At 39.1% G+C, this 144179-nt stretch overlaps 4 protein-coding genes across 7 annotated transcripts in view; 2 read left to right on the top strand and 2 right to left on the bottom strand.

Annotated features, from left to right (window-relative positions):
* The window catches only part of mkxb (mohawk homeobox b), an 11605-nt gene extending 933 nt beyond the window's left edge, over positions 1-10672 (bottom strand). Inside the window, exons 1-5 of the mRNA XM_059500950.1 lie at positions 10577-10672; positions 10062-10329; positions 8885-9032; positions 6757-6910; positions 6352-6675 (exon numbers count right to left, since the gene is read on the bottom strand). Of these exons, the coding sequence (XP_059356933.1) occupies positions 6352-6675; positions 6757-6910; positions 8885-9032; positions 10062-10234 (799 nt within the window). The 5' untranslated portion in view covers positions 10235-10329; positions 10577-10672. The remainder of the gene's footprint in view (positions 1-6351; positions 6676-6756; positions 6911-8884; positions 9033-10061; positions 10330-10576) is intronic.
* A 16121-nt stretch (positions 10673-26793) lies between these two features.
* On the bottom strand, positions 26794-106056 carry mpp7b (MAGUK p55 scaffold protein 7b). The gene is given in 20 exon segments (XM_059501005.1): positions 26794-27529; positions 38924-39067; positions 44823-44931; positions 46594-46687; positions 54229-54309; positions 58140-58304; positions 67695-67754; positions 68489-68511; positions 76582-76587; positions 77952-77999; positions 79223-79419; positions 79532-79606; positions 79938-80023; positions 80470-80551; positions 83531-83671; positions 84456-84536; positions 89845-89922; positions 104775-104893; positions 105331-105390; positions 106028-106056. Coding segments are annotated over 19 exon segments (1797 nt in total). The 5' UTR covers positions 105359-105390; positions 106028-106056; the 3' UTR covers positions 26794-27349.
* A 5056-nt stretch (positions 106057-111112) lies between these two features.
* On the top strand, positions 111113-126116 carry wacb (WW domain containing adaptor with coiled-coil b). Of its 4 annotated transcripts, none has more exons than XM_059502288.1 (13): positions 111113-111380; positions 111589-111622; positions 112272-112464; positions 114145-114221; positions 117593-117708; positions 117786-117898; positions 118014-118250; positions 121339-121461; positions 121783-121928; positions 122680-122777; positions 123151-123316; positions 124478-124605; positions 124688-126116. In XM_059502288.1, exons 1-13 carry the CDS (start codon positions 111340-111342, stop codon positions 124755-124757), a joined length of 1542 nt encoding a protein of 513 aa, XP_059358271.1. In that variant the 5' UTR covers positions 111113-111339; the 3' UTR covers positions 124758-126116. The 4 variants fall into 4 exon arrangements, with proteins under 4 accessions (XP_059358271.1, XP_059358272.1, XP_059358270.1 ...); XM_059502287.1 differs by having other exon boundaries at positions 111114-111380; positions 123148-123316; XM_059502290.1 differs by having other exon boundaries at positions 111115-111342; positions 123148-123316.
* A 945-nt stretch (positions 126117-127061) lies between these two features.
* Positions 127062-130511, top strand: bambib (BMP and activin membrane-bound inhibitor homolog (Xenopus laevis) b). Its single transcript, XM_059502286.1, has 3 exons — positions 127062-127572; positions 128098-128379; positions 128930-130511. Exons 1-3 carry the CDS (start codon positions 127497-127499, stop codon positions 129343-129345), a joined length of 774 nt encoding a protein of 257 aa, XP_059358269.1. The 5' UTR covers positions 127062-127496; the 3' UTR covers positions 129346-130511.
* Positions 130512-144179: the final 13668 nt, after the last annotated feature.

Here is a 144179-nt window from a genome sequence, read left to right as displayed (position 1 = left end):
GCTGGATATTCAAACTGTATTTTATAAAATATCCACAAAAGCTACTTGGCCAAAAGCTGGCACATCATTTTTGCTGCTAATGAAATATCCCTGAGCTGCTCTCTCCTCATATTGATGGAAGCGATGAGTAAACATGCTCTCACATGTGCATGTGTGTACATGGGTGAGTAAGTGGGTGTTTGTGGAGCTCAGGGAGATTTAAGTGGAGCTCTGCAGGCTGTGCCTACAGCCACATTCAAGCGCTCCAGCCAAAACAAATGCAATTATGCTTCCCCTGCGCTCACGAGATGGAAAAAGCATATCTGCTCTGTTTCAGAAACAGACACGTTGTTCCACCACTCTGCAACTGATTAGAATTTTTTTTATTTATTATTACACCTTTTCCTTTGACTAATGACTACTTAAATGGTCTTGACGCTGCGTCAAAGGAACAGTCTACCCAACATGAAATCGTTATCATTTATTAACTCTCATGTCGTCCCAATCCCTTGTGACTTACTTTCTTCTGTGGAATACAAAAGGAGACATTTTGTCCAGGCAATCACAGGAGATTTAACATTTTTAAGCTCCAAAAAGAATGTAAAAGCAGCATTAAAGTAGTTAAGACAACTTGTGCAGACACACTTGAGTCTGGGAACCAATTCTCAAAAATAACTTAACTACTTGTTTGCTGCTCATTGATAATTAGTAAAGTAGTTGTTATATTTAGGAATTGGGTAGGATTACGGTATTTTAAATATGGTCATGCAGAATAAGGCATTAATATGTAATAACAAACCCGATTCCAAAAATGTTGGGACACTGTACAAATTGTGAATAAAAAGAGAATGCAAATATGTGGAACTTTCAAATTTCAGTATTTTATTCAGAATACAACATAGATGATTTTTAATTCATAAAAATAAATCATGAGAACATGAACTAGATGACGTCATGCGCTAATTAGCATATTTATGACGTAAGTGCGTCGTATTGTATTCCCTCCCTATGCTCACATATTGCAATTTAATTTAGCCATTTAATTAAATTCTCAATAAAACTGTTTTTATTACTATATTTTAATGTTTCTGTTGTCAGACAATGGAATGAAAATTATAATGAATGAAACGAGGTCCATTAAGACTACATAACCAGCTCTCAAACATTAATCTGCACTGATGAAATCAAATACACATACGATAAAGTCAGTGGTTGTGCTGTGAATGATGTCGGCTATACTTGCTTGTAAAATAGAGTTGGAAGCAAGAGAATATCTTTTTTTTTTTTTTTACTGAAAGTTCTGCTCCTCTCTGCGCTCGCTGAACACAACAGATGCAAAGCGAGAGGCTCGTGCTGAGACCTCGCGCTCGTGCGGCTGCACCAGAGAGTCTCAGAGACTAAATAATGATTGCCCAAAAAGTTTCTAGATTTGTCGCTAGTCGCTTTTTTGGAAAAAAAAGTCGCTAAATCTAGCCACAAAGAAGCCAAGTTAGCAACTCCACTGCCCAGCGGACCAGCTTCAACCGTCTCGCAAGTGTTGATAGGCTATTACTCGTGAGGTGTAACCAATCAGTTAGCGCCGTGGGCGGGACATTGAGCAAGTCTGCAGAGTGGTGAATACAGAGAGGCTGCGCGGCAGCTATATCAGAGCCAGCCAAAGTTGCGCATTTTAAAATAAAATTGACTTTAATCAAACCACGGATCCATGATAAGTTTTGTGATCCGTCTCGCCACTAGGGTTGTAGCACTGATCACTTTGAGGGGGGGATAAATTCATCCCCACCGGGGATAAAAATAATTAAGCAGAGGCAGGGATACATTGACCAGAAAGGGGGAAATCCCACGCATCCCCCCCGGCAAATCGCACCCTGAATACAGGCTTCTAGTTGCTCAGCTGTCTTAGGTCTTTGTTGCATTTTCCTATTTATGATGCACCAAATGTTTTCTTTGGGTGAAAGATCTGGACTGCAGACTGGCCATTTCAGTACCCGGATCCTTCTACGCAGCCATGATGTTGTAATTGATGCAGTATGTGGTCTGGCATTGTCATGCTGGAAAATGCAAGGTCTTCCCGGAAAGAGACGACGTCTGGATGGGAGCATATGTTGTTCTAGAACTTGGATGTACCTTTCAGCATTGATAGTGGCTTTCCAGATGTGTAAGCTGCCCATGCCACACGCACTCATGCAACCCCATACCATCAGAGATGCAGGCTTCTGAACTGAGCACTGATAACAACTTGGGTTGTCCTTGTCCTCTTTAGTCCAGATGACAAGGCATCCCAGTTTTCCAAAAAGAACCACAGAACAGTTTTCCACTTTGCCACAGTCCATTTTAAATGAGCCTTGGCCTAGAGGAAAATGCCTGTGCTTCTGGATCATGTTTAGATATGGCTTCTTTTTTGACCTATAGAGTTTTAGCCGGCAACGGCGAATGGCACGGTGGATTGTGTTCACCGACATTGTTTTCTGGAAGTATTCCTGAGCCCATGTTGTGATTTCCATTACAGTAACATTCCTGTATGTGATGCAGTGCTGTCTAAGGGCCCGAAGATCACGGGCATCCAGTATGGCTGTTCCTTTTATGTACATTTAACTTTTCTGGCCTCTTACTGCTACCTGTCTCAACTTTTTTGGAATGTGTAGCTCTCATGAAATCCTAAATGAACCAATATTTGGCATGACATTTCAAAATGTCTCACTTTCAACATTTGATATGTTATCTATATTCTATTGTGAATAAAATATAATTTTATGAGATTTGTAAATTATTCCATTCCTTTTTTACTCACAATTTGTACAGTGTCCCAACTTTGTTGGAATCGGGTTTGTAAAATGCATGCTAATAAAAAAAGTTAATAGTGAGAATAACTGTAGTCCTTACCCAAGGCATTTGATGTCTTATTTGTGAATAAATCAGTTTTGTGAACCAGATTAACTAGTTAATTAGAAACATCACACTCAAAAGAACAATCTGTTTATGAATCATTTTTCAGAAAGTGCTATATCTCTCATGGGCTCTCAAAGCACCAAGGATGTCAAAATAAAGTTTGATTTGTTTCTCAGGTAAAGCTTCATAAGACGTGGAATATAGGGCATGGTTGGTAGTTATCACACACACTTTCTGAAACTTGGAAGCTCAATTCCCTTTCTTTGCAATTGAAACATAACGATGGGTAGCCTACATTCTTCAAAATTTCTCGTTTTGTGAAACATGAAAAAAAAAATGGAGTAAATGAAGACAGAATATTGACTAAGCAGTAACTAGCATTCAACATTTGTGAGGTTTTCTTTGCAGTTAAACTATATCATATAAGTTAATACGCTGTCTTCACAACCGTTTGGAAGATTTACACTTTCACACTATTTGATATCGCCGGCAGTGTGAAATGAATGACAGGAAACATCATGTTTGGTTAAATGAGGGAGGACAGCTCAAACAAATTGAGGTCCATCCATTAAACATTCATTGACATTATAAATTTATTTTCAAAGTCATCTTTTGGAATGGGTTTAAACAACATCCTTTGTTCGGTATCTACATAAATCGGTTTATAATAGTAAAGCTGCCTCTCTTTTCTGCTGAAAGCATGAGATCAGTAAAGAAAAATCTCTCTTATGGGAGCTATGAGGGGGAAAATTGGACGACAGGCATGAGCACACAAAATGCTATTTCAATATTCTTTGGCTAAAACATCTCCAACTCAGATTTCTTAAACAGTATTTGTGCCAAGGACTACTATAAACCATTAATAAATCATTTGGCTCTGGTTCCTATGTGCTACTGAATGTCTCTCATCTCTTTAACTTCATTTCTATTGTCCACAGATGCTTAAGATTGACTTAACCTGTAAAATACACCCCAAAAATACCAAAAAGAAAATACACCAGTTCCTCTGGATAAAGGCAGGAGGGCTCTATTAAGCAAAATCAAATTAGCTGTAAACTGAGATCATATAAAACAAATTTAGAAAAAAGAGAGAGATAAAACTGGGCAGCATTTCTTAACAAATGTGTTTAAATTTAATTTTAACTGAAAAAAAAAAAAAAAAAAAAAAACATCTCAAATTGTTAAATATTTAGGTTATGTGGTGAGGTAATCTGCAACTGTGTGCCACATGGTGGTTTTATTCTGGAAAGTTCAACAAACTAACATTTAAAGTCACCATAAATAGCTGTTCACAGCTCATTTTACTTCTGTAATGTGATATATTTTCAAGTAAAACAGGATATTCAATGAGAGAGAGCATATTTCGCATTCGCTTTTGCATATTTCGTGTTTCATTACATTTTAATTAAAGATTACAGAGCTAATACACCCCAAACCATTCATAATAAGACAAGGAACATGCATTAAGAAAGTAATTACACACAAAATTTGACTTTTTACCATTTGAAAGAAACTGCAACTCAGCTAAAAAGACAAAAACAAGCCTGACACGCACACACACACACACACACACACACACACACACACACACACACACAAATGCTTCAACATATTTTACTGTTTTTTGTCAAAACTGAATTCACTGATGTCTCCGTGTGACTACAAAAGACTTTTAAATGTTCCCTTGTCTCAATTAAAATTCTATCACAAACTGTTGAGTACCATTCTCACAGCTATCAGTAGCTGAGCATACAATCCATTCTGAACTACAGAATGGGATTATTATGTGAAAATCTTGACCTTTTTGTTTTATGAGATTTTTGTGGAAAACAAGTGGGTTTTCATCTAAGGTGTGTCTCAAGGTCACAGGCATGCTTCAGTGAAACAATGACATTTCAGCATTGGCTGATTCGTGGTAACCACAACATGCACAATCAATGAAGAAAATATTTACAGCTAATCATCTTTTTGATGGCAATGATGACATCACAATGGAACAAGTCTACAAGCAAGAAAAATCTTCATATCCTGACAGCCTCTCTTTTTACACTGGGTTTGAGTGAACAGTTTTGTTGTTACTTTATACATTTACTATGGCAAGTTAAGAGCAAGCTTAGCTAAAATAAACAACTACCAAGAATAATTATTAATAACTACCAAAATACTAAACTGTATTTAAAAAGAAAAAAAAAATACAAAAGAAAATCACACAGCAGGAGAAAAAGGCTGAACATTATTTTAGTGAATAATGATGAATTATAAATGTAATTTTTTATAAATAATCATCAATTTCAGTCTGTTCCTCATGCAAAGTTGTCATATGGTAGATTTATAATAGTTGAAAAGATTGTATGAATAATATTATGGTTATATATTCTTATTTTTAAATTCATTTATTATAATTATTATTCTAATAATTATAGCAGCCACCACTGATATATATATTTGCATACAATATTAATGTCCTTGTCATGTTTTTGCAAAAATCACAACTGGACAATGAAGCAAAGAGAGCTAGTTCTTCTGAACAAGTCAAACTGAGTAAATTACAGGCCACATAAAACGTAAATTTAATGTCTCAAATGTTGTAAAAATATGCATTCTCTGTAGAAGCACATAACTGCGGATACAAATTGTTATAGATTGCATCGTTCCATTGCTTTCTTTCATCACAAACACCTGCATGTTTTTATGGACTCATACTTCATAATAAAAAATAAAAAATTCCCAAAACGAGACCATTCCAAAAGGGCACTGGAGCAAAATAAACAGAGAAGTAGAACATTTCGAAATGTTGAGGCGGAATTATGTTAATGATGAATTAGACTCAACTCCTTTGGCAACACTAAAGCATTTTCTTTCATGAGCCATCAGCAGGTGTTCCTCTAACCCACGAGTCCAGGAACGTTCCACTCACTAATCAAACCATACGAAACCACAGCTTTACATTCAGTGTAATTATTAATTATAATTGGATTTACATAATCTTTCGTTGTGTTGGTATTTTTTGTCCACTAGTTTGACAAGCTACACTGTTCAAAACCTGTGTGATTTTTGCTGTTTTTTGTTGCAAAAAAAAAGTTTAGCCGAATGTTGATCAGGGATTGTTATGCTTGAAAAAAAAAACATGTAAGTACAGTGAAACTTGTCATATATCAGTAGTGTATTCAAAGTCCCCTGAAGTCATAAAATAGATTTGTCTAGGAAACAGCCCTAAGTATACAGCATGAGATGTATCGTCTAATCTTATGGTGCATAAAAAGAGCAGTGTCGAAAGTCATACAGGTTTTCAAAGATGAATTCAGAAATTACCATTCACTGGGTTTCATTAATCTAATATTTTCTTAAAGGGACAACAACGCTGTTTTGAAGAACTCTGATGAAACGCACGGTGACAAGCATCAAAATGTTTGAAGTTGTCTTGACAAAATCCCCTTTAATTAATTACATTGTTGAATCTTGAAAGTTTGTGGCAGCTCTTACCTGTACGGTAGGTGAAGTTTGCTTCAGCATCTGATGATGGTGAGAGAAAATCATCCTCATACTCATTGGAGCTAAACGATCCAGAGTGGTTCCTCTTCCGAGAGTCCATAACTTTTTCGGAGGCCATTACATGCCGAAGGGAATCATTTAGATAGCGGTTTAGCAAGCTGTTCTTATATTTTGGTGGAGACACATAATCATCACAAACCGAGGGGTCTGTGCTTCGCCCCACCCCTTTGCCTCTGCTGTCCTGAATTTCACTCTTGTGCGTGGGTCTCTTATAGTCTGATTCGCTGGCCTGAATCTGTAAAGGATTCTCCCCATCTGTGGAAGACAAAAAGTGTTGGCACATTTAATGCATTTTGTGTTTGCAGGCCAGAATAGGTAAATGCCCTTAATCCGTACCATCTGATGTTGTGTCATCACTGCTAATGCTGAGTCTCTCAGCATTGCCTTGTACATATTTGTTGTATAGCTTTATGCGAAGGGCCCAGCTCAAGTCAGGCTGTCGAACTGTGTTCTTGAGCCTACGCCTCGCATTCGCAAACCAGTTGGAGACCTGAAAAACACAAACACATCGCTGTTAAATCAGGAACCCGTTTTGGCTTATCTTGCTTGCATTAAAAGTAAAAAAGAAAATGAGGCAGTACATGGTATATTTGTTTTCAGTCAAGCTAGCTGTTTCAACCCCTATATCACTCCTCAGAGTCAGGCTGTTGTGGTTGGTTTTTGTCTGCAGTTTAAAGATTTGACATAGATTTTTATTTTTTATTTATATAATATTTAGCATATTCACATATAAATGCATACCATTTATACTCGTTTACATAATCTGTCTGTGTTTCACGATGGAATATTGACTTCTGACACTAGAGAGAAGGGGTTACTAACTTGTTACCCATTACATCAATGATGCATTCATACAGTAAATTAACAGATGAATTTACATACGTGTCTACAGCAGAAATTACATATAATATATAAAGCTTTTCTTGTGCATTTTTTATATTATTCAAGCAACCCACATGGCCTGCTTCCATTGCAGAAATGTATTGCATGTAGTTACCCTGTAAATAGAATTTGTTTGGCAAAAGTGACATTGACTTTTATGTCAGGATTTATCTTTTTTTTCACATGGTAAAAAGATATCTTGCAAGTAAATTGGTGCATCTGTCTTAATGTTGGCAAAAGGCTGATTTGGGTTTTTTTTTTTGTTTGTTTTTTTAAAGTTTTGATATTGTTGGGTTATTATAATGTTTCGTCACATAAACCTGCCTTCCCTGATCTGCTTCACATGCAATTCCTAAGAAAAAAAGAAGCAAGGATCATGTCAAAATGATCTGGATTTCTGCTTAAGTGGATTCTAAATGATATCAGATTTTCCATCTCTGTCATGATATTAAATACAGACTTATTTAACAAATAACACATGCACCAGTTTGCAGCCCCATAAATTTATTGGACCAAAAATTTAAACATTTAAAATCATCAATGGAAAAAGTACGTGACTTTGAATGATACTACAGTCAGAAATTTCAATGCATTTAGACTGACCTGCTCTGCAGTATCAAAAACACATTAGTGCCCCACTCCTCATGAGAAGATTCTGTTTATGTGTAATATAACTCGATCAAAAAGATTTCAGCTGACCTCAGAAAGAGACCAGTTGAAGTTCATAAGACTGGAAGGGTTGCATAAGAATTTCCAGACTTTGCCCTCCGTCCATTTATAATCAGGACGATAGTTTACAAATGGAAGAAATTCAACATGATTGTTACTCCTATGAGTGTGCTTCAGCAGACTATCAGTGTACTTGGTAGTTTACCATTAAGAAAACTCTAAAGATGAGAGCAAACCACTAAACCATCTCCAAAAAAAGTATGGTAAGTGATAAGGTGAAGGTTTATTTTTTTTTGTCTAGTCCTACACAGCTTAAAGTTTAAACATCCCAACACCAAAAACCTAGTTGTGAAAAATGATGCTGGGAATAAGATATTGTGGCGGTTGTTTTGATGTCTCTGGGCCTGGAAAGTTTACAATCAGAAGAACTAATGAATTCCAAGTTGTACCAAGAAGTTATACAGCAGAGCTTCAGCACATCTGTCTGTTATCTAAAACTTGATAGAGGATGGTTCATGGAATAAAACAAAGACCCAAAACATAGAAGCGAACAACAATAAGAAAGAATTTGGTATTTTTATATCAGCCAAGTCAGAGTCCCTAAAATCCAGTTTAAAATCTGCGGAGCAATCTGAACAAAATCCTTTGTTTTTTGATCTTTTGAAAACTATCTTTTACTATTATTATTATTTTATTAATCTAGTTGCAATTTATTTTTGCATTCACATTGTTTTTAAATCAGAAAAGCTACCCATTTTTGGTTTGTGACCCACTCTTCTCTTTTGTGACTAATATATATATATATATATATATATATGCTCCGACTCCCGTCCAAGTACTGCCTCAAAACCAGCCCAGTCTGATCTGATCAAATATCACTCTCACTCAGTGTCAGTGTTTGTTTTGACCTGACCTGAACCAGGGTCATGTGGGAGCCCAGAGCCAGCAGTATCTTCTCAGTCTTGGTGGGGTAAGGGTTATCCCTGTGCTTATAGAGCCACTGTTTCAGTGGTCGAGCCATATCCTGCAGGGCCTGCCGTTTGTGTCGCACCTTCCCTCCACTGATCAAGTATAACAACACAGAGAGGCAAAGTTGTCATTTTTATATTCCAGATGTTAATGTCTATGTTGCATATAATTAGTTATAAATAAAATCACAATTGTTCATTTCTTCAAAGAACAACATTGTTATCTGTAGCCATCGGTCCTGATATTTCTCCAGATGATTGAATGGAATATACGTCATTAGTCATCTTTACTGCAACAAATCCTTTTCCCCTCCCAGTTACTCAGTTAATTATTTGTAATCCTTCATGCAAAAACAGCTGACAAAAATGACCTTTAATGGCATATACAGAAGCTTTTTTAAAGCTTTAGTTTTGACAAACTGTCAACAAAGCTACCACCACACTATAATAACACAAATGATTGCACTGTCAGTGTATAAACAATACATTTTACATGAGAGACCAATGATACTGTAAACAAAGTGCAGACCAATGCAGCTTAAATTATCGAACCATTTAAAAGAAAAGAGTTGATGTCCAATCACAGTAGATGATGTGGATATCCAGTACCAAGACAATCAGCAGATGTCACTGTGGACCAAATATGTGTAACATCCCTACTGTACCTTTACCTTACACATATGATGAATCTATGGTCAAAATATTACTTTACTTATACTGTATGGGTTTGAGGTTCACATCTCTGTCTTTTCCCCATATTAGTATCCTTTAAATGAAAGTAAAAATATCTCACATCCAGTGTTGAGGTATTAGGCTACATTGCACTGCTTTCCTATAAATTAAAGGAGAAACAACCAGGCACATATCAAACCGCACTTGCTGCCAATATTCAATAATATTCATCATTCTAGCTGAATAAAACTGGTTTGTTAAACTGCATTTACATTGACATTTTTTAATTCTTGCGATATTAAAAGAATAAATCAACAGTGTTCACAAATATTTACTTTAGAATATGAAAAAAAGGCTGAGTCCATTTACAGTAGCCTAACTAATAGTGAATCCCATTCAGTCACAATTACAACGTTTCATGCACAGTCATTTTGTCTGTCACATACATACCCATTTCTCCTGTGTTTGAGAGCCTCAGTGCCACCCATCACTTTGTGGCTGGTCAGTAAATCTGAATGTTGTCCATCAATCACCTCTAAATAGCTTCTGCTGGTCCTCTCCACGTTCTGTCCGCTCTCTTCAAAGCGCAGCTGATCAAACTTACTGAAGACGGCCGAGTTCATCGCTGCTCGCGCTGCATTAATTTACTGCCATGTGTCAAATGACAAAGGAGCTCCAAAAACTGTCCAGGAAATTTCCTTATACTGGTATAATGCCCCTGTGAACGAATGGGTTGTTATTTGAAATTATTAATCTGATTAAAAAAATCCGTATATGTAGGCTACAGGCTAATTCCCATTTAATTCAACCTAATTCACCAATAATGCGTTATACAATGCATTCAGTAAATAAATAAAATATGACAAATGGGCAAAGTATTTAAATATCATTTCAATAAAAAGTCAACTTAAATAGCAATAGCAACTATAAAAAAATGTCTACAAATGTAAAAGTAGCCTACTTACAAAGTTATCCTGTTAGATGCTAAACTACAGGGACACTATAATTTCAGTGCCTTCCATCCCATTTGCTCATATTCAACAGCACTGCGCTCAGCAAGGCGGCTCTCCACTATATTAAGCTAACACTAGAGGCGGAACATGAATACAGAGCGAATCTCTTCTTTCCCAGTGAGTCTGGCGGGCTCGTGTCCATTCAGCTACTGTGCGTCTGGCTGCTAGCGGGACTGGATCATCTCCAGTGGACTTCTCATATGTAACCTGCTTATTTCACGGATAACATTTTATAGGTGCATTGGTCAGTCCTTGCTCCGCACCTGCAATTGCGGAGTATGGGATACCATACTTGGAAGGGTCACTTTTTTTTTCAATTAACTAGGACCGTCTGGTTTAAAGTAGAAAAGCACAAAAAGGCGCTTTAATGCTTGTATAGAACATACAGTGAAAAGTTAAAAAAGTCTTTATGTCGCCTTGTGTTTACTAAAAACAACAACTTAAAGAAAACATAACTTGACGAAAATCACCTTAACTATTTTCACTCTGGTAAAAATTGTGAAAAAAATAAATAAAAAAATAATGGCATAATGTCAGCCTTATTTTGGTCATGTCATATAAATCTGTAGATTTTCTGCTTATTTCGAGGTTAACAAAAAAAAAAAAAAAAAAAAAAAAAAAACCAACAAAAAAACAAATAGGCTTGAGTTTAAATGTATTTATTTATTTACTCACTCACTCACTCACTCACTCACTCACTCACAGGAAAGACAGGAGACGAATATTATAAATTATATGTTAATCATAAAAAAATATTCCATGGATCTAAACCTTACAAAATGTACATTTTTAATTGGTAGATTTACAAACAAACAAATAAAAATGAAATTTGTATTGTTCTATATAAAATATTGGTAACACTTTATTTTGATAGTCCTGTAACTTTGCAGCATGTCATTAGAGTAAGACTGTCTGCTTAATTGGCTATCTTCTGACACTTTATTTTGATGGGTCCACAACAAACTGACTATAGGAAACTTCAAGTACATGTCAACTTTCTAACCCTAAACCTAACCTAACAGTCTGAGAGTTAGTAGACATGGACTTGCAAATGAATGAGAATTAGCTGACATGTAGTTGTAAAGTTACTAGTTAGTAGAATGTCTAAAGTGGACTATCAAAATAAAGTGTAACACAAATACTTGCTGAAAACTGAAGTAGCCCCAGGTTTTACTCCACTTAGTTTAATTATGATGATTTGTAACGATTTGATACATTAGCCTTTAGTGGCACCTCAAATTGAACTCAGAAAAAAACATATATATAGGCTATATTTAAATTACGTATAATTATGGTTATTGAGAAAGCTATATTTCCCATTTAGACCTGAGCACAGATGTTTTCACATAGGGGTGTTTTAGTTCAAGCTTTTGTAATCACAAAGAGCATCCCCATATGACACCTTAAAGCAGACAGCACATTCCTCTTCAGTAGCCCAGGCATATAACACAGCAACACACACCATAAATTCCTTTCCCTCAGAGATAGCCTCGCTACCACATTTGTTGATACTAGCTACACGCAGACCTTTTTTCACCTAGGAAAACACAAAAAAGAAGGGACACATTAAGGTCGAGTTGTTCTCTTAAGTTGCATAATACTGCAAATGTACAAAACTTTCCACATAAAAGACACAGGCTAATTCCCACTTGTTTTTCCACTCTTTTTCGGATGTTTCAGGATTTCTCAGACACAATTTTCCAGGAAAATGTACTTTTATATGTGCACTAAGATTATATGCGCATTTCCTGTTTCTTTTGCTCTAATAATAATGTTGTGTAATGTAATGAGAATATATGGTTATAAAGCTGTAAAATTCATTGCAAAAACAGCTGCAGTTTCTTCACAGGCCCCAATGAAAAAGCATTGGGCAACTTGAGATTACTGCAATATAGCACCAATTAGAGCAAATCCGAGACCACGAACACCACAGCCACAAATGCTCTGCAGTGCACAATAAAATGAGTACAGCCCAGAGAGATGTACTGTACGACATCTCTCTATAAATGACACAATCGGTTTAATTTTCCTATATGGAATGATCTGAAACAGTGTCAGCGAATGTATCTCATGTACCACAAGACTTTTGAGTCATTCAGTTAACAGTCTCAGCACCCTCTTGATCTGTTGTTTTGATTCCTAGACTTTGGTTACAGATACAGGATTGCATGTACTGAAAAAAATAATAATAAAAAATTGCTGCTGCACACATTTACAATCCTAGAAGGAAAAAGCTTTGAAAGTGACAAAGACCAGCTATTATGTTTCCAGTTCTGGTATATCTAGCAGTTCTTGTGTTAATTGCAACCAATGCTGTTTGATGGGCTTTGCTATTTGTAATGCACTGGTTTCTCTCATTGGTACAACTGAAGCAATGGGACATTCCGATCCCATGTGATTTGTGTTTGGCTCTTGTATAGCTCCTCGATATAATTGGCCATACGTTGCTTTAGCAGTCACATCTATTTCTTGATTGGGCAGCTGTTGTTCTAAGGCGGCAACGGTCAATCTGAAAGGTCACAGTATTCATGTGCAGTGGTTCTCGGCCAGAGCTGGCTATCACTGACAGTCTGTAGAGAAGAGCATTACTGCAGTGTTACTCTGTCTCAGACCCTATAACCAGTTCCACATGTCTTATCTAAATAAGCTCTATGCCAAGACAGATCACATTTCCGTCTGGTGCTAGCCAGACGTACGGATTACCTTGTCACTGGCTTCGCCATAAAAATTGGAATTAAATTGGTACTGGCACATGAAGCTGAGGTACCAGTCATGTTAAAGAGATACTGTACTTTGGTGTATTAAGTGATTCTTCACCCCTTTTTACCATTAAGTTATAGTACATTACTTTTTGCCGTACAGGAAGTCACATTTACCGCACAAGAAATTGTGAAGAAATTGATATCCCTACAATATTAGACCTTTGCCATTCCACTAATATAAATCTTTTGAAGAATTCCCCCCACGACTTTGGCCAATTGAAATGTTAATTCATACCACAATCACAGGGTGAGCACAGTAAGTTAGACAAAAAGCAGCCAGAATGCCAAGGTACAGTCATGGCAATGGCTGAAAAAATTTAACAGAAAGCAGAATGTGGAACGTACTGTAAGATCATATTAGTAACCACCATTTTTGGTGGGTAAAGAGATTGTAGAGACACTGGACACCATTAAGTATGAAGCACTGGGTTTACAAACAATATGACATCATAATTGACCCTTGACCCCGCACGTTATTCCAAAAGAAACCATTTACTGTTTTTGTAATATTTCTGCAAAATGTATTAAAATAACTTGCTCTGCCTCTAAAATGACTTTCAGCTGATGACTATTGGCCACATGGGCTAATTTGTTAATGTTAACTGTGAAATTACAGTTGCAGTTATACAGCCTTGAAATATAGTCCTGTTGAGGCAGGTTTCCCAAAATGCAAAGTCCTGGGGGTTCATTTGTTGATGAAATGCTAATAATTAAATATATTGAAATAAAATAAAACAAATAAAAAAATGGGGCTGTGTGATGATTGCAATGTAACTTAATGTGATTATCAATCGAAGGCTGTGAATTTTATTTGATGCTATGCATATTTAATTGAAATGCAGCACTGTTGAGCGTACATACAAGCAGCTTGTGATACAGTGTTTTTTTAGTATCTTAGAGTGCATTTGGGAATGCAGAGTAAGCTAGGGTTGCTTTCTTTTCACATTCACATAATTTCCGACATTCTTTTCAGTATTTCTCCAGTATTTTTCTAAAATAAAAAGAGTATGAATGTTTAAAAGTTAAGAATTTAAGACATAAACAATAGTATTGGAACTCACATAAAATACTAATGTAAAATACACTTTTTATTATATAATTTTTATTTTATTTTACAGTACAATATACAATAATCTTTATTTGTATGTTTACAGTCAAAACGTGGGTTGTTTGGGACAGAGACAATATCACAACTAAAAAGAAGTTTAAAGGGTTTACTCCACCCCAAAATGATAATTTTGTCATTAATCACTTACCCACTTGTATTTCCGAACCTGTAAAAGCTTCATTCGTCTTCAGAACACAATTTAAGTTATTTTGGATGAAAATCGGGAGGCTTGTGACTGTCCCATATAGACTACCAAGTAAGTTACACTGTCAAGGTCCAGAAAAGTATGAAAAGCATTGTCAGAATAGTCCATGTGCCATCAGTGGTTTAACTGTAACGGTATGTAACCGAAGAAAACAAAAACAATGACTTTATTCAACAATTTGTCTCCTTTGTGTCTCTCCGCATCACCATAGCGCCCTTTTGGAGAATATGAGCAGAACACAGCATACACTCTTCTGTACATTCACAAAGATACATTTTCTACAAGTATTTACGCTTTATTTTGAAAGAAAACAGCACATCCGTGTGGCACGGCTGACACAAAAGAGCGTACGCTGCCTTAGGGCAAGTCATTTATTTTTCATTGGCTCAAGTAAAAAAATATAGATGTGTATCATTACCCTAAATTTGTTAAATTTGATAAAACATTTTTTTGTATTAATTGTAATAAGTATTAAGCAAGTATTTTACATCTAAGGAGTTTGTCTGAAAGATCTAATAAATATAAAATAATTATTTAAGATGCTCTCTAGGATGAACTGCATGTTTGACTTCATTCTGGTTTGGAATGTTCACTTTTAAGATTTTAACAATAAAATTACCCCTACCCTTATGTAAGTAAAATGGGTTGCAAATACCATTTTATAAGACAGAGAAACACTAGAACTACAAGTCAAATTAGTTCCTTGAGGTGTATACATGTTTTGTTGGTAGGTTAAATATGTATTAATAGTGTGCTGCCTGAATAAAAGCTGTAATACCACTTTATTTAAACCAGACAGTAAAAAATGCATTGCTTTTTGCAGGCCATCTGATGTAATTGCATTTCCATATGCATCCATCCCCCTTAACATTGTCTGCTCATAATTCCTTAAACATTCTCTAATCAACATATCTATGTCTAACAAAATGTTAAATCCCAGTAGAGTCTATTTGTGTGATGTGTTTTTCTTTGCTAATAAATCTACCAAGGTGGAATTATATCCACGGAGTACAGTAAATTGAGTATGATGACATACCAATGTTAGCGTCTTCTCACTTGCTGTTTTGCCCATTAGCTTAGACGGTGAATGGTCCAATAGAGATATGAACCAGGTAGTTTAATATTCTACAAGTCTATGAAACCTTTTTTTTTTTTTGTAATCCAATTCTTTTGCTTGTAGGAGGAGAGCCATTTTATTTATATACTGTTACACAGTCTTCACTTAATGCACTCAAGGTGATGCTAAATAGTGTACAACTCTGGATCTTCAAGATTAATAAAGCTCAGAAGTGATCCGTTTGGCAGTTCAATTCGGTTGCATGCAAAGCTCCACAGGGTGCATCCTCTTGCAAAGTGATGTCAAAAATTGTTCTTTTAACTCATTTGAGAGCACCTAAAATGTATTGAGGGCAAGGGCAATAACTGGGACAGGTATAATTGTGTATGCTCTTCTTCAGGTGACTTTCTTTAAGGGCTCACTCTATTTTAACACCTTACATGACCACTAAGGTTTTGGACACTGCGCATAGAAAAAAAAAGAAAGAAAAGGCTCTAACTTACAACCAAATGAAAACACACAAAAGCTACAGAGCAATAGCTCTTATTAAAACATAATTATAAATACTCATATTAAAACATAAACAGTACAATCAAATCCTGTGCTGTGATGTTTTTCTATATTATTTTCTAAATTAAAATTTATTCTGATGTTTTTTAGGTGTATAAAATCAGCAATTTGAAGTACTATATATATATATATATATATATATATATATATATATATATATAAAGCCTCATGACTGTTTCCTAAATGATCATAACTTTTTATAAAAAGTCAAGGTTGGTTCAGGTTGTAAAAATTCCATATAGTGCAACTCCACAACTAATGTAATGGTATTTATAAATATAATAATTCATGATATTTGTACAAAAGTGTTCATTGAATACTATATTTAAAACTGTGCATTTATGTGAGGTTATTGTGTTACAGTTGGTTTCTACAGAAGATATTCAGCTCAGCTTTCCAATTGTCATTACTGTCTGATTTTTGAAACAAGAGGGAGGAGCTGAGAATACAGGTTTTGATTGCATTTATTGAAGTATAAATTTTGCATCTCACGTTTCGCAAAGCAGCGGAAGTTGCACTCCTATTCAGTCTATCAAGTAATTACATATCCAGTTCTTCAGCCTTCTTTAGTAAAAATAAGCCCGGCTGAAGAGGCAATGCCCAGCATGCCTTTCCCTTGATGAATTGCTTTGTGAATGTGTTGGTCTGTGCCACATACACTCCCAGAAGTCCCTGGGTGTTTGAACACTGTAGTTACTATATCATATAATTATGACTTTGCCATTAATCACATTTTCATACTAATGCATCATTAACCCAACAAATAGCTCCCATATGTTCATCCGAACCCACTCCTCTGGTCCAAATACTGTGTGCCTGCCACATGATTTTCCACAGAGTTGTGAGTGTACCATACGCCACATGGTTCTTTCACCTCATATGCTACATCTTGTTTCACATCCCTAATGAGTCAGGTCATGTTTGCTAGTCAAGCAGTCATTGATAATTCAGTATGAATGTGCTCTTCTGAGAGCCATACGGATGTGTCAAAACTTCCCTCCATTCCTGGGCTTTTCAAACGCACCGCATTGCTTTTGAAAACAAAGCTTCATACGTCTCTGTTACCAGGGTCTGCAATCTACTCTGACAGCTACCGGCTTCCTACCCCCGTTCCAGGTTTTTTCTTGGACGCCGACAATTTTATGTTTTTCTGCTCGCTCGTAACTCCAGATCTCAACTTCAAGATGAAATCCCCTTGTAGCACATTAACCTTTTCTTACTTAGAATCATGCTGGTTTCCGTCGACAAGCAATGGGGCAATTTTATGCCTTTCACAGCCAATTGACTATATGATCCAGGGGAGAGGTGAGCCTCTAAAACCTTTTGTTATTTCACGTTTCTCATTAGACTCATCATGGGTCAGTGTTGAACATGGAGCTTTGCTAATGACATGGAAGAAACTGCACCTGCAATTACGGCTCTCATTATTGTAATCATCTTTATTTATGACTCCCTGTTTAGAGTATGGTTGAGCCCAAATGGAGCATAATGAGGTGTTGCGATGATAATGAGTTCATTTTGAAGATGATGAGGATGACGACGACATAATTCTTCAATGCTACAGTGACTTATGGTGTCAGACTGCTTTTGGCCCATGTGTGAAGCAGCTGGCACCGTATTGCATGGTAAAGGGCCATGTGCTAAACATCATACTACAGGCAGTAACTGGGGGGTGTATTTTTTTCTGTTAGTTAAATTATTGACATATTAGTAAAGATATTAGAGCTTATATTAATAGACCTACAGAACATTTAACCCATTAATTTTCCCACAAAAATGTCTTTTAGCATGCAAAACAACAGTAGGTGTTATAGGAACTCTCATAGAAAGCTTTTTATGAACTGTAAAATGTCTGGCATAGCCTATAGCAACTTTAATTGCCCACAGGCTTAAATGGGTTAAATATCATCTTCATTTTTCAGGTTTCTAAAGATTTAAGAACACTCCCGATATTCTAAAATGAACCAAGACAAACAACCCAATGCATAATCCTCCAAAAAGGCCATCCAAAAAGAAAGACCAGACACACAAATTAGGATATTTTGCAATGGAAAATGAATCTCCCATCACTGTGGAATAACATAAAATTTGGCTGCATGTGTAGGAATCTTGTAAGTTATTTTTCTAGTTGAAAGGACTAGCAATCCAGCAAATTCTTCCAAAATGCCACTCTTCTGGCTTTAGGTCTATAATGGTCAAGTCTGATCAACTTTCCAAGTTTATATATACTCTGAGTCTATAAATGGCTGAGCCAATAACATGATTAAATGCAGAAATTATGTTTGACTTTTTTCTTAGGATGATAATCCCAAATATAACCAATTCAAATCTTGAGACAGATGGTGTGAAATCTTTGATATGTTGTGTCACTTCCCTTGAGACACTTTCTGGAAGCATTCATAAAGAAGACATACAAGGTGTAAAAAAGACACAGATACATTCACCTCCATGTAAGTCTTCACTGGACAGATGACTTTACCTCTCAGCTAGAACAGTGGAATATGCATGGCTGAGCCTCTGATGCATGAGTTAAAGCCATAACATTTCGTTAACAGGGCAGATTGAATTAATACCCATCCGAGGACCACTCCAGATGGCTTCTGCCTCTCTCACAGCCTCTCATTGTGTAGGAAAATAAACATCCGTAAATCATCTCGATGGGAGTTCCTACAATCAACGGTGCTGAAGTCATGGTCCGAATCACACCTTCTCAGAGGACCTGACGATTTTGTGTGGAATATTGTGCGCTGTAAAAAGTAATCGCCTGACACAACATAACGTAGCTGTTTGAGACGGATATGGTCCCATGTTCTTTCTGAGCTGATGTTTTTGGCTACAAATGTTTGATTCTGCCGAGGTTACAAAGTAGCAACACCTCAGCTTGCATACCTGCTTACAATGTCTATTTGTATCTTCAGGAACCACTGCAGGCATGTTCTAATACTCCAGAGAGGAAGCGTCCTGTTTTTGGAGTCTCGTCTTGCTTGTATTACAACAGCCACATAAAGGAGTGTTTTCATTGGAAAATAGGTGCTGCCCAATACCCTTTTATGCCAAACTAAATACATTTGGATAGATGACCTTAAGTAGAGGTTGGTTACAATTGCAGTAAATAGAGCTTTTTGTGGATATTTTACAAAAACATTCATTACATTCATGTTTCTGCCATGTCAAATATGGAGAAATGACTCATGGTTGCTCGCACAATGGGAGAAAAGATAAAAGAGGTGTTTTTGGTTGATTTCTTTTAAAACATTAAACTTGTTAACAGAGAATTTCGCCCCAGAAATTCATATATTTCTTTCTTTCTTTCTTTCTTTCTTTCTTTCTTTCTTTCTTTCTTTCTCTCTTAATCTATCTTAAATGTTTCAACTTCTTTGTACTCTTTACGTTCATGTTGGTATCCAATTTTTCAAGAACTGTTATACCATTTTCAAGAAGTTTAAATTATAATGTTTTTATTCATGTGGTATAACCATCAAGTAAATTGAATAACATACTTTTCCTATATGTTAAAATTTAGAAATGTCAGTATCAGTTTTGGTGAAGTCACACCATATTACATTGAAAAACATGATCTAAGAAAGACTTACTGACCTTGGTATGCATCTGCAGGGGTATTTTATATAATTTCCTGTTTTTTTGTTTTGTATTTGTTTGTTTTTTTGCATGTTGTAAGGTAATAGCATTGTTGTAATCCCAGATCCAACCTGAGTGGCCAAGTGAATGATATGGTTAGAGATAAACAGGAGGTTACTTTGGCTCTTTATGTGTTCTCTGGTCATAGTCCATTAAACCCACAGGCCCTTAACTCTGTTCACATGCTACCCGAATGTTCTACACTAACAAAAGTGTTCGGACATCACAGTAAATCACATCTTATGGAAAAATATAATGCAGAAAAAAGGAGTTTCAGTATTGTATTATGAAATAACAGCGGGGTCAAGACGTAAGTCTAGCCCTTCGTCTGAATATTTGTACATATGTATTCCTTGTACACAGTATGCAAGAAACATTATGTACAATGAGAAAAATGTCTGTACAGTATGAGAATAATATCCAGATGACCTACTGCATCTGATGGAAAGTAAAAACCCATTGGACGCTTTGCTATTCCCTGAGGCTAGTGAAGCTGGAAAGATGTCAAATTAAAAAAGAAAACAAATTGTGGACAACCTTAAGCTTCTGCTAGGTATGAAGTTGCTCTTTCCGTTGTGACCTTCTGGGACCTACAGTGTCTAGATCATGCAAGTATTTGGGTACAGCCTAGGTGTTTTAAAGCAGATCCAGTCTCCAATGCCTTCTCAACTGTCTGGAAAGGTGACGAATTTACATAAAGTGAAGATCCAAGGAGCGTTGAATAATTTTTTCACCAGTCTGGAGTTCTGTTAAAGGCGAAGCTTTGTCTCTAGAAGATTTTACTTTGAATATGAGAGCTGTCAGTTAGACAGACAACCTTCCCAGTGGAACATGTACTCTTACTGGTTTCAGGTTCATGTGCTCATGAAGGTGGAGCCTAGCAATGCAACCGCAAACTCTTTCATTTATTAGCGGGGGGCAACATACCAAAATGAGCATTTGTGTTTTTAAATGAATGGACACAATGAATCACACATGATGGTGGTTTGACGGTTATGGTTGTGACCCAAGCACAGTTTGGTGATTCAAGTTTAAGTGAAGTTCTCGTAAAATTGAAGTATTTGTGGCATATTTCCATCCCAAGGATATTTTGTTCTAAGAGGTGGTCTGTTTTATCCATATTGATCATAGAATTGCTTACTATGATGGTGAGGTCAGATTCACCCAGTGTACAGTGGTTCATTAACCAATCAATCTCATGTGCTCCAGTCAGCTGTAAGAATGGGCCATTCTGTCTGGATCTGTTGTGATTGGCTTTCAATGTGTTTAGAATCCCTCTGCTTCTCCTGTGTGTCTTGTATTCATCAAGTCTCCATAAATAACCCTTAATTGAAACTGTCCAGCTGTCAGAATGATTACACGCTTTAGTTCGCCATTTGGCGGCAAGAGACAGACGTCTATGCGTGCTAGGTTAAACAGTACAAGTTTGTGGGGAATTCTTCACTTTCCAAGCCAATATAATCATGCCACTGGAATAAGGGGTGAGCAGCTTACTGAAAACCTAGACGTACACCTGTGTAGTGCACTACAGTGATGTAAGTGGGTGTACAGATGCTCTTATCAGCCTTGATAAACAAATATTGAAACATTTCTAAGGTCAGGAAGGAGTGGTGGTTTTTAACTAATCCATACTTGGAAAGAGAGAATGGGCTTCTAAGAGACTGCTAGCTCTAGCATGCAAAATCGCAAAGCCTTTTTGCATTGAGCCAACACAGATGTGGTACAGTGGGACAACTGACTAAATGAAAGACTAAATAAAACATTTTGCTAGTACAAAAGCAGCCTGTTTCTGGAGCCTTTCTTTGGAATTGGATCTGTGGACTGTTGAAGTAAACAATTCCACTTTCAATTATTTTATTGATTTATTGCTACTATAAAAACATTGAAATTGTGCACGTTTTGTCACAGAGAACAAGAACTTGCTGAACTTAAAATAGTTTAAATTTTGATTAATATTATTTAGATTTAGATGAAGCATCATAGTTTTAGTTATTTCCCTTTTTTTTAAACAATAGATGTATATTTATAGAGTTAGATTTCGGAAAAATGAATAAATAAATACATTTGAAAAAAGCCACAGATATGCCAAATAATTTGGCCTAACTAGCTGCAAGGATGTTGATTTTGCAGGATGCTGGCGTTCCCAGCATGCATTTGGGTATAAATAAATAACATGGTTGCAGTGTTTGCCTATTTGTATTACTATGACTGTTGTGTTGAAATATATATATTTAGGTGCGTGTGTGTTATTTTATTTATTTTTTACCTGGAAGAGTCACACAAATAAAAAACAGATCTATGCATTTTCAGAATGACTTTTTTGGGGGAGGCCTTGGTGTCATAAAAATTGAGAACAATAATGGTGTATATTCTTTTAAACAGGCAAAGTTAATTCAAAAATGTAAATTCTGTCTTCATTTATTCATCCTCATGTCATAAACCAGTAGTGGAACACAAAATATATTTTGCCAATGCAAAGTCTATAAAGCTAAAGAAATAGTTTACCTCAAAATTAGCAATTGCTCTTAATTTGCTCACCTTAAGATGAAACTGTGGTCCTTGGTGATTCACAGTTCATGGCTACCATCACTACCATCATATACAGCCAACACACAATGACTACCAGTGGCTCCTGAAGATATACAGTTGTCTTATGAAGTGAATCAATTAGTCTGTGCAAGAAACTGAACATTAATTACAACATTATTATCTGTAAGCCATATCCTCAGGCAAATGGTCCAGAGCGATGTCTAGTTTGCAAACAAACCATTCTTTTGAACAGGTTCCTTTTAGTGAACTGGATTAACCAGCTTAACAGATCGAACCGAACTGAGCCAAAACAGACTGAAAGGGTACCACCCCAGTGACAGCTTTTGTACTTTTTTTCTCAAGATTTACATGAAAAAGTCCTCGTGAAACAGAGTTCTGGTAACTATGGCTCTAAGTATATGAGGTTTGGCAATAAGGTGTACAACCTCTGTGTGGCATGTCCAGAGAAAGGAGTGGTCCTCTGGAGACTGTTAGAGTGCACTTCTTTAGCCTTCTGTATTGAGTAAGTGTGCTTAAAAAATATGTTTGAAACAGCCCCCATTAAAAACTTCATCGCTGCATGATTAGATTTTGTAAACACTGAGTAGTTGACTTGATTTTACTGCTGACCACAAATTGTCATTCTGTTGCTGAAAGACAGGCCTTAATTTAATGATGGCCAATGCTTGGCTATAGATTTAGGAGAGTTTTGACATTGGGGATAAAGTGTGCTTTGTTTTTTGTAGTTTCATTAACATTGTTCTTACATTGCATCTGCTGCTGTATTTTTTGATAATCAGGAAAGCACAAATCTCTTGTTCACCATGAATTATGGTAGCATATTTAACTCAATCAGTTATTTTAAACCCTTGTCCGCAGCTCTATGGCTTGCCATATTTTTGTTGGCATTTTCACTGTGTGCATGTGCGCGCATGAAGTATCCTAGTCTTTTTAACACACTCGGGCCTCACTGTTCAGATAGCGCTTTAATAGCAATGACGTGAGCCCATGAAGAAATCTGACCTCTCGTAAAGCCACAAAGTCTGGGCTGTCTACCCATCCAGCTCCTCCACACAAAACCAGACAAATACTGAATCCAGCTCTTCATCCAGATTTCTCTTAATACACTGGCCTCTTTCTAGTCATTATAAATCAGTTACATAAAAAAAGACTAAATTGATTGACATTTGGATGAGCCATGACTGACTAATAAACTCATTTCACATCCACCACAGATACATGAAAATTTTGAGTGGAAAATTACAGTACTCTCAGCTTTAAAGGCTGGATATAATTTCATTATTACAGAAGAGGTCCTTGAATTTGATAGGTCAGCAGGTGGATTTAAAAAAAAAATAAAAGAAAGAAATAAAGTACATAGATATTTACAGATTATATAATCCTATTATGGATTTTTGAAAATTACCTTTTCATGCAGTGTGTAACACAGCTCTAAGTGAATGAAAACATTCTGCAAAGTTTTACATCTGAAAGTGCACCGTGTATAAAGTTATTGTCTCTCAAAAGAAAGATTGACTCTGAATCATTGAAATTAGTCATATTTAAAACGAATTCCAAAGCGTTGAAGTCAACATGAAACATTAGCATATTGTCCACCCACTTGTTGGTCTTTTCGCCTGAATGAAAATGCTAATTAATTCTGTGCCACCAGGTGCCACTTTACGAGAAGAATGGCATCTACACTAATATTAGTCTGTTTCTCTCTTATTCTGAGGTCACCGTAGCCACCAAATCCAGTCTGTATCCACTGGGTCACTGCAGTCACCCAGATCCAGTACGTATCCAGACCAGATGGTCGATCGGCACCTTGAAAGGACCTCTACATCCCTGAAAGACAGCGGAGACCAGGACAACTAGAGCCCCAGATACAGATCCCCTGTAAAGACCTTGTCTCAGACGACTACCAGGACAAGACCACAGGAAACAGATCATACTTCTGCGCAATCTGACTTTGCTGCAGCCTGGAATTGAACTGCTGGTTTCGTCTGGTCAGAGGAGAACTGGCCCCCCAACTGAGCCTGGTTTCTCCCAAGGTTTTTTCTCCATTCTGTCACCGATGGAGTTTTGGTTCCTTGCCACTCTCACCTCTGGCTTGCTTAGTTGGGGTCATTTCACTTCATTTACAGCGAGATCGTTGACTTGATTGCAAATGATTGCACAGATACTATTTCAACTGAACTGAGATGATGACATCACTGAATTCAATGATGAACTGCCTTTAACAGTCATTTTGCATTATTGACACAATGTTTTCCTAATTAATGTTGTTCATTTGCTTTGACACAATCTTTTTTGTTTAAAGCGCTATATAAATAAAGGTGACTTGACTTCCTTGTGGCGTGTCTGACTGTAAGACTCCTCCTGTAATGACTCTCCAAGCCACTAGGGAGCGCTGTCTGCTACCACGTGTAATTACTCTCCCAACCATTGGTGGGCACCTCCTGCACCTTAATGAGAGAACTCTCCAGGCCACTAGGTGGCACTAACGGCCGTGAACTCTTTAATTAAGACTGCTCATTAAGTTAATGTGTTGCACCTGTACTTTGACCTATTTAAGTTTGGCAGTTTCATTGTGCTGTGTTCAGTCTTGGGCCTACCCAGTACGTATTACCTGTGTTGTAGACCTGTTAAGTTTCATTTTCCAGTTGCCTATTGGACTACCTTCTGTTTTGTGCTGTAAAGCTGTAACTGATATTTTGTTTATATTTTACTACTGAGATCAAGTAAAGACTGCCTGCCTTTGAGTTACCTGAGCCTCTGAGTTTGCCCTTCCTTCTGCACATGTGTCTTCTAAGAAGCTGGTCTTCCCAGTAGACCAGAGGTAGAGAACTAGCTTTCCCTGACTGGGAGACTCGGGTTCAAGACCCACCTCGGACACCTCATGCCAGTCCATCATGACACTGACACAGAAAAAAACAATTTATTTGCGTCCAGCGGATATTCTACTCCGATGTAGAGACAAATTGTTGTATAAAGTTCAATTTTTTTATTTTATTTTTTTTGCACAGAAAAAGTGTTGTTGTCACTTCATTAAATTCAGATTGAACCGCTGATGCACCATTCTGATGATGTCTTTCAAACTTTTCTGGGCCTTGACAATGTAATTTACTTGTCAGTCAATGGGACAGTCACAAGCCTCCCAGTGAAGATGAACAAAGCTTTTACAGGTTTGGTATGACATGGGGGTAAGTGATTAATGTCAACATTTTCATTTTGGGGTGGAGTAACCCTTTAAAGACCATTTTGTCAAATCCATATCCAAGTAGCCAAAGCTTTACTGTGTGAACATGCCATAGTCCTGTTGCAGGGAGGCATGAGGACAGCAGATGCGGCCAGAGCAATAAATGGCAATGAGCGCAATGTAAGAAACCTAACACGTGCAATAGGGAGACAGGAAGGAAAGCTGATCATCCTTCCAATGGCAAACCACATGTAACCATGTGTCATTATTCCATTTCAGTTTGTCAAATGTCTGTGAGACTTGTTAAGTTTATGCCCAAGATGTTTGCTGGTAGGAAAAAAAATGGTGAAAGTTGGAGAATGTTACTTTCCTTGTTTTTTATTTAATTATTATTATTTATTTTTTTAGACAATGTGTACATACAGTATGTCCATGCAGAGTTATAAAAGAAAGTTACTCTGCATTCTATAAGTGACTTGCCTGATATTTGCAGGAATCAGAATTAAATTGTGAAAGCAAGTTTGGTTTACAGTATGTGTACCATATGAACAGAACCACAATTGGTGGAAAGCAACAGAGAAAGGCTAAAAGCAGCTACAATCCATAAATGGTGAATAGTTTAGAATAAAGACACAACACAACATTGTGATATCTTTATCACAATCTGTCACAATTTTGATAAAAAACCCTGACATACTGCATCTAAAGCATCCTTTCCTTCTGGCTTCACAGAAAGGTACATACAGGTATGTGTGGAGTTCTGTCCCTCATGCTGACCAGGCAACCATCCAGTTTAACCCCATAAACTCCCCCGTTACTTTTTAATTCCCCTTGAATATACTGAGTGCTGGAGAAAATAAACTCCACTTCCTCTTCTGGCTTCTGCAGGAACAACTAAGTTCACCTTGAGCAAGTGTCTTCCTCTCAGCTTCCATGTCAGCTAACCTGTCTAAATGCAATGTTTGGGAGGAATTGCCCTGGGAATTGCTCTTTGTTAGTTTAAAACCTTTAAAAAGCAGGTGCTTTGGACTGATCCTTCTGAGAGGTTGACTCATGGTTCCCCTTGTATACCTGCAAATGTTAATTTGATGAGTTCGATGTCAGGAACAAATTTAAACTTTGATTGGAACTGTTTACATAGAGCTACCTGGATGTGTTTCAGAGATCTAATCTAGAGTTCAATCTTGTAGTCACAATTTTTGAAAAAAAAAAAAAAAATTTAAAAAAAGAAAAGAAAGAAACTGTAGTGCTCCACCTCGCTTAAACCAGACTGAGAACACATCTTTTCAATGGAAATTCACATCTGTAAGCGATTAATGTGAAAACATGAGCCACAACAGTGCACAAAGCAATATGTGTATAGAAATAATCTAGTAATACAGCATAATGTATATCATTATGTAGGAATTAGGGTCAGATAAAAATTCTTTACAATTACTTGTTTCTCAACATAAACAAAACTATTTAAACTTCAGTGCAGTGTCATGAGTTTGGCGGTTATGAATGCAGTTGATTCATGACTGGCCAGCACACACTACTTATAAGCGTATAATTACAATAATATGGTGTGCCTTTTTTATATGCAGAAAATCTCCAAAACATAGTCAAAAGTTATCATGTGTCTAAGTGGTTCAGTGAACATGAATTGCTTTTTCAGACATGAGCCCATGTATTTGGGATCCAGTGAGTGTCTGTTTCTATCTTTGTGAGCTCGTCTCTCAGCTCAATGAATGCCATGGCAAGGTCATCATTGATAATCACTTTCTCAAACAAGTGGCCATATTTATTCTCCATGGCTTGGGCACTGGTAATCATATCCTGAAAGTCCTCCTCCTGTAAAAATGAATAAAAGAGCAGTGCATGAGAATATACAGCAGTTAGTTCCATTCGCAAATTTGACTGGCTTAATGACATTCCAAAAGTGCTGATATTTACGGTGCATTCACATCTTAATGGAATTACTGTAATTAGGATTGAGAAATCGGAGCTTTTCAAACATTCCAATTTTACAAATTGTAAATTATGAGTTTAACGAGGTTGTGAATGTGTTTACAAGTTGGAATCTTATAGTGATCATTAGTATAACAGCACTAGAATGTTTTACTGTTTGTATAACCCCTCGTCTGAGTTGTAGACAGAGTAACAGAGTATTTGAGTGTTTCCCATGCACAACAATTAATCAAATGGGATGGGAATCAAATTAATGAGATTTTTTTTTAAAAATCATAATTTTATTAGTAAAATGCTACACTAAAAAACTGTAATAGATGGTGAAAAAACTGTAATTGATCTTATAGGATAGTTTACACATAAGCTTATAATTGCCAGTAAAAAATCTTAAAATTGACATTCCCAGAATTCTCTATGACACCTCACATTTGATGTTTTTTCATTGAAATAATGATTTCTTCGTTTTAGCAAGTTAGTTACATTAGGGTTTTAAGTACTTAATCTTATTGTACCTGTGTTTTGAAGGTGGTTGTCTGATTATGAAGGCAATAAATAAATAAATAAATAAATAATATATATATATTATTATTATTTATATATAAACACATTACATTACCATTAACAATATTTTAGCATATAAAAATATACATAATAATATACAAAAAAATATTATTAATCTGTAAAACTTAAAATGCTACTATCTTAATATGTGTAAATGAGTGTGTTTTTTCGTTTAAAAACCTTTCTAAATGATCTTGATCGTGATCTGTAATGTGAGAGATAGTCGCCGCCATGTTTGTTCATGATGCAGATCAGAGATTCCTGTAGGTCAGATTTACAGCATGTGAATTCATCAATCTCTCAATACAAATAATAAGTGGCGGGTGAATTGGATGAAGAATAGAGTGAACTTTATAGTTACTTACACTATGTGTATCTGATATGAATAAAACACATCTGCAAATTAAATTGGAATGGATTGTTATTGTTGCTTCCATAGACATGTGTGTATTTTTTCAAACTCTAAATGTATTGTTTTACTAGTATTTATGTGTATTTAAATGTCTGAAACCTAAAATATGCATTATGTGGTTAATAATACTGTATAGTTGTGATAATATGACAAGAGCAGTGCACGTCTTTCTCTGGCTCAGCGCCAGCCAGTGCACAAAACCACAGTTTGAATTTGACAGTTATGCGACGTCACCGAGCGTTCTAAATCCCGTATGTGGGACCATACTCCCAGAGGCACAGAAATAAAAATCCCGTATGTGGGACTGTATTGCTCAAAGGGTTAATCTAGATAGAGTGTGTCTGCCTCCCGAACAGTGTTAGGTAGGTTATTCCAATCTTTGGGCGCTAAATTAGAAAAGGTCCTTATTACTTATAAGTAATAAACAAGATTTTTAAATCTATACAATGTTTGATAGGGAGCCAGTGCAGTGTTGACAGAACCGGGCTAATATGGTCATATTTCCTGGTTCTAGTAAGAACTCTAGCTGCTGCATTTTGGACTAGCTGTAGTTTGTTTACCAAGCGTGCAGAACAACCACCCAGTAAAGCATTACAATAATCTAACCTTGAGGTCATAAATGCATGGATTAGCATTTCTGCACATTGAGAGCATCATATTTTTGAGATGGAAAATGCTATTTTACAAATGCTAGAAATGTGGCTTTCTAAGGAAAGATTGCAATCAAATAGCACACCTAGGTTCCTAACTGATGACGAAGAATTGACAGAGCAACCATCAAGTCTTAGACAGTGTTCTAGGTTATTACAAGCAGAGGAAGAAAGATACAACATAGTTGTTAGTTCCTAGGAGCCCACTGGAAATGCTTTTTAAGGCGGCTCATTCTAATCCAATGGCTGGTCATTTAGGACAAGGAACGACACTAAATCGCCTTATGACCCATTTTTTTGTCCGGGCATTCACGAGAATGTGCGCAGGTGGTACGCGGCTTGTCGTGAATGTCAGTTGGTAAACCCACCGGCCACCCCAAAAGTGCCTCTGCGCCCCCTCCCATTAATGCATGTCCCCTTTGAGAGAATTGGCATGAACCTCATCGGGCCATTAGAGCGATCAGCATGAGGACATCGTTTTGCATTAGTCATTGTGGATTATGCAACACGATATCCAGAAGCAGTGCCTCTCCTCAACATTTCTGCTAGGAGTGTTGCTGACGCACTGTTTTCTTTAATCTCCCGAATAGGGATTCCTAAGGAAATCCTCACTGATCAGGGCATGGCGTTTATGTCACGGACATTACGCGAACTTTACGAATTATTGGGCATTAAATCAATTCGGATCAGCGTCTTTCACCCACAAACGGACGGGCTGGTCGAACGTTTTAATCGAACTCTTAAGACAATGATTCGTAAATTCGTTCAGGAAGACGCCAAAAATTGGGACAGATGGTTGGAACCCCTGTTGTTCGCTGTGCGAGAGGTCCCGCAAGCCTCCACGGGGTTTCCCCCTTCAACTTGGTCTATGGTCGCCAGCCCAGGGGGGTGCTGGACGTCATAAGAGAGACTTGGGAGGACTGAACTTCTCAGTCTAAAAACGAAATTCAGTTTGTGATGGACCTGAGAACAAAACTCCACACTTTGGTGTGGCACTTCAGTACTCCTGCCTGCGGGTGTCGCTGTTGGACAGTGTTTTCTCTACTTCCTGTTGGCCTTCTGTAGCAAATTGTAGCTCCGTGTAGCTGTTTTTATTTTATTTTTTCTCTAGAATCTTTATCTTACTATCACTCTCTGTTTTTAAAGTGGTAAAATATAACTTAATTCACACCATATTTCTGATATTATCGATCAATCTTATCAGATTAACTTTGATCGTTCACTTTTATTTTATATCCGTGAGTGCAGTACACCTGCAAAGCGTTAGCACTCGTTAGCTTGTCATTAGCGTTTTCATTCGAACCTATCGCTGTTTTCTTTTCTCCTCTCCCTCGCTCCAGTTTTTCACAAGTTCATCAAACAACCGCAGTAAGAATATTTCATCAAGCACGGTGAGTAATGGCTTCTCCCGTCATTGTTACTTGCACCTCTTGCCACATGTACAGTTTATCTATCTCTGTCGCTGATGAGGGATTCACATGTGATAAATGCAGGGAAATAGTTAGGCTGACAGAGAAGATTTCAGAATTAGAGACACGCATCCAAACTTTAATTGAGGACAGTAAGAATGTTAGGGCTCTAGATACGGCTTTGGATGCGTCTAGCTCAGGGATTCCTGTACATTGTTCGGTTCCGGAAACAGAGCCCCTGCAGCAGGGCAACTGGGTGACGGTGAGGCAGTGTAGTCGTGGGTCAAAACACCGCTCTTCTGTTCCGATCAAAACATTAAACAGGTTCTACCCACTGAGAAACCTGATGAAAGTGCTCTAGTTATTGGTAATTCTATTGTACGGAACGTTAATATAGAGACACCAGCCACCATAGTCAAATGTTTACCGGGAGCCAGAGCGCCTGACATCTTGGCAAATTTAAAAGTGCTGGCTAATGCTAAACGTAAATACAGTAAGATTGTTATTCATGCCGGCGCTAATGATATTCGACTTCGCCAGTCGGAGATCACTAAAAATAACTTTAAAGAGGTGTGTGAACTTGCAAGCACGATGTCAGACACTGTAATATGCTCTGGTCCCCTCCCTGCTTACCGTGGTGATGAGATGCATAGCAGATTGTCATCACTCAATGGCTGGATGTCTAAGTGGTGCCCACAGAATAACATAGGTTTCATAGACAATTGGATGAGCTTTTTGGGCAGACCTGACCTGTTTAAAAGAGATGGTCTTCATCCCTCCTGGGGTGGCGCCACTCTTCTCTCTAGAAATATGGCAAATAGTCTTAGTGTTTATACTTTACTAACTGGGGCCCAGGTCAGGAAGCAGACCGACTGGCTAAACCGACCGTCTGCTAGCTGCCTCCCGTCACAGAGGTCAGTTAATTCTCAGCACATAGAGACTTTTTCACCTAGATATCACACTATAGAGACTGTGTCTGTTCCCCGAACTAGAAAAAACAAAAAACGTCCAAACCAAGTTAAGATTAACAATTTAATTGAGGTTCAACAAATAAAAAACAGAAGCAATATGGATAAACAAATGATAAAGCTTGGCTTATTGAATATCAGATCCCTTTCTACGAAAACACTTTTTGTAAATAATATGATCACTGATCATAATATAGATGTGCTCTGTTTGACAGAAACCTGGCTAAAACCTGATGATTACATTATTTTAAATGAGTCCACCCCCAAGATTACTGTTATAAACATGAGCCTTGTCTAAAAGGCAAAGGTGGAGGTGTTGCTTCAATTTATTACAACGTTTTCAGGATTTCTCAGAGGGCAGGCTACAAGTATAACTCGTTTGAAGTAATGGTGCTTCATATAACATTATCCAGAGAAACAAATGTTAATGATAAATCCCCTGTTATGTTTGTACTGGCTACTGTATACAGGCCACCAGGGCACCATACAGACTTTATTAAAGAGTTTGGTGATTTTACATCCGAGTTAGTTCTGGCTGCAGATAAAGTTTTAATAGTTGGTGATTTTAATATCCATGTTGATAATGAAAACGATGCATTGGGATCAGCATTTATAGACATTATGAACTCTATTGGTGTTAGACAACACGTTTCAGGACCTACTCATTGTCGAAATCATACTCTAGATTTAATACTGTCACATGGAATTGATGTTGGTGGTGTTGAAATTATTCAGCCAAGCGATGATATCTCAGATCATTATTTAGTTTTGTGCAAAATTCATATAGCCAAAATTGTAAATTCTACTTCTTGTTACAAGTATGGAAGAACCATCACTTCTAACACAAAAGACTGCTTTTTAAGTTATCTTCCTGATGTAACCAAATTCCTTAGCATATCCAAAACCTCAGAACAACTTGATGATGTAACAGAAACTATGGACTCTCTCTTTTCTAGCACTTTAAATAAAGTTGCTCCTTTACGCTTAAGAAAGGTTAAGGAAAACAGTTTGACACCATGGTATAATGAGCATACTCGCACCCTAAAGAGAGCAGCCCGAAAAATGGAGCGCAGCTGGAGGAAAACAAAACTAGAGGTATTTCGTATTGCTTGGCGGGAAAGTAACATATCCTACAGAAAAGCATTAAAAACTGCTAGATCCGATTACTTTTCTTCTCTTTTAGAAGAAAACAAACATAACCCCAGGTATTCATTCAATACAGTGGCTAAATTAACGAAAAATAAAGCCTCAACAAGTGTTGACATTTCCCAACACCACAGCAGTAATGACTTTATGAACTACTTTACTTCTAAAATCGATACTATAAGAGATAAAATTGCAACCATTCAGCCGTCAGCTACAGTATCACATCAGACAGTGCACTATAGACCCCCTAAGGAACAGTTCCACTCATTCTCTACCATAGGAGAGGAAGAATTGTATAAACTTGTTAAATCATCTAAACCAATAACACAATGGAGTACCTCACGGCTCAGTACTAGGGCCGCTACTCTTCACGCTTTATATGTTACCCTTGGGAGATGTCATCAGGAAACATGGTGTTAGCTTTCACTGTTATGCTGATGATACTCAGCTCTATATTTCTTCGCAGCCCGGTGAAACACACCAATTTGAAAAACTATTGGATTGCATAGTCGATATAAAAAACTGGATGACGAGTAATTTTTTACTGCTAAATTCTGAAAAAACAGAGATGTTAATTATAGGACCTAAAAACTCCACTTGTAGTAACCTAGAACACTGTCTAAGACTTGATGGTTGCTCTGTCAATTCTTCGTCATCAGTTAGGAACCTAGGTGTGCTATTTGATCGCAATCTTTCCTTAGAAAGCCACGTTTCTAGCATTTGTAAAACTGCATTTTTCCATCTCAAAAATATATCTAAATTACGGCCTATGCTCTCAATGTCAAATGCAGAAATGTTAATCCATGCATTTATGACCTCAAGGTTAGATTATTGTAATGCTTTATTGGGTGGTTGTTCTGCACGCTTAGTAAACAAACTACAGCTAGTCCAAAATGCAGCAGCAAGAGTTCTTACTAGAACCAGGAAGTATGACCATATTAGCCCGGTCCTGTCAACAGTGCACTGGCTCCCTATCAAGCATCGCATAGATTTTAAAATATTGCTTATTACTTATAAAGCCCTGAATGGTATAGCACCTCAGTATTTGAATGAGCTCTTTTTACATTATAATCCTCTACGTCCGCTACGTTCTCAAAACTCAGGCAATTTCATAATACCTAGAATATCAAAATCAACTGCAGGTGGCAGATCCTTTTCCTATTTGGCACCCAAACTCTGGAATAACCTACCTAACATTGTTCGGGAGGCAGACACACTCTTGCAGTTTAAATCTAGATTAAAGACCCATCTCTTTAACCTGGCATACACATAACATACTAATATGTTTTTATTATCCAAATCCGTTAAAGGATTTTTAGGCTGCATTAATTAGGCAAACCGGAACCGGAAACACTTCCCATAACACCCTATGTACTTGCTACATCATTAGAAGAATGGCATCTACGCTAATATTTGTCTGTTTCTCTCTTGTTCCGAGGTCACCGTGGCCACCAGATCCAGTCTGTGTCCAGATCAGAGGGTCACTGCAGTCACCCGGATCCAGTACGTATCCAGACCAGATGCTGGATCAGCACCTAGAAAGGACCTCTACATCCCTGAAAGACAGCGGAGACCAGGACAACTAGAGCCCCAGATACAGATCCCCTGTAAAGACCTTGTCTCAGAGGAGCACCAGGACAAGACCACAGGAAACAGATGATTCTTCTGCACAATCTGACTTTGCTGCAGCCTGGAATTGAACTACTGGTTTCGTCTGGTCAGAGGAGAACTGGCCCCCCAACTGAGCCTGGTTTCTCCCAAAGTTTTTTTCTCCATTCTGTCACCGATGGAGTTTCGGTTCCTTGCCGCTGTCGCCTCTGGCTTGCTTAGTTGGGGACACTTCATCTACAGCGATATCGTTGACTTGATTGCAAATAAATGCACAGACACTATTTAACTGAACAGAGATGACATAACTGAATCCAATGATGAACTGCCTTTAACTATCATTTTTGCATTATTGACACTGTTTTCCTAATGAATGTTGTTCAGTTGCTTTGACGCAATGTATTTTGTTTAAAGCGCTATATAAATAAAGGTGACTTTGACTTTGACTCTCTATGGAGAATTTGTTACAGGCCCAGGACAAACAGAGCCTGCTGTATAACAGGGAAACCAATTTGAGTAAATTTGCACCGGGAGATAAAGTGCTTGTATTACTCCCAACGTCAAGTTCAAAATTACTTGCAAAGTGGCAAGGACCGTTTGAGGTCACACAGGAAGTTGGAGAGCTCGTTTATGAGGTAATACGCTCAGATAGGAGAGGAGCACGTCAAATTTATCACCTCAATCTCCTGAAAAAATGGAATGAGGGAGAATCAGTGATGTTGGCGACGGTGATTAGCAGAGAGGATGATCTTGGACCAGAAGCGAATATAAAAAAAACAATCTCTTGCTCTGGCCCCAGGGGGAGATCATCTCTCGCCCTCCCAGCTCATTGATTTGGCTACATTACAGGTGGAGTTTGCTGACGTGTTTTCTCCCCTACCTGGCCGTACAAATCTCATTTAGCACCATATCGAGACAGATTCAGTCGTGGTGGTTCGCAGCCGGCCATATCGCTTGCCTGAAAACAAGAAAAAAGTAGTTCAGGAAGAATTAGGTGCGATGCTTGAAATGGGGGTAATAGAAGAATCCAACAGTAACTGGGCGAGCCCGATAGTTTTGGTTCCCAAGACGGACGGCTCAGAGCGGTTCTGTGTGGATTTTCGCAAGGTGAATGCTGTTTTGAAATTCGACGCATATCCAATGCCATGGGTTGACGAATTGCTTAACCGGCTCGGTACGGCTCGTTTTTTTTCGACATTGGGCTTAACAAAGGGTTATTGGCAGATCCCCTTGTCTCCATTATCCTGAGAAAAAACTGCTTTCATGATGCCGTTTGGGTTGCACCAATTTGTTACACTCCCTTTCGGGCTGTTTGGCACGCCAGCTACGTTTGAGCGACTGACAGGGTGTTGCGGCCCCATGGTGCATATGCTGCTGCCTATCTAGATGATATCATTATATTTAGTAATGACTGGCAGCGGCATAAGCAGCATGAGAGGGCGGTACTGAGGTCGCTGAGTGGGGCTGGGCTCACGGCCAACCCAAAGAAGTGTGCGATTGGGCACGTGGAGGTAAAGTATCTGGGTTTTCACTTGGGACATAGACAGGTGCATCCCCAAATTGATATGACTGCAGCGGTTGCAACCTGTCAGCGTCCCAAGACCAAAAAGGAGGTGAGACAGTTCTTGGGGCTGGCGGGATATTATAGAAGGTTTATGCCTAATTATTCGGACCTCACCAGCCCCTTGACTGATCTCACTAAAAAGGAAGCACCAGATATGGTTCAGTGGACGGAGCCATGCCAGCAGGCGTTTACCCAGGTGAAGGCTGCTCTATGTGGCTGGCCATTGCTTTACTCTCCTGGTTTCTCTCTCCCTTTATTGTTGCAGACGGACACGTTGGACAGGGGGCTGGGTGCCGGATGGCTCCCCGGACTGAGTCGGGCGGTGGGGGTATGTGGCAAGGGGGGGCGTGGTTTAGTGAACCCTGCAGCGGGAGACGCGCGGTGAGTGAGTGGGTTAAGCGCAAATAACGAACACCTGTCTCTTGTTGCAGTGATTGGTGTGGAGAGAGTATAAAACACCAGGAGAAACAGGAGCGAGGGAGAGAGAGAAGGACTGCTGACTGCTACACTCCTGGACTAATTTATGTTTATGGTTTTGTCTCTTTTGTGCCGGTTTTTGCACACTTTTTGTTTTGAATTGTAAATAAAAGCAGTCAGTAGTAACAGCCGACCCTGCCGTCTTCCTTCCTATACAACAAACATTGTTACACATAGTTTCTGTAACATCAAGTTGTTCTGAGTTTTTGGATGTGATAAGGAATTGAGATAAATCAGGAAGATTACTTATAAAGCAGTCTTTTGTGGTGGAAATGTGTGTTGGAAGTGTGTGTACACATCCACCCTACAGTATAATGATAAAAATCCACCCAGTGTTTTTTTTTTTTTTAATCCCTATTTTAAAATCCCCTTTCTCAAATCAGGCTGATTCCTGTCAGAATGACGTAATTCTGCACAGGCCCTTTCTACGATTGTTGATTGACGAGGCCCTCTTACCTTAGACCCGCCCTGAGTGAGCTGTGAGCTGTCTGCCATTGTGTCAACTCCGATGCATGACAAGAATGTCTCTGATTAAGAGATTGAGGTGTTTTGTTGTTGGATGTAATAATGAACATAGCTGTCGCCATTTACTCCCAACATTGGAACCACTAAAGATGCAAAGGATTGATGTTACTTTCGTTTTTGAAGGGAATGTGCTGATCCCCAATCTGCCTAAATGGGTTTATGTTCACGCAAATTATTCGAGATCCAGTTTCATCTACAGAAGAAGCGAGTATATGGGTTTTTTATGAATCTTTGCAAATCGCCTTTCCCAATATGTGCTCGTTAGCAAGTTTTGTGATTGACGTTTACAGTCTGCTCGTGACCCCACAGAAGAGAGGGGCAGGGTCAGCAGAGCTCATTAGCATTTAAAGCAACATGGACTTAAACAGCTTGCTGAAAACAGAGCTGATTTTGACAGGGTAAAAATTGTGTTTTTTACACTGCCACTGAGAAATATATATATATTTTTTTTTATAGATTTTTCATTAAAACCCTAAATAATCATATCAACTTGTGGAAAATGGGCATCCAATGACCTCTTGAAGAGTTCATATTAAATTCATTCAGGTCAACAGTCAAATGTTCTTTCTCTGCTACGATATTGTCCACTATTTTTAACATTGAACAGACATTTTACCTAAAGCTGCAGATGGTCAGAAATAATACATCTTGCCTATAAATGTCTTGCCTTACCTCAAAAGGTATTTCACTTTGCGGTTTATGAATTATAAAAATGATGTGACATTATGCATCAGACTGATCTGGCTTGGATTGGAGTAAGAAAGTTAAAAAGACTGTAAAGATGAGTCAGTCCAATAAATCATGAAAACAAGGGAAGTCCAAGTGTGTCTTGTTAAGGTCAGTGCTCAGTACAGTCATATAGGACTTGTCCTGGTATAATATGGAAAGATGAGCAACACATTTACACCCAAGATCTTGGTAGTTTGTAAAACAACATCCAGGTGTGAGGGAGATGACCTAAGTCTTTTATAAGACCCCAGGGCAGACTTAGGTGCTCAAGCTCACAACATGACACAGATGTGTCTCAGTGGGCTTACCAGAAAACCTTCTACCCCAAGCCTGAACAACCCTCAGACATTTGGAAGTGTACGAAGATGAACCTGTGTGTGCTCATAGGGCACACCTGCAGCCCACCCTGGAGCGATTTTTAAAAGGGACCCTTGGTGCATTAAAAGGTGCACCAACTGCCAAAGAAGCTGAGAGTTGGGTCAAGATGACAGGTCAGGTCAGACCTTTACCACCTATGTACTGAAAATGTGTAACATCAGGAAGGTCATGAATTAAGAATGTGGGATTCTCCAATATGTATTTTTTGGTCCCACATTATATAAAGTATTTTTAATCACTATGGACTAATACACATTTGATACAGTGCACTTATCGTGTACTTTTTTGTGTTATGCAAAATAAAAAAAATAAAAAAATTAAATTAAATTAAATACGCAGTTGCTGCTATCGTGGTAAGGTTAGGAGAAGGCGTAGGTTTAAGCTTAGGGGTCGGTTCACTGTGATTACATTACACATTCACACAAATTACATGCACTTAAATATAAGTACAATGTAACAACATATTTTACACAGTAAGTACATTGTTTCAAATGTATATTTTCACCCTGTAAAGCCTGATTTAAGAAAAATCTAATTTGAAACGGAACAGTTTATTGAATCTTTAGACAATCAATCAATAAATCAATATTATATTTGACACATCATGCTTTTATAGCTAAAGGAGAGGCCAACACAGAGCAGAAAAAAAGCCTCAAAATCCCGAAGTGTCACATCTGATACACATTTGTTAACTTTTTTTTTTATAGTATATGCAAGTATCAGTATAATCATTTCTTAGATGAGATGTAATGAGTATCAACACCAGCCAATCAGACAGTACAAAACGATATCAACCAAAACGCACAAACAGATAGAGTTGGCAGGAAACCACAATCATTATATCTCTTACCGTAAATATTTTTGTAGGTGTTTGCTCATTCTGACTTGACAAAACTTTTGCTTTTCTTCGACTCAATCTCAAGCTCTCTATTGACGGAGGCTTCACAAATACAACATAGGGTTTCAACTCAGATGTGTATAAGGCTGTTATGGCCTGTTGGAGAATGGAGAAAAAATTGTGAAAGAAAGCCACACAGTGAGCAATAGCCAACAATACACTGTATGGGTCAAAATGATAGATTCCCTTTCAAGGGAACTTCGAACTGCGTCCTCTAGGGGTCGCTATGGGGAACACCTCGTTGGACCCGTGTCTGAAGCATACAATGAAAAAACGCCAATGCGTTGGCCGGCGACAGCCTCTGACGTCACTACCGGCGCGACTATAAATAAGCGCCCGGAGAGTACGTCATTTATCTTCTTCGTCTTCATTGACTGAAGCGTGCATTCTGAGAGAACGACCACGGTAAGAGCGATCTTTCTTTGTTTATCATGGCATCCACTAGTAAGGCGTTTAGACAGTGTGTACATCCAAGTCGGCGTTATTTGACACCTGATGACACACACAGTCTTTGCGTCTCTTGTTTGGGTGAAGAGCACACATGCGATGTCCTCAAGGGGGCGATCTGCGTGCACTGCGAGCATTTTTCTATGAAAAAGCTCCGCTCTCGTCTGTCTCTCTTTTCGAGGAAAGAAGGACGACCATCTGATTCCCGCGGTTCAGGACCAGCCGCTGCTGAGGCACGGAGGAGAATGAGCTCGTGGGGATCGCAGATGGAGCTCGCTGAGGAGTTTAGAGAGGGACTTTCCCTTTCGCGCTCTTTGGGTTGCAGACGAGAGTGAACTTCAGGAGGAAGATGTGTTGTCATTAACCCTTTCTGATACTGAAGTTTGTGCTCTGCTGGGTCCTGCTGAAGGACCTGGATGAAGGCGAGGGCCTTTCAGCTGATCAGGTCGCCGAGCTGCGCTGCACCACAGACCTCTCTCTTCGTGCTACCAAGCAGGCCGCCTCTGCCATGGGTAGGTCTATGGCGGCCATGGTGGTAACGGAGAGACATCTGTGGGTCAACTTGGCAGACATCGGGAGGAAAGAAAGGGGCTTTCTTCTCGATGCTCCGGTCTCGCCTTCCGAACTTTTCGGTACCTCCGTTGAGACAGTGGTCGAGAAGTTCAGGGAGGCAAGGGCGCGCTCAGCTGCCTTTAAAACCTTCATTCCACGAAGGTCCAGGTCCGAGCCCGAACAATATAGGGGTCCTGGCCTGTCTCGATCTGAGGATCAAAGACAGACGCAGAAGGCTAGTGTTGCGGCTCGCGCTCCTCCCCCGATGACAGGTAAGTGTAAGAGGAATCGTGGGTCACGAGGAGGTAAGCAGGACCTGAAGGATGTGATTCAGACAAGGCAGCGTTCTCATCCGAATCGGAGCATTACCTAACGTAGCTACTCATTCCCTTGGGTGTTTTTTAACTTCTGTTTTTTATCCTCGTTTGCCTAATCCCCCTGTAACCACCAGCTCTCCACCTAATTGAGGTTAGGTGGGGAATTTCTTGCATAACAGTCTCCTATGCTGGACTTATGATGTTTTGGATGGTTTTATGTTCACAGAACAACCACCTTACTGATGGTCCGGACTAAAAGGAGGTGCCCCTTGAGGGGGGCTCCGATACAGGAGGGTGGGTAAGTAAAATTGTAACCCTTTCTGTATATACTTGTGTATTAAATTGCTGGTGGTTATGTGTCGACAAAAAAAAAAAAAAAAAAAAAAAACACTCTGTGAGTTTCCTTTACAGTGCTCCGGTATTAGGCGGCCGAGGTCACAGGCTTCTGCGGGAGCCTCGCTGATCATCAACGCTGGCTCAGCACTGCAGGGAATTTCATGGATGTCTGGCCAGGTCACCCTACGGGGCCTCCTGGCTGCTTAAGTCCCTCAACGGTGGTCCCAGGGAGAACTCCTCTCACTGAGAGCAGTCACATTCCTGGGTATCTTAATATGGGAACAGAAATTCTGTTGAGGCAGGGGTCAAGGCCCGGGGGAATGGCGGCTTCACACTGAGGTGATGAAGCAGAGTTGTAGGGGTTGGCCAGACTCGGGTGGATCTGTTGCGACTCAAGAGAGCATCGCGCTGTCCCCTCTGGCTTCCTCTGACTCATCCAGCTCCAATGGGGCTGGACGCCATTGTACAGACATGGCCGAGGCTTCATCTGTACGGTTTTCCCCCGATTGCTCTGCACCCAGGAGTTCTGGAGAGAGTGCGCCGGGACGGTGTTCGGCTGCTGTTAGTAGCCCCGTTCTGGGTTCTGGCCAGGTACGATTCCTGGGCCTGATTTCTCTTTTTTGACGGTACTCCATCGGAGGTTCCTGTCAGGAGAGATCTCCTCTCGCAGGCGGAGGGTGCGCCCCCGCATGGAGCTTAGGCTACGTTCACACTGCAGGCTGAAACGACCCAATTCTGAGTTTTTTGCCCCTATGCGACCTGTATCTGATCTTTTCATGACAGTCTGAACGACACAGATCCGATCTTTTCAAATGTGACCCAGGCCACTTGGGTATGTGGTCCTGAATCTGATACGTATCCGATCTTTTGAAATGCGACCTCCGTCTGAATGGGCAGGCCACATGTATCCGACCCGTACGTCATTGATACGCTACAAACGTCATAATTCTGCGTTGAAGTAGGCGGGAACGAGAAGATAAACTGATGAATTCTGTATTAGTGAAGCCACTCACATCAGTATCCCACCACTCCTAGCTGCGACCCGCACCCACACGTTTCTCTGTACCGACATTGCTAACACTGTTCCACAAAACGCCATGGCCAAAAACCTTGCTCTCCTCCTTCTTTTTAATTTTCTTCTTAAAACGAGTAGATTTAATTTTCATTGAGTACTCTTCTGCGCATGCGGGTCACTTCCGGGTCATTTCACGTTCACACAGGAGATCACAAAAGGTCGCATTTAATTGGAAATGTGAACGGCCTTGCAAAAAAATCAAATTTTTTCAAAATATCGGAATTGAGCATTAAGCCTTGCAGTGTGAACGTAGCCTTAGAGGCTGTAGGTGTGATCTCTGAAAAGGCACAACTCGTAGCTTCCGGTCTCTCAACCGAGGTTTTTAAGACCGTTTTCCAATCCAGAGCTCCCTCAATGTTGAGGGGATATATGGGTGTTTCTAGTGGTAGTTAGCAGCGCTCCCCTTCTCCAAGGAGGGTCGCCTATGAGCGCGCTACTCTAAATTCGGAGTTCTCCTCTCATATGAGACGGAGTTCTCTGTTTTTTCCCCCAGAGCGCTCAGATTGGGTTGATGACTCTCAAACATGCTGTTTTGAGATGCACCATTCCATTTGTGAGAGGCTCGATCAGAGTGCCACGAGAGCCTCTCCTTTGAACAGTATTTCAAAATCCATGTTATGGTAAGTGTACACGCGAGGTCTTTGTGCACTTTCTGAAATCCACACTGTGGTAAGTTTGCACACTAGTGCTCTGCATTCTTTCTTAAATCCTTTATGGTGAGGGCTTCGTGCAGTTGCTTCATGCCCTTTCTTGAGTTGGTAAAAGCCCCGTTCATCTTGGGCGCCACTCCACCCATGTATCCTCGGATACCCATCTAAACAGGGTTTTGCTGCTAGGGATCTGTTCAGACAGAATTTTCCCCAAGCTTGTGCGAGAGCAAGCAGTTAACCCTGTGTGACAGGCGAGACCTTGTATAATTACTGAGTTCTTAGCCATATCCCTTTAAAGGAATCCTTCTTGATTCCAAGCCTTGAGCTCTACCCTGGGTCGAGGCCCTAACAGGTAAGTTGGGTATGTAGCCTAGGCCTCTGGCCGTAAGGGATAATGTCACGGACAGTCGTCTAAACGTCCCAGGGGCAACTCCCATGGAAATGGTAGAGTTGGTACTTAGTGTTTGCCATGGTTCTGGCCTGCACTCCCCTCAGCATGGCGGCTGTCGCCGGCCAACGCGTTGCCGTTTTTTCATTGTATGCTTCAGACACGGGTCACAACGAGGTGTTCCCCATAGCGACCCCTAGAGGACGCAGTGTCTCGTTCCCTACTCAGGGAACCAAGGTTACATTCGTAACCTGAGACGTTTTTTTAATGCCAAAAATCATTAGGATATCAAGTAAAGATAATGTTCCATGAAGATATTTTGTAAATTTCCTGTAAATATATCAAAACTTCATTTTTGACTAGTAATATGCAATGCTAAGGACTTCATTTGGGCAACTTGATATATATATATATATATATTTTTTTTTTTTGTACAGTATATGTGCTATTTGAATATATGCATATGAATGTATACACATATATTGCATATGTGCAGTAATCTACGGTTGACACACTGTGGTTACGTTTTTAAGTTGAGGAAAATAATGCTATATTAAATGCTTTGGATCTTCTCCCAGGAACAAAGTCATTTAATCAGATAATGCTTACAGATTGTTTGACCTAGTATGTTTTATATATGTTACACAAATGAAAGTCACGTTTGATCAAACATTTGAGGAATGGTCTCTAAAGAATAAACCAGCATGAAAATGCAGTGCGTTCCATTAGTGTCACATTTGCATATAAAATAAGATAGCAGATCAATTTGGGCCTTATTTATGGAAAGTCAAGTGCACTACTTATCCTAAATGGAGAGGAGAATTAATACTTGTGTGTATGTGTTTTGAAATTTTTTGTTTTACATGCCGCTAGCTGGTTAACTATAGTGACAATACAAATTCCCCATCTTGCAGACCAGAGTGCTTGGTTGTAGAGGACATAACATAGTAACTACTGCAATCTATCATTATAATAACATTTTATTTACCACCTGCTTTTCATGGGCGGTAATAGTGTAATGTTAATTGCAACAAGCACATGCAGTAGTTTTGTGAATAATGTATAATGAAACTGATTTACATAAAATAAGGCATGTTTATTCTGAAATGATTTAAATATGCATCTATTATAGAGTTAACCTGGATTTTGGGCTACAGGGTTTTGTGCTAAAATACAACATGCAGAAGTAAAACTACTGTTTAGTGCTCCGAAATTTCCTGTAAATATATCAAAACTTCATTTTTGACTAGTAATATGCAATGCTAAGGACTTCATTTGGGCAACTTGATATATATATATATATATATATTTTTTTTTTTGTACCCTCAGATTCCAAATATTTAAATAGTTGTATCTCGGCCAGATATTGTCTGATCCTAACAAACTTTACATCAATGGAAAGCTTATTATTCAGCTTTCAGATTATGTAGTTTCAAAAAATTTACCCTTATGGCTAGTTTTGTTGTCCAGGGTCACATATGGGAACCATCTTTTTTACAAAATAATGTGTTCAGTCTAGTATGAATATGTGTCCATAGTGTAACTGTTAAATTTCAAATCATTTTCTATGACATGAACACTAGACCATTTCCAATATTCTACACAAGGCCTGCAGCATCAGCCATGCATAAATTCAAATGTGTGGCCATAGTATGTTCGTTAATACAGTGAGAATGTGTCTATAAATGTTACAAGCTGATGAAAAAATAATCAGACCACAGGAAATCTACCAACTGGTGTAGAGCTGACAGAATCTTCCCGTCCAGAATGACATAATTCCTGCCCTTGAGTCTTGTTCCAAAGTCAACAAATAAGACATGTAATATAGGTCTCCCTGGCTCTCGCTCACTCTCTTTATACCTGTTTCTCTCTTTCCTCTTTCGCTCATGCTTCTGGAGAGAGGAAGAAATTGTGGTATTTGTATCATATACTGCATGTGTGGTTCTTTAATAATATGAAATAAAATCAACTAAACAATATGTCCTGAAAGTGGGAGTTGTTGTTGAAGAGCCTTGTGCGTTGATAGCTGATCCAGTGCTTCTTGGTGCTCATGAATGAAGGAATTCATGAATGATATTTTACTCACGTGTGGCTTCACATCCAGTAGGCACACCTTGCTCTCCGCTACAACCCTGCGCACTGAATCCAGACTCATACCATAGTAGTTCCCTTTATATTTACCATATTCCAGAAATCTAGATGAAACATTTGAGAAAGCATGAAATATGGGGAATATAGTGATTTATATCATTTAAACCACTAATAACTTAAACCCTATTACAAGTCTGAATTTTATAAAAAATTCTGATAAATAATAAGATATAAATCATTCGTAAATAAATTACAATTTGGAGCATTCAGGGATAAATCTTTAGGTGTTGTATTAAAGTTAGCTTTTAAACATCATTGGCATGATAAAATATTCATCAAGTTGCTCCATGTACAGTATATGTGCTATTTGAATATATGCATATGAATGTATACACATATATTGCATATGTGCAGTAATCTACGGTTGACACACTGTGGTTACGTTTTTAAGTTGAGGAAAATAATGCTATATTAAATGCTTTGGATCTTCTCCCAGGAACAAAGTCATTTCATCAGATAATGCTTACAGATTGTTTGACCTAGTATGTTTTATATATGTTACACAAATGAAAGTCACGTTTGATCAAACATTTGAGGAATGGTCTCTAAAGAATAAACCAGCATGAAAATGCAGTGCGTTCCATTAGTGTCACATTTGCATATAAAATAAGATAGCAGATCAATTTGGGCCTTATTTATGGAAAGTCAAGTGCACTACTTATCCTAAATGGAGAGGAGAATTAATACTTGTGTGTATGTGTTTTGAAATTTTTTGTTTTACATGCCGCTAGCTGGTTAACTATAGTGACAATACAAATTCCCCATCTTGCAGACCAGAGTGCTTGGTTGTAGAGGACATAACATAGTAACTACTGCAATCTATCATTATAATAACATTTTATTTACCACCTGCTTTTCATGGGCGGTAATAGTGTAATGTTAATTGCAACAAGCACATGCAGTAGTTTTGTGAATAATGTATAATGAAACTGATTTACATAAAATAAGGCATGTTTATTCTGAAATGATTTAAATATGCATCTATTATAGAGTTAACCTGGATTTTGGGCTACAGGGTTTTGTGCTAAAATACAACATGCAGAAGTAAAACTACTGTTTAGTGATTTCAAACCCAAATCGTTTTATAATTTTTAAATCATTTGCCTAGTTGATGCTGTTTTAGTGAAGTAGAGATAGGTTCACACTGCTCAGTTCTGGTAGTAACTTCTTTAGCCTCTGGCTTCAAGGATTTTGTATATGGTAATCAAAGATGATGGTAATTTGGTGGAGTGATGCAAAAAGGAGTCCGCTTTTCCTCTCTCTAGTGCGTTTCTCTGGAAAGTTGGGCTGTCTGCTCTCTGTCATTCCTGTCTCACTTGCGCTGACTTCTTTCCCTATGTCCAACTAACAAGACAAAAAGTCATTTCAAACCACAGAGGGCTCTTAAAATATCCCCCTAGCTTAATATAATGTGACACAGTTCACGGACACATGCTTTTGAGATTTCCTTTCGCTTTTGAGGGAAAATTGCAGAAAGAGAGTATTTCCTGTCAATGGATGTGATCTGCGTTTCCAGCATTAACAAGGATTAAATGTGTGATTTAAATTCCATGAGCATCTTTAAAAGAAGGAATAAAGCAGTTGGCTTCTTATAAATCCACTATCGACTAGGTTTAGCAATGTAAAACAAACTCTAAACCCAAAACTCTAGCCTCTAGAATAAGCTACAACATGGGCTGGGTAACATTTAGGGGTGTTTAGCTTACTTGTGGTTGAGGATATCTTTTTCAAAAGTGTGTTTGGAGACAAAGTGGTACTCCACCCCTTCTTTCTCATGCTTTTTCCGCTCCCGAGTGGTATCTGTTGAATTCAAAGTAAAAAGAAAAAGAAAAAATCAAATTCTTATTTCCTATTGAGGTTGACTTACAGATCCCAGAGCCCTCGATATGCTAAAAAAAATAACAGTAATTGTGAAATTAATGTGGTTTGTTTTTACAAAATCTTTTAATAGGTTTTTTGACCTTAAAAGCTACTTGTCAGATATTATTATTGACTTATCTGTTTACAATAACTTATATTGTATAGTATAGTATAATAGTACTTATGTATAGTACAATGATTTTTCCTTTTCTTTTTTTTCATGTGATCCCAGAAAAATAATTTAATTATATTTTTCTTAGACCCCAAATAGAAAATTATACTACAGTTAATTCTGAATTTACAGATTACAGTGTCTTTTAATAGCTTTTAATTAGAGCAACTACAAAAGAAAATGTAATTGTTCTAATAAACTTTAATAAAAAGTAAAATATTAATTCAATAAATGGCTAGGCTCCTGTGAAGGGGATCCTTGGGTTTGCTGTAGCCCCAGGGTCCTACGTATTCTTATCAAATGTATACTAATAAGTGCATATTTGATACAATTAAGAACACTTCTTTTTCACAAGTGGAAGCAGAGCTGTCTCTGGTAATGTGTCCAAAACTGAGCAAGAGTTAGGTAGTACGGCCCTTATTTAACTAGACTGAGTCACACAGAAAATATGCTCAGAGGTGAGCTTAACAAGGCCTGAGGAGCTCGCCACACACCCTAACTCTAATTGTCCACACGTTCTCTGCATATTCCAAAATAAACTATAAACTTTTACTGCCAGTGGGGTGGTGGGGATGGTGGGGTGTCCTCTTCATCTATCCATTCAAATCACATGAAAACCTTCTGTTCTTGGAGCATGCATACCTGATATGGCTATTGCAAAACTGATCTAAACCCATCAACGAAACACTGTTACCAGTCATTAAACAGCAGATACAAGCCCATTTCAGTGTGTGTTGGCTTTGAAGTGCAAGCTTTATATGGACATTTAAAGGCAGCAGGAGTCTGTTGCAAACACTTTATTCTGAACTGGAGACAGTGTGATCACAGCTGTTTATTAGTTGTAGTTGTCATTAGTTGTGGCATTCATAAGGCCACATGTTGATGCTAAATCACGGCCACCAGCTTATTGATCGATTTTAACACTCACTCCTCAAATGTCATAAATCAAATAAATGTACATGTCAGACAGAGTTAGATCCTAACCTTTTTTGCTACAGTTTGGAAGCTTGGAACACAGTCTGAAATATGGAAAGCTGTTAGTTTGAGCTTCCAAAGGGGAGAAACAGGCAAGACAAATGCAAACCTAAAGCAGAAAACATGGCCTTTTTCCAGAATAAAGAGAAAAAGTCACACTGCTCACTTCATCAGGGCATCGTCTGTCTAGTTGTTAGTGGCTTTGATTATCCTGTTCTTTCATCGCTCTATCGCCCCCTGTCCACATCACTCTTGGACACTCAGAGTGGCAGTGAAAAGCTGGTTCTGTTCTCTTCTCCACTCTGGCAGTCCAACACAGCTTTAGGCCTCAATGTGGAAAGATTTGATGGTGTGCCTACAGATTATTCATGAACATTTACAAGAGTGTGGAGTCAAGGCAATAGTTTTACTTTTAAGAAATATGGTTGTTCTTGATTCTTGTTAGTCAGTTTGCTTGCTTGTAACAGAGTTATAGAGTTAACTACCTAAAACTTTTGTTACTACCATTCAATGCTTCATAATGTACTGTTAGGAAGTCAAATAAATGTTTATGTATATAAATAAACAGTTGACAGATTCATAGGATTACATGTACTGGACAGTTCTCTTACGAGAGCTCTCGTACTGCGTCTTAGCTAAGACGCTACGGGAAAGTCTCTTTTCACGAAATACTGAAGCAAAAAATTATCCTTAATTTTGTATTTTGGTAAAGCGCATTTGCAGCAGTACACAGCCATAGGCGAGACGGCTCGTTCGCTCATTGGCTTGTTCTGCGGCAACTGCACAGCCTATGGAGCGCAGGCTGCTGCAACATCAGACCAATAAGGGCGCTTCGCGCCCTTCTTGCCACTTCCCACCGAAACAGGTGTGGCCCAACCTATAAAAGGAGCTCGAAAAGGCTGACTCACCTGATTTTTCATCTCTTCAGCGAAGCTCACGCATCGCTGGATCACGGAGGAAGCAAGCGCCGTCTGAGAAGCATATCAGCGGGACGAGCCATTCTGAAGCTGCTGGCCTTGCCGCCTTCCACTGCCGTTCCTGCTGCGCTGTCCGGCGCCTATATCCTTTGTATCCTTACATCTTTATATCCTGTGTGTGTTCGCCCTGCGACGCACACTCACAAAAAGAGCTGCGTCTTTTTAAAGATGCCCTCGTGCGGCTCGTGCAGAGCCCCGCTCAGCGAAGGAGATCGTCACGTCATCTGCGTCTCCTGCCTGGGTGAGGACCATGCAGCGCTCGCGCTTGCTGACGGCGGATGCCCTCATTGCGAGCTAATGCCTATGGTGACTCTGAGGACTCGCCGGGCGTTCTTCTCGAAGCCTGCATCATCCGCTGCGCCGCAGCGCCGTAAGAAGCGCTGCTCGCAGCGTCTACCAGAACCGCCTTCAGCTCTGCCGAGCTCGCCGGTTCCCTCCGCTTCGCCGGCCTCCCCTGCATCGCTTCCCGATGGTCAGCGTCCACTGTCTGCCGACGCGTCATCTGAGGAAGTGGATCTCAGGCCCGCGTCGGAGGAAGAGGACACCTGCTCTCTGCTTGCTTCGGGCAGTGAGGGTTGGGCGAGCTCCGTGGATCTCGCGCCCTCTGCTCAGAGGCCCAGCAGACGGGCGGATATCGATAAGAAGCTGATGCGAGTGCTCGCGCTGGCCGCGGCGAGCCTCGGCCTCGAGTGGTCTGCAACAGCGCCCCCTTCTCGTTCCCGGCTGGATGGTAGCTTTCTCCCGGATGAGCGTTTTTCTCCAAGCTCAAAGCACGCCCCCTTTCTTCCTGAGCTTCACGAAGAAGTGGTGAAAGCTTGGAACGCTCCATTTTCGGCGAGAGTCCGTTCATCTGTTTCACCAGCATTCTCCACACTGGACGGTGCTAAAAACAGAGGCTACCTGTCACTTCCGCCGGTGGAACAGGCTATAGCAGCGCACCTTTGCCTGCCCTCTGCTGGACGGCGGGCAAAGGCATTATAAAGAGAGGCTACTCGCTACAGTTTTGTCGATACCCTCCGCGCTTTTTAGCGCGGGTCGAAACTACGGTCAAAGCAGAAGTAGCACACATACTTCGGGCCGAGATATCAAAACTGTTGAGCAAAGGGGCTGTAGAGCCTGTGTCTCGAGCTCAAAGCGAAGGGGGGCTGTACAGCAGATACTTTCTGGTGCCCAAGAGAGACGGGGGTCTCAGGCCCATACTGGATCTAAGACAGCTGAACAAGGCATTGATGAAACGCAGTTTCAAAATGCTTACGACCAGGAAGCTCCTCACGCAGGTTCGCAGAGGGGACTGGTTCATGTCAATAGATCTGAAGGACGCGTATTTTCAAATACAGATAGCGTCTAATCATAGGCGATATTTGAGATTCGCCTTCGAGGGCCAGGCATACCAGTTTACAGTCCTGTCGTTCGGCTTGTCCGTGGCTCCTCGTACATTTGGCCTGCTCCGCATACGCCCCCTGCAGCTCTGGCTGAAGGCGCGGGTGCCACGCAGAGCATGGGTGTTTGGCCGGCTGCGTCCCAAGGTCAATCAGAGCTGTGTCACAGCCCTGACACCCTGGACAGCAAACGGCTGGTACCGATCAGGTGTAAGCCTGGGGACTTCCCCGAATGTGAAGATGGTGTCGACGGACGCCTCCACTTTGGGATGGGGAGCGCTGATCGAGGGCAGACCGTCTTTTGGCCTGTGGTCAGAACAGGAAAAGCTCCATCATATCAACTGTCTGGAAATGCTGGCAGTGGAGAACGCGCTGATGCGCTTTTGTCCCCAAATCAAGGACCACCACGTCTTGGTCCGTTCGGACAACATGTCTGTGGTGTCCTACATAAATCGCCAGGGCGGTCTCGGGTCCCGAAACCTGTACAAGCTGGCGGAACGCCTCCTGGTTTGGGCTCAGCGCAACGTGCGTTCGCTGAGGGCAGTGCATGTGCCTGGGCTACAGAATCTGGGTCCAGACAGGCTGTCCAGAGGCAATGTTCCTACGGGCGAATGGTCTCTACACCCGCAAACAGTCCGGCTGTTGTGGGAGAGATTTGGCAGGGCGGAGGTGGACCTCTTCGCGTCCCACGAAAACGCTCACTGCCCCGCGTTCTTTTCCAAGAACGAAAGCGCGCTGTCACGGAAATGGCTGTGATGCCCGCTTTATGCTTTCCCTCCCGTCTCCCTCCTTCCGCAGGTGATAGAACGGGTGAGAGAAACGAAATGTTCAATACTGCTTGTAGCACCTCTTTGGAAGAACCAACCATGGTTCCCAGATTTGATGCAGTTAGCAGATGTCGCCCCGTGGCCAGTACTGTTGAGGAGGGACCTCCTCTCGCAGGCCAGGGGTTCGATTTGGCACCCTCAACCGGAGTTGTGGTCCCTCCATGTGTGGGCGCTCAACGGTTACCCACTGATCTCGCAGTGGGAGTGCTAAATACCATCACTCAGGCTAGAGCTCCGTCGACATGACGTCTGTATGCCTCGAAGTGGTCGGTGTTCTCCAGCTGGTGCACAGCTCGAGGATGTTCACCCCTTAGTTGTGAGGTGACGGAGGTTCTCTCCTTCCTACAGGAGCTGTTGGATAAGGGCAGAGCCCCATCCACGCTCAAAGTTTATGTGGCGGCCATCGCAGCGTTTTCTGAAACAGCGCTCGGTCAGTCAATAGGAAGGAATGATTTGGTCATCCGGTTCCTTAGAGGAGCTAGGAGGCTGAATCCTCCCAGACCTCCGTCAGTCCCTATGTGGGACCTTGCGGCGGTTTTGGAGGCCATGAAGGGTGCCCCTTTTGAGCCTATCCAATCAGTTAGCCTTCAGCATCTGTCGTTCAAGACAGTATTCTTGTTGGCTCTCGCTTCAGTGAAGCGTGTGGGTGATCTGCACGCGCTCTCGGTGAGCCAGTCGTGCTTGGAGTTTGGGCCTAATGACTCAAAGGTCATACTCAAACCTAGGCACGGTTATGTGCCGAAATCCCTCAACACGCCGTTTCGGGCTCAGGTTATTGCCCTGTCTGCCCTGCCGGTGTCAGGAGAGGATAGAGACTCGAGTCTTCTTTGCCCTGTCACGGTTTTAAGAGCTTATGTGTCTCGCTCTGCTGCCTTTCGGCAGACGGAGCAGCTGTTTGTCTCGTTCGGTGGACGTTCCAAGGGAATGGCTGTTTCGAGACAGACTCTATCCAGATGGATAGTTGACGCCATAGCGTTAGCTTACGCTTCCAGGGGCTTTCAGTGCCCGCTGGGTGTCAGAGCACACTCCACAAGGGGCGTCGCCTCGTTGTGGGCGTGGTCTACTGGGATCTCCTTGCAGGATATATGTATGGCGGCAGGTTGGGCCTCGCCGTCTAGATTTATCAGGTTCTATAACCTGGAGGTTCCCGCCTTGCAAGCAAGGCTGCTGTCGGTATAGTTGAATCAGGGCCCTGAGGGGAATTCTGAGTTCGTGAGCGTTATGCGCTGCCGACTGTTATATGGGCAGTATTGCGTAAGACGCATTGCCACATTGGTCAGGCCTTGCCTCGGCTGTGTGATGTCATATTGCCGCATCTACGGATGTTGCTAGATATGGAACGGAGGGTTTCCCCCCTTCCTGTCCCGGACTCTCTGTGAGTCCCTCAGGTGACTGTGCACTGTAAATCCTGGGCGTTGCTTCAGGTTTATTGGTGTGTGATCCCTGCGCGCACAGCGTTTTACATTGGGTTCCCGTAGCGTCTTAGCTAAGACGCAGTACGAGAGAGCTCTCGTAAGAGAACGTACTCGGTTACTAAACGTAACCTCGGTTCTCTCTAGAAGAGCGAACGAGTACTGCATTCTCTGCCGTGCGTACGATTCACTCTGGTTCGCTTTGGCGATGAAATAAATCAGGTGAGTCAGCCTTTTCGAGCTCCTTCTATAGGTTGGGCCACACCCGTTTCGGCGGGAAGTGGCAAGAAGGGCGCGAAGCGCCCTTATTGGTCTGATGTTGCATCAGCCTGCGCTCGATAGGCTGTGCAGTTGCCGCAGAACAAGCCAATGAGCGAACGAGCCGTCTCGCCTATGGCTGTGTACTGCTGCAAATGCGCTTTACAAAAATACAAAATTAAGGATAATTTTTTGCTTCAGTATTTCGTGAAAAGAGACTTTTCCCGTAGCGTCTTAGCTAAGACGCAGTACTCGTTCGCTCTTCTAGAGAGAACCGAGGTTACGTTTAGTAACCGAGAACGTTTTCTGGCATTTCAGCCAGAAAAGAAAACCCGCAGCCAGGGCTATATGATTCTAAAATGTGTCATCCAGTGAGATGTTTATATGGAGTCTAAAAGGCAGCAATTCACCAGTGAGCACTAGCTCATTATCATTTAAAGAGACATGTACCAAAACTGGTGGCTGTGAACAGAGCTGTTTTTGACAAGGTAAAAAGGGTGTTGTTTTACACAACTGGGGAATCTTTACCAAAATATATTACCGACATTTCACGAGAACACTAAACAGTGGCTAATGTCCCCAAACAGGTGATGCTTATCTGATCAAAAAGCAGACAGGTTTCCTTAGACCTTAGGTAGATCCACCCATTTTCATTTCCACAGCATGCAGGTAAAATCTTATAGATTTATGAATGAACCGCTCATTTTCATGTCTGGTCAGAGGAGAACTGGCCCCCCAACTGAGCCTGGTTTCTCCCAAGGTTTTTTTCTCCATTTTGTCACCGATGGAGTTTCAGTTCCTTGCCGCTGTCGCCTCTGGCTTGCTTAGTTGGGGACACTTCATCTACAGCGATATTGTTGACTTGATTGCAAATAAATGCACAGACACTATTTAACTGAACAGAGATGACATAACTGAATTCAATGATGAACTGCCTTTAACTATCATTTTTTCATTATTAACACTGTTTTCCTAATGAATGTTGTTCAGTTGCTTTGACGCAATGTATTTTGTTTAAAGCGCTATATAAATAAAGGTGACTTTGACTTTGACTTTAAAATCTTCCTGATCCTGATATTCCTGATCTATAATGTTTTGACATCCGCTTCAAACATTACAATGCTCATGATAAAGTTCTACTTCTAAATAACTATATTTACTAATTTCTCTTCAACAGCGATGTCACAGAGATATACAGAGCTGCTACTAAAATGGAAGTTCAAAGGCAAAATTCTAAAGATGGGTTTAGCCTGCATACTTGTTTCTCTGGCATATAAGGTCTATAGCCATTATTTTGTTTTTTATTCCCAGTCCTATTCATTTAGCTACGAATGGGACCTAGTCCCTCTCACGATGTCCCTTTTGTAATTTAGTTGGACGGTAACAGTTTTGAGGTAACAAGATGTGAACTGAACTTTAAGCAGCTCTAAATATGTGTACTATTAGGTTGATTTATTGCACAAAATGTTATATGAACTCACATGGCACAGATACACTGAAGTGTTCTGGGTCAGAGAGTAGAAGTCTTCTCTTTAACTCGGTCACACCAACCCCGCTAGGCCCTGTACAAAACACACACACACACACACACACACACACAAACACGCCAGCAGTTTATCACTCACTTTTTATCACAGTTTATCACAACACTGACAAAGCAATAAAGCAGCAGTCAACATTCACTGAATAATTCATTCAATACAAATACAAGCTTATCTAAATCACCAGTACCAATATACATTTTCATCACACTTCAGTCAGTACACTCATGATCCCTGTCCAAATATTTTCTCTTTATCTTGCATCCAATATAAAAGACTGCAGACTTGGCTGGTTAGCTGGTACATGAACAGATTCAGTTCTTGTTTTTAGGCGGACATGTACTGTATTTAAAGTCTTCATGGACTGTCTAGGCCATGAAGTGGCCCATTATTCCGGCAGGCATCTGCTGTTTCCATCACTGGGATTTAAGTATGAGGATGATGGGGTAATGCTGTATTGATTTCAGGCTGTGGCTCCCACCACTCGTACCCTTTCCAAAACACAGATCAAGTCTCTGCTCTGGCCCAAGCACCCCCAGAAGGTAAAGCCATACTACTGTAGTGAAAATGAAGAATCTGTCTGGTGCCCATTCATGAGAGACTAAAAGCCTGTGTCTGCCAGCCACAAACAGATGGTACGGTCGCTGCGGGTGCATCTCTCGAAATCAAAGTAAGTATCACTACACTGGCTGCAACTGGCCTCCTTGATGTGGAATGTGATTCTGGAGTGAAATTCCTGTCATTCTGATAATGCATGAAATGTGTTTGGTCATCTCAGTTCACGTTTGGCACAGGACTGCTTTTCACAGCAAATGAGCTTTACAGAGTGAGAGGAAAGAACAAAATCGCATTGAGGTTGAATATGAAAATATTAAATCATCTTGTTTGACCTCACATGGGCTTTCTGCCTGCCCTCGCTGTCATCATCCACCAGTGCTCATCTTGCAAACAAACCTGTGGGTTGATGGTCTTCGAAATATTTGCAAGCTGTGTCTGTGGTCAGTTGAACAAACACATTAAGGAAGATACAGTATATTTTCATTCCGGGATGCCTTTTAAGTTATAGTTCTATATGGCATACCTAGGCAAGCAGGGATCATAGAGTTAGTCAAATTAGACGTTAACATTCTACTCCCATGGCCAACAAAAACTCATGAGAATGACACACATTAGAAGGGAAGCTAGTCATTTGTACAACAACCTGCTCATTAGAGAAGAGCAGACTGCTTTGGTGGGCTTAAACTTCTCTGGACATTTTGTTTGTCTCGTATGCAAAATAACAAATGGCATGTTAGTGTGTTAAAGAAAAAGAACAGGAAAAAAAAACATTGCTATGTGTACTGCGTTAAGCTAACTGAGGCTTGTTATAGCACTGGCATATCATTGCTCTTTGTAATTGTTAATGTAATGTAAATGTAAACTAATTATGAAAAGTCTGTTTTACAGCACCTAAATTCAGACATTGTGGACAAAATAGGTGGAAAAAAACAGCACAGTCTAGTGCAACATTTTTGTTCATTTTTCTCATATATCAATGGTAGACAACCCCGTTTCTGACCTTGCTGAGATGATTAAACGTTTTTGAAATAAATCCACCTAGTCCTTGAACCTGTCTGCTCTTTGGCCAGACTTGTCAAGGCTCACTTGAAGTCCTTCAGTACTGGGAGAGACTTCACCGTGCTCCTGTACATTTTTTGTTGTTTGTTTAGGAAAGAAGTTTTGCATTCATCTATACCTTGCCAACAGCTGTTCTCACCCCTGATATACCTAAGAATTAATGCTCTAAATTTACCACAGGGACATATTTTTATTCAGCAGTGGATAAAAAAAAGTAAAAAAGTTTAAATGATCTCACATGCCTCATCAGATTTCTAAGTAGAATATCATGCATTCGTAATTACGCAAACACTAATGCAATGATGACGTTTTAGGCAGACAGTAACTACTTTTATAACAATAGAAATTCTATCCGCCAAGATGCCATTCATTTTTGGATATTTATAGCTATATCCTCAGCAGCAACACAAAAGCTGAACTTCCATTTCATTAAAGCTCTGAACAGATAGCTCTGGATTTCATGCTTAATGGAATGTCAACTTTTGATTATGGTCATTTTCTAAACTCTTGCTACTGATGGACTGTGGCAACAGAGAATGTAAATGACATAAAACATAGAAAGCGGCTCCAGCTGTACGGAGGGCTGCCTGGCATATTCAAGCACTACTTTCATGTTTAGATAATAAGCAAATATTCTCTTGGCTCTTTTGGAGTCTGACTTTAGAAATGACGTTGAGGTGGACATTTTGCAGATCCAGGTATACGTCCAGGCAGTACACAAAAAGATAATATATATAGACTTTTCCATGCTCTTTTCCATGCAGTTACAATGAACAGCAACTAGAGCTTCCAAGCTTCAAAAAAGATACAAAAGAACCCCCCAAAAAAGTATTCACTGTCAGTGAACATGTGACTTTTGTGCTTTATTCAAAGACAGGGCCCAGTGGTTAAAAGGTTCATATGATGCCATTTAAATTTCCTTTCTCTTTGGAGTGTTGCAAACTCTTGGTGCATAAAGAAGATCTGTAAAGCTGCAAAGACTAAAGTCTCAAATCCAAAGAGACATTCTTTATAAAACCCCAACACACTGGATAGCTGGCCAATCAGAGCACACCTCGCTTTTCAGACCTATGAACTTTCATAAGGCTGGGCATATATAGAGGAGCAACAATAATGTACAGTATGTGGAAAATAATGTGTTTTTTAACCTTAAACTGCATAAACACATTTCATTACACAAAATAGTGTTCTTTTTAGCAACATCATATGACCCCTTTAACAGCTCACCGGTAGGGAGTCTTACCAGTGATGAACAATGCAGAATTTGGTCTGTAAAAGACCCAGAATATAACACATGCATTCTGACTTTCTCCTTCACAATTCAAATTTTTTATTTTGCAATTAAGAATTGCATGATATAAGATCACAATCAGTAATTACAAAGTCAGAATTGGCAGAAATACAATTATTCGACACAATTCTGACAAATAAGGTCTATATATGTGACTCTATATCTTGCAATTTTGTCTTTATAACATGCAATTGCGTGTTCTAGAAGTTTGAGATATGAGCTTGCAGTTGTAAACAAAGAAGGCATTTTCCCTCCTCTCAGAATCAGACTTTATAACTCACAATTGTGAGTTTATATCTCAAAATTTTGAGAAAAGGGAGAATTGCGAGAGAAAAAAAGGCAGACTTGTGAGATATAAACTTACAATTCTGAGTTTAATTCTGAATTGAGAGTTTATATCCTGAAATTCTGACTGTATAACAATTGCGAGTTTGTTTTTTGCAGTTCTGACTTCTGATTTCTCACAATTCTGAGAAAGTCTGAATTAAAAGTTGCAAATATATATTAATTAAATAATTAATTAATTAATTTATTTATTTATTTTTTTTGGTGGAAAAAATCTTCCATAGCTTCTACTGTGGTCTTTTTTTAGCCCTAAAAGTTGACATATGGTGTCAAACTTTACTAATCGCGATTTATTGCATCCAAAATAAGTTAACAAATAGTTTACACAATATATATATATATAATTGTATAATATATAATTATATAATATATAATTATATAATTGTATGTATATACACATACAATTATTTTGAAATATATAATATAAGTGTGTGCATTTATGTGGAATAAATAAACAGTACGCAAAAAAATTACAAGTATGTAAATGAAAGCTTTTATTTTGGATGTGATTAATCACGATTTATCGTTTCACAGTACTAGTAATGACAGAATTCAAGTTCTTAGATTAGTTATTTTTTTAAGCAAGAATCATTCTCACCAGTTAGGAGCACAAGGCGGTAAGGCTCACCAGGCTTTCTCTTGTAAGACAGGACCTCCTGATATATTGGTAAATGGATACCGGCATTTCCTTTGCCCATCTTCTGTCTCACATGTTGACTTGTGCTGTTCTTCCGGCTCAACCGGAAACTTTTCCTCAAACCAGCTGCAGGAAAGGAGAAAACTAAATTAATTAACTTAACATCACATGTAGTTAGTTTTAGAAGAATACTTGAACTCTTTTTTTTAATCATTTTGTATTGATTTAAATTTACATAGGTATGTCATAATAAGTCAAGCTTGATTTGGTTCTTTTTTCCCCGTACATTGAGTAATGTGTTTAGAAATAACACCATAATTTGCTCAGAGTTCCTACCAAGTAAAGATGCCAAAAATATCTGGGCAGTTATACTTACATCTGTTTCTTATTAGACAAGTGTGTTTGTCTGGATCATTAGTGTATGTTTTAGATAGCTGTCAATGTCTAGTCTTGCTTTGGAATTGGTTCTTGGAACCTGAAATCAGACATGAGGACCAAAGAAGGGTCAACAAAACTGAGAAATCAGTAGACTTGAAGACCCAAGAGTTTGTCAAAACTATAGTCCTGGCGAGACCTGCAGTTTGGTAAATCTGCAATGCAAGCATCGGTGAGCTTAACAGTGACCAAAGAGAATCAGTAATGTGGCCATCAGAAGAAAACTTTAACCACAAAGAAACCACCATCAAGTAACTGAATAGCAGTATGCACCATCGTGCAAGACTATCCATGTGAATTTGATGGAAGTTTAAGCAGAACATTACAGTGGTTCCCAGTCCTGTTCCTGGAAGACTTGCAACTGTACACATTTGGATGTCTTGCTTATCTGAAACAAGTTTTGGAGTTTCTACAAACAAGATGCTAAATTATATCAGGTGAGTGTGTTTGATAGGGAGACATCCAAAACGTGTAAGGTTGGAACACTGCTTTGGGATATCAAGCAGAACTGATTATTGCAGACCATGATTAAGTGCAGGACAGGATGGACACAATAATTTGCACAAACCTTATGCCTGTTTCACATATAACCCGTCTGCAGTGCGTCTGCAGTCCGTGTGTGTTACATATGTGGTCCTGAAGCAGCACAGACTCATTGTGCTTTCACACAGGACGCGTTTGCAGTTCACTACTGATCCGCAGTTGTTTAAGCCACAAAACACAACATTTGTCCATTATTTTGATATCAAATCATGTAAAAAAACGAATAAATCAAAAAGCTTTTTCAGCATTGTGATACTCTTTCATTACAGTACAGTAACAATCTTTCATAGACATATTTAAATTCAAATATAAACAACGTATTACTCATGCATTTGACTGCTAGGTTTTTATAATAAGTTGAAACAAGCTGCAACACATTTAAACACAACATTAGCCTACTTTTCTTGCTAGGATATCACAAACATTTAAAATTAAAACTCACCACTGACAGAAACAGTCGACTCTCGTGCCTTTTGCATTTAAATCTTTATTACACGCAATCCAACTGTTTTTCTGCCTCTATGAAAGTGCATATATAATGTTGCCTTGTTTCTCTAAAGTTGCTCTTTTTCTTTTTTTAAATCTAGCCAAAACCCATGTGTTGCGTATGAAACACAATAGGCTTTAATTAGTATACATTTATTGTGAAATGACTGCATTTCCGTGTCAATCCATGTTCATTTTTACTGCGAACAATGCGCTGTCACTTTAATTCAGCACATACAGCACAGCAAAAATAGACTCGGTACGTAAACGATCGCTGCACTGCTGCAGACGCACTGCTCCTGGAACACACTGACGGACCACAACCGCGTGCAGAGTGAACGCTGGAATCCGTTAACATGGGTGCGTAAAAAAATATGCAACGCATACGCACTGCAGACAGAGTATGTGTGAAACGGGCGTTACTTGTAGAGTATAACTTGCAATAACTTTTGGTTCACAGGAGCCAAAAAGTAGAGGTAAAGTATTCCTAATCTTCATTCTCAAAGTTGAAAAAAAAAAAAAAGAACAGCATATGTGTTGATGCATGTCATCAGGTTTGAGCTGGTTTAAGATGGTCCTTAGTTGGTCATGAGCTGGTGACTAGGGCGGCATTTCTCAAAAGCATCGTAAGCCTAAGATGATTGTAGAACCATTGACACCATTGGAGCTACGATCAACTTGAGTTTACGATGCTTTTGGGAAACGTAGCCCACATAAGGACCAACTAGGACCAGCTTAAACTAGCTAACATGCTTCAAAACATATCTTACTAGCATACGTTGTTTTGTTTTCAAAAGAGAATGCTTTCTTTGTGAACTGCTGATAGGTTATTATGACCAACAGAGTGATTGGAGCATTGCATTTTTCAAAAAACAAATAAAGGTTTGAAAACTCTTGGAAAACTCTGTACTGATGAGAATTTGTCTTGCTTAGGTTTATTTCCATGCAATCAAGATATAAGAAAAACCTAAAAAAAAAAAAGAAGAAGAAAAAAAAAAAAAGACGTGGAAATGTAGAGCACATTTTTTCAAACTTGGACAAAGTTACCTTCCTCTAATAGCTTTGTGCACAAAGTATTTTGAAAAGATAAGCATGCCATTAGTGTACCCTGTGAAGCATTATACATAAAATACATAATTGATGAAATTCTGGAAACCTGTAATGACCTGAAAGATTTGGAGACTGACCAAATTGAGCCACATTACCTGCCCTGTGGGCATTATGAAAATGCTCTTCTACTCTTTCCCCTTCTGGGTAAGGAGCAGGGTGTAGACCCTGCATAGACTGCATAGAACTTTCTGAAGATGGTGGTACTTTTTGGCAACTCAAAAGCAATGGACATCAACTTCAACATCAACATCAACAAGACAATATTAATTGCTTGATTATTTTTAAACCAACATTAGTTAAGGCTTGGGATATTCTTCATCCCAAAAAGAAATGCATGCATGCGATATAGATGTGGAGGGGTGGATAAAATCAAAACCACCATCCAGGTCCTCTACTCTCAGTGTGCCTCTCTTGTTCAGAACAGGCTCATAAGTAGCCTGTTCTTGATCAATTGCATGGCCAAAAGATCAATGAGGGGAAGGAATAATGCTATACTGCATATTTAATATGACAACATGAACCTCCAAAGTCTGAGGAGACATATGAAGTCCAATAAAGTCCATTCATTCATCATAAAAAGTATTCCACATGGCTCTGGGGGGCAGAGTGTTGGTGGGTTAATAAATGCCATTTGAAGTGAATCAATGCATTTATATAAGAAAAATATACATATTTAAAACTTTATAAACTGTAATCTCTAGCTACCACTAGCTGTTTGTTGTACATGCGGTCATGAGAAAGTGGTATCCAGCGGATATGACGTAAGATGTCAGCTAGAGTTTATAAAGTTTTAAATATGGATTTTATTTTTAAACTAAAGCATTGATTCACTTTCAGAACCCCCCCCCCCCCCCCCCCCCCCAAAAAAAAAGCCATGTGGAGCACTTTTTATGATGGATGGATGAATTTTATTGGACTTCCTACAGTAGGATGGCTTGAGGGTGAGTAAATCATGGGGTCATTTTCAGTTTTCAGTGAACTATGCCTTTAATATCAGAGGAAACATGTTTCTTCTCTATCACTACAATAGTATAATAAAGATCCCAGCTACCACTATATAAACATAACTTTTAGCAGGCATACAGCATATGGAATCCCAAAGGGCCGTATCTAAACTATCCAACTCAGCAGCACAAGCTAAACATACAGGCATCAGAAATGTTATTTCCAACATATAAATCAAATATAGTATCGTGCAATAAACAAAAGTTCGGAGTTTGAACGATTTTTGTGGAAAAGATAAATACATCAAACTCGGTTTTCAAGTAATGTTCAACACAGTTTGACACAATTTATAAACAGATTTGTAAAAATGTTGGGTAATCACTGTCAAAAACTTCTGTTGCCATGCCGAGAAACAAAAACTGGAGGTCATATTATAATTGTCCAATTCATTTGGTAGCTACCAATGATAACAGTATCATAAACACATTACAGGGCACTGAGTAGCTGTTGATGTTCATCTACACCTCTGGGAATTATGTAGTGGAGGGTCTGAACACAGGAACATAACGGTCTTGGTGAACAGATGTAAGGCATATCTCACACTGTCTGCTGCAGTATCCTCTGTACAAATACTTGTTTGAGTGGTCCCACCAATATTAATCTGGCTGAATCCTTTAAATGCTTCCAGATGTTTAGTGTCCCACATAGACAGCAAAAGCGGGGCCTGAAGGCCTAACAGCTTCTGGATAAATAAATCAAAAAGAAGCTAGGATGATTTGACAGAGATAATCAAACCAAGGCCTGAAGATTAATTTTATGTGGCCCACTTAACTCCCACTAGATAGGGATCTCTAGACATAGTTTTTCTTAGATTTTTTTATTTTTTATTTATGCAGTTCAGGATATCTAAGTAGACTTAAGTAAATAATAAAAAAAGACACTAAACATACAATAGTAAAAAATTCTACACTACACTGTAAAACTGTTTTATTATGTAACCCAAAACTTGCTTCATGTGGCAACTAAGAAAATAAATAACCCTGTACAAATCAAGAATTCAAAAAATACTTAAGATCTGAATGACTAAATCAACCTTATTACACTGATGGAATACAGGAATACAAATGAAAGCATTTTCCCTCAGTTTTCTGTTACTGAAAACTACATTAAGGGGGGAAAATACAGGAGAGGAAAAAAATATCAGTTTATTAAAATAAGCTAATATGTGGTTATAGGAAAGATGTTTTTATGAACATAACAATACTGCTATAGATATACCAAAGAGAATATTTTAGTCTGTGACACTATAATTCCATCAGCCTTCCTGCTCATCTCTGTTCACAGATGACCTTGGTTACAACTAATGAACATTACTGCTTGTTTCCATCCTGTTCAAGGAAAGCTGAGCGGCTGGCAGTAAATGACCTGGATCAGTCCCGATCCTTAATGCAGCTGATGACTGGTGATGGTGGTGCTGACAGAGATGGACTTTATCTAGAGATTAGAAACTTGGAACCTGCAGCATTTTTCGTGTCGGAAAACTGACAGAAACATAGCCTCATGACCAGTTTCAGAAAATAACACCGTGCAGGAGTCACCACTCCAGAAGGTTAATGGTCCTTAATTCACGGGCTACACCAAAGCAGGGCTTTCAGCACATGCATGCGGTCTGGCGGAAGCCATGTTGTGGGCACGGCGAGGCTCTTACTTACTGCAAATGATATGGGCATCTCCTAGCTCTGACATCTGTGAAATTACACTCAGTGGGTAGAACAGCCTCTGTCTTATTATAAGATACAGAGACGTTTGAGTTTTTGGAAGCAGTTTTGTTAGGATTGACTTGGGATCATGGTAATCCTGGTGGTCATGTTGTTTTCCAGAGTCTGTAACATGGAAGATCACTGTACAGAGACCAATGGATACAAAAACAAGATACCCTCAGCAATAATAAAATCAGCTCAGATAGTTAAGCGTACCATCAAATTAAAATGTTTTGGGCCTTTTAGTCCATGTGTATTAACTTTGAAGTCATATTGTATTTTACTGCAAACTTGTGTCTGAGACAGAAAGATGCACTTACAGACAGACTATTATATTTCTATCATGACAACCCTCAGAAGATTTTAGCATGGTAATGGATATGACAATGTTACTGTATTTGGTCTTGGTAGAATAGATCTGCTACACTGCTGCTGCTGTTGGTTATTGCTGTTGCTGCTTCAAGCAAGTACAGAAACAGCAAGCGCATAGGTAGCATATGCAGCATGAACCAGTCAGCTTGTGTAAAGTCATTAAATGAATATCATCAGTTACGTTAATGTATTTTGTGTAGAGTTTCATGAAAGAACTAGGCATTTTCCGGAAACTAAGTTGACCATGTCTGTAAGTCGCACTGGTCAAAACAGCATTGTGGAGAGAAAAAAAGAAGACTCAAACACTGATAAATAGAATTTGTGTTTGAGTCACATTTTATTATTACATTCATAAATAATGTAAACTACCGGTAGCCTAGATAAAACACAACGTTAACCACCATTTTAACTAAACACTATAAAATAACTGTGTGTGGATAATACGATATATAAATAATGTACCTGTCTCATTTAGCACAAACATACTTTAAGTTAATTGCATTACATGAGTTTAAAGCCCTATTCGATTAGTATTATCTAGGGACCCAAACACACACACACACACACACACACTGAATCTGAATCTGAATTTCGTGTGGTGCATTCGCACGTGATAAACAAAGACTATGACTTTACTCAAATTTACTGACTTATCTCCCGGATACCCAGATGTTAAGATTTTGAGAGTCCGGTTCTATGGTCCAGATGGATTTTTTTCTAAAAAGGAAAGAAATTAATATAGTTTCTTGCGCGGTGTCATTTACATTTCACCAGGTTAAAACAAAATCTCAAGATTTATGCTTGATTTATTTGTAACATTTGATGTACATTAACCTCAAAACTTTTTCAGCTTTCTCTTTCTGCAAATTGTATGGTGTAACGATATGATGACAGCACCCAAAATACTACCAAACAGTCCAACGCAGCTCCATACTTTGCCAAAGATCGATAAAATGTGCACCGGAAACAAATACCTCGAAAAATTATATAGGATTATATATTATTTATATATCCTCACGCTTAGACTACTGTAATTCTCTGTACACAGGTCTAACCCAACATAATTTAAATAGACTTCAGTTAGTCCAGAATGCTGCTGCAAGACTCCTCACAGGCACCAAAAATTGTGATAACCCCACACATAACCCCAGTTTTAGCTGAGCTCCACTGGTTACCAGTGAAATTCAGAATTGATTTTAAAATTTTACTTTTCATTTTTAAAGCTCTACAAGGTCAAGCCCCTTTGTATATTTCTGAGTTTTTGTCTACTTACTCTGCCGCCAGACCACTCAGGTCTACAACCCAACAGCTACTTGCTATCCCCAATTAAGACACGTCTTAAAACCATAGGGGACAGAGCTTTTTCTGTAATAGCTCCTAAACTCTGGAACTCCCTCCCACTTCATATTAAGTCCTGTAATACAATTGCCAGTTTTAAGACAAATCTGAAAAACACTTTTACTCTCTTGCTTTTAATTCTCTTAAAAAAAAATTATTTCTTCTTTGTTGTTTTTGATATGTTATATTCTATAGCCTTATAATTTATGTTCATGTTTTTTCAATTATTTTAGTGTATTCAAGGAGTCTTGTACTCATTTTTATGTATTTTCAAAGCATATTGTTTCTGGCTTCCCTGTTTTAACTTGTAAAGCACTTTGGGTCAACTGCTGTTCGGTTAAATGTGCTATACAAATAAAATGACTTGACTTGACTTGACCTACCCAATCCAGGCCAAATCACGGAGATGCCGATTCGCACAGGGGTAAGATCACAGACAACCTACGCAAATATTACAAATGATTGGAGGCTACTAATCCTGTACGAACAGTGCTTAAGATCATTTAAAAAAATAACTTTTTAGCATACAGTATGTACAGTATACATTGAAAATGTCTACTTAAACTGGACAAAAATATTGATGACTCATATATTGATGACTTATATTGTAAAATACTTTCTTTCTTTCTTTAAATTGTTTTTTTTTTATTAAATGCCATAACTTGATTTTCCACAAAAAATGTCAGATTCTATCTGTTGACTTATGCTGGACATCTCTAATCATTTAGCCTGCTTAAACCCTGACCTTCCATAATCTACTACTAATCCCCGCCCTTTTTTTTTTCATAATCTGTTATACTCAGATGTGCATCACAATACAGAAGAGACAGATCTTTAATGGGTGCACTTTCCTTTTTAGAAAGAGTGAGAGGTACTCCAAAACATTCTCTATACCCCCAGACTGCTGCCCTCGCGTTCGGTGATGCATGTAGCCAACCCTGATGAGCCATTAAATCATCGATAGCGATTTAATGTACGAGCAGTGAGCCAATGCAGACACCATATATCCCAAGCGATGGAATCTGGACAGACAATCCACTAATATGACAGGGATTGCTTTGTTATGCCTCTTCAGAAACCACATGGCACACAACCTCATCAAGTGCACAGTCCACATTATCTGCCACAAACGGTACATAAAATGTATGACATATATCCTATGCGGTTGGTTACACCAGACTGCATGCTAAAACCATTATCTGTTTGACGTAGACTTTCGGTTGCCATATTACCGAAGTCTGCTAATGCACATGAGCTGCGGCTACCTGACACCGAAAACATTCAAAAGATCTGGAGAAGTAAGCAAGCTTTCTGGAGTTTCAAGCATGCCTCAACTATTGGCTCTTTGTAGCATGTGGGACTGCATACTGATTAAATAATCTGGTTTGTAAATAGAGCCTGTTTTTAATGTGTCTCTCTTTTTCCATGTCTGGATCTTACCGGGATTTGCTGATACCTTTTCCAGGTTTCCCCAGTTTAATATCCCACCACACCTCTCCCTCGTGACCCTTTTCATATCCCACAATACCCTGGGCCTTGTATCTCCACGTGGTTACTCTGAACAGCACCTCTATATTTTAGCAAGGGCTTTGCTGAATAGATTTACAGAAGAATGTTGACAATTGCTCAAAAAGCATCCAGTGCTACCAGAGCTCTCCATCTGTGGCAGAGGCATCCAATTTTCCATTACATACTTGCTGTGCTGCTGCTGTGATAAATATGAAATTTTGGAGCTGGCAAAATAAGCCCAGTATGGCTTGGTCCCATTGTAATGTCTTAAGCATGTTTTCTTATGGGACCGCAGCTGCCCTGATGCTAGTTTGTCCATTGTGTGTCCTGGAGATTAGCAGTGGACATGCTGGCTTTTGAAGTGGGGTCAAGGTTGCCAAAGAACTGAAAATGAGGCGCGTCTCTGCTAGACTCATCTGGTAGCCTAGCTGCTAAATGAGCGCAGTGCATGTTTAGCTCTCAGATGGCCTGTATCACTAATGGACCAGCACAAAGCACCCAGTCTGGGGCCATCAAAGCCTCTCCCATTAGCATGAATGCTAAAACCATATCAGACTAAATCAAAAGCTAATGATCCTCAGCTTGAATAAACATCATCCTCATAATGGTGTGGGAACATAATGCATAAGTACAAATGAAACAGGATGAGTTGGATATCTTTAACAATGGTCTTGTTCATCAGCACTGTGGCTAACAGGAAAAGTCACATACACTGTAAAAAATGAGTGAGACATTTTGAGTTAGCATTTGAGTTAGCAGTGGGGTCAAACAGAAAATCATATTTGCATTAATGCATCTATATACATATTATTTTTTATCAAAAACAATTTTGATTCAATATTAACATTTTATGCATTTTCTGGGAATAACTGCATTGCAGTGGACCACAACTGAGTGAAAAAGTAATATTTGTGTTTGTGTTTAACTTTAAGACTCAATGGCTATGTGCTTACAGTGTTTTAATTCTAAATACCAGGCTAGGAGGTTACAAATAAAATGCAGACAAATAAATCCTCACCTATATGTATGCCACTTATTGCTCCATAGTCCACATCCTCTGGTTATTGAGTGAAAGCAGGTTAGAGAGAAAAGAGAAAATGAAAAGTGCACTCTAATCAAATAATGATAAATGGGAGATGGAGTCTGGGAAACCCTTAATCAAGAAGTGGTGAAAGAAAGGGGTAATTTGCAATGGTACTGTTTTTTAAACTTGATGTAAACTAAGACAAAAATACTGGCAAATTAGAGCTGGGTTACTGTTATGTGACCGTGCTGAAAAGGATGAAAAATTACCTTCCATGTTGTCTTTTCAGTGTGAATGTAAGGGCAAGAGAGTGAGAGAGAGAGAGAGAGAGAGAGAGAGAGTCAATCAGATGTTGCACTCACAACAACATAAAAAAAAAGTTTTTGACATTTTGTACAGATTGCTAATACTTAGGAAATGCATTCTCATTCTGAAGTTACACAGGCATCATAGCTATTTGTTAAAGAAAGAAGCTGCATTTAGCTACAGTAAAGGCCTAGCACTTCATCAATCAATCTTACTGTATAATCAGTGAACTTGTGATGTCGCATTTACTGCCTAAATTTGGAGCGTTATGGTCACAGAGTTAGACTGCACCCTCACAGTTAGTTCACTGACCACTTATGCATATTACTCACAGGAACTGAGTGTACAGTACTGTAATGATACAACCCTTCATATTCAATCGAAATGAAACTTTAATTATTCAAAATAAACACAACCAAAACACAACTAAAAGCCCAGGCCTGGTCCTCTCTCGTCCTTCACTGTCGTCGCTCCAGTTTTATATCCTTCCATATCCTCCGTGGGCCTCGAGACCGGCGGGTCGAACAGGTGTAGCTCATCTCCAATCACTCCACCGGCCTCGCTCCCATGTCCCTCAGCCCCGCCCCACTCGTCTCATACCCCCACCGCCCCTCGCAGTCCGGGGGGTACTCCCGAGACTGCGCTCTACTCCCCCCCCCCCCCTCCCTCCGGGGGGGACCGCTCACGGGGACCTGCGGGAACCTGGGGGTAGGACAGGCGAGGCGAGAGAAAAGGAGATGGAAGGAGGAGCGACAGAGACGAGAGAGGGGAGAGAGGAGAAAAATAAAAAATAAAATCCGGTTCCCAGACGCACCGCTGCTCGGCCCTCCACCAGCTGGGCGATCTCCTCCGCGGTGCCTGGCGGTGGCACTGGACGGCCCTCGGCGGACGGCACGACACTCCTCCGCCGCCCGGTGGATGGCGACGGCTCCTCCGGTTTTGGGCAGCCGGCAGGAGTCCCCCGTTCCCTGCTCCTCCTCGTTCCGGCGGATGGCAGCAGGCTCCGGCCACCTGGCGAACGGCTCAGACTCCTCCACTCCCTCACGGACGGCAGCCGCCCCTCCCTATCGTGGGCGGCCGGTAGCGAGCTCGCCCCCGTCCCCGGCAACTCGCTCCAGCCCACCGCCTCGAGCGTCCATGGCGGAACACTCCTCGCCTGCTCGTTGGCACCGCGGATTCACCACAGCGGCGAGGGATCTTCAGCAGCGCGTCCCTCCTTCTCCCGGGTTTCGGCACCACTGTAATGATAAAAGCTTCGTAATCTTCGGGAAGAAGGAGGCGGGAACCGGCGGACAATCAAACAACATTTTAATAATTTAAAATAAACACAAAACAGCGCACCAGCCCCTCAAAGACGACTGGTGCGCACAAATAAAATGAAACCAAAACACAACTAAAAGCCCAGGCCTGGTCCTCTCTCGTCCTTCACTGTCGTCGCTCCAGTTTTATATCCTTCCATCTCCTCCGTGGGCCTCGAGACCGGCGGGTCGAACAGGTGTAGCTCATCTCCAATCACTCCACCGGCCTCACTCCCATGTCCCTCGGCCCCGCCCCACTCGTCACAAGTACATTCTCTATCTGACAAGCTCTCAGCTGATTGGCTGACTAGATGCAACTTTCAGAAGCAGGGGCATACTGTATGAGTCCAATGAGGTTAAGTAGACTGACTGTTTGACTGATGGATTTTATAATCTATTTTAGATAAACCTGCCTTTTGCTTAGGTTACAGTTTTTAGATAAACATTTGCTCATCTCTAATCTTTCAATTGGTGTCTTTAGGATGTAAACATTGAGATGACTGGGTTTTGTACCGTAAATCGAGAAAAGAAAGGAAAATGTAATCATTTTGGAAGAGAACAAACATGCTTTTACAGCTCAAACGGGATGAGGTGAGCAGCATAAATCCAAAGCTTACAATATGTGTGTGGTCTTGTCTTTAGAAGCCACAATGCAATGGCAGCCAAGGGTCAAGACATGGACGTTCAGTCCAATTGTCCATCATACTGTGGCCAGGGTGGATTTTTGGAATAGTAATTGCAATTTTCTGTGACCAAGCCCAACTTGTCTTAACCATGTCCTCACCTGCGGTTCATTGGGGGAATTATGTGTTTCGTGCTTTTACAGAGCCAGTACAAATGCTGGTGCTGTCTTGAGTTTAACATGTGGCATTTTGGTAACCTTCTGCTTCAACCCGAGCTCTGTGTTTGAGTGTGTTATAGGGGAGGCCGTAAAGTGACCTCGTCGATCATCGCCGTGTAAGGACTCCAAATCACAGAGCAGCTGTCACTCTCCTCACATCCAACCCACAGATGGAGGTTTTATAGGGAAGGCTGTTGCTTTGAACAGACCTACAATGGCTTTTCAAGACAAAATCAAAGTATTCCAGATCCATCTATTGGCTTCTATATTTTCCACCCCAATTTAATTCCGTCAACAATTTATACTGCAGCAAAAAAAAGACTTAGGACAATGGCAACTATATGTTACTTTGCATGCATATTGTTTTTGTTATTCATCAGTTCAGATGAACTAGCTCACATGTAGTTTGCATTAATTATTATGTAGTGTCATATTTAAAGTCAAAGTCAAAGTCACCTTTATTTATATAGCGCTTTAAACAAAATACATTGCGTCAAAGCAACTGAACAACATTCATTAGGAAAACAGTGTCAATAATGAAAAAAATGATAGTTAAAGGCAGTTCATCATTGAATTCAGTTATGTCATCTCTGTTCAATTAAATAGTGTCTGTGCATTTATTTGCAATCAAGTCAACGATATCGCTGTAGATGAAGTGTCCCCAACTAAGCAAGCCAGAGGCGACAGCGGCAAGGAACCGAAACTCCATCGGTGACAGAATGGAGAAAAAAAACCTTGGGAGAAACCAGGCTCAGTTGGGGGGCCAGTTCTCCTCTGACCAGACGAAACCAGTAGTTCAATTCCAGGCTGCAGCAAAGTCAGATTGTGCAGAAGAATCATCTGTTTCCTGTGGTCTTGTCCTGGTGCTCCTTTGAGACAAGGTCTTTACAGGGGATCTGTATCTGGGGCTCTAGTTGTCCTGGTCTCCGCTCTCTTTAAGGGATGTAGAGGTCCTTTCTAGGTGCTGATCCACCATCTGGTCTGGATACGTACTGGATCCGGGTGACTGCAGTGACCCTCTGATCTGGACACAGACTGGATCTGGTGGCCACGGTGACCTCGGAACAAGAGAGAAACAGACAAATATTAGCGTAGATGCCATTCTTCTAATGATGTAGCAAGTACATAGGGTGTTATGGGAAGTGTTTCCGGTTCCGCTTTACCTAATTAACGCAGCCTAAAAATCCTTTAACGGATTTGGATAATAAAAGCATATTAGTATGTTATGTGTATGCCAGGTTAAAGAGATGGGTCTTTAATCTAGATATAAACTGCAAGAGTGTGTCCGCCTCCCGAACAATGTTAGGTAGGTTATTCCAGAGATTAGGCGCCAAATAGGAAAAGGATCTGCCGCCCGCAGTTGATTTTGATATTCTAGGTATTATCAAATTGCCTGAGTTTTGAGAACGTAGCGGACGTAGAGGATTATAATGTAAAAGGAGCTCATTCAAATACTGAGGTGCTAAACCATTCAGGGCTTTATAGGTAATAAGCAATATTTTAAAATCTATACGATGCTTGATAGGGAGCCAGTGCAGTGTTGACAGGACCGGGCTAATATGGTCATACTTCCTGGTTCTAGTAAGAACTCTTGCTGCTGCATTTTGGACTAGCTGTAGTTTGTTTACTAAGCGTGCAGAACAACCACCCAATAAAGCATTACAATAATCTAACCTTGAGGTCATAAAAGCATGGATTAACATTTCTGCATTTGACATTGAGAGCATAGGCCGTAATTTAGATATATTTTTGAGATGGAAAAATGCAGTTTTACAAATGCTAGAAACGTGGCTTTCTAAGGAAAGATTGCGATCAAATAGCACACCTAGGTTCCTAACTGATGATGAAGAATTGACAGAGCAACCATCAAGTCTTAGACAGTGTTCTAGGTTATTACAAGCGGAGTTTTTAGGTCCTATAATTAACACCTCTATTTTTTCAGAATTTAGCAGTAAGAAATTACTCGTCATCCAGTTTTTTATATTGACTATGCAATCCATTAGTTTTTCAAATTGGTGTGTTTCACCGGGCTGCGAAGAAATATAGAGTTGAGTATCATCAGCATAACAGTGAAAGCTAACACCATGTTTCCTGATGATATCTCCCAAGGGTAACATATAAAGCGTGAAGAGTATCGGCCCTAGTACTGAGCCTTGAGGTACTCCATACTGCACTTGTGATCGATAGGATACATCTTCATTCACTGCTACGAACTGATGGCGGTCATATAAGTACGATTTAAACCATGCTAATGCACTTCCATTTATGCCAACAAAGTGTTCAAGTCTATGCAAAAGAATGTTGTGGTCAATTGTGTCAAACGCAGCACTAAGATCCAATAAAACTAATAGAGAGATACACCCACGATCAGATGATAAGAGCAGATCATTTGTAACTCTAAGGAGAGCAGTCTCAGAACTATGATACGGTCTAAATCCTGACTGGAAATCCTCACCTATACCATTTTTATCTAAGAAGGAATATAATTGTGAGGATACCACCTTTTCTAGTATCTTGGACAGAAAAGGGAGATTCGAGATTGGTCTATAATTAACTAGTTCTTTGGGGTCAAGCTGTGGTTTTTTGATGAGAGGCTTAATAACAGCCAGTTTGAAGGTTTTGGGGACATATCCCTAATGACAATGAGGAATTAATAATAGTCAGAAGAGGATCTATGACTTCTGGAAGCACCTCTTTTAGGAGCATAGATGGTATAGGGTCTAATATACATGTTGTTGGTTTAGATGATTTAACAAGTTTATACAATTCTTCCTCGCCTATAGTAGAGAATGAGTGGAACTGTTCCTCAGGGGGTCTATAGTGCACTGTCTGATGTGATACTGTAGCTGACGGCTGAATGGTTGCAATTTTATCTCAAATAGTATTTTAGAAGTAAAGTAGTTCATAAAGTCATTACTGCTGTGATGTTGGGAAATGTCAACACTTGTTGAGGCTTTATTTTTCGTTAATTTAGCCACTGTATTGAATAAATACCTGGGGTTATGTTTGTTTTCTTCTAAAAGAGAAGAAAAGTAATTGGATCTAGCAGTTTTTAATGCTTTTCTGTAGGATATCTTACTTTCCCGCCAAGCAATACGCAATACCTCTAGTTTTGTTTTCCTCCAGCTGCGCTCCATTTTTCGGGCTGCTCTCTTTAGGGTGCGAGTATGCTCATTATACCATGGTGTCAAACTGTTTTCCTTAACCTTCCTTAAGCGTAAAGGAGCAACTGTATTTAAAGTGCTAGAAAAGAGAGAGTCCATAGTTTCTGTTACATTATCTGATTACAAGTTCTGAAGTTTTGGATATTCTAAGGAACTTGGATACATCAGGAAGATAACTTAAAAAGCAGTCTTTTGTGTTAGAAGTGATGGTTCTTCCATACTTGTAACAAGAAGTAGGATTTACAATTTTGGCTATATGAAGTTTGCACAGAACTAAATAATGATCTGAGATATCATCACTTGGCTGAATAATTTCAACACCATCAACATCAATTCCACGTGACAGTATTAAATCTAGAGTATGATTTCGACAATGAGTAGGTCCTGAAACATGTTGTCTAACACCAATAGAGTTCAGAATGTCTATAAATGCTGATCCTAATGCATCTTTTTCATTATCAACATGGATATTAAAATCACCAACTATTAAGACTTTATCTGCAGCCAGAACTAACTCGGATGTAAAATCACCAAACTCTTTAATAAAGTCTGTATGGTGCCCTGGTGGCCTGTATACAGTAGCCAGTACAAACATAACAGAGGATTTATCATTAACATTTGTTTCTCTGGATAATGTTATATGAAGCACCATTACTTCAAATGAGTTATACTTGAAGCCTGCTCTCTGAGAGATCCTGAAAACGTTGTTATAAATTGAAGCAACACCTCCACCTTTGCCTTTTAGACGCGGCTCATGTTTATAACAGTAATCTTGGGGGGTGGACTCATTTAAAATAATGTAATCATCAGGTTTTAGCCAGGTTTCTGTCAAACAGAGTACATCTATATTATGATCAGTGATCATATTGTTTACAAAAAGTGTTTTCGTAGAAAGGGATCTGATATTCAATAAGCCAAGCTTCATCAGTTGTTTATCCATATTGCTTCTGTTTTTTATTTGTTGAACCTCAATTAAATTGTTAATCTTAACTTGGTTTGGACGTTTTTTGTATTTTCTAGTTCAGGGAGCAGACACAGTCTCTATAGTGTGATATCTAGGTGAAAAAGTCTCTATGTGCTGAGAATTAACTGACCTCTGTGACGGGAGGCAGCTAGCAGACGGTTGGTTTAGCCAGTCTGTCTGCTTCCTGACCTGGGCCCCAGTTAGTCAAGTATAAACACTAAGACTATTTGCCATATTTCTAGAGAGAAGAGTGGCGCCACCCCAGGAGGGATGAAGACCATCTCTTTTAAACAGGTCAGGTCTGCCCCAAAAGCTCGTCCAACTGTCTATGAAACCTATGTTATTCTGTGGGCACCACTTAGACATCCAGCCATTGAGTGATGACAATCTGCTATGCATCTCATCACCACGGTAAGCAGGGAGGGGACCAGAGCATATTACAGTGTCTGACATCGTGCTTGCAAGTTCACACACCTCTTTAATGTTATTTTTAGTGATCTCCGACTGGCGAAGTCGAACATCATTAGCGCCGGCATGAATAACAATCTTACTGTATTTACGTTTAGCATTAGCCAGCACTTTTAAATTTGCCAAGATGTCAGGCGCTCTGGCTCCCGGTAAACATTTGACTATGGTGGCTGGTGTCTCTATATTCACGTTCCGTACAATAGAATCACCAATAACTAGATCACTTTCATCAGGTTTCTCAGTGGGTGCATCACTGAGTAGGGAGAACCTGTTTAATGTTTTGATCGGAACAGAAGAGCGGTGTTTTGACCCACGACTACGCTGCCTCACCGTCACCCAGTTGCCCTGCTGCAAGGGCTCTGTTTCCGGAACCGAACAATGTACAGGAATCCCAGAGCTAGACGCATCCAAAGCCGTATCTAGAGCCCTAACATTCTTACTGTCCTCAATTAAAGTTTGGATGCGTGTCTCTAATTCTGAAATCTTCTCTGTAAGCCTAACTATTTCCCTGCATTTATCACATGTGAATCCCTCATCAGCGACAGAGATAGATAAACTAAACATGTGGCAAGAGGTGCAAGAAACAATGATAGGAGAAGCCATTACTCACCGTGCTTGATGAAACTTCTATACTGCGGTTGTTTGATGAACTTGTGAAAAACTGGAGCGAGAGGAGAAAAGAATACAGCGATAGGTTCGAATGAAAACACTAATGACAAGCTAACGAGTGCTAACGCTTTGCAGGTGTACTGCACTCACGGAAATAAAATAAAAGTGAACGATCGAAGTTAATCTGATAAGATTGATCGATAATATCAGAAATATGGTGTGAATTAAGTTATATTTTACCACTTTTCGAAGGTTTAAAAGCCAAACTGTAATATCAAATCTATCTCAAATAATATCAAAAACTTGTGTTTGCTTGTATTAATCTGAGTAAGAAATTGATATCAGATACATAAAAACTTTATTGAACATTATTGTATAATATTTTAAAAAATATATAATATTACAATGAAACTGAAAGAACTCCTTTATGTTTTTGTGGTAATTAATTAACAGTTATTTTAAATATGTTTCTGGAGAACTGCTTTCAACCTGAGGTCACACATTGCTGTCTTTGCTTAGTCTATGCTGAAGTCTTTTGCCAAAATGAAGGATTGACTCAGGTTGTTCTGAACAGTGCAAATGCAACCTTTCCAATGGCTTAGTATGAATGTGTTCACACGTAGTAAAACATTTTTTAATATGTCCGGTAGAGCCACTGAGATTTACAGCACTTCCTCAGTCTTTATCAGGTCATTTATTCAGCTCACGTCTCCAGAGAGCAGCTCCAGGAAGATGCCTGGCACCTTTAGATACACTCTCATCGCTGACTGTCACTGACAGTTTTTGTAGTGATGTTAAGCGTGACATCACTCCATTTCCACAATTATTTCCACATCACTCTTTAACACAGCGTGGGAGTCTATTCTTTGTTTATTCAATACAACAGGAGCTTTAAATTATCAACACATGCTTTGCTGTATTTGTTTAAATTTACCCAGCCTGATCTCACAGCAATTCGTAAATATTGTACGAGGTGGCTAATTCGTATTTATCTGTATGACCTAATTCGCACAAATTCATATGATTTGTGCAAAATCGTATGTATTTCATGAGTTGCACAATTCGTATGAATTTGTATGAATGACCTACACCTAACCCCGCCCCTAAACCGAATTCATAAGAATTAGACTCCTCGTAAAATGCATATGAATTGGTCGTGAGATAGCGTTGATTTATCTCTCTCTGATTTATTTATAATTCTATGTCTTATAGGCTAGTTGTTTTTGTAAACTGAATGCTGCATAGATGTCTGTGCAGATATATATATATATAGTACAGACCAAAAGTTTGGAAACATTACTATTTTTAATGTTTTTGAAAGAAGTTTCTTCTGCTCATCAAGCCTGCATTTATTTGATCAAAAATACAGAAAAAATTGTAATATTGTGATATATTATTACAATTTAAAATAATTGTTTTTTAATTTATTATACTTTAAATTATCAGTTATTTCTGTGATGCAAAGCTGAATTTTTAGGATCATTATCACATGATCCTTTAGAAATCATTCTAATATGATGATTCATTATCAAAGTTGGAATCAGTTCTGCTGCTTAATATTTTTCAGAATATGTGATACTTTTTTAGGATACTTTGATGAATAAAAAGTAAAAAAAAAAAAAAAAAGAAGCTATGTTTTTAAAATATAAATATTTTGTAATAATAATATACACTACTGGTCAGTAATTTGGGGTCAGTAATTATTTTCTTTCTTTCTTCTTTTTAAATAAAATCAATACTTTTATTCAGCAAGGATGTGTTAAATTGATAAAAAGTGATAGTAAAGAAAATATATTATTAGAATATATATTATTAGAATTTTTTATTTTTTATTTTGAACAAATGCAGTTCTTTTTAACCTTTTATTCATCAAATATATTAGACAGCAGAACTGTTTCCAACACTCATAATAAATCAGAATATTAGAATGATTTCTAAATGATCATGTGATAGACTGGATGTTACATGTGACACTGAAGGCTGGAGTAATGATGCTGAAAATTCAGCTTTGCATCACAGGAATAAATTATTTTTTAAAAGTATATTCAAATAGAAAAACCATTATGATGAGCAGAAGAAACTTATTTCAAAAACATTAAAAATAGTAATGTTTCCAAACTTTTGGTCTGTACTGTATATATATATATATATATATATATATATATATATATATATATATATATATATATATATATATATATATATATATATATATATATTATTATTATTATTATTATTAACTGACTCATTTAAATGAACTAATAAAAATAAATTGGACTTCCAGTTTTCATACGAGACAGACTTTGCCCAAATTAAGTTGAGAGAGACATCTGAGCAAGACATAAGGCTCAGAAAAAGTGCACAATGAGGGCTGCATGCCTCTAAAGCAACTAAAATGACAAAATGAACACACTGTTGCCCGGCTCAAGTATGTATGAATGGCAGCAATTAAAGGTTTGCTAGTGCACTTAAAGTGCACCATTTGAGACAGGGCCAGAGAGAGTGAATATATTTACCATTTGAATATTTCAAATGCTGTCTTATCTGCATGATGTTTCAATACTGCATGGATTTCTGAGCTTACCACCAAATATCATCGACTCTCTCAGTGGGTGGAACAGAACTGCAGGCCTTTGTAAAGTCACTCTCCTGTAGGGAAACATAGGAATCATGCTGAAGATATCAACATCTCAGTTACGCTCAGGGAAATTCCTCATAAATATTGTAAAGCTGTCTCTTCAAAAGACAAAGTCAAAAGACGTTCAGTCTCTCATAGTCAAAACATTCGACAAAAACATTAGTAGGTCTGGTTGACACTGATGCCTATTCTGGCTGAAATTCACTATAGTTCAAAAGTAAGAATTGTAATTGCAGTAATAACCATATTGTAAAATGTGATTTATTTGTGCGATGGCAAAGCTGAATTTTCTCGCATACATTACTCTAGTCTTCAGTGTCACATGATCCTTCAGAAATCATTCTAATATGCTAAATTTATACTCATTGCTTATTATCACAGTTATAAACAGTTGTTCTGCCTAATATTTGTGGAAACTAAGATATTTTTAAACATTATTTAATGATTAGAAAGTTCAAAAGAACTGCCTTTAATACATTTTTTGGTAACAATATAGCAACATCTTTACTGATATTCCAAACTTTTTAACAGTAGTGTATATTATATCACAAAACAATATAATATAATGTAAATAGAATCTGTCTTTAATAAGAAACAAAAAGACCAATTCACAAACAAAACTTTTTTTCTCAGAATATAGCTATACCTGGCATATTATTTCACCCTCAGATGTACTTGTTTGATCGACTACCAAACTGTCTGGACAAAAGAAGAAGAAAAAAAATAAAAAAATAAATGTATTCCCGAAAGTTCCATAAAGCCAGCATGCCAGTTTAAGAACATACTTAACAGTTTGCGGGAACTGGCCTCAGACGGTCAGTGAATGATCTGTGGTGAATGTTTCATCTTATGTTGAGACTACATCAAGTTATTTAGTAAACCTTTCAGCAATGTCACTTTCATGTCATTAACTCAAAGACACACAAAAAACAAAATCTATACAGGCTGATATATTCTCATCATCTGATGTCATTTATAGGCAAAAACTGTCCAGACAAAAGACACATTTTGATGACATTGATTGTTTTCCTTTTTCATGAGCGAAAGTTTGACTAAGGGAGTGTCAGATTGTGTTACCCTTGACTGTGTCTAATTCAACATTGGGAAAATGATGACAGGATCTGGGTCTGACTGACAAAGTCTGTGTATGACTTTGACAAAAGAAGGATTTAGTTTCTCAGTCTAGACTTGGAGTTAAAACTTTGCAATAGTACGATTACGAAAGTTTTCTTACCTTTCCTGAAGCTGTCTTGAGGGAATCAATCCAGCCCTGAGGTTGGCGTCACCGTGCCGTCTGGCCTGCCACCAGGTGTCATCTTCTTGGCTTACAATCTGTAACACATCTCCTCTCCAGAATTCCAACCCGGCGTCTTTGCATGGAATAGCAGGATCTGCTAGGGGATTATAGTTGAAAAGTGCCCTTACAAAGATCTGCAAAAACCCACAAATACATTTTGATGTCAACAAGTTTGGTTTTAATTATCTGGAGTGTAAATCAATTTAGAATACAGCTCTTTACACATTATTATTTTAATAATGAGACCTTGTTATCTATGGTCTTTGGCTCTTCTTTGGTGCCAGGGATGACTTTGAAGGTCACTGCTCCTTCTGACTTGGCCTGGAGGATGTGATAATAACATACAGGCCCAAAACAAGCTTACAACGTTCAGATTCAATAACACTTATGAATAAAGACAGAATGCAGATTTGTCATCCTCCAGAAAACCCTCACAAAACATACAAAATTCTTAAAAACATTTACACATACAGCTTAGACATCAGTTTCTATTTTGGATATTATTGGCTTCTGGTCTAGACAGTATAGTCATGTTAACCAAGAAAGGTTTGCTGGTTAAGCTAGTTAAAACGTCTTGTGGGGACACCAACACAATATCATGCTGGAAACCAGCTTCAAAATGCAACTCATGCTAGTAATCTGTGATGCATACTAATATGGGAAGGATCTCCTTTGGGTTCTTGTCCTCCATTGGAACTCCATTGACTTCCTTGAGCTTGTCCCCTTCATGAATTAGACCTGTAGTATTAACCAATGAACCAATGAGAAGAAGGCTTTAGCAGAATTAATTATGTTAAACATTGAGCTTAACTAGGAACTATAAGCATTGGTATAGCACTGTGCCATGTATTTTTAAAGCAAGACTTTTGATTAGCGACCAATCTTTTGTTTCGTATTGTAATGTACATCCAAGAAAAAAGGGGGAAAAATATCAGATGGCTGCAGATCTGAATGTAAGCTAAGTGGACTTAATGACTGGAAAGTCATGACAGTTATGACATTTTGATTAAAAACTATGAGCTATGAGTAAAAATGAAACATATGTACAGTATGGATGAATAATTCACAATAAGATCAATAAGATGGTGAATTTTTCGTGTCACCTTTAAGTGTTCTCCTATGTCTATATACTAATTTTGGTTCTAGTTAGGTTTTAATATTAATACATTAAAAATGTTTCTCACCACTTCTATCAGCAGCTCCTCCTCTCATGACCCGAGCCACCACTATAGCTCCAGTAGACTCATCTCTCTTGATGGTGGCTCCCTGGAACATAGAAACATTCAGAAATTTGAATATTAAAGTTCCAAAAAGCAATGTGCAAAAGTGCACTTATCTGGAGGGACCGATTGCAAGCAAACATTCCCATTTTGACTTGTAAATCAATATGTGAGTGTCAGGTTAAGTCCAAGTAAAAATCGGTACAGAAATATCTTTAGAAAGGGTGATACAGGTGTGAATATCATGACAGGAATCTTAAGCATGTTATGTAGTGAGAGCTGAGCTTAAATGTTGCAAATTAGGACAAAAAAGCTTTTGTTTTAAATCACACAGATTGTTGACATGATATGTCAAACATTTGATCCGTTTTCTTTTAGTGTGTGAAGGAAAATTCAGCAGCCAATGAAAGTAATCTTCCAGTTCCATTGGATCTAAACACAAATCACATTTGACCTTGATGAATTAGACACATGTCTGTGTTTTGCTACATTTCCATAACTATTAGCACCATCTCACATCACTTGAACAGAAAAGATTATTTCTGTTTTAATCATGTACTAAAATGTTCATTTCATACACATCATCTCCCAAGACAATCAGTACAATGACCGTGGCCACAATACCACAGCTACAATAATATTGTTTAGGTTAAACCCTCCAAAACATATTAACAACTTGCAGAGGTCCTAAATTTAACTCTAGTCCAAACTATGGTGATATTTTAGTCCTTGAAAGGCCTTTTAGATAACTGTTTTCAGGAGGCCAGGCTTTAACAAGCCTGTGCAGAAGCAGACAATGAGGTAAATGATGCTATAATGGACAAGAGTTAGGGGACCCTGCATAGTTCCTCGACCACAGGAGAAGCCAAAATGGCCTGTAGTCCTTAATCGCAGGGCTAAGGCCCCCTATGAGTAAGACAATAAGATCTTTTCAGGTTGTGGAGAACTTTTTAGTACCTTCTCATGATTCTTAAACAAAAAAGGAAAAGCCATGGCCCAGTGTTTATAACTCTCTACTCATGGTGTGGGAAAACAAATGGGTTCTGGTTTGTGCCTCTTTATAATAGCCTGCTCAAAGAGAGAACAGTCAGATTTAAGGTTAATGTAGCCTCATGGCAACATCACTGATCATCATTTGTAAGGTAATCCCCATCTGCCAGGTCTGACTTCCACTACACAACTCCCTGTAAACCACAAATACATCGAGCACAGACCAAGTCTGATGACGGGAAATGCAGACACTTTTGTTTGTACAGTATCACAGCATGATATTGGGATGATGGCAAAGCACTGGTTTCAGATGTCATAAAGACGGTCATGTTGTTGTAAGCCATACTATGTCGTATCTGCTCCAAACTTCACACGTTTCATAAGAGTCCTGGGTTGAACACATGGCATCGTCTGCTGGCAACAGGAAACAACTTGTTTTATACTAACTTAAACTTGCAATGTGCAATCTGCACCAAACTTCATATGTTTGATCAAAGTCCTGGCTTGAAGATATCTACATGCCAGTATTCAGTTATAGTCATAGTGTCACCAGGGGGCAGCAGGAAATTTGGCACATATAAATGACTGAAATATCCCTCTTATATTTACCACTTTAAATTTAGATTGTTCACCATTTACTGTTTTTTTTTTTTTTTTTAAGCCATATGATGGTGGTGAGCTGGGTGCGAGAGGCCTTTCAACACTGCATGCAGCTTTATTTATTGCTGTGATGCAAAGCTGAAGTTTTGGCAGTCATTACCCCAGTCCTTAGTGTCACATGATCCAGATATTTATAAAAAATGCTGATTTCATTTCTTATTGTTTTTTATGCTGAAAACAGTTGTACTGCTTAATATTTGTGTGCAAACCATGAGACATTTTGTTTTTTTTATTGTTTTATTATTGTTTATTTATTTATAATTTCTTTTTTAGGTAGCAATATAAATGTTTTACTGTCACTTTTAATCAGCCGTATGTGTCCTTGCTAACTTCAAAAAAAATTCTAACAAAACTAAAATAAAACAGTATAGTATATTTAGTGACACTCTGCATCTTCTTGTTCTCACCAGACTGCTAGAAAATGTTGTTTATCTGACTGTTCTCTAGTAGTGTATTCAGTTCTAATCACAATCATGATTTACAACAATGAAAACAAAACAAACAAAAAAAAAACCTTTAGGGAGCATGATGACATGGAGGGACTTTTCGTCACAGTCATTATTATGCTTTTTCCATTCATTCTCTGGAATTCATAAAGCTCCATTCAAATTGCTGCCTGCTTCAGCATTATTCACCAGATGTTATAGACGAAAATACTAATAATAGGGAAAATCTGCATTTTACAAGTTATGCATTATGAATGGGAAGACAGCCACATTGCGCGTCAAAACGAGAAGGATAAACCACAATAAAAAGATAGACCTTGTTTGAGAGGGTTCGATCTGAAGTCATGCATTTTATTTGGAGAGGGCTTTACAGTGTTTCCTATTTGTATTCAAAGCATCCCATCTAAGTACCACAAATGTAAGTGCAGATGGTTTTGCTCAGAGATGGAAAATATGATTCTGGAGGTAAACTGATCCAGGTTGCACTTTGATACTCTTTAGTATCATAATCCAAATCTTACCCCTAAATATGCGTGCCTTATTAGTGTTATGCTGATTATAATCAAAAACAGTTCAGTTTGATTATTTGATTTCAATTGATTTCTAATCAATTTCAGTGCCCTGACTTTTACATAAACATGAAGTTTAACTCACAGTTTAATTGATGGAAAAAGTTAATCTATGAATGATCTTTCCAAGCAATAGTCTTCAGAAATGAGTTTGTAATTGTGTCTGACAGTTTGATGTTGTAAGGCAGACCAGTGCACTTTACAAAACCCCAAAAAGGTGAAGCAGATATCTCTAATGGATTGTAGATATGATGACGGTCCATAATGACTTAACTGCTGAGTTCCTACGACTACAAACCTGTTTTAACAAACATGGACTATTTTCCTATGTTTTTACTCATTTTATTCAGAGGGACCCACCAGTGGCTCCTGGTTTTTAACCAAGCAAACAATCTTGATTGAATCTTCCTCTTTCTCGATGTAATCGGGCAGTGGGGGTAGAGGAGGCAACCGAGGGTCATACTCTTTCTGAGACACCATGTCATGCACTGAGAGAAGAGCCTGAAAAGGATAATGAAAACATAGTGGAATTAGGAATTAAGTTAGCACCGTTTGTAAGGGATAATGTGTGACGCGATGTTACAAATCACAGTTTTTTTTCCCCACAATAAAATGTATAATGAATATGTATATCCGAGTGAAGAATCTTTTTGAATGAGACAAAATGTAGGGCAGGATTGTCCATGCAGCCTAATAATAATAATAAAAAATGCAGTCTTTATAAGTGACTTTCAAAAACATAAATAACTTTTACAGACCACAATCTTTTGAACAGTAGCATATATATAAAAGGTTAAAATATTTTCAGAAAATCAAAAGGTAAATCAACAGTCAACACTGCTGACTGGTCTTTACACTTGGCTTGATAAAGAATCTTTCCACATTGAATATCACCTTACTGAGGCAACCTAGTTTTGCTTTATAAAATGTGAGAGCCAAACAAATGATCCAAGAAGCAACATATCATTAGACCAATCACAAATAAATCTGTCAAAGCTCTCATTGGTGAAACTCCTGAACTCTATAAACTTAATGTGTGGGTCTGGATCTTTACAGGCCTAAAGATGTTTTTTTTCATATCCAGTTTGTCAATATTTTATTAATGATATATCATGAAATTTCTACCAAATACTATTTATGTACTTTGTCTATTGACACCAGCCCACCATAAAAGCAGGTATTCTTTTATTTTCTTCTGTTTTCAGTCTAACATTTATGTCAGTCAAGCCTTTGCCTTTTTTGTAATTGTCACTGAATTTGACCTAAATGTATATTCTCTTCTCACCTGTACATGAGGTTTATAGAGCAGGTATAACAACTCTATTGTCTCTGGGCTGGCGACTACACAGCGCAGCTCTTCTGCCAACTGGAATAAAAAATAAGAAGCATTAAAAATTTCATAATGTCTATACGATACGGTATAACAGGCAAAAGTCTCTGACCAACCCATTTGGCTTAGTTTGTGCTCCAGGTATCATGAACTGATCCGGTGCCAGTTTGCTTTGGCAATGCTCGGAGGTCTGGATCAGTCTATCCCAACCCACTTGACAATATTATGCGAATGTTTGCATAGCAGGTCAAAAAGCCACAGTACCAGGAGACCTTGAGAAATAGCTGTTTCTGTTGTGGTTCAGCCAAGCAACAACCACCTTGACTGAATGTGGTTCTGAGTGACACCGGACCTGACATTAAACATACATTAAATCTCCAAAATTGAAATTTTACACTGAGCTGCGATGTAAGGAAAATGCTTTTAACGGCTTAATGCTCCAAAATGTCCTCCTCATTTTCAGTCTGAGAGAAGACGGAAAGTGATACACTTTAAAACTACTCTTTGTCTTAATGAAATACAGCATGCAGAGTCAAAAGCTGGAGATAATCTTTCTTTTAAGAGTATCTGCAGAATTGAGTTGATAAAGACAGAGCTGATTGTTTTTGCAAGGTGTGCAAGGAAAAGGAAAAACTTTAGTTTTATAATATAAACGTGAATACTGTTGGGAGATAACTTTAATGTGGAAAGATAGAGGTTGAAGTGCAATCCAACTGTTTTTGTGATTAAAATACTTCAATAAGTGGAAACAAAAAACACAAATTAACAACTTTTTAGTCAGTAGTGCTGCTTCCCAAAATTAGAATTAAATATATTTTAAAATGTCATTTATTCTTGTGCCATCTTCAGTCATTGCATAGGTTTTCAGGGTCACATGATCCTTCAGAAATCCTTCTAATATTCCATGTCTTGTACTAAAGAAACATTTATTAGCACTAATATTAGCAATGTTGAAAACAGTTTTTCTTTTCTGCTGAAAAGTATTTATTGTAAATTGAGATTTATATAAAAAATAAAAAAATATAAAAATTCTTACCCCAAACTTGTGAAAGATATAGTATATAAAATCTTTGGAGGGGGATGGGGAGGGGAGGGGTGGGGTGATTAAGTATCAAAAACTCTATTATAATAACATGTAATTTATAATAAGAAAAAAATGTTTCTTCTTGAGCGGATATTGGGACATCTGACCATTACACCAACAGTGACTTTCTGAATACATAGGAACCTTGTAATGATTATGAACCTTGCTTTGTATACTGGGGCACCGTGGGGTACACTGAAGCGTTAAAAGGATAGTTCACCCAAAAATTATTCCGTAGATTCCCGTATATTCCGAGAGCTCTCTGACCCTCCCATAGACAATAACGATCAGCTCAGAAACGTAGCAAGGAGATTGTTAAAATAACCCATGTGACATCAGTGGTTCAACTGTAACTTTACAGAGCTACGAGAATACTTTTTGTACACAAAGAAAACAAAAATAACAACTTTATTCAACAATTTGTCTCCTCCGTGTCACCCTATAACACTATTTTTGAGAGTATCACGTATAGGTAAACAATATATGCTGTTCTGTGTTAGCAGCACCGAACATGGATATGCTGTTTATGTTTAACGCTTTGATCTGAACTTAAACAATGTATCTGCATACATAGGTTGTTTACGTATATACTTTCCAAAATGGCACTATAGGGTGGAGGAGACGAATTGTTGAATAAACTCATTATTTTGTTTTCTTTGCACATAGAAAGTATTCTCTTAGCTTCATAAAGTTACGGTTGAACCACTGATTTTACATGGATTATTTTAAATCAATATTTTAAATTATCTCTTTGCTACAGTACGTTTCTGAGCCTTGATCGTGTATGGATCCTTGCTGTCTATGGTAGGGTCAGAGAGCTCTCAGAATGCATCAACATATTTATTATGTGTACTCCTAAAAACATTGTCACCATGCTGCACTTGTGTTGACCAAGCTGAGAGAGGCTGGTCAAGCTCTGGGGTCCAGGACAGAGACTTGGACTTGGATCCAAGGAAGGAGGTAAGTGGAGCAGTTAGGATACTGTGTAGTTTTTTCCCCACTTTTATTATAATAGGACAGATCAGAGTTGACAGGAAGCAATGTGGGGGAGAGAGGGGGGCAGTATCAAGTATATTCCTCGAGCCAAGATTAAAACTCTAGATAACCCACCAGGCTATAGCCACAGACAGGATACTGTAGTATTTAATGAATCAGTGTTATAAATTGTACAAGTTGAGGTTGTAGAATTGAGCCAGATGTTTACTGCTTCTGTCTTCCCCTCATCTATTTTGATCCCTTTAGGGTTAAGGTGATATCCAAAGAATTGATGAGAGCTAATGGGATATACAATTCTCAGCTTTGAGGTCAAGATGGTACTCACTCAGCTTGGCCAGCACAAAAGTGAGACAATGCTCAGTCTCGTTATGATAATATACAATGGATGTCATTGCTGTAAACCTGTACAAAGTGACGGAGGTACTCCCGGATCACCTCACTCGTGAACTCTTGGAATACAGAGGGGACACTGACCAGGCCATATGGGATGACGCAGTAATGTAGGGGCCACAAAAGTTGTTTTCCATTCAAATTTATTATCCGAATGAAGTTGTGTGTGCTGCAAAGGTCAAGCTTAATGAAGATGACAGCTTCACACAACATTTTCCAAAGTGGCCAGGATGAGGGTACCTGTATTTCACAGTAAGTTTGTAAAGAGACTGGTGATCGATGCAGATACTTTTTTGTCCTTTTTCATCACAAATAAGAAACTAGTAACAGCAGGGAATGTTGATAGATGAATGTAGCCCTGTGATAGTGCTTCCAAGTACTCTTCCATGGACTTCTGTTTGGGAATGACATTGGATAAATCTTTTGTCTAAGCACTGGTTCACCAGGCAGCAGATTAACAGCGCGGCTCCATTGTCGGTGAGGTGGTAAATGCTAGGCTAACTTTGGACAGAAGGTTTCCTTGAAGTGAGAAGTACAGGAAGGAGCTTCGACAGACATTTGTTTGATTGGGCTCTTGATGGAGATGGAATTGACTTCAAATACAGGTGACTTGCATGGAGGAACTGATGGAAAGCAATAAAACAAACACTAAGGGGCCCCACTTCAGGACATGTCCAGAAGAACAGGATACCATGGGTGAATGCTTAATGAGCCATGGGCACTCCAAGATGATGACCACTGTTGTCTTTTCCAGAATGTCTTCCACTTGCAAGCAGCCCAGCTGCAGCCTAATTGGGCCCACACAGTGACAGATGCTATGATGCAGAGGTTTACCTATTATTGAGAAGAACTTGCATGACGTTTCACATGGATTATTCTGGAGGTGGGAGCAACAGATATCAAGTTGCAGGCTGACCCTAAATCTAGACACAGATAGAGAGGCATTAGAGACAGTAGAGTTACAATGGTGGCTAAAGGCTTGGCATGGAGATTATGATAAGTGACGAAACTCACTAAAGTTTGTGGGTCTTGATGGGGTGTGTAGATACTACATGACTGTACTCCGTAATATGGACAGAGATCAAGAGTACACCAGGATTGAGGCTTTGCCGAGGGGAGAGAGCAAGTGCAGATCGATGGCAGTTTGGGGAAACTCATGGCCTAATTGTTAGAGAGTGGGACTTATTATCCAAAAGGTTGCAAGTTCGAGTCTCGGGCCGGCAGCGATTGTAGGTGGGGGGAGTGAATGTACAGCACTCTCTCCACCTTCAATACCACGAGTCTTGAGCAAGGCACTGAACCCCCAACTGCTCCCCGGTTTACCGCAGCATAAATGGCTGCCCACTGCTCTGGGTGTGTGTTCATGGTATGTATTTAATGCTGTGTGTGCGCACTTTGGATGGTTTAAATGCAGAGCACAAATTCTGAGTATGGGTCACCATACTTGGCTATATGTCACATCACTTGTCACTTGTTTGTGGCCTGGCTCTGGAGACAAATGAAGCTGGCTGGGAATGAAGATACGAGGAGCAGATGAGATGTATCATTGAGGCAATTCTTCATCCAGTGAGCCACGCAGATGGACAGCTGAATGGATTATACAAGCCCACTGTAGTTGTTGTGAGCAGCGTGTTGCAGCCTCAACGCTAGTTCCAGTTCTTGTTGGGATGTTGGCTCATTCCAGTCATTGGCAGCTGCGAAGGTCCAGAATTTCAAAGCATCTATGATTGAGGTTTCCCTTGACGTAACTGATAGAGTTGTTCACTGACTTAAGTATCACCAACAGAATCTCCAAAAACCTCACAGTAATGGGAAATGAAATTCTTAAGGAACTGGAAGGAGTGGCAGGGCCAACTTGATTCCATATAGTTTCTGCCCACTGGAGAGCTCTTCATTAAAAAGGAACAAGAGTGGGGTGCCTGCAGGGTTCATGGTGGGTTGTGGTCTGGCCTTCTGTTACAGAACACCAAACACGGTAGACAAAATATTAGGAACCCAATCGCAGGTATTTATTGCACAGTTGAAGAATAATGACAGCTAAGAGATTCAGAGCAGCACACTACACAGGGGAGCAGAACATACAAATACATACACAGGGGATTACTTAAGGAGATCGCTGGAGATAATGCTGGAGATTGCTGGAGTTCACGTTGGAAACCACTGTAGACAACACAGTAGATATTGTTGTCTGGATACTAGTTTCTCTCTTTAGCTGTCCAAACTCAATTTTTGAGCCAAGTAAACAGAAATTATTATTGTTCACGTTCACAGTAGTACACATATAATGACATATAATAATATAGATTATATTTATCAGATTATCTGTATTAAAACCTGAGCCTTTTATCAAATATTTCCTTACTTCCTGAAGCAAGACACTGACCAGTCTGACGTAGCAATATTGGCTCAACCAGTGGTGAGAATTTAGGACAGGACTATTTATTTCTTTGACCAATGCAGATGACAGGGTTTTTCGGGAAGCTTGTTTGAAACAATAATTATTTTTTAACTAATTTCCAGTTTGTCATGCTGGTGGTGCAGAAATTATACACTGCAGTTTTAAAGAGCTTAGGGAAAATTGGGTCATGCTGGGCATTGACACACAAAAATGCCATTTTGGCCTTGAATATAAAAAGGTATGGCCAAATTTAAAAAAATAATAAAAAGCAATAAATAAATGAGTGTCTGTGAAGCTGGCACATGTATTTATGTGACACTGGGGTGTTCACAAGTAATCCCTTCCCGTACACTTCAAACTGACAACACTAAACAGACTAAAGGTCCTGCAACTGAATCCCGTCCCAGCTCTGCTGGAGTGTCTGATCACTCTGGTCTGGAGACAAAAACCACTAGTTGCCCCAGAGGAGAACTTACGTCCTGAGCCAGGCCCTGTGTGCTTTCCAACAGTGGAGCAGGCCGCTGGGCTCTGTACTTCTGCAGTCTGTCATAGACCTGTGAAGAGAAGAGAAGTGGCATTAGACTGCCGTTCGATGCCCAGAGGGTTACTGTTCACCCTTTTGACCCTCACCCCTGAATTGCATCTGTAGTAGCAAAATGTTTCTCTGTATTATGTGAGTGATATATCATTCAATATGATAAGCAGAAGTAACCGAAGTGTAAATATGTCAGTCAAATCTATAGTTACATGATTTTTTTGTGTGTGTGTTTAACGTTTATCTGTCTGTTCATCCATTGGCTGCACTGTATGGTGCAGGTAATGCTAAAGCTATTAGAATATCAGCCAAGAAAGATGAAATCATATTTATGGTCCTCACACAGCTAACAGAGCTCATAAAGACGAACATGTTTCATAACAGATGTATTAGGTAAAACAATTTTAATTTTTTAAAAGATGATGTCACACGCTAAAACCAAATACATTTTGGCTTGTAGGTTTGGGGCCACATTCTCTGTTAACCCAAAACTGCACGTAAAGCATCTTAACACACTTGCTATCAATATCTCTTGCTATTTCTTAATGCAGATCAATGTGTCAAATATCACACCATACGTATAAGAAGCCAACAAATAATCTAAATGCATATGCTTAAATAAATCTATTAAATATTTATTTCCGCAATAAGGAATTGCCATTTTGTGAAAATTTTTATGATGATGTATATTCTGACTTAGACTGCATATTTATTTCAAATTCTTATGGTACATTTCTTGTTTCTTGTTTACATTTCTTTTCCCAACACAATTAAGTCAAGTCAAGTCACCTTTATTTATATAGCGCTTTAAACAAAATACATTTCGTCAAAGCAACTGAACAACATTCATTAGGAAAACAGTGTGTCAATAATGCAAAATGATAGTTAAAGGCAGTTCATCATTGAATTCAGTGATGTCATCTCTGTTCAAATAAATAGTGTCTGTGCATTTATTTGCAATCAAGTCAACGATATTGCTGTAGATGAAGTGACCCCATCTAAGCAAGCCAGAGGCGACAGCGGCAAGAAACCGAAACTCCATCGGTGACAGAATGGAGAAAAAAAACCTTGGGAGAAACCAGGCTCAGTTGGGGGGCCAGTTCTCCTCTGACCAGACGAAACCAGTAGTTCAATTCCAGGCTGCAGCAAAGTCAGATTGTGCAGAAGAATCATCTGTTTCCTGTGGTCTTGTCCTGGTGGTCCTCTGAGACAAGGTCTTTACAGGGGATCTGTATCTGGGGCTCTAGTTGTCCTGGTCTCCGCTGTCTTTCAGGGCAGTAGAGGTCCTTTCTAGGTGCTGATCCACCATCTGGTCTGGATACGTACTGGATCCGGGTGACTGCAGTGACCCTCTGATCTGGATACAGACTGCTGGCTACGGTGACCTCGGAATGAGAGAGAAACAGACAAATAATAGCTTAGATGCCAATCTTCTAATGATGTAGCAAGTACATAGGGTGTTATGGGAAGTGGTCCCGGTTCCGGTTTACCTAATTAATGCAGCCTAAAAATCCTTTAACGGATTTGGATATTAAAAGCATATTAGTATGTTATGTGTATGCCAGGTTAAAGAGATGGGTCTTTAATCTAGATTTAAACTGCAAGAGTGTGTCTGCCTCCCGAACAATGTTAGGTAGGTTATTCCAGAGTTTAGACGCCAAATAGGAAAAGGATCTGCCGCCCGCAGTTGATTTTGATATTCTAGGTATTATCAAATTGCCTGAGTTTTGAGAACGTAGCAGACGTAGAGGATTATATTGTAAAAGGAGCTCATTCAAATACTGAGGTGCTAAACCATTCAGGGCTTTATAAGTAATAAGCAATATATTAAAATCTATACGATGTTTGATAGGGAGCCAGTGCAGTGTTGACAGGACCGGGCTAATATGGTCATACTTCCTGGTTCTAGTAAGAACTCTTGCTGCTGCATTTTTGACTAGCTGTAGTTTGTTTACTAAGTGTGCAGAACAACCTTCTTCTTTCTTCGGCGGTCACTCGAAACGAGTATGACTGTCCTCTCCGTCGGGTCGCCTTATTTGTGGATCCTCAGGTGGCTGTAGAGGCCGATCTGTGATCCACAGATTCTGGTGCAATGTGAGCATTGGGAGGTTGAGGTGATGCGTGGTGGTGGAGCCTTTCTCTGTTTGTCCTTGCGGTGTTGCCGCTTTGCATCTGCGGCATGGCGGAGTTCTGTTTCGTGGTGTGCTGCACCTTCCTGCACTGCTTTTCTCCAGTAGTCCCTGTTAAACGGGAGATTCTCCCAGTCGCCGGACGTGATGTTAAACTTTTTCAGGCTGGTCTTGATATTGTCCTTTAAGCGTTTCTTTGGCCCACCAGGGGCTCGCTGTCCTTCTTTTAGCTGGGAGTACAGGATCTGCTTAGGGAGACGGTTGTTGGGCATGCGGATGACATGTCCTGTCCATCGGAGTTGGAGCTGCATTAAGGTGGTAGTGATGCTGGGCATATTCGTTTCCGCCAGAATACTGGAGTTTGTACGTCTGTCTTCCCAGTTGATCCTCAGGATTTTTCTTAAGGCTCTTTGATGGAATCGTTCCAGTGCTCTCAGGTGTCTGCTGTAGGTGGTCCAGGATTCCGCTCCGTACAGCAGAGTTGGAAGAATCGCAGCTCTGTAAACCAGGACCTTGGTTTGAGTCCTCAGGTCTCGGTCATCAAAGACTCTTGTCCTGAGTTTGGCATAGGCTCCGCTGGCACAGCTTAGGCGATGGTTGACTTCACAGTCTATATCAGCTTTGGAAGAGAGAATGCTGCCAAGGTAGGGGAAGTGGTCCACGCTTTCCAGAGTGGTGTTATCCACTTTGATGATAGGCTGGAGTGATGGCTGGTTGGGTGGTGGTTGATACAGAACGTCTCAGGTTACGAATGTAACCATGGTTCCCTGAGAGGGAACGAGACACTGCGTCCTCTGAGGGGACACTATGGGGAACACCTCGTCGTGACCCGTGTCTGAAGCATACTTTGAAAAACGCCAACGTGTTGGCCGGCGACAGCCTCTGACGTCACTACCAGCGCGACTATAAATACGCGCCCGTAGGACCCATCAATATCTTCTTCGTGAAGCTTGCGTCCGAAGCATGGCAGGGAGCTAGAGGACGCAGTGTCTCGTTCCCTCTCAGGGAACCATGGTTACATTCGTAACCTGAGACGTTCCCTTTCAAGGGAACTTCGAACTGCGTCCTCTGAGGGGACACTATGGGGAACAGTATACCCACGCCGCCATGCTGAGGGGAGTGCAGACCAGAATCATGGCAAACACTAAGTACCAACTCTACCGCTTTTCTCTTCACCGGGAGTCGCCCCTGGGACGGTCTGACGGCTGCCTTATGACATTATCCCTTACGGCCAAAGGCCTAAGCTACATACCCAACTTATCCTGTAGGGCCCTGGCCCGGGGTAGAGCTAAAGGCTTGGAATCACAGAGATTCCTTTAAAGGGATACGGCTAAAAGCCTGGCACTTTCCTCTACCAAGTCTTTGCCTGTCACACAGGGGCTACTGCTAGCTTTCGCAAAACCTGCCGAAAGGGCTGTCCCCACAGCACTCTAGTAGCGGCGCCCTGTTCTAGATAGGTATCCGAGGATACCTAGGTGGAGTGGTGCCCAAGATGAACGGGGCTTAAACCAACTCAAGAAAGGGCACGAAGCAGCAGCGCGAAGCCCTTACCATCTAGGGATTTTAGAAAGGACGCAGAGACTAGCGTGCGAACTTACCACAATGTGGATTTCAGAAAGTGCGCAAAGACTCCCGTGCACACTTACCATAACATGGATTTACAAATACTGTTCTAAGAAGGGGCTCTCGTGGAACTCTGTCAGAGCAGCTCGCAGAAGAGTGGCCCGGGAGCAGAGCAATTGGAGGCCTCAGCCCCTGCCTCAGCAGGATGCCTGCTCTCACAGAGCGTCTCAAACAGTATGTGGTACTGGAGCGCTCTGAAGAACCGGGAATCAGTCTCCCAAGAGAGGAAGACTCCGAGCTCCGAGCAGCATGCTCATAGGTGACCCTTTCAGAAAAGGGGAGCGCTGCTGAACTACCCGAGAATTGCCCACACAGCCCCCCCCCCCTTTCAAGTTGAGGGGGCTTGGGGTGTACAATAACTACACACCGGTTGGATGAAGCCCAAGGAACACCGGGGCGAATCATCCCAAGAAAGGGAACGAAGCGGAGCGCGTAACCCTTACCATACAGGATTTTAGAAAGTGCGCAAAGACTTGCGTGCACACTTACCACTTTACGTGGATTTCAGACAGTGCGCAAAGCGTTAACGTGCACACTGACCACCATGTGGATTTGAGAAAGTACACAGGCAAGCGTGTGTACTGAAAGGTTACCTGACAACCACAGTATGTGGGAGCTCACATTCAGAAAGGCCTGTGAAGCCTGCTACCTGATAACCACAATATGTGGGAGTTCACCTACAGAGAGGCCTACTATCTGTTACCAGATAACCACCTCAGTGGAAACTGAAAGCAATATGGAATTCGACTCCAGGGAGGCCTGGTGAGGCCTACTACCTGACAACCACAAATCGAGGGAGCTCGCTTTTTAGGAAACGCACAGTATGTGGGAGCTAAATCTCCAGGGAGGCCTGGTGAGGCCTACTACCTGGCAACCACAGTATGTGGGAGCTCACCATCAGGGAGGCCTGATGAAGCCTACCACCTGACAACCACAATATGTGGGAGTCCCCCCAGCCCCTCATGTTAAGGGAAGCGATGCTTGAGGTGTATAACAAATACACACTGGTTGGATGAAGCCCAAGGAACACCGGGGCGAATCATCCCAAGAAAGGGAACGAAGCGGAGCGCGTAACCCTTACCATACAGGATTTTAGAAAGTGCGCAGAGTCTTGCGTGCACACTTACCACTTTACGTGGATTTCAGACAGTGCACAAAGCGTTAACGTGCACACTGACCACCATGTGGATTTGAGAAAGTACACAGGCAAGCGTGTGTACTGAAAGGTTACCTGACAACCACAGTATGTGGGAGCTCACATTCAGAGAGGCCTGTGAAGCCTACTACCTGATAACCACAATATGTGGGAGTTCACCTACAGAGAGGCCTAGAGAGGCCTACTATCTGTTACCAGATAACCACCTCAGTGGAAACTGAAAGCAATATGGAACTCAACTCCAGGGAGGCCTGGTGAGGCCTACTACCTGACAACCACAAATCGCGGGAGCTCGTTTTTTAGCAAACGCACAGTATGTGGGAGCTAAATCTCCAGGGAGGCCTGGTGAGGTCTACTACCTGGCAACCACAGTATGTGGGAGCTCGTCTTCAGAGAGACCGGATGAAGCCTACTATCTGAAAACCACAATGTGCTATTTAGTGGAACGCACAATATGTGGGAGCTAAATCTCCAGGGAGGCCTGGTGAGGCCTACTACCTGGCAACCACAGTATGTGGGAGCTCGTCTTCAGAGAGACCTGATGAAGCCTACTATCTGAAAACCACAATGTGCTATTCCGTAGAAACGCATAGTATGTGGGAGCTAAATCTCCAGGGAGGCCTGGTGAGGCCTACTACCTGGCAACCACAGTATGTGGGAGCTCGTCTTCAGAGAGACCTGGTGAAGCCTACTATCTGAAAAAGCCACAATATGCTATTCCGTGGAAACGCATAGTATGTGGGAGCTAAATCTCCAGGGAGGCCTGGTGAGGCCTACTACCTGGCAACCACAGTATGTGGGAGCTCGTCTTCAGAGAGACCTGGTGAAGCCTACTATCTGTAAAAGCCACAACATGCTATTCCGTGGAAACGCATAGTATGTGGGAGCTAAATCTCCAGGGAGGCCTGGTGAGGCCTACTACCTGGCGACCACCGAACGTGGGAGCTCACCTTCAGAGAGACCTGGTGAAGCCTACTATCTGAAAACCACAATATGCTATTTAGTGGAGATGCACCGTATGTGGGAGCTAAATCTCCAGGGAGGCCTGGTGAGGCCTACTACCTGGCAACCACAGTATGTGGGAGCTCACCATCAGGGAGGCCTGATGAAGCCTACCACCTGATAACCACAATATGTGGGAGTCCACCCAGCCCCTCATGTTAAGGGAAGCGATGCTTGAGGTGTATAACAAATACACACTGGTTGAATGAAGCCCATGGAACCCAGGGCTAATCATCACAAGAAAGGGAACGAAGCGAAGCGCGTAACCCCTACCGTACAGGATTTTAGAAAGTGCGCAAAGTCATGCGTGCACACTTACCACTTTATGTGGATTTCAGAAAGTGCGCAGAGTCTTGCGTGCACACTTACCACCTTACGTGGATTTCAGATGCACACTGACCACTATGTGGTTTTGAGAAAGTACACAGGCAAGCGTGTGTACAGAGAGGTTCCCAAGCATCGCAGAGGCGCTGGATCGTACGGGAGCGGTGAGCTCCAACCCTCTTTTCTAGGCGAGGGGAGCATCACCTGAGGCAGTAAATACAGAGCTTCTTGCCGTAACCACCACCTCCCCGGATGCGCCAGGCGGCCCCTCAGGGTGACCTGGCCGGACATCTATGGAATTCCCTGCAGTGCTGTGCCAATTCTTTGGCCACCTAGCTACTGTAAAGGAAACTCACAGAGATTGTTAGTAGACATATAACCACCAGCAACATAACGTCCATAAACAGGTAGAGCAAGGGTTACGTACTCACCCACCCTCCTGTACTGGAGTCCCGCTGCGGGGCGCCCCCTTCTGGTCCGGACCGTCAGTAAGGCGGATGCTATGAACATAGAACCAACCAAAACATCATAGGTCCAGAAGGAGACTGTTATGTGAGAGACCGTCCACCTAACCTTGATCAGGTGGAAAGCTGGTGGCTACAGGGGAATTAGGCAGGGGAGGACAAAAAACAGAGGTTAAAAACAGAGGTTAAAAACATCCGGAGCTACTAGGTCATCCTACCGCTCTGACCCGGGCGAGGACGCTGCCTCGTCCGAATCACGTCCCTCAGACCCTGCTTACCGCTCCGTGACCCGCGGTTCCTCTTGCCCCTGCCCTTAGGCGGGGGAGGAGCGCGAGCCGCAACACTAGCCTTCTGCGCCCCTCTACGACCCTCAGATCGAGATGGGCCAGGACCCCTGAGTTGCTCGGGCTCGGACCTGGACCTTCGTGGAATGAAGGATTTAAAGGCCGCTGAGCGCGCCCTTGCCTCCCTGAACTTCCCGACCACCATCTCGACGGAGGTACCAAAAAGCTCAGAAGGCGAGACCGGAGCATCGAGAAGAAACCCCCTTTCTTCCTTCCCGATGTCAGCCAGGTTCACCCACAGATGTCTCTCCGTCACCACCATGGCCGCCATAGACCTGCCCATGGCGGAGGCGGCCTGCTTGGTAGCTCGGAGAGAGAGGTCTGTGGTGCGGCGCAGCTCGGCTACCTGGTCAGGTGAAAGGCCCTCACCTGTATCCAGGTCCTTCAGCAGGTCAGCCTGGTAGGCCTGGAGCACCGCCATCGTGTGCAGTGAAGCCACAGCCTGACCAGCTGCCGCGTATGACCTGCCATTTAAGCGGGATGTATCTTGGAGGGGCTTAGATGGCAAAGCGGGAGATTTAAGAGAGGACGTTTGCCCCACAGAGAGATAGCAAGCCAGCGTCTCTTCTACAGGGGGCATCCTCTCATAGCCGTTCTCATGCAAGCCCTCGATATTAGCATAGCTCGTATGCTGAAACCGGTGGATGCGAGAGGAAAACGGCCTCTTCCATTCCTTTTCGACTTCTGCAAGTAAGTCAGGCAAGAATGGAAGGCTCACCTGGGCTGGAGGGCTATGGTCAGACAAGTACCGCTCAGCGAGGCGACCTCGTGGCGCCACCTTGCTGGCACGCTTCCATGGCAATCCATTTGTGATCCCCACGAGCTCATTCTCCTCCGTGCCTCGGCAACGGCGGGACCTGAGCCGCGGGATCCAGATGGCTGTCCCTCTTTCCTCGAAAAGAGAGACACCGTATCTTGGTCGTTTCTCAGATGCACGCTTCAAACAAAACAGTCAACTGAAGACGAAGAAGATATTGACGGGTCCTACGGGCGCGTATTTATAGTCGCGCTGGTAGTGACGTCAGAGGCTGTCGCCGGCCAACACGTTGGCGTTTTTCAAAGTATGCTTCAGACACGGGTCACGACGAGGTGTTCCCCATAGTGTCCCCTCAGAGGACGCAGTTCGAAGTTCCCTTGAAAGGGAACCTGAGTTTTCTTGATGTTCAAGACCAAACCCAGGGCTCTGTATGCCTTGGCAAAGGCATTTTAGAATGCCCTGGAGGTCTTCAGGAGAGTGTGCTGCAATGGCGTCATCATCGGCGTATTGCAGCTCTATGATGGTGGCATTTCTGACTTTGCTCTTGGCTTTGAACCTGTTAAGGTTGAAGAGCATGCCGTCAGTCCTGTTAAGGATTGGGATCCCCTGTGGCAACTCTTGGCCAGTAAGGTGGAGTATGGCTGCAATGAAGATGGCAAATAGCGTAGGTGCAATGATACATCCCTGTTTGACCCCAGTTTCTACGGTAAATGGCTCAGATTCAGAGCCACTATTGAGCACTGTGGCTGACATGCCGTCATGCAGTAACCTCAGTACACGGATGTATTTGGCATGACATCCATACTTTGATAGTATGCTCCACAGGGTCTGCCTATCCACGGAGTCAAAGGCCTTTGTCAAGTCTATAAAGGCCATATACAGAGGCAGTCCCTGTTCCCGACACTTTTCTTGTAGTTGGCGAGCAGAAAATATCATTTCAGTTGTTCCCCTAGATGGACGGAAACCGCACTGTGATTCAGGGAGTATCTCCTCAGATAGTGGTAGAAGGCGGTTGGCGAGGACACGAGCAAGGACTTTGCCTGTTGTTGATAAGAGCAAGATGCCCCTGTAGTTTCCACATTCAGCCCTATCCCCTTTCTTGAATATGGTAACAATTTGGGCATCCCGGAGCTCTGAGGGGAGCTCTTCCCTTTCCCAGACCTTGATAAGTAGATGGTGGATATGGTGCCAGAGCCTTGGTCCTCCTTCCTTTAAGATCTCCGCGGGGATCCCATCAGGACCAGTGGCCTTGTTGTTCCTGAGATTCCTGATGGCATTGTGAACCTCAGTTAGGGTAGGAGGTTCCCCCATGTCTTCTCTGATGGGACTCTGTGGGATATGGTCGGCGATGTCTGGTTTGGCTGAGCTGTCACGGTTCAGAAGTTCTTGAAAGTGCTCCTTCCAACGTGCGTTGATGGAGTCATTGTCTTTTAAAAGAGTCTGTCCATATTTTGGGCGCAGGGGAGTCATGGATGGTGGATTTGAGAAGGCCCCAGTGCTCTTCAATGTTATCAGGATATTCTTGCTGAAGACTTTTCTCGAGAGAGTCCTGAAGTAGCTGCTGGATGGCAGTTTCATTCAGGCTGTCAAGGTTCAGTCTTCGCCGTGTCTGCTTCTTCTGAATCCTCCTCCTTTTCTTAAGTTTGATAGACATTGTGGATCGGATAAGGCGGTGGTCTGTCCAGCAGTTGTCAGAGTCTATCATGGCCCTTGTGATGTTCACATCACAGCGGTCCCTGGCCCTTACAATGACATAATCAATGAGGTGCCATTGCTTGGAGCGAGGGTGTCTCCAAGATACTTTGAATTTGTTTTTCTGTCGATAGAGAGTGTTGGTGATGACGAGGTTGTGCTGAGCGCACTTACTCAGAAGCAGCACTCCGTTGGAGTTGATATTCCCGATGCCCTCCTTGCCAATAGTGCCCTTCCAGAGATGTTGGTCCCGGCCTACCCTAGCATTGAAGTCTTCAAGGAGGATGATCTTGTCCTCCCTGTGGATTTTTGACAGGGTTTCTTCCAGGCAGGCGTAGAAGGCTTCTTTTTCTTCCACGTCGGAGTCTAGGGTAGGGGCATAGGCGCTCACTACTGTCGCTGTCTGGTTGTTGGCCAACATCAGACGGATTGTCATGAGGCGCTCGCTGATCCCCACAGGAAGTTCGGAGAGGTGGTTGACAAGCTGGTTTTTAATGGCAAGTCCAACTCCATGGTTTCTAGCCTCATCGGCTGGCTTTCCTTTTCAGAAGAAAGTGTAGCCACCTTTCTCCTCCTTTAGCTGCCCTTCACCTGCCCGCTGGGTTTCGGAGAGAGCAGCTATATCAATCAGGCATCTCTACAGTTCTCTGGCTATGATGGCGGTTCGTCTCTCAGGTCTGTCACTGGAGGTGCTGTCCATCAGAGTGCGCACATTCCAGGCTCAAAAATTAAATAATAATAAAACTAATAGAGAGATACACCCACGATCAGATGATAAAAGCAGATCATTTGTAACTCAAAGGAGAGCAGTCTCAGTACTATGATACGGTCTAAATCCTGACTGGAAATCTTCACATATACCATTTTTCTCTAAGAAGGAATATAATTGTGAGGATACCACCTTTTCTAGTATCTTGGACAGAAAAGGGAGATTGGTCTATAATTAACTAGTTCTTTGGGGTCAAGTTGTGGTTTTTGATTAGAGGTTTAATAACAGCCAGTTTGAAGGTTTTGGGTACATATCCTAATGACAATGAGGAATTAATAATAGTCAGAAGACGATCTATGACTTCTGGAAGCACCTCTTTTAGGAGCTTAGATGGTATAGGGTCTAACATACATGTTGTTGGTTTAGATGATTTAATAAGTTAATACAAGTATAAACGTAGGGCCAGGATGCCGGGCCGTCCATCCCCTTCCATCGCCGCGGCCAACGAGAGTGATGCGGCCTCTAGAGGAAGCCGCCGCCCCTCGCGCCCCGGACCGAAGAGGGGAGCGAGTGCGGCCGCTGAACTCCGCCCCTTACCTGGACCCTTCCTCCATGAACACTGCCCGACCAACACGAACCCCGCAGCACGACGAGGACACCAGATTCCCTGTTTATTTTGGACACTCTTCCCCTTTGGCCACCTTTATCCCCTGTTTTATTTGATTTTCTGTTAATAAAAGCCTCTCCGAGGCCTGACGCCACGCCCACTGTGTCTATCTTGTGCTCCTCTGTTCACAGTGGTGGAGAATACAGGCAAGTCGGAGCCTAGACAGCGCAGTTGGGAAACATCTGGTGACGTCACCCCCTCTTGCTTGCAAATGTTCGTGAGAACCTGGACTGGGACGGAGGAAAACCAGGGACAGCCTCCCAGCCATAAAAGGGGTAAGTGACTTCTCTGTTATTGTCATTTTACCCTGTGGTTGGTTGAGGCTGTCACTAAAACCCGGTTTCTCTGTCCCTGTTCTGGCACACTGCGAGAGGGAGGACCGCCCGGAGAGGAATCCCCGCCCACTCCGACCGTTTGGAGCCTGGTTGAGGATGGTAGCACTCCCGTGTGGGCGGCGCCCTGATGACGGGGATGTCGCTTGGGAGGGGGAATGTGATGAGTCAGCTGCCTCCTCCCTGATTGTCACCGGCACCCCGTCCTAAATCGCCGCCCTTCACCAGGCTCCCGACTGGAGTGGGTGTGTGAGAGGAGGGGCGCTGGACGAGTCAGGGCTGGCGGTGTGTGATGGGGCACACCTGAAGGAAATGGAGCCTCATCAACGCCGCTGTTCAAAAGCCCAACGCACCTCTCCTCGGGAGACCGGTCTCTTCCCCGTGTATGCACACTGGTGTCCTCGTGGGTCCAGGAAGGGTGCGTTGAGGGACTCCCGCGACACCAGAGACGTGAGCTGCCTGACCCGTGATCCGGATGGGAACCGCACCCGTTTACACGGCCGTCGGGCCAGGATGCCGGGCCATCCATCCCATGCCAGCGCCGCGGCCAACGAGAGTGATGCGGCTGCTAGAGGAAGCCGCCGCCCCTTGCGCCCCGGACCGAAGAGGGGAGCGCGTGTGGCCGCCGGACTCCGCCCCTTATCTGGACCCTTCCTCCATGAACACTGCCCGACCCACACGAACCCCGCAGCACGACGAGGACACCAGATTCCCTGTTTATTTTGGACACTCTTCCCCTTTGGCCACCTTTATCCCCTGTTTTATTTGATTTTCTGTTAATAAAAGCCTCTCCGAGGCCTGACGCCACGCCCACTGTGTCTGTCTTGTGCTCCTCCCGTCACAATTTAAAGACTGATATTATTCAAAGATCATACGATCCTTATCAATAATGACATTAAAACACATTTTAAGCTTAATATTAAGAAATGTGCATTGTACACAAGCATTTAGAGGAAGCATTTTAATAATTCTGTGATAGCACTTAAATAATGCATAATTAAACCGTTAATCAAATTGCATCGGATTTAACTGTGAATTGTCTTGAATCAAAGCATTCTGAATTCGAAAAAAATAATAATAATTCTTGATTCGAATTGTTCTTGATTTAATTATGAATCAAAATGTTTCGCTGTTTACCCAAAGATTCACAGCCCTACCTGTTACTGATGTCTTAAATATTTAATGTTTCTTTAAATAAATCTGTCATGAAAAGTTATAACAGCCACTGAGTAAATGAATAGACCTAGCATTAAAATCAACAACGAATCAGAGTAGAAACATAACAATTTAAAAATTACATTTATAAGGGAATTTAAAAACTACCTTATGTACAATTTACATGTTTGCATTAATTTTTACTTGAGTGGTGATAAAAAATATTGAATCGAATTTGGACTAGTTTGGAATACTTGTTTATTGTAAACTTTAATATTATAGCAGTGCGTATGTAATAGGGCTTCCTTTATAGTTTACATCATTAGCTGAGATCTGCATGTGTTTTATTTTATCTGCACAAGTGTTTGCATGTGTGTTGTGTTTTACAATATGTCATGAAGTACAGTAAAAGCCATAAATGCTACTGGTTTTTAATGTACTCTAGGTATTCATTATTTTGTAATATAATATTGTTTCTGGCATGCATTTGAAGTATTTTTGTACCGTTCTACCGTTCTATTTTTGATAGAAATAGCTTTCAAACTATTTTTGAGCAGTTATGTTATTTCTAAGGAAAGTGAAAAGTCAGACTGATTGGAAAATATGGTCCTTTCTTAGCATTCAAAGAGAAACATCCAGCAGGAGCACTGAACACCTCACAGATCCACATGACTAATGGAACAGGGCACCCAACAGTCCAGCTGAACTGTATTTGGGTTTTTATCACAGTCTCCCCTTCCCCTTCAACCTCTCCTCCCTTTCTCCTCGCCTCCCCCTCTCTCTGTGTCACAGACAGCATGTGCTGGATTCATCAGACCCATCTGCCAGCAAATGATGAAGCTGGGTGTGCACTTGCTGCAGTGTTTGGAGAACTCAGCTTTCAAAAGATTTCATTCTAAAGTGTGTGAATGAACGATTAACCCTCTGGTGGTCTCTGGTCATTTTAGACAGAAAAACTGTATGTTTAGATGTACCCTCAGAATGAAACTTTGTGACTTTTGTGGCACCTATGATATCTAAGAAAAGAAGTGGACATCACTTGTAATCTTCATTGTCCAAAAAAGTTAAAAAGTTAAAAATAAATAAATAATAATAATAATAATATATTCCTTAGTTGCTTGTGAGAGTATGTTCGGACATATTAAGGCATGTTATTATTTTGAATTTGGATATACTGTATCCAAATTCGAAACAATAAAATGCATTAATATGTCTGAAAATACTCTAAGAAGCAACTAGGGAATACACAACCGCATGTAAGTGAGGAATACCAGAGGCTTAGGAAGTGACGGACTGGACAAATGTGTGATTGAAGTGAGTGATTGAATTGAGTAATTTACAGTACTCAGTGAATGAAGGAATAATGAAAAGAAGAACAACTAAACATTAAAGCTATCCCATGACTTTGTCACTTTTTTCATTTAATATTGTGAAGGGCTCACTCTGCTTTGGGCCTTCATAAACATCAATAAATATTTTTAAACTACTGGAAGAAACACTAGGTATCTCTAAACCATTTGTGTATTTTAAACTAGATGCTGTTACGTCTCACAACCTCATCATCTGTAGAAATAAACTGCCACTCAAAGTAAACAAATTATGGACTTAAAGGCATTATAGAATGGAACTTGACTGGATATTACTGGAATTTGATTACATAATTTCTTTATTTTCTTTAGTAAAACCCTCATTGATGCTACAATTTATTATAAGACCAGATATAAGGTTAAAAATATTATTAAATTATAATTTATAAAATACTTATTTATGACACTTTTACGCACTTTCAAAGCATGATTCTTTATCAAACCTTATAAAAAAGGTTCTGTTTAACACCAAAAAGGTTCTACTATTGTTACAAGCCAAAGAACCCTGATCTGGTACCATTTAGAACCAATTTATTTTTAAGTGTGATGACTCGATGGAATTCCAGTCTAAAGCTAAACAATCACGATATTGTGTCCATCATGCACTACACAGTTTTCCATGAAATCTGTCAACTCTAACTTGAATTTCTGCAACTAGCTTTGACTCATCCAAGGTGCAAACCAGGGCAAAAATCTGTTCAAAATCATGTAGTGTATTCCAGCCTTACGTCAATGCAAAAATTAGTGATGTGGTGAATAAATGAATGAATGTATGGGTGAGTGAGTGACTGATCAAGACAGTGAGTGTATGAATGAATCAATCAATTAATGAATCAATGAATGAATCAATGAATTAACAAATGAGTCAATGAATTAACAAATGAGTCAATGAATTAATTAATGGAGTCAATGATTGAGTGAGTGAGTGAGTGAGTGAGTGAGTGAGTGAGTGAGTGAGTGAGTGAGTGAGTGAGTGAGTGAGTGAATGAGTCAGTGAGTAAATGTGTAAATGAGCAGGTGCTTATGGTTAAGCCAGCAACTTGATCTAAATAATTTCACTCAATTCAAATCATAGCCCTGGCAAACAACAGTCACTAAAGTGGGCTAGCAACACTCATATATTGGATGCTGCTAAAATAAAAAGTCTGACCTTAATAAGCAGATGCAGAGTATTGCCCCTGAGCATGCCCTGAAGAAAAGTGCTGTCCTCTGAGGTGTCCATATGAGACTCCAGCCCATGAAGCAAAGAGTTCAGCAACCTACACACACCTAAAGATGAGAATGATAAACAATCTAATAGTCTCTAAAATTCCCTGAATTATTCATTTCTTTTCTTATACTGAACATTTACTCTTTTATTGAAGTGAGTAAATGTAGGACATTAATGATTTGTCTCATTCACATATTGCCCTCTACTGGCAATAAATTTAGGTTTACAACTCTCACCCTCAATAGTGAAACGAAATGCATAAATGCAGATCAAGATACAACTGTGTTTTACATACCTTATTATTTTTAGGAGAGGTGCACAAGACCTGAAACTGAGAGCTTTCAAATGAGACACAAAATACAACCTGACACCACTAATCTTTCATAAAACCTCTGCAATAATGCCATAGAGTAACCACATCCCACAGACTCAAGCCTGCAGCCAAAGTATACACAAGCCCCAAACTGCACTCATGACCCTAAAACATCCTGCTCACCTCCTGGTCCAGATGATGGGTTTATCATGATGAAATACAGGAAGATGACAGATAAAGGCCCTGCATTTGAAGAAAAAAAAATAGAACAATTAATTAATATTCACTGCAAAAATTGATACTGGAATTATTTTGTTGTCATATACCATTTAAGGTATATATATATATATATATATATATATATATATATATATATATATATATATATATATATATATATATAAAAATATATACATATATATATTATTTTTAAGAAATGAATACTTTCATTTAGCAAGAAGGATGCATCATGTTGATCAAAAGTAACAAATCGTTTTGCATTTCCTGTCTCAAAAAAGTTGTATTGTACTGTATAATGTTATTATTATTTACTTCTGCTCATATAAACAGTTTGTTGTGTGAAATCATTCATATATAATATATCATTCATTTACACCAAATGAATATCTCTAACTGTCAACATGGTCAAACTGCAATAGCACACTGTTCTTTTTGTTGTATCAGTATAAATTGGTTCACTTGATACTGGATTAAGAATGTCAGTGTGACCCAATTTATATGATAAAACTTAAATAGCATGTGATCTGCATTTATAGTAGGATAACTTATCATTATTCAAACATCTCTCACAAGACCCTGTTAACATTAAAAAGGGGGGCTATGACTATCAGAAATCAAACTTTGTTATTCTACAGCTTACCTGGCCTGCAGTAATGGTCTTGTCTGGTAGTTCACTTCTAAACTCTGCATGAAGTGTAACAGAGGCTCACTCACAAACTATCAGGCAGATAGATCATCATCAGTAATGACCTAAATGGAACAGACAAGCAGACACACTCAATAAAGCAGCACAGCATTTGACCTCTTTAGCTCCAATATGGCCCAAATAAACCTCAGCCTTCAGCAACTGCGAAACAGACACATTAAAAATCAACTACATTTATTTACTGACCTTACTGAATATTTTAAGTAAATAGTTGATTATATGGCCTTGCAGCACCTTGCAGTCCAGTTATAGAAGAATTCAAAGCACACCAGAGATGTTTCTCTTGTGCTGGACTAGTTTACAAGAAATTTACCAAATATACTTACAACAATAAACCTTTTTTTTTTTTTTTTACTTATGTAGACTAATATTAGTATACAGATTAGCTTACCAATAATTATGTTGATAAGTCATCAACTGAAAACATATATAACATGTATGTAGTGTTTTAAAAAAGTATATATATATATATATATATATGATATATGATATATCATATATCATATGATAAATGTAATATTATAAAATGAATTAGAAATATTGTGATTATCTCCAAAGTGAATACCCAGTGTAATAAATGATATTGACTATTTGATTCTAAACATTTACAGTCAACAAATGGAATAGTGCCACACTACTTTTTTATCACGTCAATTATTGGTTCATTTAGCACCAATAATAGGTGTGCTTTTCACTCCAGATACCTTAGTTATTATATTGTTCAGAGCATTTCAATATTCTTCAGTTATTAAAAAAAGCATAGCGTAAAATAATAGCCTAAGTGGTAACAAGGGATCCAAAAATACTATCATAAAAATGTCAATGCCTTTATTCATCCTTTTTTAATTTGGTTTTCATAATAAACAATAATATAAATTAATGTAAGAAGTAATTAACCTTTACTAAATTAAAAATAAATTCTTCTAATTCAATCCAAAGGTTTTGGACAATTTTACATAAATAATAATAATAACAACAACAACAACAAAAACAACAACAATAATAATAATAATAATAATAATAATAATAATAATAAAAAGAGTTAACAACCTTCTGTTACTTTTACACAAAATTAAATAATAATATTAATAATAATGAATAAACTCCTTCAGCTGTTACTTGATTTTGGTTTTGAAAAATAGGCTAGTACAGATATGTTTGTTATTTCATTTTTTATCAGTCAGCTCAACACTCAGGGGCGTAGCACCAAATTTTGGGCCCTGGGTACAAACCATCTTGCTGGGCCCCCAATACCATAGTGATACCAATAGGTAAGGTATTGCATTTTTATCATAAAAACACTTAAAATGTAAACAAAATAGGCCACACTCTGATTAATATATTTTTGTTTTATTGTCGAAAGTACTACTTACTGAGATGACAAAAGGTCTAGCAGGTCCAAACCTGGACTAAATCAAATATACTGTAAAGCAGTTCTGAAAATGACCATACCAAATGAGAAAAACTTTGGTCTGAAACACAAACTAAATAATGTCAGTTTTTACTAAATGCCCATTGACGGGTCTTTGCATGCGCAAATTTGCTGATCAGGTCTTTAAAGTCCAGTTTTTTGCTAGCATTTGAACAATAGTTTTCCTGTGCTTATCAGTAAGAGTTGTTGGCCATAATCCTGGGTCCTCTGACAATCCCTCTCCAGTATCCCTAAGTCTCTCATTCTCTTCTCTTTCCTCTTCAGCTCTGTCCTCCTGCTCCTGACTACCTTCATCACATTCTTCACTTTCCCTCTGATCACTTATATGAATATCAACCTCATCTTCTATTTCTGCCTCTGCTACAAGAGGAAATAAGCAAAATGGGTACATTGTTATTGTACACATTTAAACTTTAAACTGTAAACTTTAAACTGTAATTAGTAATTACACTTTAAAGTTTAAATGTGTACAATAACAATGTACTAATTTTGCTTATTTCCTCTTAACACTTAATTACTAATTACTAAGTGTTAAAAAGCTAACCTTGTCTCACTGTCACACTCACATCCACCTCACTGTCACTGCTTTCACCTAGCCATGATGAGGGGCCTGCTGCTGCAGGGTCTGACTCTGAAACTGAAATATATGGCTTCAAATGGTTGCTAAAATATCCTTTATTGTCACAATACCTTTTTTTTAAAGTGTAGGCTAAGTACAAGATAATTGATGATTATTTGTCTGTTTAAAATAAATGCAGACTAGACTATAGAATCACAGGGTAAACTAACCGCCAAACTAGACATTCAGTCTTTGAATTATGTTTTAAAATAAGTCATTTTTCAATCATTAAGATGTGCATTATTATACTGAGAACAATCCTGTACTTAATGTAAGAGCGTGTGCGAGCTAATTTGCATAACAATACGGTAAAATAGGCGCTAACGATCTGTGTTTTCTCGGGTGTTAGATTTTGACAATGGAGGGAAATATACAGTGTTTTCATGTAAACTTCTGACTCTGAGAGTGGGGAGAACTGCAGCAGAAGAGGAGACAAGCGTTTAGGCAGCTGCCTGGAGTGGCAGTGTGTTGAGCTCCGTCTGCTTCTCACTCCCTGTTATTTACGTAAGGGATAATGTATAACGTTAGATTACATTATCCTCCGCTTCGTGTCGGGGTCCTGTTCAGCCTGTCAGGGTTGTTATTCGCTATAACGACCGCCTCTCTATACATTATCCCGCTTATTACATGGCTACCCACAAAATAAATAATTTGCCACGAATTATTGATTTAAAAAGGAGTTTATTGATTTAAAAACGATTGTATTGCTTCCGCCAAAGAAAATAGTCCGTTCCGCGTCCATAGCAACGCGCTGTTTTTCATGGCAACGGTCTGTTATACTTCGCAGCGGTCTGTTATCAAGAAATAACAGACCGCATTCTACATTGGAATTCAGCCAAGCCATGTAATAATCAGAAACATTGTTTGCTCGCTATGAAGGGTGTGATACTGTAAAGTATTGGTATATTATTCATAAATGCAAACATAAATGTATGCTATTCTACCGGGAGTAGATATTTATGTTAAAACAATGTCAATGCTTGATGATGCATTTGGAGCTCACCTCTCTTTTCAAAAAAATTTGTGAGCAACTGCTTGCCCTCATTTGCCCTTCTCTCTTTATTCTGCTTCTCTTTTCGTTTTTGAGCCCCTGATATTCCTTTCTTAAGGAGAGACATGACTCTTCACGGCTCAGTCCAGCTCCTGTCTCATCAACTGATTCAATCACCGCGGGTCCGCAGCAGAAGCACCTGACCTGCGGGTCGTACCATTTGCATTGATTCGAGAGGGGTGTGGGGCCCTGCACAGCATGAAAATGACTTTTTTATACCAAACCAGCGCCTAACTACAAGTTTAGTTTTGCACAGGAACTTTTTTAGTTGTACATAAATGCTATACAAATGTTAGTGCATGTATATGTATGTATAGAAAACTGACTTCTAAGGGCCCCCCCCCTGCCTCGGGCCCTGGGTACTCGGTACCCTTTACCCCCCCAGTCCGACGCCCCTGTCAACACTGTTTGATGTTTGTTTAGATTTTGTCATAGAGTAAACATAACTTTTAACCTATGCTTTTAACAAGTTGAACAAGGTTAGAGTCTTTTATAACAGAATTCAGTTCCATAAATTGGACAGGAAAATTGTGGAAACAGGAAAACTATAAAAACATATTCATAAGGTGATTAATATCCTAGTTAAGCAAATTCCTTAAAAATAAAGATTTATTTGCAATTATATTGGTAATCCAAATGAAAGAAGTGTGAGGAGAGAAATTGTGTGAGTAGCTTAGCAAATTTTCCAGGCTAATAGAGCTTGCTGGTGGAATTTGGGCAATTTATGAGGGAGTTTAGAAATATTAAAGTAACACGTTAATTTAGCAGAAATTTTGAGCCACAAAACTGAAACGCACAACCAGAATTGGGCCGATGCCCTCGATCGCTTCAAGGACCAGTCAGCCACAGATATTTAGAAAAGAGGTGAGGTGGGTCTGGTGCCATCTAGTGGTTTAGAGGATACTGATATAAAATTATCATTTTTAGCTCTGTTGTGTCAGAAGAGCGTAGTCAAATTTACTTTCATTATGAAGTCCTAAACTACATTACATATACACTGTATACACATTATGCATATATAATCTATTTTGACACTTTTTAACCTTTTAGCCTATGGAGAAACTGAAATACACAGAGATCTGCTGAACGTTACCTAGTTGAATAGGATTTTTACTTCTATACATTAATTTAAGATCTTGTAGCTTCAGTTAAACAAGTTTTGCACATTTACAGGTGCTGGTCATATAATTAGAATATCATCAAAAAGTTGATTTATATAACTAATTGGACCAGTGTAAAGTTTCCACAGTCTGTGATGGTTTGGGTCATCTACTGGTGTTGGTCCACTGTGTTTTCTGAAGTTTTAGAGCACTTCATGTGTCCTGCTGCTGACCAACTTTATGGAGATGCAGATTTCATTTTCCAACAGGACTTGGCACCTGCACACAGTGCCAAAGCTTCCAGTACCTGGTTTAATGACCATGGTATCCCTGTTCTTAATTGGCCAGCAAACTCGCCTGACCTTAGCCCCATAGAAAATCTATGGGGTATTGTGAAGAGGCAGATGCGATATGCCAGACCCAACAATGCAGAAGAGCTAAAGGCCACTATCAGAGCAACCTGGGCTCTCATTAAACCTGAGCAGTGCCACAGACAGTGCCACACTGCATTGCTGCAGTAATTCAGGCAAAAGGAGCCCCAACTAAGTATTGAATGCTGTAAATGCTCATGTTCATACTTTTAAGTTGGCCAAGATTTCTAAAAATCCTTCTTAAGTAATATTCAAATTTTCTGAGATATTGAATTAGGGATTTTCCTTAGTTGTCAGTTAGAATCATCAAAATTAAAATAAATAAACATTTGTAATATACCAGTCTGTGTGTAATGAATGAAAATAATGTCAAAATACTGTCGCTTCGTGAGTAGCAAAGGAAAAGGTGCACGAGCGCAGGTTGCAGTAGTCTGCTCGTGCACGTCTGATCGCGAGCACTAGACTCTGCTCGTGCACTCGCGGGGCGCAGTCACGAGCAAAACGAAGCGATGGACCGTCAGCTCTTTCCCGAATAGCGAAGCAGCACTGCAGCAGAGTTTACTTTACCGATATTGTAGTGTGTGTTTGCAGGCAGTACCACCAAAGAGAGCTGTAGTGCAGCAGAACTGCTTCAGTAGTAGTAACACTTCACTTCCACATCATTGCAGCATTAATGGTAATGCATGCAACGAATCCATCCAGACTCAATGATGGGTAATCACACATTTACCTCCAGTTTTCACCCTTCAGCTAACGTTAATCGCTTAAAGCCTAAACGAAGTGCATATTATGTTCGAAGAAATTGTTTCAAAGTAGTTTTTCCCCCTCTAATAGCGAGTTGTTTTCATTTCTCTACGTTAGCATTGTAGCTGGCTAGCAGCTTCGCGTTTCTGACTATATTAACTTTTTTTGTCTTTCACAGGTGTAATGAGCGAAGAGATCCTCAAGCCTACCAGGTACACAGAGAAGTATTTTATCGTTGAAAGTAGATACATATTTGGGAGAAAAGCCGAAATAGTGTCAAAATTGGATTAACGTTAACCGGTTTTAGCATAACACTAGTGCTCACAGGCCTAGTTCCTGTTTGCTAACTTAATCTGTGATATACATTACGTGTCACATTTTGTAGGTAATATAGGTCAGTAATTTGTTTTTAGCAAATTGTTCTACAATAAACTAAAATAGTAGCTCATATAGAGATAATGGTGTGACTAGAGAGCTCTCGTCTTGTTTTGTAGTTAGCTATCCTAATTAATGGATTCACAACAAATAGAAACTGTAATAGCACATCGTTTTCATTTACTGTTAGGCCTTATAAGATCTAGTATTACATTTTATAGCGAAGTGACTTAATGAGTTAAACAAACACCAATAAGTGTGCAGATCAACTAGCTCCCTATCTAGTTTTAATTAACACATACTATTTGTTTTTTTTTTAAAGCACCAGGTGTTCTTTCATGGCATTTGTAGTACAGTAACTTAGAAAATTACATTTAGTGATTAGTGAATAATATTACATTTATTTGAGCCTGCTTTTCTCAGCCAGAATAAAACTTCACGCTCTGTGGTCTTTGCAGTCCTTCTCTCGTATATTGTTTTTTGCAGTCTGTCAAATATCAGTCAAAGAGTCACTCGTCAAATGACCATCGCCATGACAAGATGCGAGATTCGGCAGACTCCACACCACCAGCTAAAATGCTGCGGCGATCAGACAGTCCAGACAACAAGCACAGTGACGGAACAGGGCACAGCCAAACGAAAGCACTCCACGTTCACCGGACCCGTGAGAGGGACAGCGGTAAGAACTCGAGTGAGGAGAGGTTCCACATGCACATGGTTAAAGTTTTATGGTTGTATGATATGGTCCTTAATACCTCAGAACCCCAAAATCCTTATAAGGGGAAACATTATTAACAGTGGTAAATAATTATACATGATAGTATATAAATATATATTTAGATGTGGTTAAGCTGGACATTATAATTAAGAGTGCACTGGCCAGGGGTTTGGAGGTAGATATCAGTGAGTAATATTATGAGACCGTAAACAGCACCCACTGGCAGAAACATTTCACAACTTGGTGCTTGTTATGTGTGTTAAAACTTTTATTTTTGAACTAAATTTAGTTTATGCTTTTGTTTAGGCGTTATCAGTAACTCAGATTACTGTAGGTGATGATACACATTGTGAAAAAGTCATCTCAGCACTGCTATTAAAGCGTAACTGTTATTAATTTTATTGCAATGAACCTGCATTTCTGATGACGCTAAAATTAGTTTAGTCACAATCTGGAACTGTAACAAGCAATTCTGAGTTTGATAGAACTGTTTGTATTGATGCTTTATGCATATGTGTTTAGTTGGTATGGTTTGGTTTACAGGTCTGTGTTTTAATATTGGTTTATTTCATTTATTGCTAGGGTTACATCAATATTAAAATAGCAACATTCTGCCTGATTCCTATAATCCAGTATTTTTTGTCTTGTTGTTATTGCTATTAATATTATTATAATGTTAATTATATTCTAAGGTATTTTGTCTCAGTTAACTTTTAATTTTAAATACTACAAGTCAATTATTTTAGTTGTAGTATTATCTAAACCAGTATATGCGAAATGGATATTAATTTTGAGATTTGCTACCTTTGCATAACCATGTTAAAATCTGCCGATAACTGACATAATACATGGTTTGATGAATCTCTAGTTTGCGGTCTTGCATTTTAGAATTCTGTGTTATTAATGTAATTACTTTTGAAATTTGACGTGTTATAAACCAAAACACCATTTGGAAGTTGTAGGATTATATAAAAGGCTAAAGGATTATACAATAAGGCTAATAAAATTGACTGATATTGATAATAGTCTTTAAATGTTTTTATGGAACAGATTTAATTGCTAGATTTTAGTAAATAAAGCAGCATTAAAACACAGGATACCCTCTTGTACTTCCTTCATGCTGTCTTATTTCCGGTTATTACCACAGCCATGAGGCTGCAGCAGGTGCATCGTATTATTTATCTTTTCATTTTAACTCGTCAGAGCCCTCTTAGCATTGGTCTTTTCTCTGATAGGTTGTGTTGCATGTTTAGACCTTACTTTTAATTGTTATTTTCAGATCTCTGGTGAATTTCAGTCTTGGTGTAGACTGAAATTTTTATTTGGCATGAAAATATTATAGTAAGAGTTAACCTCTTTTTTTTCTCAAATGGACAAAAATAAAAAAAAAACACAAGCCTAAAAAGTAGTATGTGGGTCACACAATTTGGACGTCAGTGGAAACAGAATCTCATCCTGTCATGAGGCCATGTTTCCACCGTTCAGCCACAGGACTGTACGCTCAACCCTATAAACTAGCTGTCCATAGTGTTAAATGGAAGCCTAGAGTACTGTCTTGTTTCAGTGAATTATGTTCGGTAAAAGTCTTCAGGCTTTCACATGATTAGTGGTTTGTTTCTGATCTTCTTATTTATGTTTCAGGTGTCAGTCCTTCTCCACAAGAAAACTCCCATCATGCATCCAGTTCTCACCCTCATCCACACAGAACTTCAGAGATGGTAAGTTTATTAGTCAGTGGGTTGTCTGAAGAACTAGAATGTGTTATGGAATTTAAGGAAGCCTGTGCAATTAGATATTTGCAACATTTTGTGGCGTTATTCTCCGATAACAACCGTTGTGATTAACAACCACTTTTCCGGGTATTGCAGACTCGCTCTCTCTCATGATTGGTTTATGGTAAAAAAAAAAAATATATATATATATATATATTTGAGATGGAGTATATCTGACAGTGTTTCTTCGCATGACACATTCACATTACAATACAGTACAGAAGGGCTCTTTCAGCATTATCCTGAACATTGTATTAGGCAATTGTTATAGGTCTTCCTGAAAATATATCCCGAGTTCTTAACTTACTCATCGATTACCTAGGAATTCAGGGAAGGTTTTGTTTTTTTATTTGGTTATAAGCTGTGAACACATTGGCAATAAAATTACATAAAGCCTGCTTTAACATTTTTGTTAGAATTGGTGTGCTCCTGTCTTTTGCACTCTTTCAGTTTGACATGCTTTCTGTCAGGACAAACCTTTATACAGAATGAAAACAAAGATGGAAATACTTTTGAACATTTACATATGTAGTTATAACCATAACAATTAAGTTATCCGCTGAGGATAACATGTTTTAAAGATATAATGCTTTTATTCCATTTTTAATTACCTTTGGTCTGTAATGTTGCTGAAAAGATATGCAATGTACAGTATAGTTGTACATGGATGTTTTCTGTGAACAGCGCGTGTTGATAATTTGAATGATTATTACTGTTTTTATCGATTAACTGTTGCAGCCCTGCTTTTGTTGGTAAAACTCATCCAAACTCATGCATCATGTGCATCCAAATGAGGTTTCGTGAGATACCCTCATCAAAATATGTTAACAAAATGTTACTGTGGTATATATTTTAGTTTATTTTCAGAATTGCATCAATATATTTATTCATAGCAGAGTTCTGTAAATAAAACAAGGGGTATTCAAACAATTTACAAATATTTCTCAGAACTTGGTAAACAGTGAGATCCAACTGTAATGTTGAATTGACTATACTGGAGGGCTCTGTGATTAATCGAAATAGTCACAAAAAAAATAAAAATGATTTGTGCGTGTCAGCGTGTGCGATTTCTAAATCACTTTATAACACTATTTTCTGTGGCCCCGACCTCCCGCAGTACACTATCCGAACCAATCAGAATGCAGCACGCCTAAATGGAGCGCCAGAACAGAATAGACCGGGCATACAGACTTAACGCCAGGTTCACACACTCCATCTGTGGTGCGTATGCGGTGCATATTTTTTCCTTGCCCATGTTAAAGGCTCAGAGCGTTCACACTGCATGTGGTTGCGGTCCAGCAGTGCGCTCCAGAAGTGATGCGTCTGCAGCAGTCATGCAGCGATGTTTCAGCATGCAGTCCATTTCTAATGTGCTGCGCACGCTGAAATAAATTGACAGCAAATGTTTTTCAGAAAAAAAAAACATAGGTTGACACGGAAATGTAGTAATAACACAATAAATGCATATAATTAATGACTACTGTTTCACAGTCTACACTTGGCTTTTTGGCTAGATTTAAAACAAAGAAAAGTGCACTTTTAGATAAACAAGGCAATAATAGATGGCACTCGTGGAGTTAGGAAAACAAAGTTATATTTATTGAGTTTAAACGTGAATATGTCAATGAAAGATTTTATTTTACTCTAGGGCTGGGCGACGTGGCCAAAAAATCTGATTTACGGTTAAAATCGTAATCAATATTCAGATGACAAAGAAATCGTTCAAAACAAGTTTTAACTATTTTGTTTTGATTTTACCTTCTGGGATTTGATTTGGATTTCCCCCTTGGGCTTAAAGTGCAATCAGAAACAGCAAGCCAAAAAGCTAAGATCGCAGGCCCTGCCATTGTAAACAGTGAAAATGTTACATAACATTCTTATCATGCTAGATACAGTTTGTAAGACTGTCAGAAACCTTCACTATTTTTTTTTTTTCATGGTAGCCACACTGATAGGGCAGAGTCAGAGAGCCACTTTTACCGCAAAGTATCAAAAGTTACATCTAGCATCTATCATAAATAGCATGTCTTTTTATCAATCTGTCATCCCTGATATACAATGCAATACAAAAGGCTATCATTCTTTATCATTTACCATTCAAATTTGTAACTGAGACAAGATGATAAAAAAGCAGGATTACCTTAATGCTGGAAAGACCTTAAGTTTATATGTATGTGTGTGTGTGTGTGTGTATGTATATATATATATATATATATGTATATATATATATATGTATATATATATATTTATATATATATATATATATATATATATATATATATATATATATATATATATATATACTAGCCCATCATGCATCTAACCATCCAAGTGCACACTCGGTGTTAAGAGCTGTTCAGATTAAAATGGAGTGAGTCCGTGTCATGGATGTAGGACTGAGCAAGTGTAGATATATCTTCTAATCTATATTTCCATCTTGTAATGCCGCTGGTTTAGATTTTTCTTAAAAAAAAAAAGTATATTAATTATTTGTAAATAAAGCAGACACTGTCTAACCGTGTCTACACCAGACGCGAGAGTTGTGCAAGAAAACCGATTTTCATTCAAATAAATCGATGTAAACTACACATTCGAGTTAATCGATAAAATCTATTTATCGCCCAGCCCTACTGTACTGTGATAAAATAGAATCACAATGCTGAAAAAGCATTTTCAGAAACAACGTTTTGTATTTGAGATCAAAATAATGGATGAATTTTGTTTGTGGTAAACAGTCGCGGATCAGGAGTGGACTGCAAACGTGTCCTGTACGAAAGAAAAATAAGTCCATGCTGCTTCTGCACCGCATACACATAATGTATATGCACTGCAGACAGAGTACGTGTGAACCTGCCACAATAATCCTATTTCAGCACCTGAGGCACTGCTACAATTAGCTCTATGACCAATGCATGGCAAAAAAAAAAACAAATTTGACTAGTTTAGACATTTTGTCACACCTTTACTTAGCGATTATTTTGCCTTAAGTCTGTTCTAGAGACATGTTACACCTTTTTGATAAAGCTGTAAATGTTGATCTTTTGGAAAATTTGTTTCAAATTCATACTGAATGATTTTATGACTTTAAAGCATGTCTGTGAAATCGAAATCGCAAAATTTATCAAAGAAACCGTGATGGGTTTTTTGTTTCATATGGCACAGCCCTGCTATACTGGGATATTTAAAGGACTGTTGCTAAAAAAAAACACACACACATAAATCATCCTGACTTATCCCTATGCCAAATGTTCTCCCAAATGACAAATTTCCCTTGTCTTTCTTTCTTGATGTGCCTACAAATTTCCTGTCTCTTCCAGCCTCGCGAGCCAGCAGATGATTGGTCAGAGCATATCAGTTCGTCTGGCAAGAAGTACTACTATAACTGTAGAACAGAGGTCTCTCAGTGGGAGAAACCTAAAGAATGGTTGGAGAGGTGAGTTTCTTTATATCCCCTGTAGCTGCCTCTCTTCTTCAAACCATGCACTGACACCAGACCTCCTGTCTGAACAGAGAACAAAGGCAGAGAGAAGGTGCCAAGACTGTGGTTAACAGCTTTCCCAAAGACAGAGACTACAGACAAGAGGCGATGCAGGCCAGTGCCACAAGTGCCCTCAGTAGTACAAGTAGGTAGCCGAAACGCATTTGTAAGTGGTATTACGTTGGTAGAAGTTCACTGATGGTTTCAGTGGTTCTTAACACATTTGTCTTGTTTTTCCACAATCCCTTTGATTCTCCCAGAATCTACTTTAGTGGAGAAGCCATTATCAAACACTGGTTATTCTCAGCCTTTGTCCATAAACCCCTCCAGCACATCCAGCTCCTCCTCGTCCTCCACAGTGCCTGTGTCCCCAGCCCTGCAAGCTTCAACCTCCACTCTGCTTCAGGACCCAGCACTCCTCCGACAACTGCTGCCTGCGCTCCAGGCCACCCTGCAGATGAACCACGGCAATGTAGACATGGGCAAAATTAATGAAGGTAATGGCTGCGCAGTGATTCCCAAAGGATTTTGTGAGACTATAGGGGGTACACCATATAGTCAGTACATTTACAAGTTAAATGAATCAATCTGGTGCACTTTAAGAATTCAGAATTAAGAGCTCCAATACATTTTCATTGTCCAAATTTAATAAATATGTGATGGGATCTAGGAAAACCCAACACAGGGTGAAATTTTACCTTTATTATGTTTTGATACCATATGAAAGCTGAGTTCAAACCCTTTCCTTTAATTTTGTCCATAGCTTGAACGTAACAAAAGTTATGGTTATCTGAAGTTGGCTGATAGCTATGATTTTCTGGAGTGGAATTTTTGAGAAAAGTGTGTTTAAAGTGAGATTTGTTTTCTTGCACTCTGCCATTTCACGATATTTAAATAAATAAAATAAATCTTTGTGTGCCGTAGTTTACACAGGACTGGTGGGAAATGTGCATCGATTCACCTTTATTATATGTTAAGTGATTTATTTTGATAAATGTTTGTTAACTGTTTTAAGAACAGCTTGTTCTTAACATGAGAGAAAGACAGTCTTTTCTGCTTGCTGCAATAAAACACTCTTTTTCTGCACTAAACAAGTGAATTTTGCCAATATATTTTCAGAGATGATAGACAAGATGTTATAGAATAATAATTGAATGAAACCCTAATTTTGACAAATAAATTGACATACAACCTATTTTTTGAATTTCCTGAATACATCTGACCGTGACATCCGATGGGTTTTCCCAGATCGCATCACATATAGTAAATTGCATTAATTTTTATCTGGACTTTAAAGTGGATTAAAACCTTTTTTTTTTAATAGTGGTCAAACAATTAGAATATATAGATTATAAGTAACTTACATGTACATTTGTAATACAACATGTGCTTGTAAATGTACATTTGGGAATACAACCTGTGCTTTTTATTTGTTATTATTTTCGATGCAGATGCACTCTCCTACAAAATCACCCTAATCATTCTTGTCATCTTGCTCTTCTTAAAACAAACTTTTCTTTGTGCATTTCTTTAAAGTTAAGAGATCAGATCTTGTTAGTCTTTTAACTTTTCATGCTGCTTGCACACTGTCATTTTTCTGTTTTAATTTCCTATTTATCACATGTGATTCAAGCATTAATAATATAGAGGTAAGGCCGGGTTACAGATTTTTTCCAAATTCAATTCTTAATCATTACTAGCTACCGGTTCCATTCAATTAATGTTTCAGTTCAGTTTGATCTTTTCAATTAGGTATATTAATGTGTGTAAGGTAAATGATCAATCTTGAGATTTTGAGAATCAGTATTTGCTCAAATAAAGACTGCAATTTTAAATCCATATTACTCTACCATATTCAGGACAGTTGTTGTTCTAGGGAGGAAGCGTAGAATCTGCTCTTGATCAGAGATGCTCTATAGATTAGTGTTTATGCAGTATTGTTTTTTCCCCCTTTAAACTGCAGTTATCCTAGAGACCAGGGTGGCCGATATAAAGCAGGTTCACATACCATGCTATTTAATTTAATGATATTAAAAACACATGCATAACAACTGATTAAATAATTGTTTTCCATGCTTACCAAAATATTAATAAATCATTTGAAAATGAATTATATATATTAAATACTTGATTCTTCAACAGTTTTCTTTTTTTTTTTAAAGATATTCTTACAAATAGGGATACATAAATGCACCACTTTAGACACATCGGCCAAACAGAAAAACCATCGGCCTATGCTCATAATATATAAAAATAAAAATCAGAAAATCCACCTATATATTGTTAGAATTAGGGCTGGGACAACGCGTCGAGGTCATCGATGATGTCGATGCAAAAAATACGTCGACGCAAAATATGCGCATCGATTCGTCGACCTGTTTTTATTTCTCTAAAAAACGTTTGCAAAACGTTTACCTTATGTGCGCTGAATATACGTGATTGCCGGATCAACATTCTGTCCAACGTTATATAACCAATCCAGGGGTTTTTCTGCATTGATCTTTTTTTTTGGCGGCTGTCAAAGCCTTATTTGATCAGTGAGTGACAGTGACAGGGCGCGTACGAGAGAGAGCCCCGGCTGCGCGCGCACTCACAGTCTTCAAACAACACAAGCACTTCTTGCTCTCTCCCTCCCTTGTGCATATTAACCAAAATCATTAGACACGATAGAAAAAGGGCGGAACGCCAAAGTTTCACGTGGAGCATTCGGAGATTTTTTTTCTCCATGACAGGCTGCTGGCTCCCACTGTTAATTTTTTTTTTTTTTGTAAAAGCACTCTCTGTATTAGCTTAAAGCCCCCAAGTTTACATTTACATACTGTATTCTTTCAATTGCTCTAAACAAGTATTTTGGGTGACCTTTTTTATTGAATGCTAGACATCAAGTTGTTGTTATTTTCATCTGAAAGAACTTTTTTCAGTAAGCTAGGCCCTATGTGTTCAGTAAGCTTGTTTCAGTAAGCTATGTGTTTTCAAGGTTTTATTGAATGCTATCTCTATACAAGTGCAAAGTAATGCATTCTTAGTCTTTTATTTTGTAATTTTAAGAGCAATAAACATATATTGCAATGTTAAGGAATTGATGTTTTTTTCATTCAGATATGTAAATCAACATGTATAAATTGTTAGTAGTCAATTAATGGGGAGATAATCGAAATCAAACCGGTCTGAAAAATCAATCGTTAGATTAATCGATGCATCGAAAAAATAATCGCTAGATTAATCGTTTAAAAAATAATCGTTTATCCCAGCCCTAGTTAGAATGCATTCCAAAATGACATCATCAATCTGTGAAATGAGTTTTTGTGTTCTAATAAAACAGATCTAATAAAAATCTATACAAATGCATCTACCTGTAGTAAGAAATACAATTAGACCTCCAGGTTGCTAAAACATGCTCAGACTGTTTTGCCACTTTGACAACTGCTTTTTACAAAATATGTGACATCATCTCCCCGCTTGGTGAAAATATCGTAAGCCGACAAGGCTTGATGTTCACCGACAGAGCCTTTTTCAGATTGCTTTCAGTGTGTATGACTGCTTTGACACAGTGTGTGTCCTTTTCTGTCTTTGTCTTCCTCCAAGTCCTCACAGCCGCTGTCACACAAGCTTCCTTACAGTCTATGCTTCATAAGCTTCTCACTGCCGGACCGTCCGCTTTCAACGTCACTACTCTGCTTTCCCAAGCTGCTCAGCTTTCCACACAAGGTACGGCTGAAGTCCCAGTCACTTCACACCTCTCCTAACTGATGTTGTGCTGCAGAGCAACTAATCCACATTTTGTAAAGGAACTATGCAACAATATATGATAATACTTTTAAGTATGTTTATACACGCCCAAGACAATGGACACAAAACATCTTGAATAATTCTGAATAGGTTAAGCTACAAGATTTTGAATTTTTTTTTTTCAAATGGTGTTAATTAAGTTGTAATTTAAGTAGGATTTAGTACATATAGTTTCTTGTTGTAAATAAATGTATTTAACAGATTCCATATATAATTTCTATAACTCTTTCTAATGAACAGCTCAACAGTCCGGTCAGTCTCCCATGTCATTAGCATCAGATGCCTCTTCACCGAGGTCATACGTGTCTCCCAGAGTCAGCACACCTCAGACCAATGCTGTCTCTAAACCCCTGCTCAGCTCTGCATCTTTTTCTTCACAACCAAAGGTCAGTAGCAGCTAGTAGTTTGTCATTGCCTAAACTTCTGTTATGGTGGCCTCAAAGTGTTTGGACATGTCATTGCATTAGATAACAAAATATCAATCCATGTGACATATGTAAACAGAGGATGCTACAGCTTGTTGACCTGTTTTCTTAAGTCCTTTTTTGTAGTTACTTTCAACCAGCTGGTCCCAAAGTAATTTGGTAAAAAAAAAAAAAAAAAGTTTGTTCATTTAGTAAATTAATCTGTTCACATCAAGGCTAGAATCACTGTACGACTTCTAAAATCTGAACAAACACTAGGCATCAACCTTTGTAAAAGGTTACAACAAACATAACAAACTCACAAAGTGACATGCACAATGTAGGTAGGAGATGCATAACCAAAGAAAATAATCTAAAATCAAACTTTTGATATCCTCTGATTTGATGGAATTATAGTCTGAAGCTAATTTGTAAACACAACTACCCAAAATATGTCGATAATTTCTGGGTTTTTAAAATGGATTTGTGTAGATTAAGATACAAATTTTGGTCTTTAGAAAAAGGGCTCTAAAGTTCAAGAAACACCCATGTACAGTATAAATGTCATATCGGTTTGATATTTAGTTGCAATAATATTCACACATTTAAGTGTTGCACAAGTGTCGAAATACTTTTTGGGACCACTGTGTATGTTTTATGTCCCAACACATTTTAGAAAGTTATTCTGCTGACCGTTTCTGGTCATGTTTAAGCTTTTGTTCTTTAATTTCAGGCCAGTGCATCAATTCAAAGACAAGGATCAACTTCCCAGCAGTCTGTCAGCTCTGACAAACCTCTGGAATTCAGTGATCCCCGTCTTCACAGGCAAATGTACGAATCTCTCAGTAGGAACTCATCTTTTGGCTGTTGGTAATGTTGAAGCTGGCTGTCAAATGTTGTCACACAGCACCATCTACCTGTTCAGTGTTGAAATGCAACGAAACACATACATTTTGGAGAATGTTGATGGCAATTTTGGTTTCCTTTTGACTTTGATTATATATATATGTGTGTGTGTGTGTGTGTATATATATGTATGTATTTTTTTTTTTTAATATATATAAATCAGGGTGAGTATATGGTGACAGAAATTGCATTGTTAGGTAGACTTTCACTTTAATACATGGTTATTATTATAAGCATACACTTCAGTGGTTCTAATTTAAAAATTCTATTTATTTATGCATTTAATTTTTTATAGCAGTCAAGAGGGCTTGTCGGGCTCTAATGTTAGTGCGGGCATCAGCGTCCCCGCCTCAGGCAGCACGTCTCGTACCCAAAGCACTTTCACTCCTTCTCTAGCATTGCACTTTGATGAAAATCTCATCAAGCATGTTCAAGGTTGGCCTGCAGAACATGTGGAGAAGCAGGTACGAGCATGCCTTTGTCTCTCAGCTGTTCATTGATGTTCTAGAGCCAGTTGTTCAAAAGTAATCTGATCAGATTTCGACTATCGGATTAGATAGAATCTTGAAGATTGGTTGATCGACAGAAATCTGAATCTGGGTCAAATAATCAGTTTGTGTTATTCAATAGTTTTTAGTGAGATTTGGATACCTTTGATTAAAAAAATCAGATTAAACTGAACTAACTAGAAGGGTGGATTTCAAGGAACGAAAATATAATACAACTTTAAAACTGGTTCAAAAATGCAACATTTGTTATATATCCCCAAATGCCCCAAAAAGCCCAAAATATCAAACAAGAAAGTTATCTAATTTAGTGTTTTATTAATTTATTTTTTTAATCACTGTTTGTAAACTACATTGGCACAATCATCAAAGATGAGCCAGTCAGAAGTAGTTATTTACTACTACTACTATGATCACAAAACCAGTCAACAACTATAGCCAACAATACATTCTATGGGTCAAAATGATTGATTTTTCTTTCATGCCAAAAACATTAGGATATTAAGTATGAAGTAAAGATCATGTCCCATTAAGATATTTCAGAAATTTCCTACTGTAAATGTATCAAAATGTATTTTTTGGTGCGCAATATGCAGAAGAACTTCATTTGGACAACGTAAAGGCTATTTTCTCAATACTTTGAAATGTATTTATTTTTTTGCACCCTCAGATTCCAGATTTTCATATAGTCGTTAGCATATATTGTCCTATCGTAACAAACCATACATCAATGGAAAGCTTAATTATTCAGCTTTCAGATGATCTATAAATCTACATTTTCCAAAATTGAAACTTTTGACTGGTTTTGTGGTCCATGGTCACAAATGCAAAACATTTTCTGAGAATGCAAACGCACACACACGCAAACATAGATAATTATTTTTTTGTACACCATATCCCTTTAGGGACTTTGTAGAGTAATCCATATTTGGTAATATGAAAAAGTGTGTATCTGGTCAATCCAGTTTAGCTTTTAATTACCTGATTACACGAGATTTCCAAATCCAGATCATTCTGATCCAGATTAAGCTTTTTGAACAACTGGCCCCTAACGATCAGATATCAGTTTTCCAGCTATTGAATTTCTCTTCCTCTTCATCTCAAATTCCTGTCACCCAGGCATCACGGTCACGTGAGGATATCCACAACATGGGAACCCTTTACATGTCAGAGATCTGCACTGAACTTAAGAACCTTCGCTCTTTAGTGCGAGTATGTGAAATCCAGGCCACATTGAGAGAGCAAAGGTCTGTAACCCCGATTTGAATAGAATGAACAAATTTACACAATGAAAAGACCTTTTCTGAATCTTTTTTTCTTTTCACACAGGATTCTGTTTCTGAGACAGCAGATCAAAGAACTTGACAAACTGAAAAATCAGAATTCCTTCATGGTTTGAGAGATGGCTGTGGAGCTCATGGCAGTCTCTCTCCAAACATGGCCAGCCCCTGGTTGTTTGGACCCCTGCTCTCAGCCCGATCTCTCAGATTCGCAGTCGAACTGTAGGCTGCAATGCCTGAAATGGGACAGTGAGAGAAAGGAAGCTTCCAAAAGTGCTTCTCAAGGCAACACAAAGCCCTGAGGTCGTAGATTAATTTCACAGTCCTTTGACGTACATTGCTTCTCTATTCTCAGATCCACAGGTCATTAGAGATGCTCTCCAACTCAGACTAATCTTTGAGTAATCGTGCAGTGGATCTGACGATTCATGTGCTGGTTTTCAGGGTTATGCCTGTGTTAACGGATCATAAAGTTCACTGTCACACTGGAGACCTAATATCCCCTTATCCTCCAGTGACTGACAGTGATTATGAATGATGTCAGAAGGGCTATCTGTGCACAAGGACGCTTCCAGCTGCACTGGCATTTATCAAAGTGACCAACTAAAATAAATCCAATATAATTCTGATTGCTCATTCTCAAAAGTTAGGCATGACTGGCTGATGCTCTACCCCTCAGAAGGATTACATAGGACGCAAAAGTAATCTTCCTTAATTCACTGCAGAAAATCGAATGGGTGCTAAAATTTCTGAATTGGTGACGTGGCACTTAAAAGCTTTTGCCGAAGCGATAGACGCACATTTTCTGAGTTTCTGACCCTGATTCAGGGGATGTCACTATCTGCCTTCGATGTTCCTTGTTCTTTGCCGTGCTGTTACACATATAACAGAGATTACTTTTCATGCTGCACCTCAGCACTGTTTGACTTTTTTTTTTTTTTTTTTGTATTGCTCAGTTGTTCTATACTCATAGAATTGAGTTTAATCATTCCCATATTGCCCAAATTAGGAGGATACAATGAGAGAAATCCATATTTTATACAGCTGTGGCTGCACATCAAAAATGCATCCTTCATGGACAAAAGAGGACCACAAGGACTGTCCAAGCTGACCTACTGGAGGAAGAGTATGGAGACATACAGGATCAGATCAAGTTTTTCCTCATCTTTTACGTAAAATATCAACCAGTCTATAAAAAAAACAAAAAACAAAAAAAAAACTAAGCATTTAGTCAACTTGTCAGTTTGTATTTGAAAAGGATGTGAAAAAAAGGCTAAACTGGTGATTCCTCTTTGATGTTTGCAATGTCATTCATAGTTTTGCTCCATTGTTTCTTTGTCTTCACTGCCTTCTGATGCAGGGTTTGACCAATTTTAACGTGATAGGCTGTAAATGGAGTACACTTTCAGAATAGAGATGGGTATGTTGCTTTGTATATGGTTTCTAAAAGCTACAGGAAATAAACAATTACCACATTATGTTTTGGTACGTTTGCTTTTGTGTATCTTTTGGTTTAAGATGGCTGCATGCAATCATAAACTAAAAGAACTCAAAAACATGCTTGAATCTTTTTCCATGTTAGCTTTTCTGTGGAATGATTTACGTGCACTTGGGATCTGACCATTTTAGTGTTTCAGAACCCTAGGAGTAACGATAACCGTCTGCTTATCTGTTTTGTAAGTAGTAACCATGTATTATATACTGTACATATAGTTGTGGCCACAAGTTGATAGAGTTGCAGAGTCTTTATTTTAATAAGGTGGTTAAAAAAATGCATTTTAGTACTGCACTCTATAAGATGTTTCCCACAACGGATGCTTGCAAAATTAAAACTGAATTTAAAATAATTATCATAAATGACCTATTCAAAATATAATGAAAGTTTTATTAATGTGTTGTTTTTTATGTTTTGTGATAATTGTTCATGGGTCTTTTGTTTGTCCTGGGCAGTTAAACTGCCCACTCTTCTCAAGGACAATCTTCCGGGTAGGCCTACTGGGTTTACAATATTATCTGCATATTTGAACCCTTCACACACTGATGATTTTGAGATTCAACTTTTTAATTTTATTCTGAAAACTACTACTACTAAAATTACTATTACATTCAAGAAGGTAATAAGATGCATTAAGAGATTTTTGAAAAGGATATCCGAGGTAAATTTTATTTTGTCTTATGGAAAAAATACAAATGCAAGTATAAATTGCCATATAATACTGTTTTGAAGTAATTCATAAACTTAAACCTGTGTCTACTTAAGGGCCAATTGGTTTCGATTAGATAAAGAGAAAAATAAGAACATAATAAACCATTAGCAATTGGTATTTTTACACACAGGGGTCACTGTAAGTTACAAGTCGATGAATTTTTCTGCAGAACGAGGGTTAAGCTGTATTAGCTGTGCATGGGCACATGGGGAGGCAACAATCACAACTCACGCCTGTGAATGAACAGTCCCAGCGGCTCGATGACTCTTATAGGAGGAGCTGCTCTCATTCTCAAGTCTCCTACATTTAAGAGCACTCAAGCGAACTGTATACAGGAGATTATCCTTCTTGAATAGTTGAGAAGTCTTGAGAATCTCGCGTTCGAATTCAAACAAAGTTGGATCGTGTCTAACATTGGTTTTTAAATTGTATTCAAACAACTCCACGTCGGCTTTTCTACGCACCGACGATTTTATCTGGAAGTCTTGAAGAGCAGCGAGGACTAAACTACGATGTGATCATTTCTATCCAAAGATGTTACGAAAAGTTAACGAAACAACTTGGAACACATCGTGGACACTAATGCATTGTTTCTGGCTATAAAGTCCGTATAGATGCGAATCTGAAAGGCAAAGAAAGTTTTTTTGTCCAATGCAGCGGAACAGCAGTCTCGTTTCCATTTGGCTTCAGCTCGAGCTGTGCGCGATGGCTGTTCTCCTCACTAAAGGTGCGTGAATACTGTTTATATGGTCAGAAGAGTCTCCAGATGTATATAATAATGATTTAGTGGAACTACGATTAAATGCATTTGTAATAAAACCAACGAAGTGTATTTACAGCTACAATTAATATAAGTATTAATAATTGCGTATTATTACACAGTAATAACAATGTAACATGAACGCTAATGTGTGACCAAAGGTTTTTTGAACACCTTTTTATTGTGTATATCTTATTAGCACGTTTATTTTGCATTGCCGGGTGTGTGTACAAATATAATAAGTGTATAAAAGTAGCCTACAAATATCAATACTAAATGATGTATTGATCTATCAGAGCAAAAGTCTTAAAGCCAAATTCCAAACATGGGATTATATGACTTTTTATTTTAATAATAAAAAAAATAATCCATTTGGGAGCTAGGCTTTAAACAGGTTTTAAGTTGGGAAATCTATATCTATTTTTAAGTTATTTTATGTATTCAGTTGGAGTGAAGTTCATTCTTTTAATCATTTTTATTTTCTTGAAACAGGAGAAATACGGTGTTACTGCGATGCCCCCCATTGTGTGGCAACCGGTTACATGTGCAAATCAGAGCTGAATGCCTGCTTCACCCGCACCTTGGACCCTCAAAGCACCACGTCTCCTTTATCTCATGGATGCTACGACCCTCTGTTGAACTCTGGAAAAACTTGCCATCCAGAGTCTACCCATGACACCATTCATGGATCTGCCACACTTCAGTGTTGCCATGAGGATATGTGCAATTACAGAGGCCTGCAAGATGTCACATACAGAGGAAGTGAAATTCATGGTATGAGAAGGAGTTTTCTTTAGTTATTGCTAGTGATATTCAGAAATCAGACAATTTTTGATTTTTAGTCATTAAATGTGCCCACTTGGCCAGTTAACAGAAGTACCCATTGAATTCTACCATTCTAAATCTGCCAATTTGTCAATCTGTCTCGTCAATGAGTAATCCACAGCTTATATTTTCAAATATTTTGGTTATTTTGGTATATTCTGGTCTTTAATAATGTGCACAGGCAAGATCTGAAATGGAGCTTATTCATCAAATTTGCAATATTTAGAAACAACTTCCCCACTGTGATTGGTTGATGGTTGTGAAACAGAGTACATTTCATTTCAAAATGAGTAGTTGTTACAAATCTGCATGACTATTGTAGAAAAAACCATGTTGTTTTGGACCCCACTGACTTCTATTGAATTGACAAAAACAGTTCTTAAAAATATCTTCTTTTGTGTCCCACAGAATATCATACAATTTAAAAAAGTGTGTGTCAATTATTTTCTTCAGTTGCTTAATAAAAACATGGCCCTAAACATTCTCCATTCTTATTCAGACAAACGGCGACATCAGACTGAAGGTAGCCGTCACGTGATTGCACGACTACAGGAAATTCCTTCCTCCAAGGAGGTATGGTTCCGTGCTGCTGTCATCACTGTACCCATTGCCGGTGGCCTCATCTTGGTCCTCCTCATCATGCTCGCCCTGCGTATGCTGCGCAGTGAAAACCGCAGACTGCGCCAACAACGGAGAGAAATGCTGTCTCGCCTTCATTACAGCTTTCATGGCCAACACCTCACCAAGAGTCATGTGGCGCAACTGGATTTAGAGTGTATGGTTCCAGTAGGAGGCCATGAGAACTGCTGCCTGACCTGCGACAAGATTCAGCAGTCCGACCTTACCAGCCAAAGACTTCTTTCATTGGTCAGTTGGGGAAAGTATAGTGGCCAAGGCAAGCTGGAGTTTGTGTGATGGCTTAAGAATTTGCTTTCCTCCGTGAGACTTGTTTGGCTAAAACTTGGGTTTTATTTCAACCCTTCTAAAAGAGGTACTGCAAACAAAAACTCAAAAGAGTACACTTGAAAGCTCTAACCATATGGTTGTTGCTCTTGAAGCACTTTACTTGAATTAGAGACTTTTAGGAGAAGACTGCTTGTATTATAGGCTGCGACGAGGAGCGGCTTCGTGCTGGTATTCTTTATCACCGAAGGATTCCAAAAAAATGTATTTTGTTTTTATCATTTGCACTTTTTGTATAAAGAATCTATGGTTTATTTGCTTTAATAGTGGAGTAAAACCAGTGTGTCAACACTTGTAAAAATAATTTAGGGGTACAATATCTTGTCACTGGGGCAGTACCCTCAAAGGGACATCTTTGTACCTTGTTTAGCCCTAATAGTCAAAGGTACCTTAAGGATGCATGTTATTATTCTAAGGTATTAATATACACTTTTTAGGGGTAGATAAGGTCTTGGTGACATGCTGTTGGATCAGTAAGGTAGTTTTTGCAATTTTTCACAGTGAATAATGACTGCTGCTGTGTGAATGTATGACTCTCAATGTTAAAGGGATAGGTCACTGAAAATAGAAATTTCTGAAACTATTTACTCACTCTCAAACTCCAACATATGGGTTTTCAGTATTTTTTGATCATACAGTGCTCTAAAATGGGCATAAAGGTTGTGTAAAAATGTAATCCAACCATACAAGTTATCCATATCCATAACTCAAGTCATTTAATTAATTTTCTGAAGCATTATGTTCACTTAAAACAACAAGCCAAACAATTTACATGGTTTATCATATCAAATCATTGATAAACTTGTGTATACAAAGTAAAAATGTGCCAAAAACGTCAAACCTTATTGGTGCATGTGTCATGATGTAAAGGAGGTTAAAAGTTTTGAACTTTCATTGTTTGGACAAAAACATACACCAGAAACATTCTCCAAATACATCAATTTGTGTTTTGCAGAAAATAATAGACTGAAATGTCACGAGGGTGAGTAAATGATCACTAGATTTTTAGCATTTTGATGAACAATCCCTTTAACATTCACCAGTCATCTCTGACCTGCTTGTAGATTGTGCTCACTGTAAAGATGTTTCACTGTAAATATTACATGTTCAACAAGGAATCTGTTTGGTGTTTCGTATCTTTATTGTTTCTTGTTTGATGAGATCACATTGGGTGTGTGAAGCTGAACAGAACTAAAAGTACTCAGTGTTGTGTATGATATTGACAAGCTCATTATACCCCGGAGGGAGAAGTCTTGGCTAATGCTTCAGTATGTCAACACGTGCACAGTTGCAACCGCTCTACTGAAGCATTGCAATCATTAGCAGCAGCATAAGGGCATGGCAGTGTAGTGTGGTAGCTACTACAATCATGTCTTGTTTTACAGTAGCGCTACACGTCTGACTGACTCAATTCCCAGGCCACGATCACTCAGACTTAAACTCTTTCACTCGGCTTCTTTGGAAAGAATTTCTAAACGTACACTACTTATTGTTAATTCCACTGGACCGAAGGTGTACTTGACACTGGTGTACTCATTATTATTTTTGCAGGAAATGCAGTAAATGCACTTAAAATTTACTGTCATTTTGCATTTTAGTCCATTCTGAGATCCCAAGTCTTAACAGTGTCTTTCATATGCTTCCTCAAAAATGTGTCCCTGTTCACTTTCCAAGTCATCGTGGCACTGCACACTCGGCTTCTGGCTCGTTGCACAAAAAGTTAACAGTTATTGTTGGCCCTAGAGGAGAATGCAAGCTTTATTGCAGTGAATGGGATAAAAGGCATTTTCCTCTGACAGTAATAACAGGGAACTTATTCCGTGGCCCACATATACCCTAAAACATAAACTCAAATTCTTTAATGTGCATTTTTCAGAGGTTAACATCAGGGTTGTAGAACAGAACCACCCCTTCTTTTGCCTTCTAGGGGATTTGGTGGTGCCACTTTTTGTGTGATTTATTTCACAGTGAAATATATTTGTAAATATATAACTGGGCCCTTTGTTGGTCTTATTATTATCAGGTTTCCATTTGTGTGGAATTTCCTTATATGATATTTTAGATATACTAATAATCCTCTTCCTTAGTAAATCTTTATTACCTGTTAACAAAAGCCCTCAACATGTCACACTTACAGTGGATTCTCGTCTGATGAAGTGCTATTACAATACCTGCTCAAACATGTCAGATAATGTCAGATAAGTGTTTAAGTGAGTCTTAGAAATTGGAGGCTGTCCAGTGTTCCTGCAGACAAATAAAAAAAAATTAAAAAAGCAAGACAGATTAACTTAGATTTCTCAAAACAGCTCTGACCCCTACCTTTTTATGCCTTGAACACTATTGAGTGAGAGTGAATGTCTGGTTTCTGTGTCTAGAATGAGGAGGTGTCAGATTTGGGGGGGGGGTTAGCAATGCCTTGTGCCTTCAACCTTTTAAGACTCCCTCAAATCCCTGGCCTGTTCAGAACATCAGCAGAGCAAGTATGCACTTTGAACTGGTAGTGTGAGGAATGTGGATTAATGCATGAGCACAAGTCCTCTCTTCAAGGGCACACAGGTCATTCTCTCACATACAAGAGGCACATGCCCAGAATGGGCTAAATTAATTATCAGTTCGACATGGTTATCGAAATGGTAAGATTTAGTTCTGAAAAACTTCTCAAGAGCTCTGAATTTGTGTATTTGGACCAAAACATTGGCAGGCAAAGAACAGTAAATATAATATAGCTTTTGCATATATATGCATTATTTGCATATTTGAGTGCGCTATCCATTATTTTGTGTTTAATAGCATATTGTGTTGTTAGTTTAGCAACATCCACTTTTGGGAAACTACTGGAATCAACTATAAGTGTTGGAGTCTTACTTGTGGTTCTTGTGAAGATCACGAATGATCGTTCAACAAGTTCCTGGCATGTAAAGCATTCCTAATTAGACACTTATGCAGTTCCATTGCAGTTTGAATGCTTTATTGAAAGGTAGCTTCCTTTGAAGACAGTAGGGCATGCAGCTTGCTAGGTTTAAGAACAGAGCCAAACAGTTCTCAGAGCTTTGAGCTTTAATGACAGATTGCAGAAAAAACTGTCATTTCGAAATGTGTAACTGTAAAAAAGATGTTTATGTAAAAGCTAGAAGAGACAGGAAGTACTTAGTCACTTGCTGTTTACCTCAGAAGCTGCAGATATTCTATACCTTAGGGGTCTCACACTTGTAATTTTTTGATGTTCACCTTTTGATTTTTCAACTTCAACTTCAAGTAAGGTGAAGTAAAAGGAAAAATACAGGCTCGTTTGATCCTCAACTCAAAGGACATTCAACAAATATTACATCACCAGGCAGAGGGGAAACTCGTTTAAAGTTTGTTAGCACTGTAATATTTCAACTTTAACTGGCTAGCTGCTAACATTTATTTTGGTCATTCAAGTATACAAATTGAAGTGGTTTGAAAGGAACAAGCTATTTTTTTACAAATATGAATCAGACTGGAGCATATTCATTACTTTTTTAATTGTTTTGAAGGGGGGAAATGATATTCTTATAGAAAGATACGAATTATGTTGACAAAGCAGGGATTGAAGAACAACAATCTGAAAACGCCACATAAATTATGATTAAAAAACATCAAATTTAGGGGGTGTAGCACAACCAGCACTCCCTGGATCTGGGCCCTGTTGTTCAAGAGGGGTGTGGAGTTTGAATTTGAACATTCCTTTTGTAACTAAATGGAGGGAAACAGGATTAAGAAGAGAGAAGAGGAGATGAGTGAGTTATCAGAAAAACTGTGAATATGGAGCTCAAATTAGATTAAATATTCATATGTGCTTTTTATACACTTTTGAGAAATGGCAGCTTTATAGTTTTTGAAGTGGTGAAAAGTCATGAGAACAGACAGAGGTGGACTGGGAATCATAAATTAACTTTTGGCTCAATGTCCATTCTCGATACAAAATGTTCTAAGATCAACATGAAACTCTGGAGCTATTATCGCTTGAATAATTTCCTGAATACTGGCAAGGAACTAAATATAACATTCTTATAACAATGACACATATTGCTAGATATTAACCATAAATTATTTTGTGTTAGTCAGATAACTATCTCTAAACCCACTGATATCGAATTAAACTCGCTCCAAGCCAATAAACTTTGCACATTTAACTCACACAATGTTCTACAAATGTTCATCATTCATGAAACAGCAACACTCACTAAAATGTCAGACTCCTAACATTTAATAAATCGTTGTCATATCTTATATGATTGCAAGACACTTCATATAATTTTTTTTAATGCCAATGAACAGACATTGAAGCCACGTTGAAAAACCAATGTACTCAGACTACTTATTTTCTGCCCCCTGTTTACGAAAGGGAGTGATTTTCACAACTGTAATTTTCAGAATCATGATTAAAGTTTTGAAGTTTGGAAATGAAAGATCTTACAAAGCCTCACCACCACGCAGCCCCACATAAACTACTATGTACTTGTTTATCAAAGCCTCATGCTAACTACTGAAAACAATATTCACAAAGGCAGTCTTGAACTGACAGTGAGGGGAGACCGAAATTGACTCTATGTTGGCTTTTTCAGAGAAGCCATATATTTGAGCAAGCCTTATATTTGTCTGTAAAATAGTACCGCACTTGCCCCCCCCCCCACAGCATTTCTCTTTCTGGGTACTATTTTCTTGTGGCCTTGTTAAGTACTGTCTAGTTGGTATACATAGGTTTGTGCTGAGGGCAGGAGGATTTATTATGCAGTAGTGGCACATATATTCTCCTTTTGTCGGACAAACATGGTCAAAAGTCCAGGCTGCATCACAAATCAGATTATGGATTCATATATTTCAGAATATTTAATCCAGTTCAGTCTCCCTGAAGATTGGGATACTTTACGCCAGCATTTGGTGGGGAGACTTAAAGCTGGCCATAGGGTTGGTCAGATACCTTTTGTGTTCCTTGTGATCTTTGCTAGGCATCTGTCTCTATGGCTCCTCTAGTTGTCATGGTCTCCGCTGACAGTGAGGACAGATAGACAATATTAGTGTACTGTAGATGCCCGTCCACTTACGATGGAACAAGTATGAATGTTATGGGAATTGTTCCCATTTCTGGTTGACCTAATTTATGCAGCATTATATGCATGTAATTTTGTATGTCATTGACACATATGTGTCTGTGCTGATTTTGGGTCAGTTCCTCTTTGTGTTTCTAATATTCGTCGCACAAGAGCCAGGAACTTCTTTTAGATGGAACATTAGTTATGACAGATGGGGAAGTCTATTTGATGTATTGTTTAAAATGTATTATAAATCTCTTTCATCGTTTGATGAGCTGAAAACTAATCCTAACAGGATGCACTGTAGCTGTAGTAGTTACACTTTTTTTTTTTTGTCTAAATGTAATGTTTCGTGGTATTTTGGGTGACTGTCTGTCAATCGCTGTTATGTTGACTTCTGGGAGGTGTAGTAGTAGGTGATCAAAGGAACACATTGCTCCACAGAGGCTTACTGAAGCCGACACCAGATTTTCCCCTATCATGTCCTGTCATGCTAGTAATTACACAAAGCTGTCTAATTCTGAGCCAAGCCCTTAGACTCCACATTATCATGTCTCTCTCTGTAAGGTACACGCTGAGAAGATAAACACACATTTCCACACATATCTTTGACATTAAACTTAAGTTCCTGGTCACATGAGATGGAGGGCATTCCAGTGGCTGTGGATTTAATAACAGGCCAGAATGTTTGTTCCTGCATGTAGGATGTCCCTTTGCCTTATGGCAGTCTAAAGGCTACCAGTGACCAGCCCCAAACAGATGTCTGCCATACCACAGTACATCAGCAGGTCCTCAATGTGCACCATGATAACACAGATTACACAGACAAGTATACTGCCAGGTACATATTAAATCATTATGTTTTAATAATCATATGAAGAGCACACAATTAGTATTTTAACTTTATTGTGCTATTTAATATTACATTTAAAGATACTGTAATTTATTTTAAAATGTACTCAGTTGCAACCTAATTATTACAAATGTGTAATTACAAATATTGTCAAGTACATGGCACATAAGTTTCAGTTGAAGTGACACTAAATTATATTTTAGTTTACTACAAATGCTTGTCTGAACATTCTGTAGTACACTTTAACAATAGTTCAAAGACAATAGAAGTAATTGTGAAATTGTATAGTTTAAGTACAATAGTTTAAGTTTATAGTATATAGTCCTGTTTAATTGGCTCAAAAAGCACTCTCAAGTTCAGCTAAACGCAGTTAATATAGTTATATTAAAACATTATATAAAACATTTACACTGTAAATAAGCAAAAAAGTTTACATTCAGTTTACACAAATATTTTGTACAATGTTTTCTTTTTATTCTCAATTGAAGAAGTGGACAGTGTTCAGCATGATTAAGATTTGAAGCACAATGAATATGAGTGCTGTATTGCGCACTAGTGATACATAAACACTGCGGGACACATTTGATGATGGAGACCAGCTCAGCCGAGCTCTCTGACGTAGTCACAGAGTCAAAGATAGTGGCTAGACTTCATGATATTGTGTTTGAGGAACAGAAAGACATTGAATCAGGATGCAGACGAGATTCAGGGACTTTGAAACTAAGGCAGGTTTTGTTTTAGATTTATGAGTGTGTGTGCCTTAAAGACTTGATTACAAATCAGAATGATCTGGACAAGAAGGATAATGGGATGACGCAGCAAAACTGGTGAAATAAAATATAATTTTGGTTTTGAAATACATACTGACTAGCCTTTATCCTCTGCTGCACTGCATTACAGTAGTAGCTTTGAAGCCACCACAAAGTGCCGAGCATTCTCTCTCCCACTCTCTGTCTCTTGCTCTCTTTCTCTAGTAAAGATAAGTCAAGCCAGCACCCGGTGCTTCTAATTATGGGGCCGGAAGATTGTAGGGTTTGAAGTCATCTCCACAGGCCAGCCAAGATTACAGTGCTTCATCTGTGCCTGTGTTGGAGAAAGAACGAGGGGAAACAGACTCTCTGCTGAGTGCTGTATTTAGATGTGCTCGAACTGCAAGACAGCCATTCTTCAATTTTAAGCGCAGAAGAGAGAGCAGAACAAAACACAAATTAGAAAGGAATTGTATAAAGTATAATTATATAATTATACAATATTGTATAACTCCAATTGTATTTGTCTGAAAGAATTAAGTCATATACACCTAGAATGGCTTGAGGGTAAGTAAATTTTGGGGTAGTTTTCATGTTTGGGTGAACTATCCCTTGAAATTGATTTGGAATGCATTTATTAGAAGTCATTAGTCCACCACATTTGTGAGATCATTAACCAATGTGGTTTGAACAATGAATGAGTGACAAATTTGCTGTGATTGCTAGATGCTTACTGGCCAAACAAACCAAGAAACCAACAAACAAATACAATAATAAATGCATTATCTTGAATTCTAATTTGTGTAGATATGGATAAGTTCCCTCCTTGAAGTCATGTTTTACTGGGTTTATCATCTACAAGGTAAAAATCAAACCTCTAGTCACACTGAATTAAAAGCACACCTTTCCCCAACAAGCTGCATGGTGTGAGACATTCAAAAATGGAGTTAGGGTAAGGTTTAATACATAGGATTAGGGGTTTATTAAAATATAACACTTGTTTTCAAACAGGTTTCCCTTTTAAGAACACTCCCCCATCTTCAGTTGGTTTGCTACTACTACTACTACTACTACTACTACTACTACTACTACTACTACTACTACTAATGTATTGCCACCCCTAACACACTCCACTGGTTAAGCCAATGTCGTTGTGTCAGACCTTTCAGGATACAGCAATAATTTGGATAGCTCCAGAGAGCCCCAGAAATCAGCTCAACAAGAACAACAAGAAAGTTGTTCTAACATTAACGAGACATACATAAGATTGTAAACATTGAGGGAGTATTACTTTGTAAAATATGATGCAGAACCAAAGTAAGGCAGGATGATTGGCCAGTTTAAATGTGGATTCTGGTTTCGTTGAAACTGATAGTTAAAAACAATGTTTCTGTTTAAATCCATTGTGGCTCCATTCATCTTAAAGAGTCTGACAGTTTATTGTTAGAAGCTGTTTAGATGGAGCCATACACACATTTTCAGCATAACAGAGTGACAGCTACTTGTTTTAGCGTACTTTTAACCTTACGTAACACCTGTGCACTGGGATTTTTTTCTTGTTTTGCAACATTGTACAAAAGCATCTCCAATACTTGTGTAGAGAAGCATGCACGCACACACACACACACACACACACACACACACACACACACACACACACACACACACACACACATACATATGCATACCTACAGTATGCAAACTTTGGTGTGATTGTGATACATGGAGTAAGCTGCACCCCTTTTTATTTAGGCAAAAATAAAAGCAATAATAAACAGGTAATAAACAGAAGTAAACAATAATACACCTAATTAAATTGCAGAATATTTGCTGTTGTTTTTTTGGAAGCAAACAGCTGTAACTTATATCATTGCAATATGATTTCTTAAAATAAAAATGTAAAAAAAAAAACAACAACAACAACAAACAAACAAGTTTAAAACTATGCTGCATTTCAATCACATTTTCATAAAAAGGTGAAAACAATTTCAATACTGGAATTTACAGTCACATTTTACATTAGGTGTCTTTAATTGCATGTTTACTGTATGTGTAAATACATATATACTTAAATTAATGAATGTTAGGTACAGTCTACCTATGGTGTAACTATAGATGTAACTACATAAATAATGTAATTACAGAAAGCTTTTTTGAATGTATGATAAAATAACATGCATGTACACAATAAGTCCATTGTATCAAATGATTTATTTAAATGTACACAGTAGTCAAATACACTTAAATATAAAGTTAATTTACATTTACACGCATTTATAACATTTACCCTACAATACAAAACCCCACAAAAAATTAAGTAATTGGTCAATTTTAAGCTAAGCATTTTCTTGATTTTATACGTCTATACTTTGTAAATTCATGTGTATGCTATGTTTTTAGACCTTTTAATTATTATTATTATTATTATTATTGTTATTATTTAGAATACAGTTTTTAAGAATAAATAAACTTTGACATAAAACTAAATTTCCCTTCCATATAGAACATTTAGTTTGACAGAAAATGTAACATTTTTATTTTTATTTTAATTATAATTATTATAATTATTATTATTGTAATTATATATATATATATAATATATATATATATATATATATATATATATATATATATATATATATATATATATATATATATATATATATATATATATATATATACCTGTTTCAGTCACAGGTAGCAGTATAAGATGGGTCTTTAAAAATAAAAAATTTAATAAAACTAATTTTTTTTTTAATAGTGCACAGTTAACCTCAATCTCCCCTACTGTGTTTTAAACACATATATGCTTGATGACTTGTTTTCTTTCAGCTTGTTCCTTGTGTAGGTGGTTTCTTTGAGCTGTGTGTGTGGAAGGGCGTCTTGCTGAGTCCTGCCCTATGATTGCTGAGCTCGTCTCTGCGTTTAAACGTGCTCTGCTCTGTAATTATATGTGTGCCAGGCTGTCTGGTGAAAAACAGGCTGAGAAAGAGAGAGAGAGAGAGAGAGAGAGAGAGAGAGAGAGAGAGAGAGAGAGCACCTCGGGCCTGAACTGAGAGAAGGGAGGAGACACTCTCAAAGCCCCATCCTTGTTATTTAATAGTCTGACAGACAGCTATGGCTCCACACTACCTTTTTGTTCTACATAGACTGGGTGTTTAGTTTTGTAATATTCTATGACGAGGCGACTGATTTATACCTGACTGAACCTGAATGCTAATGCAGAGCGGTTTCTACTTTTTAAACCACTTGTAAAATAATTTCTGCATCATTGTCACCAGACTGAATTAGGATTTGATATTTTGAGTTTTTTCACTGGTCTTGTCATCAAAACATAAACAAACCTACAGTGCAAGATTGTACAGCACTTGATGATTATTTCCAACAGGTTTTCCAAACACTGTTCCCACATCGGTTACCACGGCCATTATCTCTGATCAGACCTGTAGGCAAAAAGTACAGTTACTTCTGTCTTAGCTTATATATGTGGCTCTTCCAAAAGTCATGTCCCACAGGCTTTTAGCATTTACCCCAACCCTTATGGCTATTTTTAGAAAAGCTTGATAACACAGCTCAGCTATATATGCATAAAAGCATGATAACACAACTCAGCTATATATGCATTGTGTATGTAACATGCAAATGTACATAATATACAACAACTGCATTTTCCAGCATGTGCAGTAATCAACAGAGCACACTGTGTGGAGTATTGTATCCCACAGTGCTTTAGACCTAACCACAAAGTTCTCAACTTGTCCTTTTATTTACAGTGTGATGGATTAGCAGTGTGAAAATTAACATCAAATCAATCAAAATTCAATCCAGACAGCAATGTTTTGATGTTCAAGTAATTTGTCTGATGTTCTTTTTAATAGCAGGCATTATACCGTGTATACAGTACAGTTTTCAAGCTAGTAAATTATTATTTCATTCCAAAAATTGTTACCTCTTATCTCCACCCTCTGTCCATTTAGTATGTGGTTGTGTGTAGCTTTGAACAAGCTTTGAACAAGCCAGAACTGTGTTCTCAGTGTCATTTAGCTATTTAGGTGTGTGCAAAATTGCTCTATTAGTTTATGCATGTTGCACAATGAGGTAATGCGATAGTCATATTATTATCATTACAGTGAACTCTACACCCATTTTTAGGCCAGTTGAAGGCAAGACATGTGAGAGAGTAGACAACAAGTCAGATTTACATTCTAGCTTGATTCAATAAGAATATTTTTCTAAATGTAGTGAACAATAAATGGGCAAACTTAAGCATAATTTTAAAAATAAATAATAAGGATTATGCTTATTTAAGTGCAGACTAAATGTAATATAATATAATGATTTGGACACAGCATATAATATAATGATTTGCATGTTAATGCATTATAGTTTAACTTTATATTTAAAGTAATCAGCTGATCTTTGCAGTGCTTTTTTGACCCATTTAGGAAAACAATCCCATCCTTATTACACAGTATGCTATGCATATACTTAACAAGCTTTTGCAAAAACTAAAAACTAACTTCTACTGAATGTTACATGTCAATATTAAGTTGGAATTAAGTATATTTCAAATATAGAAAATATGTTTCAAGTATATTTATCAACCTTAAATTTAATATTTAATAACTCATATTATAATATTATAATCAGTAACTTTGCATTATACCTTTAGCACACTAAAATATTATTAAAACATATGATTTAAAAATTACTCTAAACTAACTAAAAGATGATACAAACAAAAGTGTTAAGAAACATTATGAATGTGCACTTTTTATTTATCTATTTTTATTTGTTTATTTCATTATTATTATTATTGTTATTTTTTATTTTTTTATTTTTTTAAGTACATTACAATTGGACATTAAGTACAATTAGGTTATGTTTGCACAATTGTACCAAAATGTTTTGCGTTTTTCTGTGGCATTTTTGAAAAGTTTTGAAAGGCATCAATTTGTCAAAGCCATCCCCATTGACAGGAATCCGCAAAAATATCTAAAAATGCTGAATTATGCATGCCAGGGCAGTAGTTGTTGATGTCACTTTGTAAAGAAATACTACTGTATGCGCCTCCACTACATTCCGTAATATGCATGCACAGGACCTCACCGTTTTCACAAATTTGCATTTTTGTTTACATGGAGATCATTAGTATAAAAAAAAAAAAAAAACACAAACATGCCCTTTGAAACCCATTTCCAAATGCTAGCTTTTTCAGGCCCCAAAATGGCATTGGCGTAAATAAATGGCCAAAATGCATAAATGCATTTTTAGTTGAAAGACAACTTTTGTAAACAGCCCCTTAGATGCATTTCTTTTTCAGATAGTTTAATTACGTGGTGTAGCAAATAAGTTTTAATCAATAAATTAAATTAAATATAAGAATACAACATAGTCCATGTACCATGTAGTTTCTAATAAATCTATTACAATAATTAAGTTAATTAATAGCATGTCACACTGCTGTCACTGCTTGAAATTTTCATGTCAACTTCCTTTAGACTTATGAGTACCAAATGTACCAATATGAACAAACATGTGCTGATGTATCTTGCACCACAAAGGAAATACTGTTCATGGAAAGAATGGTAGAGACACCTCTGGCCAGTCCAAAAAAAAAGTGATTTCTGCCAGTAGTCTGTTTGTATTAATAGCCTCATCAAACGTCGAAGTGGCATCGGGAAACACTTGCGGTTACCCCACAAATGAGTATTACCTTCCTTCTGAAACAATTCCCTAAAGGGCTCAGGATGTAAAAACAAATGGGCACATCAGTAAATTGACATCTGTTTGTGGTTTGTCTGGACTCCAGAACAGAACTGGAGTTGATCTGGCTTTAGTGCTTTAAAGTTTAAACTATTAGACAGTTTAAGCAAAGTCCTTGATCTCCTAAAAAACAATCACACCAGTCCTCTTTAATTATTCCTGTTAGCTATTTATAATCACTTTGGCTAACGTTTTAAAAGTAGACCATGTTCCACCAGTTAAATTTCAAATGTGAGTCGCTCGGATGCACTCCAGGCCTAAATAATTTTGTGTTTAGAATTTATATTGCTTAGTCTTGTTCATGTTTTTTTTTTTTTTTAATGACCTGGGGAATTACATCGGATGAAGCTACAAGGTTCTGAGTGCTCCGTGTCTGAAAGAGGTAGAAATAAAAGGAAAGAGGATGAGGAAAACCATTCTCTGAGCTCTCCATAAAAAACAGTTCTGAAATCTGGGTGACTGTGCTCTCCATAAAGTCACTCTGAGAGGGCCCCTTTTTATTTGGTTCGAACAGGAGGTTTGTGTTAACGCCATCACCAACTGTACACAAGAGAGTCCCTGGTCCTTTTTACAGAGGGGTCTGGAGTTCATTAAGCCCTTTGGTGGGAGGAGAGAGAAAAAGAGCCGCGGAGCATGGTCTTTACACAGAAGGACACAAGCTGCCATGATTCTGGGTATGGAGGCTAGCACCTGTTCTGACTGGATATTTGGTATGAAGTGCTATTGTTGTAGAGGCTAACAGAATTGTTTTATTGCATTTTTTTGAGGAAACTGAGTTTCGTTTTATAGTTCCATGTGTACTGATCCAGTAATTTCCTAATGATGTTACCGCTTCTGTGTTGGATGTTGAGGGCTTCATGTTTATTGATGCCTGTGCTTTCTGAGAGCTTTTTTTTTTTCTAAAAGTGGCAACTTGCAGCTGTTACATTAAAGCTGTTACCTGATCTGGGTTAGGTTGATTCTAGACGTTAAAAACTGTTTTTATTTGAATAAAATCAGTTAATTGTGATGGTATCTCATTTTTCAGGTTACCATTTTTTTTCAGTGTATGCACAGTGAGTAAAAATCTAGTGCCTCAATGATAAGAGATATTAAAAAAAAAGAAAGAAAGAAAGAAAGAAAGAAAGAAAGAAATAAAAGAGATATAGGTGTAGATTATGTGGTGGTTGTGGATACATTTAACAAGTCTGCACTTTTTAATTTGGCAAGTGCATTCCACAGTGAGGTTTTCATTGGGCAATGTGTATGTATAAATGCTGATTAAAAATTTAAAGAGACAAGATCTATAAATGATCTGATATTTCCATGACAGTCTGTGTCAGGGGATGTAGTTCACCATGCACACAAAATAAATTATAAACACTTTACTTAGCCGAAAGAACACAGAGAAGGAGAGCCAGAACAGCAAGCTTCACAAAATCAGCTAGCATGAACAGAAAGAACTGACGTTTCAAATACATAGAGGGAATAATCAATAGAACAGAGAATAGGTGTGAATCAAAAAAGAGTGGTGGGGAAATGGGAACAAATGGAAAAATAAGAACATTAAAACAAAACCAAAACAGTTACTGGTGACAATCGCCCATTTATGTTTCACATCCAGGCGCACAGTGTTGTAACTTGCAAAAACTGCGGTTTGCTCTTACAGTTTTGACCCTAAATACTTATAAGTAGTGACAATTAAAATTTTATAAATAATAAAATGACTGACTCACAGCACACCACACACATAACTTCAAAATATATGCTGCAGTTTAGCTAAGTACTGTACTTGTTGTATACCAAAAGGAAATCCTGTTTAACCCTAATCCTGTTTAAACACTGCCTCCAGATCCAGTCTTAACCAGATCAGACCCCTACAGCCCTGAATATCAGCTGGAGACCATGTCAACTATGTGCCCCAGAGACATCCCCAGCAGTGTCCACATAACCTAGATGGCTTTTGAGACAAGACAACAGGAACCAGATGACTCCTCCGCACAATCTGACTTTGCTGCAGCCTGGAATTAAACTCCTGGTTTCATCTGGCCAAAGGAGAACTGACCCCTCTACAGAGCCTATTTTATCCAATTTCTGTCACCGATGGAGTTTTGGTTCCTTGCCGCTGTCGCCTCTGGCTTACTTAGTTTGGGACACTTAATTTCCAGTGATATCGTCGACTTGATCGTCACAGATACAACTGTATTTGAACTGAACTGAGCTGGATAATGACATCACTGAATCAATGATGAACTGACTTTGACTGAAAATTTAATGTTTACGGATGTCCTTTTGCATGATTACACACTATTTTCCTATTTAATACTGTAAAGCTACTTTGACACAATCTATATTGTTAAAAGAGCTATCAAAATAAAGGTG

This window comes from Carassius carassius, chromosome 20 (assembly GCF_963082965.1).
Source record: "Carassius carassius chromosome 20, fCarCar2.1, whole genome shotgun sequence".
NCBI classification, from domain to species: Eukaryota; Metazoa; Chordata; class Actinopteri; order Cypriniformes; family Cyprinidae; genus Carassius; species Carassius carassius.
This window is presented reverse-complemented; position numbering and strand designations above follow the sequence as displayed.

What these genes read in the sequence shown, in the direction of transcription:
- wacb (XM_059502287.1), top strand. Translation starts at nt 111,340, where the DNA reads ATGGTAATGCATGCAACGAATCCATCCAGACTCAATGATGG. An exon ending in GACCCGTGAGAGGGACAGCG is followed by an intron (nt 112,465 to 114,144) that starts GTAAGAACTCGA and finishes TTTATGTTTCAG; the next exon opens with GTGTCAGTCCTTCTCCACAA. An exon ending in CAGAACATGTGGAGAAGCAG is followed by an intron (nt 123,317 to 124,477) that starts GTACGAGCATGC and finishes CCTGTCACCCAG; the next exon opens with GCATCACGGTCACGTGAGGA.
- bambib (XM_059502286.1), top strand. Translation starts at nt 127,497, where the DNA reads ATGCAGCGGAACAGCAGTCTCGTTTCCATTTGGCTTCAGCTCGAGCTG. An exon ending in GGCTGTTCTCCTCACTAAAG is followed by an intron (nt 127,573 to 128,097) that starts GTGCGTGAATAC and finishes TTCTTGAAACAG; the next exon opens with GAGAAATACGGTGTTACTGC. An exon ending in CAGAGGAAGTGAAATTCATG is followed by an intron (nt 128,380 to 128,929) that starts GTATGAGAAGGA and finishes ATTCTTATTCAG; the next exon opens with ACAAACGGCGACATCAGACT.